Here is a 140,476-nt window from a genome sequence, read left to right as displayed (position 1 = left end):
CGGGGCATTCGTCGCTGCAAGAGTCTGTGTGTTCGTGTGTGTGTGTGTGTCCACTTCCAGAGCTAGCTTCTCTCTCGCGTGTGTGCGTCCGCGTGAGTTCTTGCCGGAGTCCGTGTGCTTGTGCTAGCTGTTGGTCTTGGGCAGCTCCAACATTTGGTATCAGAGCCGGTGCATGCACTATGGCGGTTCTATCAGTCCACCACGAGAGCCGACGATGAAGAAGCACGTGATCCCACGCAGAGCACCGGCGGCGATGGCGATGCCCGGTGGTGGTGAGAAGGGTGATGCCAGCAGCTCGCCATGCACGGTCGTGGTGGAGCGCAGCACCGCCGTCACAGGAGAAATCCTGAAGTTGACGAAGGCGAACTACCACGAGTGGGCGCTCGAGGTACAAGTCAACTTGGAGGGCATGGAAGCTCTAGGATGCCATGGAGAGGCGACACCACCAAGCGTAGCAAGGATCGACAAGCGCTAGCTGTTATCCTGCATGGTGTGCCGCCGGAGATGAAGTCCGGGCTCGCCGCGAAGAAGACGGTCAAGGAGGCTTGGGCGGCGATCAAGTCACTGCGGATGGGAGACGTGCGTGTGCAAGAAGCCAAGGCACAACATCTCCTCAGCAATTCGAGAACATGGCGTTCAAGGACGGTGAGTCGATGGAAGACTTTGCTGTGAGGATTGGCTCCTTCGCTGCAGAGTTGCGCGAGTTGGGGGAGGCAATGCATGATGAGCGCGTCGCGAAGAAGATGTTGCGGGTTGTGCCGGCAGGCTCAACCAGATCGCGTGCTCGGAACATGGTTCGCCAATTCAATGTATTTATTTGTTTATATTAGATGTTGCCTATTGTCAGGTGCTCAAAAAAGAAAAAAAAAAGAAAACAAGAACATCAGCTCGTAGAATAGTAGAGGGGTTCTCTCCACAAGTTTTTTCCAGCTTCAAGTAGTGCTGAAGCCAGGCAAGATCAGGGCCAGAAAATATGTTGTAGAAGTCGACACCAATGAAGGTGCTACAGTAGAACAAAATTTAGATGTTGAAGTTGATGCCAATGATCATACTAAGGCTCCAGGAGGTGACACTTTACATCCTTCAGATGATACTGAAACTGCAAATATTGAGGAACAAGACAATTCAACTTTGACAATAGCAGAACAGATACCTTAATTGAGAAAGGACCTGTTAGAGAAATGGATCTGCAATTCCCTAGTATCCCAGTGGCAGACATTTTTCTTATGCTTACTACTCCAGGGAAATTATCTAATGGTGAGTTTGTTGATAGAAAGTGGTTGATTTATTCTAAACTTGTCGATAAGGTTTATTGTTTTGCTGCAAGTTGTTCAATCAAATCAGGACAAAGTCATTGTTAGTGTCGGAGGGAGTAAGGGATAGGAAGCATCTCAGTGAGAAACTCAAAACACATGAGAACAGTGTGGAGCATTTGACAAACATGAATACATGGAATGAGCTTCAGCTTAGATTAAGCAAAAATCAAACAATTGATTATGAAATGAAATAGGAAATTGCAAAGGAAAAGGAGTGCCGGAGACAGGTCTTGGTAAGAATAGTTTCTGCTATTAAGTTTCTTGCTAAACAAAATCTAGCGTTCCGAGGATCAAATGAGAAACTTCATCATCGTAACAATGGTAATTTTCTAGCCATAGTTGAAATGATTACTGAATTTGATCCTGCGATGCAAGAACATATTAGGCGTATTCAAAGTAATGAAATCCATCATCATTATCTTGGCCATTATATTTAGAATGAGTTAATTGCTATTCTTGCTGATGCTCACTACTGGAAATCACTTTTTTCCTGTGTGTCAGGCATCTTTTCTGACGGTACCACAAATCCTCACAGGGAAATTGCAATTAACCTGTGGGTTCATGGCACTCACAGGGAAATATTAATAACTCTGTCGGTTTTCATAGAACACACAGTAATATTAGGATTTATCTGCAGATTTAAGTGCAGCACACAGGAAAATGAGCCTACTGTGTGGCAGCGCGCCAACATTTTGCTAGTGCTGCCACCTTTTCCGTGCAACAATTCGGTACAACAACAACATAGTCTTTTGTCCCAAGCGAGTTGGGGTAGGCTAGAGATGAAACCCAAAAAACCCCAAAAGATCACGGTTCAAGCACGTTGATAGCTAGTCTCCAAGCCCTCCTATCCAAAACTACATCTCTAGAGATATTCCAATCCTTAAGATCTCTCTTAACCGACTCGTCCCAAGTCAGTTTAGGTCTACCTCTACCCCTCTTTATCTTATCGACACACTTTAGAACCCCACTACGTACCGGCGCCTCAGGAGGCCTCCATTGGACATGTCCAAACCATCTCAACCGATGTTGGGTAAGTTTCTTCTCAATTGGTGCCACCCCTACTCTTTCCCAAATAACTTCGTTTCGGACTCTATCCCTTCTTGTGCACCCGCAAGACCACCGCAACAACCGCATCTCTGCTACATTCAGTTGCTGAACATGTCGCCTTTTGTAGGCCAACATTCAGCACTGTATAACATCGCTGGACGAATCACTTTCCTATAGAACTTACATTTTAGTTTTTGTGGCACCCTCCTGTCACAGAGGACGCCAGAAGCTTGACGCCACTTCAACCAGCCAACTGAGATTCTATGTCTAACATCTTTATCAATGTCGCCATCCGTTTGTAGCATCGATCCTAAATACCAAAAAGTATCCTTCTGGACCACCACTTGCCCATCGAGACTAACGTCACCACCCTCATGCCTAGTCGCGCTGAAATCGCACATCATGTACTCGGTCTTGGTCCTACTAAGTCTGAACCCTTTCGACTCTAACGTGCGTCTCCACAACTCTAACTTTCTATTAACCCCTGCCCTACTCTCGTCAACTAGTACCACATCATCAGTAAAGAGTATACACCAAGTGATATCATATTGTATGTCCCTTGTGACCTCATCCAAATAAATAAGGGATCAATGCTGCCCCTGATGTAGGCCTATATTAATAGGAAAGTCAGTAGTGTCGCCATCACATGTCCGGACAGACGTCATCGCATCCTTGTACATATCCTTGATGAGGGTAATGTACTTAGTTGGGACTTTGTGCTTCTCCAAGGCCCACCACATGATATTTCTTGGTACTTTGTCTTACGCTTTCTCTAGGTCAATAAAGGCCATATGCAAATCCTTACTTACCCGTTAGGGGCCCTACGTTCCAGCTAACTATACGAATCCTAGTTGGCTCAGCTAGCTTCCTTACCCTTCGCACCCATCGAATACGAATCCTAGTTGGCTCAGTTAGCTTCCTTACCCTTCGCACCCGTCGAGGGAAGTGCGAAGACCCTTACTCATTTTTCACTACACCCAGGTGTAGATGTAGCACGGCACTCAGGCTGTGACAACCCGACCCTTGCTCATTTATCATCGTACCCAAGTCGCGATACGACGCGCCCTTGGGGTGACGACCCGGCCCTTGCCCATTTAACACCACACCCGGATTCTAATGTAGCGCGTCGCTTAGAGGCTTACGCTCCAACAAGTTTCTTATGGGTTTCATATCTATTAGAGTGGCTTTTTTTTCCGCTGGTTTGTCAAAAACTACCGCAACTCTCCTCTTTTATTCGGACTTGGGACCGGCTATGTTGAAACGATTAAAAAAAACTTCCAGTCAACACAGGCGGTAGCAGTGTAAATTAAAAAAACAGAGAAATACCACACCAAGTTTGGCGCCATGGCAGGCCAAAACACTCCCCAGACTTCAACGCTAAAACAAAAAGGTCAACTGACCCTCTCTCTTCTCCTCATCCCAACTGACCCTCTCTCTCTTCTCCCCATCCCAAACCCCTCCGTCCTTCCCTGGCTTCCTCCATCCTCTCTTCTGCGTCCGCACCAAAGCCGCCGCGCGCACCCCCACCCCCCTCCCTCTGCATTTTGCTAGCAACACCCGACGCACCCATCTAGGGTTTTGTGGGCCCACACCGCCGGGCGCCACTCCGCAGCGAGGGTCAGCCAAACCCCGACGCCCCCAGGTACGGCGCTACTCCCAGGTGCCGGCGCTGCCTCCAGGTCTATCCAGCGCTCCTAATCTGAGGATTTTTATTATGGTCTTGATCTATTTTGTCTCACGTTACCACTATATACCATGATTTTGCAAGTGCAGTTAAGGCCTCTGGAACCCAACCTGTAAAGGCAATTTGTTGGATCTGCACATCACCAGACCAAAGATTCCAGATTTGCAATCCTTTAGGTATTGATGTTGATTTTGCAATCCTTAAGGTGCTTCATAATTGTGTCCTCAATGTTGATGAAATCTGAATTAATATTTTTTTGGATAATATGTCTGCTGCACTTAAAGTATTGTTAGGATAGTCACCGCTTGTCATTGCTTTTTTGTCGGCTTTTTACATGAATGAGAATGCAGGTAGACAAGTAGTTCCTAATGGTGTTTCGCGTTGGACCTTTATTAAGATGCCATGCCTCAATTCCTAATGCCTTAATTTCTTTGTTACCATGGTATTTTCTGTTGAATCTATTGATAGATGAAGCTCCTTTGATTATTGTTTGTGCTTTGTTAGTTGGCCACTTGGCCATTTACCAGTTGCAGAATAAATAACCATGATTCTTTGATATGTCTTTAAATGAGAACCATATAGTTTATTTAGGTGTATGTGAGGGTGCCAGTTTACTATTTTGCACACTGACTTGTGTTGCACTACTGTAACACATGAAATTGCTAAGCTTCTTAAAGCAACTCAGATTTAGGCAATAAAGAAAATACTATCAGGTTCTGGTTTTGTATAGCTGAGCATCATTGCAACTGATAGTGAATTATTTGTGTGGTACATGTTTAATTGCTCATGTACTGAGGATTTGTGTTGCAGTCAATTAGCTGATTACACACAAGGAAGAGGCTTGAATTATCCTTGTGGTTGAAGGTAAAATTTCTTTGTGGTATATTTCTGAATGTGTTGTACCTACTAAATATTCATATATTTTTATTATTGTTCTCATTTTGTTTTGCTGTAGTAATGGGTTGTCTGCATATAGCTTTTTTGAATCCCTATATATGTTCATCTTTGCATTGATTATAAACCATCTGTTCAGATTTGTTATCTTGGTATGCATATGTGTCTTCTGTTCTGGAATGATAGGACAAGCTTTGGCTTTATGTTTGAAAGATGTGTTGAGATAGCTTAATAAGATGCATTTTTCTGATTTCGAACACAGAGATACTCGAAATGCCACGAACATGATACCATCTAACGAATGGATTTATCAAACAACTGAATTCTTGAATTTTGCATTCTCTTTACCGGGTGTGGCTGAAAATGATACCATTAAGTGTCCTTGTGCCCTGTGTCGGAACTACTTTAGACCCAAAAGGCAAACTATAGAGATTCACTTGTGTAAATATGGTTTTAGAGAAGGTTATGAAATATGGACAGAGCATGGTGAGAATGTCTTTAGTCATGATGAATGTAGCCCTGTAGCTAATGATGAGGGTCTGAATGAAGTTGATCATATGGACCATATGCTATCTGATCTGGTTGGAGAATGTCCACCAGCACTAGATGAAGAGCCATCATCCTCTACCCAAGCCTTTTATAGAATGGTTGCTAGTGCGGATGAAAAGGTGCATGAGAAAACAGATCATTCATCTCTTTCTGCAGTAGCTCGCTTGCTTGCGGTGAAGTCAATGTACAATATGTCAATTGCCCATTATGATGATGTCTTAGACATAATCCATGAACTCCTTCCTTCAGATTCTAAGTTGCCACGAAATTTCTACCGGTCAAAGAAAATGTTAGACGTCTTCATATGCCATATGTCAAAATCGATGTGTGCTACAACAACTGCATGCTTTTCTACAAAGATAATGAGAACAAAGAAATATGTGACTTTTGTCATGCTAATCGCTATAAGGAAGGTCAGAAGAAAGTTGCACGCAAAATTTTGCGGTACCTCCCTATTACAGATAGACTCCAAAGGTTGTATGGACATGTGGAAACTTCCAAGCTAATGCAGTCGCACAATAGATTCACATCTGGTATAATGAAGCACCCTTGTGATGGAGAGGCTTGGCAGCAATTTGATATTGACTTTCCAGACTTCGGAAATGATTTAAGAAATGTGAGGCTTGCTGTTGCCACTGATGGTTTCACACCATTCAGTTTGACTGCTGCCACATACTCTTGTTGGCCGGTATTTGTAACTCCATTAAATCTTCCCCCAGGTGTGCTCCTAAGACCTGAGTATATTTTCCTTGCCCTTGTTGTCCCTGGTCCTAAGCATCCTGGTACAAAACTTAATATTCTAATGCAGCCATTAGTTGATGAACTTCATCAACTGTGGAGAGGGCTCAATACATGGGATGCTTTAGTGAAGCATAACTTTCCAATGAGGGCAATTTTTCTTTGGTCAGTGCATGATTTCCTTGCTTATGGGGACTTTGCTGGATGGAGCACCCATGGAAGATTGGCATGTCCATGTGGATATGGTTGCATAGGATTTACACTCCGTCATGGTCGTAAGGCTTGCTGGTTTGATTGTCATAGACGCTTCCTTCCTAAAAATCACCCATTTAGAAAACAAGCAAATGCATTTCGTAAGAACACACGGGTGCTTGAGGAACAGCCTAGGCGCTTAACAGGGGAGGAAATGCATGCTCAAGTGCACAATCTTGTAGCTGATACAAATAGTTTTGGTAAACTGCACAATTGGACTTTTGTGAGCTGCTTTCGAACACTTCCATACTTTCCAAAGTTAATGCTCTCACACAACATTGACTTGATGCACAGTGAAAAAAAATTTGGGTGAAGCTGTATGGAACACATGCTTTGGCATACCAAACAAGACCAAAGATAATGTAAAAGCTAGGCTAGATCAAGCTGAGATTTGTAGCCGGCCTTCTTTGAAATTGGTAAGAAAGAGCAATGGGAAGTGGGATAAGCCAAGAGCTCCATTCTGCATTGAGGACAAAAGTGACAAGATTACCATCCTTCAATGGTTTCAAGATTTGAAGTTCCCTGATGCATATGCGGCAAACATCAGACGTGGTGTTAACCTATTGCAAAGGAAGATTCTAGGCCTAAAAAGTCATGACTATCACATCTTTACAACAACAACAACAACAACAACAACAACAACAACATAGCCTTTTTCCCAAGCAAGTTGGGGTAGGCTAGAGATGAAACCCGAAAGAAATAAGTTCAAGGTTCAGGCACATTGATAGCTAGTCTTCAAGCGCTCCTATCTAAAACTATCTATTTAGAGATATTCCAATCCTTAAGGTCTCTCTTAACCGACTCATCCCACGTCAGTTTAGGTCTACCTCTACCCCTCTTTACATTATCGACCCGCTCAAGAACCCCATTACGCACTGGCGCCTCAGGAGGCATTCGTTGGATATGTCCAAACCATCTCAGCCGATGCTGGGTAAGTTTCTCCTCAATTGGTGCCACCCCGACCCTATCCCGAATAACTTCGTTCCGGACTCTATCCCTCCTTGTGTGCCCGCAAAACCACCGCAACATTCGCATCTCTGCTACACTCAGTTGCTGGACATGTCGCCTTTTTGTAGGCCAACATTCAGCACCGTATAACATCGCCGGACGAATTGCTGTCCTATAGAATTTGTCTTTTAGCTTTTGTGGCACCCTCTTGTCACAAAGGATGCCAGAAGCTTGCCGCCATTTCAACCAGCCAGCTGAAATTCTATGCCTAACATCTTCATCAATGTCGCCATCTTTTTGTAGCACTGATCCTAAATACCGAAAAGTATTCTTCTGGACCACCACTTGCCCATCTAGACTAACGTCTCCCCCCTCATGCCTAGTCGCGCTGAAATCGCACATCATATACTCGGTCTTGGTCCTACTAAGTCTGAACCCTTTCGACTCTAACTTGTGTCTCCGCAGCTCTAACTTCCTATTAACCCCTGCCTTGCTCTCGTCAACTAACACCACATCATCAGCAAAGAGCATACACCAAATGATCTCACCTTGTATATCCATTGTGACCTCATCCATCACTAAAGCAAATAAATAAGGGCTCAATGCTGACCCCTGGTGTAGGCCTATGTTAATAGGAAAGTCAGTGGTGTTGCCATCACATGTCCGGACAAACGTCGTCGCATCCTTGTATATATCCTTAATGAGGGTAATGTACTTAGTTGGGACTTTGTGCCCCTGTTTTAAAAAACATTTTAAAAATACGTTTAATCTTGATTAAACTCTAATCTTTGGCCTAGCGTTGCGTTTAATCACAGTGTCGTTTAATCACAAAAGACGTTTAATCTATGTTTAATCACAAAAAACTCTAAACCATAGGCTAGCGTTCACCTAGCGTCTAGCATTTTTTAAAACCTTGCTTTGTGCTTCTCCAAAGCCCACCACATGACATTTCTCGGTACTTTATCATATGCCTTCTCAAGGTCAATGGAGACCATGTGCAAGTCCTTCTTCTGCTCCCTATATCTCTTCATCAATTGTCGTATTAAGAAAATCGCCTCCATGGTTGACCTTCCAAGCATGAACCCAAATTGGTTTTGGGTCACACTTGTCACTCTTCTTAGGCGATGCTCGATAACCCTCTCCCAAAGCTTCATCGTATGGCTCATTAGCTTAATCCCACGGTAGTTAGTACAACTTTGAACATCGCCCTTGTTTTTGAAGATAGGTACTAATATACTTCTCCTCCATTCTTCCGGCATCTTGTTTGACCGAAAAATGTGATTAAAAAGCTTAGTTAACCATACTATTGCTCTATCTCCTAGGCATCTCTACACCTCAATGGGGATACCATCAGGGCTCATCGCTTTACCTCCCTTCATCCTCTTCAAAGCCTCCCCGATCTCTACCTCATGAATTCTCTTCACAAAACGTCTGTTGGTATCGTCAAAAGAGTCATCTAACTCAAGGGTAGGGCCCTCACTCTCCCCATTAAACAACTTGTCGAAGTACTCTCTCCATCTATCCATGATCTCCTCATCCTCCACTAGCAGTCGATCTGTCCCATCCTTAATGCATTTGATTTGGTTGATGTCTCTTGTCTTCCGCTCGCGGATCCTAGCCATCCTATAAATGCCCTTCTCCCCTTTTTTCGTGCCTAGCCGCTGATACAGGTCATCATATGCCTTACCCTTTGCTACACTCACAGCTCGCTTTGCAACCCCCTTCGCTAATTTATAGCCCTCGATGTTGGCTGCACTCTTGTCAAGCTGTAGGCACTTGAAACACTCCTTCTCCTTAATAGCCCTTTGCACCTCGTCATTCCACCACCAGGTGTCTTTCCCCTCATGTTTGCCTCCCCTACTCACGCCAAACACCTCTGAGGCCACCTTCCGAACACATGTTGCCATCTTTAGCCACATGTTATCTGCGTCTTCTCCTTCCCAAGGCTCCTCACCTAGCATCCTTTCCTTAAGGTATCACCTTACAATCTAAGCAATCACGTCTATCCTCCCTCCTAGCAAGGATAAAGTCGATCTGGCTCGAGTGTTGTCCACTACGAAACGCCACAAGATGGGATTCCCTCTTCTCAAACACGATATTCGCTATCAACAAGTCGTAGGCTAACGCGAAGTTCAACGCATCCTCCTCCTCTTGACTCCTGCTACCATACCCAAAACCCCCGTGCACTCGCTCGAACCCTATATTAGACGCACCCACATGGCCGTTGAGATCTCCTATGAAGAGTTTCTCGCTGGTAGGCACAGTACTAACCATGCTATCTAGATCTTCCCAGAACTGCATCTTGGTGCTCTCACTAAGGCCTACCTGAGGGGCATAGGCACTGATCACATTCAAAACCGAATCTCAACTACCAACCGGATTAGGATAATCCGGTCGCCTTGCCTTCTAACCTCTACGACTCCATCCTTAAGGCTCCTATCAATCAAGATGCCTACACCATTCCTACCCGGAGTTGCTCCTGTGTACCCAAGCTTGAAGCCAGTATCCTCAACCTCCTTCGCCTTCTGGCCCTTCCATTTAGTCTCCTGAACGCATAGAATATTTACACGCCTCCTAATTGCTGCATCAACTAGTTCTCGCAACTTACCCGTTAGGGACCCTACGTTCCAGCTACCTATACGAATCTTAGTTGGCTCGGCTAGCTTCCTTACCCTTCGCACCCGTCGAGGGAAGTGCGAAGACTCTTGCTCATTTTTCACTACACCCGGGCGTAAATGTAGCGCACCATTCAGGTGACGACCCGACCCTTGCTCACTTATCATCGTACCCAGGTCACGATCCGACGCGCCCTTGGGGGGATGGCGACCCGGCCCTTGCCCATTTATCACCACACCCGGGTTCCGATGTAGCGCGTCGCTAAGAGGGTTACGCCCCAACGAGTTTTTTGTGGGTTTCAAATCCATTAGAGTGGCTATTTTTTATGCTGGTTTGCCAAAACCTAACACAACCCTCCTCCTTTACCCGGGCTTGGGACCGGCTATGCTGAGACGACTCAGGAGAGAGAGAGTCTTCCAGTCAGCATAGGCGGAGTTATGACTATCACATCTTTGTTGAACGTTTACTCCCTGTTGCATTCCGTGGATTTCTCTCGGAGCATATATGGCATTCTTTGGCTGAGCTCAGTTTTTTCTATCGGCAATTGTGTTCTAAAGAGCTTAGTAAAGATGTTGTTCGCTCCCTAGAATGTAATGTTCCGGTGCTTCTTTGCAAACTAGAGAAGATCTTTCCTCCTGGTTTTTTCAATCCTATGCAACATTTAATCATCCATTTACCCTATGAGGCACGATTAGGAGGTCCCTTCCAAGCCCGTTGGATGTATCCATATGAGAGGTAAATCTGAAAATCAGTACTATAGCAGTAAAAATTCTGTGTACATAATCCAGTTATGTGTGATATATTTTTCTCAATGCGTAGGTTTATCTACAAACTTAAGAAGAAAGTAAGAAATAAGGCACGTGTTGAGGGTTGCATTGTTGAGGCTTCTCTAGTTGAAGAGGCTACAAATCATCTATCCTTATGTTTTAAAGCTAGCGCTCGGTCAATTAAAAACAAGATGCCTCGTTATGATGATGGTGCCTCCGCATTTGAAACTGTATGTGACCTTGAAGTTTTTCAGTACCCGGGTCGATGTATTAGCCCACGAGGTACCCGTGAGCTCTCAAGCGAAGAGTACAAGGCTGCTCTCTTGTACATATTCACTAACATATCTGAGATGGATGATTTTTTTGAGTATGTTCTTCTAATATTGTGTTATAGGCAGCAAACATGGGATAACTTAATACATTGATATTTTAACACTTTAATTCCCTAGTGCAGATGGTGAGTAGCTTTCGACACAGCAATGTTCAGTCAAAAAGGAACACTTCCCATACGAACTCATGTGATGGTGCCTCCCAAAGGACAACAGCTGCTGGTAATCCCTCCCAAAGGATTAAAGATTCAGGACCTATGAGTTCTATACATGGAGATAAGCAAAGAGGGAGGAAGCAGGGGTGCCTAACAAAGTTAAAAATGCCAGTCCGTGGCCGAAAGGTGCTCCTCGAACCACTTGGTGACATGTGAGTACAAAATTGTGTTAACAATAATGCAGCATATTTATTTACATGTGAGTCATTTAATAATAACTACTGACCTATATTATGCACTGCTGTATAGGCAATTTGAATATCTCGATCGTCGTGGGTCGAGCTACAAGTACACTTCTCAACTTGTGGTCATTATCAAGAGAGAATACCCGGGCTTGGTGCAGGACAAGAATGAGCATGGTGTAGTCCTTAGGACCCGTCCGGCACTAGAGTGGGCTGATTACTTCCTATCGAGAAAGGATGATTTGGGACAAACAGCAGGCGACCGTGTGCTTTCTGAATTTTGGGTAAGTAACATGTATTTTGGCAGGCTACTCGAAAAGTGTTGCTGTCATTGTTCACTAAGATACCTTGATTTAATTTATATATTTTATACTCTTGGCACATGATAATCATTCTCAATAAAAATCTGTAACAGCTAATTAGTTAGGATTATTTGATACATAAGACCTCAAATTTTATAATTGTAGTACATATCTGTTTAATTCAAGTTTGTTTGCACTTGACATTTGACATGTTTTTCCACATGTAGCGTTTATTTGAGGTCAATATAGGAAAAGAGGAAGAAGCTGACCGTGTTCTTGACACCTATCTAAAGAAAAGGGTGAAGGACATGATGTACCAGGCTCGAGTTGATGCTGTCAAGGTGTACTACATGAAGAAGTTGAACCAGAAAATAGATGACAAGCTGGCACGGCCAATAGAGCTTAATTATGAAGAATATTTGGATGGCAAACAGAAATGGTGTAGTAATGCTGTATGGCCTAAGCTTTGTCGTTATTGGTGCTCAGAAAATTTCCTCAAAAAACGAAAGAGAGGCCAGGAATCTCGCTTTTCTTCAGATGATATTGCTCAAAATCAATCATGGAGGATCCAGACCATTTGGGGAGACAAGGCAAATTCTGGTATGTGGTCTTTTTTTTTTCTTTTGTCTATGGGATTTTGAAGAAAATTGATACTTCCAATGCTCACTCAATTACTTATGTTGTAGGGTGAAAAATTTGGCCCTGAGTTTACATTAAAAATATGGATCAAATGGCCGAACTGCTCCAATGGTTAGCCGCAAAGCACAAAAGATTGTGGTATGGTACAACTTCAATTGTTGCTATTGTTCCAAACTGTTCAGTACCAATTATTTGAATGTGTTTCCAGTTCTCAAGCATGTTACAACTTCAATTGTTGCTACTATTCCAAACTTGTTCAGATGCATGCAACTTTTCATTAAGGATATCTTTTGCTTTATATATAGGATGACTATGCTGCAAAGTCTACAGAAAATTCTGGACAGCAAGAGTTGGATGGAAAAGTATTGTATAAAATTTCTGGTGGAATGCGCCATGGACGCGTAGCCATTGCAAATGGTGCTGTTAAAAAGGCTGATGTTCTGTCTGCTGCTAAGGAAAAATCTGTTGCATCATCAAATTCAGCATCTTATCGAAGCATGGCTGAAGAAAATCGACAATTGCAGCAAGCAAATAGGGGCTTACATGAGCGTGTTGACCAGTTAGGCGAACTAACCAATGACTTGATATTGGTACAAATCTAATTTCAATTTTGACCTCCAATGCATTAGGACAGGAAGCTCCTAATTAGTCTTCTTAACAATGATATTTTCTTTCCTGCAGAATCTTTACAGTGATTTAGGAAAGGAAGTTCCAGCAGGCCTAAAGAGTCGCCTTGCAGCATTAACAGCAAATGCAAGTATGATAGTGACTTGATACTTGTACATATTAATCCACAGTGAATTATTGTGAAGGAGGTCCAGCTGTTTTCTTACAGGTAATTGAACTCGACAACTGATACGTTTTGATGTAAGAATGAGAACACGAAGTGCAGCAGTGAGGAACAGCTATAGAAGTTTGAAAAAATATTTGGTTTCTTATTTATCTCGGTAAATCTGAAGTCCTTGGATGATAATAATCTACGAAAGTGTTGCACTAGTTTTGTGTAGTCTTTTTCTCAAGATAACATGGCTGATGTTGATTTGGATGATTTTTTTTCTCTGAATTAAAAGTATTGCAAGCATCTTTGCTAGAAGAATTGATGTCATCAACTGAGATTCTTCAGTTTGTTAAAATTGCAGATTGCTATCCAAATATCTCCATGGCTTATCGGATTCTCTTAACTATTCCAGTGACAGTAGCATAAGCCGGAAGAAGTTTATCCAAATTGAAACTGTTGAGAAATTGTTTAAGATCAACTATGTTACAAGAAAGATTGAATGGCTTGGCTATGTGTAGCATTGAAAAGGATATTTTGGATGACACTTAATCTGGATACAGTTCTTGTAGATTTTGCATCAAGAAATGTCCGAAGTCAGTTTTTTACAAGGAACTGAAGTATTATATTTTTATTTGAGGTAATCATAATAGTTATTATTAGTTTTTTGTTACACTATTGTTATATTTTATGAGCTATACATAATTGCAAAGTAATTTTTATTATTCATACTACATATTGTAATTTTGACACTAAAAATTAGTTTAACGGATCCTTATCTTTTTGCTTGCCCGGAGACCCTTAAAATTATAGACCCAGCCCTGCTCGAACGCCCAACTGACCCATGCCCATCCTTACTAACTTGGGCGATTGAGGTGGGCGCTAGGATTACGTGTCGAAATCCGAAATTTTCCAATCATATACCGAGCATGGGCATCCCTGCTTTAATTTGCTCCCTGTTCTGAACGATTACTGGGCTACCACCATATCCTGATCCAGAAAGCACCTTGCGGGGTGTTGTTGATTATTGGAAACCGACGATCACAATCACATGGTGGGCAAGTATAGTTTATCAGTGTTCACATGTACAGTTCCGGATTGACATGCAATGCCTCGTCAGGGCCTACATTAAATAGAGTGTCTCGAGGTGAAGCCCAATAACGCCTTGCGCCGCCGGTTGGTGGCCGCGCGGGGTCAAGTCGTCGTGCAAAAACCATCCCAAACTAGCGTCACGTTAGCACTCCCTCAGTTTCAAATAAAGTCTCGTTTAACTTTTTTGACACCAAATTTGACCACTCGTTTTATTTAGAAAATTTGTTCAAATATTGTTAAACTAGCAAGGTGGCCCGCGCTAATAGCGCGAGTAGCTAGTTTTTTATAATTTTTCTTGACGGAATGATATTGAATTTTCATTTTTTTTCTATATCCCTTTGGCATATTCTCATATACCTTTTAATGTCTCAATTTGGAGATTGATTTTAATATTGGATCGCCTTGAACATTGGTGCATTTTTTAGCATGTAAGTCCGATGGTTAATTGTAAGATGTGGTCACCTTGAATACATTTTCTTCTTTTACAAAGTTTTTTATATGTAGTTATTAAATATATATTTATATAAATGTGGTAGTGATGTTGCAGAAGGCTACAACTTTTAACTTGCTTTAATTTATGCCTTATAATATTTTGAATCTTTATTTAGCCTTTCTTTGCAAAATCTTTTATATATATGGTATATTAATATATAAATGTTTCTTTAAGAAGTTTAGATGGATAAAGTTTTTTATTTGGGCCAGCCCTGGTTTTTTTTCACTTTGATTTTTGTTTTATTTTTCTTGGCTCATCTCATCACATAAATTAGCCCACTTTAGAGTTGTGTCATATCAGCAATGGATATTTCCAGGTGTGTTTTGCAGGTGTCTCTAATATTTTTCTTGGACTTCTAATTTCTCCAGCTATTTCTGCTGATTTTTCCCTCTCACATTTTCTTTATCCATACATTTGAAATCGGTTAGCATTTTCCGCATCAGATGCCCTTCATGGAGAAATTCACTGTGTAGCTCGACTGCCCGAGTCCTCCCAGGGTTATCCTGTCGGCTGCAGGCTCATGTTTTTTGTTGGCGTGTGATTGGAGCAGCTGCTCCGGTCATGTCGTGCGGCGTTTGCCCACAAGGCTGCGGCAACAGCACGGCGGCTCCGGCTAGGACACGCCACGGCTCCGGCTGGGATGCGCAGCGAGCGACTTGAATTCTTGGGAAGTGGAGTATCGGCCGAGAAAGAAATCAAAACAACCTGGCGCAGGAACGCAAGCGATCAAGATGTGCAAAATGCCTCATAGGTTATGTTGTTGTTTGAAATATGCTAGTTGGTCATCTATTTATTTACTTGGCTGGAATCTTTTTCTTATCCGAGTCCTATAATTTTATTTATTGATCGGTACCTTTTCAAGTACATATATATATATATATATATATGCTATAGAATATGAAATATTTTAATAATTGTGTTAAGCCAAGCCAGGTTATGTTGTCATGGGTGAACTCCATATACCTTTATTTTATTTATTGACTGGTCTCTTTCCAAGTACACATAGGTAAATAATATGTTATGGTATATGAAATATTTTAATAATTGTAGTTATTTTTCATCACGTAAGTGTGTTAGTTATCCTTTTACTGGTTTATAAGTAAACTTAACCGTCCTCTATCACATAAGCGTGGTAGTTATCCCCTATCAAACGATCGATCTAGGCCAAACCCGAGGAATCCGATTTGACAGGGTAGCTAAACCAGTCTGCGCAGCCTCACGGTGATTCGGTCTGTTCGCGACCCGCACGATCTAGCGCATTCGATGTGTTGACCGGATTTCACGTCAACCATAAGAAAAAATGGAGAGATTGAGGAGGGAGGAGCTTAGGCCCCTCCATTGTTTTGCTGCATCCGCCATACTGGGACTGCCTACTGCTGTGCTGCGGCTGCATGAACTCTTGTTGCCCGTGTGTGCGGCCCGTCCGTGTGTGTCTCGGGCTCTCGGCAATCAATCCAATCCCGCTCACTGCCGCAGCTGGGCTTGTTCTTCAGGGCGGCAAGCGTGCAGATGCACACATGAATGCATGATGCACACATGCCGCGTGCATCCTCCCGTTCCCGTCTGCCTTATTAGCTCGCCGCTGCAACACCGTTGTCCTCTCGTGTGGTTTTGTGGCACCAGTATGAAACAGTGTGATTGTAATATCCCGGATTTTTCCGGAATGTTATAAAGTCGAAAAATGTGGATTTCAATTTTTTTTGTGTTGGTGCTGTAAATAATTCATCTAAGTAGGAATTATACCTCTCTAAATTCCTAGTAAATTAAAACTTTGATTTGAATTAAGGAATTATTTTTGCTAGTGTGAAAATATTTGGAGTTACTTGAATTTTATTGGCTCTACCTTGTTTACTCGAATTCGATTTGGGTTTGTTTTTCTTGCTTGAAAATTGCGTGGAATTTAAATTGAGGTGTGCCCCTCAATTTAAATTCAAATGCTAATCATGTTGTGTGGGATTTAATTTGAAATGATCCATTCAAATTAAATCCGTGACCCAGACCGCGAGACCAAACCCGACCCAGTTCGGTCTAGCCCAACCCACCTAGACCTAGCGTCGACCCAAAACCCGGTTCAGCCCAAAGGCCATAAGAGGCCTGCACACAACTTGACCCAGTTGCCCTTTTGGCCTGCCTCGCAGCCCACTCTGCACGGCCCAAGAACCTACCCCGCGGCCCAACACAACCAGCCCAACAGACCCCCACGCCACCTCTCCTCCTTGTATCGCTTACAGGCGGACCCCACCTGGCAGCCGCCCTCCTCTGTTCCTCTTCCTCCTCTGTCTCGCCTTTTCCCCGACTCCGCCAGCGCGGCACCGCGCGCGCGCCCTCCCCACTCCACGCCAAATCGGTGGAGGCGCCACCCAGCTAGCACCTGCCCGCCTGAATCGCCTCTTTTTGCTTTTCCCCTGCTCCCTTGACCGCCTGCTCGCCCAGCGCCAAGCCCAATCCCCCGCGCCGCAGCTAGATGCGAGCCACGCGTCCCGGGTGTCCGCGCCGAGCTGCCCCAGCCGTCCATCGGCGTCCGTGCCCTAGCCAGTCGCCTAAAAGACCCGCTGCAGCCGCCCTCGGAACCCTAGGCCCCGAGTTCCTCTTCCCCCAAGCCGCCGCCGCTTCTTGGAACAGAGAGGAAGAGAGGGTCGTGAGGGGGAAAAGAAGAAGCAGGGGAGAAGGAGGAGGACGCGCTGGACCACATCGCCGCCATCGTCGTCAAGCCAAGGAGGAGGAGCCGCCGCCCGGCGACGCCGACACCCAGGGACGCCGCTGCTGCGCCCAGGGCCGGGCGTGACGAGGACGTCGCCACCGGAGCCCCTTCACCATGCCTGCGCCCCGTACGCCGTCGTCAACGCAGCAGCTCGGCACGGCACGGCTGCGACCTCGCCCGGCCTCACCTCGTCACTGCGTCGTTCTCGTCGTCCCCAACCTGAATCGGTAGGTCGCCTTTCCTAGCCTCCGTTCCAGTCCCTGTGTGTTGCCGGCGACATGCCGATGAACCGTCTGTAGAAAGCCATAGCACCCTGTCCTATCTTTTCCACTTACAGGGACCCAACGCGCCACGTTCCACCCTGCAGACCGCCGTCGTTTGTCCTCGTGGCGTTGCACCACCGCCGTGGCCACGCCATGGCCTTGCCATGGCCATGCCCGACGCGCAAGCTCATGGAAACCGCCCAAGGTCGCCCTTTTTCCAACACCACAACACGCACACGCACAGCCATAGAGAAACCGAGCCTTGCCACGACCTCCTGGACATGAACACAGCCGCATCGTCGCAAGGCCAGCTCTTTTGGGCATTTCATCGAACACCTTGCAGGCAGCCACCAGTCCAAGCCCACGCACACCTAGCGCGATGCATATGGCGTGCTTGCTGCACCACCATCGCGTTCCAACTCCGCCTCGACAACCCAGCCCTGCTATGGTCCTCACCGCGTCGCGGTGGACCGGGAACGCCCGCGATAGCAGCTGAGGTGCGGGGAGAGGGAGTTTCCGCACCGACCTAGGGTTGAGACAGTTGTAGTGGAAGATAGGAGACCGGGAGTCTGGGTTGCCGGGGCTGCCCGTGTTGAAAGGTGATTTGGATGACTTATACATATATTGCTTGCATAAGAAACCACAGCCTATCCTTGGCATTACTCTTATACCGTTTGCATCCACATAAAGTTTGCATACGGATGGTGACGTGAACCTATCCCGTCATTGGGGATAGCCTGATAGATGCAGGATCCGAGTGAAGGAGTCGACAGGACGATGAAGAAAAAAAGATGTGAAGGATGGCCCGAGCTACACTCCGAGCTGCCTGTGGAGAGAATTCGTGAAGATGAAGTTGCCCAGAAGACTAGACACCGTTTCCGCTTTCTGTTTGTTTTCTTTTAGCCCAAGGGGCTTGTACTCTGAAAATCGTAGTACAATCCTTTGGATTATGTAATAATTAAATCCATGTGATGTTGTAAACGTGAGTTATATCTGTAATATTCGATTGAAATGAGTTCTGTATGTGATAGCTACCGATCCAGGGACTACCACGACGATACAGAGAGTCGGGTTCTCCTCTCGGGAACTCGGTCTGTTTCAGTGATGCACACATGCCTCCCACCAGATCAAGCGAGCCGTCCTGCGAAGCACTGAAGCAACCTCCCGGCCACCTGGAAACACATCCCCGCACGTAGAAGACAGCTCTCGCTGCATCTTTATTGAATTAACATGGATTTTTATGATTACTTTGAACCGTTAGATCTTCATAAAATCCGACGGTGCAAATCCTTCTCTTTTTAGTTTAACGTGTGAATTTCTAGACCCCTAAATTTAATATGGACTCTTCTAATTAATTTAGACCGTTAGATTTTAATAGAATCCGATGGTGCAAATCCTTCTCTTTTTTAGATTAACATGGGAATTTCTACACCTCTAAATTTAATATGGACTCTTTTAATTAATTTAGACCATTAGATCTTCATAAAATCCGACGGTGCAAATTCTTCTCTTTTTCAGATTAACGTGGGAATTTCTAGACCCTCTCGGCGAACGTGGTGGCTTCTTTTAACACTCCTTTATTAATATAATAGATTAATTTGGATCGTTAGATCTTCATAAAATCCGACGGTGCAAATTCTTCTCTTTTTCAGATTACATTGGGAATTTCTAGACCCTCTCGGCGAACGTGGTGGCTTCTTTTAACACTCCCTTATTAATATAATAGATTTATATTATTTTTGAAGAACTTGTATCGATAAGGAGTTACAACAAAAAATGATATTTTGCATAAATTTTTAAATAAAATAAATGATCAAATTTGTAGTAGAAAAAAATAAATAACTTATAATTTGGAACGGAGTACGTCTGAACGCACGTTCCGCGGTCCCATTGCCAATTCAGTATTTATTATTAAGGGTGGAAACGGATCGGATACGTATAGAAATGAATTCGGATATCTCGGATATCCGTTTTCCTGTTCCCTTCCGGTTCCCATCCCTTAGGATGGAAACGGATCGGATACGTATGGAAACGGATCCGGATATCTCGGATATCCATTTTTCAATTTTCTTACCGTTTCCATCCCTATTTATTATTTAAGAACTGCTGCAGGCAGCCGCATCCGAGGCGAGGTAGGCCGGCAAGTGCCATTCATTGTCTGACGTCAGGGTAGCCAGTCATGCAGCTGACGCCTGAAGTTGGAATGTGGCGTGCGTTCAGGTGGCTGCTGGTGTAGCTATTCTTGGTGAAGGTTGGCACTGGGATTACAATAATAGGAAAAGAAAAGGATAACTATGGGCTGGTAGGATGGTGTTTGTGGCATCCTATTGTCGTACTATATATCCAACATGACGTTGCTTGAGCGTGATGTTGCTCGGGATTCAAAGAAAATGACAACTTGGGATATAGGGAGGCTCAAGTTTTTCCTAAAGTGGGATTTAACAAGTGATAATGCTGTGACGGGAGAAAGTAGCAGAGAACAAAGGCAAAAACAGACTAGGAATCTTGCAAAGATCTGCGAGTTCCATTCTTGTGCTGCAGTTTGATTTTTATTATCCACTCCGTCTCTCAGAATTGGAAGTGGTTGGTGCTTTATGGTTGATATACTGTGTTTTATGCTAGTAGCATATGCAATGAATCTCTGCTGTCGCAGGCCGAAAAAAAAACCCCTTATGTGCCTGTCCTCTGTTTGTTGGCACCTCTCGATCCGGTTATGGGTTGACATTATGCAACTTGAGCCTTCTTTTTTCGTTTTGTTTTAAACAACGACAGGGACAGTCTATCACTAAAGATATATAGACGATCGAGAGCATACAGCGATTTCTTTTAAAAAATACGAGAGATCATTTTCTCAAAGTTAGGAACCCTGGTCTGGCCAGTTGAGTTGAGATTAGTCAAATGTTTTAAAAAAATACTGTACTGGAGTACTTGTGCAGATTAGTGTTGATATATAATAATGACATTTGTTATCTCGCATCCGCTGGAATCAGATTCAGGTTTGTTTAGAGGGTAAAATGCAGCTGCTGCAGCAGGGAAAAAGAGATCAATATGCTCATGACGATACTCATCACAATTCACCACTACATCTCATAGAACTACAAACCTGTCAAGAGGGAGAAAAAGGGTAATACTAGAAAACAAGACACAAACAACACGCAAACCTACAAAAATGGCACCGAAAGAAAACTGCGCAAACACCCAGCTTGCTTCAGTTAGTTTGAGCGGGCTGAACGGCCTGTCCATTCTTCTGCTGCTGCTGCTGCTGCTGCTGGTGGTGCTGGGTGGAGTCGACGCCGTCGCCGGAGCTGTCTCGTTGTTTACCTCTCCCCCTCCTGACGAAGCGCGACACCGCCACGTGGACCACGAAATAGGCCAGCACGGCGATGACGAGGGCCGACACGTATCCGGCGGTCTTCCACGACCGGCTGGAGCCGGCGGCGTAGGCGATGAGGAGGCCGAGCAGGTCCAACACGATCGTCGTGTTCATCACCCCGAGCCACCACGCCGCCCACTTGTCGTCCTTGTGCAGGGACTGCGGCAGCAGCAGGACGATGACGACGATGGACGCCACGAACGAGGTGGAGTTGCTGTAGTAGAAGGCCAGGTAGCGGTGCCTCCGGTTGTCGTGCATCACCGGGTCGCCGGCGGCGTGCCCGCCGCCGTCGGACTGCCAAGACCCGCCCGGCGGCGCCAGGCCGGCCTGGTAGGTCACGCTCGCCACCAGGATTCCCAGCAGCATCAGGTACTTGCGCTTTGCATGCCGCCTCTTCTCCTTCTCATCCTCCTCTGCTTTCTTCCCCGCGTCGTCGTTCTTGCCCTTCTCCAAGTCCTCATTGGTACTGGATTTCTCTGCTCTGCCTTGGGAGGAGGAGGAGGACGATCCATCTGCTGGCTTGCCTTTGTCATCATCACGGAACACCCAGAACACAACAGCCACTATGACCACGAAGAGGACGAACCCCGCCAGCGCGAAGATGTAGATGGATGTCTTGAGGTGCTGCGTGCAGCCGGCGGCGTAGGCGCCCATGATGCCGCTCATGCCCGCCGCCGTGCAGACGGACAGCGCGTTGCTCCGGATGGCCGGCCGGTACAGGTTGGGGTTGACGAGGAGGATGATGAGCGCGATGGACAGCATGAAGCTCACCGAGTTGCAATAGAAGAAGGCCGTGTACCGGCGCGGGTAGTTGTTGAGCAGGACGGGGTCGCCGGCGCGGCGCCCGGTCGCTGGATCGTCGCCGGCCAGGAAGCCGCTCGGCGGCGTCAGCCCGGCCTGGTAGGTGATGGTGGCCGCCAGGATCGCGAAGAGGAGCAGCCGCTTGCGCCTCTTCTCCACCGGGTCCTCTTTCTCCTTGCCGCTGACCACCGGAGCAGCAGCTTCGTTGTGGTCCAGCGTGAAGAGGACGACATGGATCACCACATAGACCAAGACGGCGCCGGCCAGGGCCATGGCGTAGATGGAGGTGGTCACGTCCCGGCAGCTCCCGGCGGCGTAGGCGCCGATGAGCCCCAGCAGGTCCAGTATCATGGCGGCCTCCAGGGCGTTGTGGTGGTGCAGGGTCTTCATCCGGACCAGGACGATGGCGAGCAGGGACGCCACGAAGGCGGTCGAGTTGCAGTAGTAGAAGGCCTTGTACCTCCTGGGGTTGGTGGTCAGCAGCACCGGGTCGCCGGCCTTGTAGCGGCCGCCGGCGTCGTCGCCCTGCCAGAGGCCGCCCGGCGGGTTCAGGCCTGCTTGGTAGGTGATGGCCGCTGCCAGAGTGGCCAGCAGCAGAACCAGGGAGCGAGCCCTCTCCAGCACTTGTCTTTGCTGCTTCTCAACGCTGGATGATGAATCAAATGAATCAAAATTCAAAATTAAATTACTGAGAAATTTGAATTGAATCCCAAATTTGACTGCAATTAAGGACGAAGAGAGCTCTGTCAATACTAACCTGGCATCCCCATTGCCACTCAGACATCCTGACACCTTCCCAGGGATGCCTTCTAGCAGCTTCCACAAGCAGCTCTCCTTGATGGTTTCTTTGCAGAACTTGACGATGGCGGCTTGAGCGAGAATGAAGACGATCACAGCACCGACCAGAGAATTGACATAGACGGTGGTGTCGACGTGGCGGCAGCTGCCGGCTGAGTAGGCCCCGACGAGGCCGACGATCGCGACGGTGATGAACCCGTAGAGCTCGAACGAGCGCAGGTTTGGGCTGATGGAGAGCTTCTTGTCCAGGAGGATGATGATGATGAGCAGGGACGCGACGAAGGCGGTGGTGTTGAGGACGAAGAAGGCCTTGAGGCGCGCGTCGTGCGGCCCGCCCCTGAGGATCGCGACGCCCGGCTTGTGGCCGCCGGCGTCGTCGGCCCAGAAGCCGCCCGGCGCGCTGAGCCCGGACACGTAGGTGACGCTCACCGCGAACGTGGCCAGCAGCATCAGCACCTTGCGGAGCTTGGCCATCTTCTTCTCGGCCTCCTCCTTCTTGGCCGCGCTGCTGCCGTTGCCGTCCTTCTCCTCCTCGTCCGGCGGGCAGGAGGCCAGCACCGTGTGGACCAGGAGGTAGATGACGACGCCGGCGAGCAGGACCGAGGAGTAGGTCGCCGTGAGCCTGTCCCGGAACGTGCCGGCGGCGTAGGCCCCCATGAGGCTGAGGAGATCGAGCACCATGACGACGCGGAGGATGCGCAGCGGCGCCAGGTTGCGCGGCCTGTCCGTGCCCGCCGCCTGCTCGTGAGCCTCGTGCAGCACGGAGAGGATGAGGACGAGGACGATGACGACGAGCGAGGAGGCGAAGGCCGTGGCGTTGCTGTAGAAGAAGGCCAGGTAGCGGCGGTAGCTGGTCTCCCGGATGATGGGGTCGCCGGTGAGGCGCTCGATGGCGGGGTCGGCGCCCTGCCACACGCCCCCCGGCGGGTTGAACGCCGCGCCGTACGTCACGGTGGCCACCAGCGTGGCCAGCAGCAGCAGGTACTTGCGCAGCTTGTACTCCCACGAGTCGACGCCGCCGCCGCCGCCGCCACCGACGCCGCCGCGGACGCCGCCGGAATCCGCCATTGCGCGCGCTCCTAGTCAAATGCGGCCGCCACGAGCTCGCTCGCCACTCTGAGCAGAAGGTGCCTGCCTTGAGCTTACTACTTAAATGCGGCGGCGTGCAGAGGCGCGAGAGTCTTAGTATTTGTTTTTGACGAGGACTTGACCTCGCCGCGCGCGTCGCTCGCTCGAAGTGAAGCTGCCTCGGCTCTGCCACGAAGCTTCACGCTCCGGCCGCAGGCGCCGCGCAAACCGTGTTGGTGTTGGGGGCGTTGACTTGACCATGAGGCCAGGTCAGCCATGTCTGATGTCTCCCCCCGTCAAGCGGCAGCTGGTGGCTCAGCAGTGGGCTCCGCGGGCGCCTATGGGAGGGAATCAGTTCCTCTGCAGTCGACTACAAAGTGCCACTGTCACTGCATGTGGGTCCGGGCGTCCATCAGGCCTACTCGTCGGTCACTGCAGTCGACTGCAGAGGATCTCAATCCCTATGGGAGAGGGGTTTTTTTTTGGTGACTGGCGCCTATGGGAGTTGGGACCGCGTTTGCTAACACAAATTTATAAATTTATAATCGTATCGTATATGAATCCAAGTGGGAGCTGATGAGGATATATGTATACATTCTATTCTATTTCACCAAATTGTTGGGATATACTACCAACAAAACTATAATAAAATATGGTAATGACTTCATACCGGCCGGCTGTTTTTTCGTCTGCTCGTACGGCCGGTTCAATCCACCGTCCAGTCGCCATCCAACGATCACGCGTCGTGCGTGCCGCACGCGCCCTGACAGGCTGGCCCCACCTTATACAACCCGGCGAGGAATTTTATTCAAAACATTGGGTCTCGCGCCGGTCATTTCGTCTTCTCATTCTCTCTCTAGGGTTCCTCTCTATTTCCTCTATCCTCTCGAACAACCGCTCGATTCACCCATCCACCGCAGAGCAAGTTCGGATCCCCAACGGGGAATCAACAGGATTCTCAAGTGAAGACTAATTTCAGGTCAATTCCATCCACCGCAGAGCAAGTTCGGATCCCCAACGGGGAATCAACAGGATTCTCAAGTGAAGACTAATTTCAGGTCAATTCCATCCTGTTACTCAGCTATCGTCGCATCATTTTCGATTTCCACGACGAGGCGAGGGGATTGCGTGGTTGTTTTTGGTGGAGATTATCAAGCCAAGCAAATGGGAGTCCGCAGGGGGGGAGGGAGACTGATTAGAATAGGGGGGGGGGAGCATCTCTCCTTAGCGACTTTTCGCATCTCTGATCTGTAGCATTTTTTACCACATTTTTCTTCATTTTTTTTGCCCTTTGTTCTTCGAAGCTATCGAGCCTGAGCCGGCGGGGGATCTGGGGGATCCAGGGGGACACGCCATCGATTTTCGAATCGGCAGGAGGAGGCACGCATGTGAGTATCCCATCCATTGTCTCCCAGCCCCTGCGTTCTCATTTTTCTCTCCACTGCTGCTGCTGCAAATCCCCATCCACCACCCCAGCATCTCACCATGACCAAAATCGACCTCCATCAGCACACCACGCACCACCCAGACCTTCGCCAAATCCTCATTCAGCCCCCCCTGACCGCTGCGCTGCATTCCTAACCCTAGCCCGCCGCCTAAATCCGCGCTCCCACTAGCAGCATCTGCGCCGCGCACCAATCCCCCCCCCCCCCAGCCAATGCCCCTCTCACTGCTGCAGTGCCTAGCAGGCCAGGAAGGGAACTCTGCTGGTTTTTGAGATTCATCCCCCCTCAGATTTCACATACTCATGTAGATTTTCCTCATTTTTAGGCGGGGATACAGTGGAAGGATCTCTGCTACAGGATTAAGCTCACAAAAGGTGAGTCCAACTGCCCTCCTATAATGTCAGTGCAACTGCTACATTTTTTTGATAGTGATTTTTTAAGGGAGGGGTTACAGTGCATGTTCTAGGGTGTTTAGTTGGGTTTTTTTGTCAGGTAAAATCAGTGTGATCGGCTTATTTGTTTGGTACTACCTTTTGTTGGGGATGTGTATAGAGGTAGGGGATATTATGTTTTTTTTCTGGATCAAGAATGTGCTAATCAGCCAACATTTACTTCAGCATCCTTTTTCCATTTTTTTCAATCCCAAGATGTACTGAGATAAATCCAAAATCTCATTTCTGCTATGCATTCAGCTAACAATATCTCTTAGAATGGGAAAGTAGTATTCAGCTAACAAAATTGATAGATTACATTTTCTTTTCTTTTTCTCTATCTTTTTTTGTTGGGACACTATTCTGAGCTTGAACATGGCACCCAGCAACTACCAAGCACTGAGTATTTGCAATCAGAAATTACAATGCCAAGAGCACAGAAAGAGCAGCAATGCCGGGCTACATCATCCGAAGATGTATGTCACATATCTGCTTCACACCCTCGTCACTTTTTTTTACTAATATGTTCTGCTTCACATTTTTGTTTAGGCAATAATATTATTCTGATCTAGGCAAATACATTCATTAGATTAAGCAATTTTTCATTCAAATATTGCTAGATTAAATATTTTTCATATCTAGGCAACAATACTCTTTTGTTGTAGATAATAATACTATCTGGATCTAGGCAAATTCATTCATCAGATTAGGCAAATTTTTCATTCAAATATTTGCTAGATTAATTATTTTTTTCAGATCTAGCAACAATACCTTTTCTGATCTAGATAATAATACTATTTTGATCTAGGTAAATTCATAAATCAGATTAGGCAACCTTTTTCATTTTTCAAAATGTTTTTCATTTAAATGTGTGCAGCCTCGAAGAAACAGGGCGTCCCCTGCAAGACTCGTCAAGTTATATGCACACTTGACTGATGAACAGCGCAAGATGATTCGTGATATCAATTTTGATGGGCTGTTGCAGATTCAATGCCCCACAATCCCAGCAAGATTCACCAATTGGCTGATGGTGCACTGTTTCGATGCTGAATCTTCAGAGCTAGTTCTCCCAGGTCGAGGCAGAATTCCAGTCACAGCAGATTCGGTGGCTGATATTTTTGGGTTTCCAAACAAGGGTGACAAAGTGAGATATGAGCTTGATGTTGATGCAACAAATTTCATTCAAAGCAAGTATAGCATTATCCAAGGGTCAGCACCTAAGATCAAGCAAGTAGCAGAAATGGTGAAACAAAACAAGGCTGCAAACGATGATTTCTTGAGGTCCTTTCTGATGATTGCTATCTCAACATTCCTATGCCCACCCACCAGCTTGGGAATCAGCCCCAGATGCTACCCAGCTTTAGTTCACCCTTCAACTGTCAAGGGCTTCAACTGGTGTCAGTTTGTGGTTGATCAGCTTAAGGCTGCAGCTATGAAAATAAACAAGCAAAATGCTGTGAAGGGTTGTGTTCTTCTACTCGTGGTATGTTTTAATTATGTGAAGGGTTTTTTAGATTCATTTGGAGACATTTTTTTACATGCTGTTTTGATATTTGATATTATTTTTGCACTTAGTTGATCCATTTTGTTCATTTTCTTGCAGATTTTGTATGCGGACTCGCTAGATGTTCCGAATTTACAAATTCCAACTTGTAGACCAAGGATCACTGCATGGACGAGGAATCTGTTGGACCAGGTCATTAAGTTGGACACAAACCGTGATGGAAGTTTTGGCAGACTGAAGGTACGAAAAAACAGTCATATGGATTCTCAGTTCTATCTCTTTTTTTCCCCGCCCCCTCCCCCCTGACACCCCTCTAACACATGATAAACTTTCTTTTCAGCTAAAAGAATCATGTCACTCCGTTGGGGCAGGATCCGCCTTACAGATGGACGATATCAGTAGATTTGTAACATCAAAAGAACCAAGACAGTTGCCCCCAGAGGTATGCGCAGCAAGCCCCGCCCCCCTTGTCTTTTTTTTTTTTTGCAGCATGAGCAATCAGCCACACCCCCAAGCAATTCTAATGTCACCCAGCAAGCAAATCAATGCACCTGCAAATGATTTTTAACTTTATGCATTAAGCAATTTTCCATATTAACCGTATTTACTGTCCACTTTTTTGCAGAAGAAAAGGAAAATGTGTGAAGCTTTAAGCAAAGTTCTTAGCAGTGTTACAGAGGCACTAGGAACATTCATCCAAGAAATGGCTGCAACAGATGATTCAGCCACAGCAAGCTTGAGAAGATCTAAGCGGAAAAGGGCAGTGAATCATGAAGAAGAATCAGCTAGACCAAGCTTGAGAAGGTCCAAGCGGAACAGGATAGTCGATCATCATGAAGATGAAGAGGATACCGAGGAAGATCCTGATTACGAAGAAGATGAGCTCAACTATGAAGATGATGAAGAACCAGATACAAGCAGCGACAATGGAAGTATTGGAACGGATTTTGAGGATGAACCAGATGTGAGTAGCGACAATGAGAGCTTAGACCCAGATCTTGAGGATGCACCCGATGATGCCCCTGACCATAGAGACACTGCTGGTGAGGAACCATCGATGGATGACAGCGAAGATCTTGTCCCACTTAGCAGCAGGCTTAAAAGGATACAATCTGGTGAATATAAAGACTTTGCTCCATTAGAAGTCATAGCCCCACCAGCACAACAGAATCCAACAGTGAAGAAATTAGGCAATCCTGAAAGTAGACATGCAAGGTTAAAGCTGCCAGAGCCCCCAACCAGGGTAGATGAAGTCGACAAGACCAATGGCAACATAAACTGCAGCATTAGGGATAGTACTCCAGCCAAAGATGCAGTGCAAGCAGTAATCAGTCCCAACAAGCCAGCAAACACAAATGCAGCAGCAAGCAAGCAGGAAGACAGAGAAATAGCTACAACCCCAGCTAATGTTCAGCTACAGACAACAAGCGGTGCTAAGGTGCGCTCTTGGGATTTCCCTCCCCCTTCATTTGATATAATGTTGTCAATTGAAGAGCCCACGCCACCAGCACAAGCAACACGCAGAACACTGCTAAAGCAAGCAGCAGAGACAACACCACCAACAATTGACCTCGACCCACCTGGTATGCGCTATCCACCTTTGTCACTTAATTTCTTTACATCCCACCTTTCTATCATGTTTGGTAGTAATGTTACATTAAATAGGCAAACTAATTGACCTCATCAGACAAACCAACTCATCCCACCAAGCAACAATGATGCAATAGAATTTTTTTTTACAGTAAGTGTTGTTTTCATCTGACATTACAGAATTGCCACACACAGATCAAGGTTCTGCATGGTCTCTGGACGGCTTACCCATTGAGGTGTTTGAAAGGTTTGAAGCAGAAGCGATTCGGAAGCATGAACAAGCGAAGGCAAAGCTCAAAGTTGGCTCAACATCAACCACACCAACTACAGGACTCCCCGCAAGCAAGAATGGTAATGAAGCATCAAGCAGCAAGCATCAAGCAGCAACAATAGTGACCATGAATGCAGAGCCTACTCCTCAGGCGAGAGGGATACCAACCGGCGCATCACTAGAGGGTGATTCTTCCATCACACCCGAGTATACACTTGCACCAAGAAGAGCATTCAAAATGGCTGCAGCTCTGCAATCTCCATATGTTGAAATTGCACCAAGGAGAATGTCATTCAAATGCTCAAAGGAGATCTGCAAAGTATATGATGCTGTCTGCAAGTTCACAGGAATGGCCACCAGGTCGAGGAGCAGCAAGTATGTAAACTTCTATGACTTACTCACATGCTCTCTTTTTTCATTTTTCATCAAAACAAAACATGGTTTTTTACACCACATCATTTTTGTGTTTTTGACTATCTCTTTTTTTTCAGCGTAATCATAATCAATTACCATTTCACGTATGTTACGCTCGGGCATCTTGTGGAGTCTGTAAAACCCACAGGGAGGTTGAAGAACACAGTCGCCGAGGTTGGCATCTATGTCATTAACGGCAAGAAGACAAGGGCAGCCTCGAGACGTGTACTCCCACTCTATGTTTCAGTGAGTCCCCTCCATGTAATTTAGTATCTCTACTAAGGCATTTTTTAGCCTTTTTCTTGGGAGGCATTTTTTTCAAGTCTGATCCATCACATGTGCATGCAGACGTTGCTGCAACAAAATCAAACTGGAATGGCAGCGATCAAAGATGTATTTAGTAAGGAGACAAACCACCTACATCACAGGCAAATAGTATGTAATAGTGCATCCGACTCATGCAAAGATGCATGTGTTCTCCCCCCTCCCCTCACTCCCCTCGCACCGTCAACTTAACATAATGGTGAACAAAAATTTCTTTTTTTTCAGATTCTATTCCCAGTCCTACAGAAGCTGGTTGAGGCTGATGAACACTCAGGGCACTACTTTCTGATTGTGCTGAATCTACGCAATAATAGATTTGAAGTACTAGATTCTATGAGAACCTTGGAAGATAAAAAGCTTGCAGACTGCTGCAATAAGATCGTCAATTGCATAAAGACGCTGTGGAGAACATATTATGATGGCACAATTGAGAAGTACGAACTTGTCAATATTGCAGTCCCACAGCAGAGAAACAAGTAAGCAACCACCCTGGCCCCCTAACCCTCTTCGTTTTAAGTAATCTGCCACACATGTATGCTACTAATATATATGTTTCCTCATTTTTTTTACACACAGCCACGACTGTGGCTTCCACATGCTCATGAATGCTGAGTATTGGGATGGGTGCATAGTCCCCCTTTTACAAGAGAAAGATATCATGAATATAAGGAAGATGTCAACACACAAGTGGCTCAGCTATGATGAAAATGACACGGACTGGGAAGACATCTTAAACTTGGCATAGGTACGTGGTTTCTCACATTCTCGTAATCATTTTAGTACAAAGCATCAGGCTATCCTACACAAAAATGTAGCTGTTTGTTCTCCATCAAACAAAGATATAGCTGTGTTTTCATATTCTTAGTGGCATTTCATTACAAAGAAAAATGCAAATTAACACAAAATCTAGCTGCATGTTCCCAACTTTTTCTGTTCGTCTCAATAGGTATAATATAAGAACCGTACAAGCATTTCTATTATCTGCAATAGGCAACATTTAAGCACCGCACAAGCATTTCCATTCTATGCAATAGGCAATTGCACTCTTTTTTTCCCAACACCCTGTATTGACTAAGTTACAGTTTGTAAGATATCACAGCTATATGTACACCCCACCCTAGGCCCCTAACTTTCCATCCTCTATTTCCTTTTTACTGCTGCACTTTGCAGCATTGTGACCAGTCAACCTGCAGATCCCGCACTTGTTCTGCCTCTTCGATTCTGCATTCATCCCCTTCTTTAGTCTTTTCTCCTTCTTGCGCCCTTTCACTTTTGACCTCGGGGGGGTTACTCACACTTTCTGGTATTGCAACTGGACCAGCCAATTCAGCAGGATTGTCCTCAGGGGCACTACTGCTCTTATCTGCATGCAAATTTTTTTTCATCAAGGGGGGGGGGGGTTAGGTGCGTGCGTGGTTGGGTTGGGTGGTTTGGGAAATATTACAATGTCTTTTTTTATTTCTTACCAGTTGGGATGGGAGCCAATAAACTTTCATTTTCAGATGCACCAGGACCAGCAGGCACACTATTAAGTGCTTCAGGTTCAGGGATATATGCTTGCATTTGCGCCCCCTCTGCGTGTTTTTCTTCTTCCTTTTCTTAACTTCATCAACCTCAATTCGAATCTGTTTTATGTGATTGTCCATAATAGTATACACCTCCTTTGATGCACAGCCCTCAACTGCCAATTTTGCAAATGATGTAGAGAGATTGGTAAACCACACAGTCTTTTTGTTGTTCAATGGCATACCACGCGCTATGAAATCTGCTTGCACATGGGCATTAGGCGCATCACCCTCATTGTCAGGGACCGCTTCTTGTGTCCATCTTTTCAATATGTACCGCTGAGGAATAGCCTTCACACCCAATCTTGTCATCACTTTCAATATATGGCAACACAACATTCCATCTCTATCAACTTTGCTGTACTCGCAGCAGTAACTTTCCTCTTCCTCAAGTGCTGTCACAAGGTAGTTCCTTTTACCATACCCATAAACAAAATTGTTGTTTGGCACTAACCAATAATGGAATTGACCTTTAGGTTTCACATCATACTCTGCATTTTTCTCAAACTCCTTTGAGAACTTGTAGAAAAGATTTTTGGTATACACACTTGCTGCATGCCTCTCGATAGGATATTTCGACCACCTCCTTCTTGCCTTGTCATCTGTCCTAAAGTCTTGACCATCCTGAGCAACAAGGAACTTATCCTGAATCTTTTGATATTGTTTAACAAAATGCAGAACAGACATGTTGGGATTCACATACTTTTTCAGAACAGCATTGAACACCTCGCTTCTCTGAGTTGACTGCAGGAAGGGGTAAAAACAGTGCATGTAGTAAGCTGGGACAAAGCTGCTCCGGATCGCATAGAGGTGCTAAAAATGCACATCATCTCCCAAATGATATTTGTTTATCATCTCCACCCATTTTGTTTCAAACTCATCCGGAGTAACAGTGTAGTTCAAGCATTCTTTGAAGTCATCTCTTAGTTCTTCATCCTTGTCTAGTATAGGCCCTATTGTTCCAGAAAACTTATCCATTATATGCCATCGGCAATTTCTGTGGTTTGTGTTGGGAAAAACTTGCGTGATTGCAGCCCTCATAGCTGCATCCTGATCAGTGATAATGCTCACTGGCGATTTACCTTTCATTGCCTCTAGGAATGTCTCAAACAACCAGATGTAGCTAGGAGTTTTCTCATCCCTTATGAAGGCACAACCCAACATGAATGATTACCCATGCTTATTGATACTAATAAATGGAGTAAATGGCATGTCATACATGTTCGTCATGTAGGTAGCATCAAAAGAGACCAAATCACTATAAGATTCAATGTAGGCATGCCTTGCAGCACTATCAACCCAAAATAGGCACTCAACCCTGTGGTCAGCATCAAGCTTAATTTTGTAGAAAAATTCTGGATCTTCTTGTTCCAGCTCTCTAAAGTAGTCCAAGGTTTCCTGCACATCCTTGTACTTTTCTGTTCTTCTAATAGTGGAGCGGAAGTTGCCAACATCTTTCCCCTCATATGGAACTAGCTGCGCAGAACCATAAAACTCATTCATCAATTGCATTATCCAACCAGTGCTCAAGTTGCACCCGTGCAGCAATGCAATGAATTCCTTTTCCTCTTTAGGTATCCCTTTGTGAGACCTTAGGAATTTTTTCAGTGATGGCTTCACAACAAGATCATGGTTGTGGTCTGGTGCAAAGTATATTACATGCCACCTATCAGCAATTAACTTGACAACCATCCATGCCTTGCAGTCTGTATGCTGCATCTTCTCCCCCTTTTCTCTTCTTGCTACCGTCAAGCTTTTTTTTCTTAACTGAACCATCATTACCATCTTCCGGTTCTGAGTCTTCTTCATCATAATTGCTATCATCAGAAACAACAGTCCCTTGATCTTCTTTGACCTTCCTCCCCGTCCTTCTTTGTTACATACAAATTGAACCTTGTTTTGCTCCCTTGACAAGCTCGAAAGGCGTGTAGTGCTTGTACGGATAGAAAAGCCAATTCTTTTTGCATATGAGTTGTAGAACTCCCTTGCCTCCTGCTTAGAGCTAAACGTCTGAATTGTGTATGGCACTGGAGGTGTTAGCCAAACCTCTTCCACAACTCCTTCTACAATTTCCTCAAGAACACCATCACCAATAGCTTCTTCAGTATTGACAGCAAAACCGTGAGCATCTTGGTGTTCACCATCAGCAATCAGAGTGCCCCCAACACCCTGGTCTGTTTGATGTGTTTGGACCTGTAAACTTGAAATAGCTGGGGTTGCTTGGGTGCAATAGGAAGGATTTGATTCAACTCCATCTAAGAAATCATAATCAAATTCTGGGGGAGGCTTGTTCAAATCCATGGTGCTTGCAAGCCTCATTTTCATTAAGCAAATAAGCAGAATACAATACTTTGTACCAGCATTTTTTCCCTAAAAAACATTTTCGCATCTGTATGAAAAATCTAACAAGTTGGCAACCATGTGTAGATGGGTGAAAATGCTTTTTTCTATTTCCAGTTTGCTAACATTTCAATCATGCTTCATTACTTTACTTTTATTTTCCTCGTTTTTTTCTCAATCTGTAAGCTAACATGCTTATGCCATTTTCTTTTTTGTTTTTGCAGTACTGGAACAAAAGTTCAACAAAAGGTCAGGCAAGATGGTCTTATCATTAAGCAGATTTGGCATCAAACCGACTTCTTTCTGGTCAAGTAAATTTGAGTACATACATATCCACGCAGCCTAGCCTACTACCAGCTCTGTTCTATTGGAATGCTCAAGTAAACTTGTGTCTATAGTGATCTACGCATCTTAGAACCAACTTTGCCACAACCCTATTGAGATGCTCAAGTAAATTTGTGGATCTAAGCAGCTTAGTATGAAATCTGTTCTCCTATTCAGATATATGCAGATCTATTCAGATCTATGGAGCACACTAGACATAGCAGTTTGTGTGCATACGTACCTTTTTTTTGTCTGATGCTTTTTTCTCTGCTTTTTCTATTGAATCAATCTCCTTTTCGCCATCTGTTTTTGAGCAAATTTGCCTTGTTGCCGGTGTCTCGTCAGGGGGAGGCGGCGCCTGGAAGGACGGGGGCTGGGGTTTCGTCAAGGAAACGGGGGCTGCAAGAAAGCTTTTTATTTCGGCGGGAGACGGGGGTGGATGGTGTGGGGACCAGACTTTCTTTTGCCGCCAAAACTAGCCGCGTGCTGCTAGGACCACGTGAACCCCCCCCCCCCCCCCCAAATCTGTTGCGGGTCGCTGGGACCATGTGGGCAGGCCTGATTAGGAAAGTACATATGTTACGATTAGTAGTTTTTTTCCAAAAATAGGAAGGCCGTACCGGATGCTAGTTTTACGGCCGGCCGTAGGATAGCCGGGTCCATAAAATATTCTTCTCTTTCCATCACATTCCTTTTTCGTCTTTTCTTTTCTCTCCCCTTCCCCATCCCTTATCTTTCTAATACAGCAGTCCCCCACGGCACGCATATATTTTTAAAACACTAACATTCATTATCTATCCACCATAACATAATATTGTATTGGATTCTGAAACAGTCTAAATAGAATAGATGCGTGCCACGCGTACTTTTGAAAAACAAAGTAAAAAGTATTTTATATTCATATGAAAATTTTTAAACGAAAATATCATATTTATGGCAAAAGATGTATTTTTAGAAAAAAATAATAATGTAGAGTCAATATATTACTAATTGAAAAGAAAATCTATAATCAATTTGACTCCCTCCGCCACCGCCGCCCGAGAGTCCTCCGAATCCCCGATTCCCCATCTCCCCGAGATACCGAGACGATGAGAGTCGCGAGACCCCAACTCGACCCTCGCCGTCAACCCGTTACCGCATCGCCTGTCAGCCGTCCCTGCTGGCCACCACCGCGCCGCCGCCTACCCGCATGCGGCCTCCGCCCCTCCAGCCAGGCAAACGGGCGGCGCAGCCTGCGCTGCGGCCCTCGCTCAGGCGTCCGGTCTTGCAGCCGTGCCGTGTGGCCGTGCGGCCCCTCATCCCTCCCCAAGATCTGATCGGCTCTGTGCGCATGTAGTTCTGCTGCATGCGGACCTTCTCCCTCACGAGGTAGAGCTCAAAGACCTGGCCCAGCCGCTGCGGTGGATGGAGTCGGGGTCCCTCAGCGCCGGGTGCTCCGGCCCAGCGCCTCCATCAGCAAGCTCTCCTCTACGCTCACGATGTAGTCTAGGTACCTCAACCCCATGTTCGCCGCAGGCATCGCAACTCTGCCCGCGCCATGGATGGTGCCTGCTAGCATTTTTTTGAGCTGGCTCACGACCTAAACGAGCCAGCTCGAGGTAGGAAACGAGCTAAACGTGTTGTGATGATGGTGATGGAGGGCGCATGGTGTCATCACGAAGCTAGCGTCGAGGTGAAGTAAAGTCGTGAAGACGTCGTATTCGTCCGATGCTTCGAAAAATATTTGGACGGTTTTACCTCCAAGGGGTATTTGGGTTGTGTATTTCATGTAAGTGCCTTTTAATTTTTTGACCAGCGTTTATATATGTTGAGGGCTGTTGTGGGCAGCCACCTCTTGCATATCTCTTTTGTGAGAGAGATTTCTACGGTTTGAGAGAGTAATAGAGTAGTGGATCTTTGATTTGTTTTTTTACCACCTTAGTTTTGTATGTGCTCAAGAGTGCATTGTAACCGGACATCGTGAAGTAATCCAAACATCAAAATTGTGTGCTTTTGTTTCATCACGAGCGTTTTTCTTTTTCGTGATTTTTCGGGTGCTTTTTTTGAGTGATTTTCGACTAGCAAGATTTACTCGATTTTTTTTGTAAATTTCTTTATGAATATGTTAGATCTCACAGCCATAAATCTACGGTTCAAATTTTATATGAAATTTTGAGAGAGTAATTTGAAATTGAAGCATCGGTTTTGTTGCTGCTCTCCCCTCTTTTCTTGCTTCTGTTCGCGAGCAGGTTCATTCGAGCGGAGGGCGGAGACACGCCGCAGCTGCAGCAGCGCAAGCGGCGGCACGTCGGGGGCTCGCGTGCAGCACACAGGCACCCGCAGCTGCAGCGGCGGCCAGGTGGGCCCGCGGCCTAAGGTGCGCGCAGGCCGGCAGCCAGCTCGGGGCAGGCGACCAAAGAGCAGGTGCGCACGAGCTTGGCAGCCCAGGTGAGCGCGGCCCACCGTGGGGACAGGCCAGCAGGCAGCAGGTTGCAAATAATTTGATTTATGTTGATTAGTTCTCACAGTTAGCCGTTGCGTGCTTAGTTAAGAGTACTCTTTCGTTGTGATTAGCTCTAGTGTTTTTGGTGAGACTCTTGATCGGCTTTTTGGTTAAGCTCTGCTTCCGCTTGTTTTTAAGCTCTGCTAATCATTGATGGATCCTCGCATGCTTGGCTAAGTGAAGCTTTCATGACAGTGTTGCTCCAGTAGATTGTTTCGAGAGTTTGCTACCGCTTTGTGTCGAGTTCTCGGTGTTGCTTAATCATATCTTTGCTTTCACTATGCGTCCGGCTTTCCGCGTTGGTTAATCTTCGCTTTCGCTTTGGGTCCAGCTTTTCCTAACCATTCCTAAGGTAAGGTGAGCTCGTCACGAGTTGGCTTGTGTCACCTTGGAAAGAAAAGAGACGTTTCGTGTTGAAACGGAATACAGGCCTTGTTCTAGAAATTTTTTGAAGACTTCCATTGACTCCCGCTCTCTGGTCGTCCCAGTCCATCAGGCTGCCGCCGACGAGCAGCGGCTGGCCACGCACACAGCGACGCCCTGGCGAGCCGTGCTGAGGAGGCTTGAGCTGAAGCGCGGATCTCCATGTCATCGTGGGTCACCAGGAGCCATGCTGGCCTGGTCGGTGAAGATGTGAGAGATGCGTTGGCGTGCTCGTCTTTCTGGAAATAATATTAGCCAATACTAATATTATTTCCAGAAAGTTACACACGTCGGCATGTAAACTTTATTGTTGAAGTACAACTCATAAGTAATCTAGAAAATGGAACCGGCAACGATGGGTTGCTGCCAGTATGCGGCAGGGTTTGTCGTAGCTAGTTGGTTCAATTGCAGCAGCTGCTATTGTTGCAAGAAGGCGGTGGGATTTACCGCAGTTAGTGGGTTCAGTGTTAGCAGTTGCTGCTGCAAGATGGCGGCAGGGTTTGCAACAGCCAGTTGGTTGAATGAAGACATCTGTTGCTGCGAGTAGGAAGCAGTGTTAGCTACAGCCAGTTGGTTGAGTGCTTGGAAAAGCTGCTGTTGTTGCAAGAAGGTAGTAGGGTTTGCGATGGCTAGTTGATTGAATGCTGGCGAAAGCTGTTGCAGTTGTTTCTGTGCGACGACGCTTTGTACTGCCAAATGGGCTGAGGATTGTTGCTGCCATAAGGCTGATGGTATGATGCTTGATGCGAGCGCTTGCTGTAGCATGTAGGATTGCACAATTGGGTTTTCAAACCCCACACTTGTTACTGATGGGATGTATTGTGGAATAGTTGCAGCGGTGGAAGCTAGTGACCATTGTGGGATAAAGACTGCTGTGGCCGCGCTCACTAAAAGAGCAAGGACTACAAGGAGGGCAAATGTCTTTGTTGCCATTGCTGCTATGAGGTTGCTAGTGTGTTTCACTTTGTATGTTGCTAAGTTGTCTTGAAGATGTAGGTGATGGATTAACTTCTGATTTGAGGCCTATTTATAGGCATGATCTCTCATGTAAGTCTAGCAATATTTTATATTACCTTTTGCTGGATAAGCTAGAGATGACAAGGTATCTTGTCAATTTCAACATTTAGCGGTCAGTTTTGTTGGCTTGTATGACATGTGATTGTGTTGGCAAAACAAATTAGAAGCAAAAAGGTGACACTTTTCTTGTTTGCTTTCTTAATACTTGAGTGACAATGACGTTTGGTCCACTTTTATGCGTTTGGTTCACATCATATATGTTGCTCTATGTTAAAGTGTGTGTAAAGTGGTAATTTGAGATAAGCTAGAGATGACATGGTATCTAGTCAATTTTGAAATTTAGTGGTAAACTTTCTTGGATAATACGTATGTGTTGGCTAAACAATATGCACATGAGAATAATAATCCGACGGTGAATTATTCCGCGAGGAACTTCGGCGTGTACACCTCCGGCCGGTCGGGGTTGCTCATCATCATCCGGTTGAACGTGCTCAAAGCATGGATGGAGTTAAAATTGAATTCTCATCATGTCAGTCGCTGATTTGGGTTTCAGAGCAATTTCCTGAATGTTGATGCTCGCATGCAGAGAATCGTTTAACAAAAAAAAAAGGAAAGTTCCATGAAGTGTTGGCTGTTGCCATATAACTAACATACCACGCCTGCAGGAGCTTCCAATTGCATGTATTCAGAGTCCTCGCCTGAAACGACCAAAGAAGTAATATAATTCACGTTGTCGAAATTTAAAAAGTGAACCTGCGTTCCAACCCGTGGACCAACTCGATCATCACGATCCATCTGCTCGGGATCGATCCATGTCGTCGTCGTCGTTTCCGGCGACGCTGCGGACGCTCCGCGCCGCGTGGCGGGGCGTGCGGGAGGCGCTCTCCTTCTCCTCCACCCGCCTGCGGCAGCACACCGGCGCGCACCTGCACCGGATCGACCGCTACTCCGCTGTCGAAGCGGCGGCGCTCGCCGGGCAGCGCATCGAGACGGCGCCGTTCCGCGTCGGCGGCCACGAGTGGCGGCTGCACTTCTACCCCAGGGGCGTCCTCGCCGCTTCCGACGACGACGCTGGCCGCGTCTCCGTCGACCTCATTCTCTGGTCCCGCCGCGACCCCTGGTGGAGGCTGCTCCCGGCCATGCCATCGGACGTGACCGCCGCGTACAGGGTGAGCATCGCCCTCGACGGCGACGGTGGGAACCGGGCGTTCTGCACGGCCGTGGGGCCGCACCGCTTCCGCGGCAGCTTGTCCAGCTCCGGCGCCATGGACGTGGCCACGGTGGAGGAGCTGAGGGCGGCGCTGCGGCGCTGGGAGGGCGCCGGCGACGGGATCGTCGTCCGGTGCGACGTCACCGTGACGAGCCTCGAGAAGGAGTCCCGGATCATGTGGTGCATTCGTCAGCTAGTTAGCAAAATAAATTTGGATTCAATTCGATGAAATCTCCACTACTTGTAATTGCAATAGTTGAAATCTCTATCTATTTTTGAAGTTATTATTGAAAGTGTCAAGACACAGTTCCATATGTCAATCTTGATGAGCTAAGTGCCAAGAAGACACAGTTCCATAGTTGAAATCTCTCATTTTTAAACAGATACAGACCTCATTAGCTAATTGCCAAGAAGCTATCAAGAAGAAACTCGTTATTATCAAATGACTGACGCGTGGGGGCGGGTTTTAGTGTCTGCCGGGCCCGCCTGCCAGACCGAGAACAATATCCGAGTGAACAGTAGCCTGATCCATGTCTGAACAAAATAAGCTCTCTGTTGTGTTTCCCACACAACAGGGGAAAACGCCACAATATCCTGATGGCCTGATCCCGGTCTCAAGAAGTTGCAAAAACAAAGACAAAAAAGCAATGTTAATCTGGTTACTACTAGATAGATCGTTCACATCAATGTTTAGAGATGAGAAGACCGCACCCACACAATCTCGGTGATGTAATGCATTATTTTCGTCATCTTTATCACACAACTCAACACAACCTATCACACCTGAATATTCTATCGAATTGGTTCCAAAACCTAATAGGTTCACAGGCTAACCAAAAAAAAAGTTTACAGGTGACAACAGTGTGATGAACTAAATGTAGAGAGGAATTGGATCAATTTTGATTTGTATTATTAGTCTCTTGAGTTGTATCTATACATGTACAACGAGTCTTGTAAGGCTAACTCAACTAGGGCGTCCCAAGGTCCTCTTCATCTTTGTATTCCTAAGGGTAGAACTCCGATGATTTGGCCTGTTATAGGGATCAGGGAGTTGAGAATTGAGTTGAGTTGCAGATGAGAATGGAGGAGACAACGACTGGTTCGGTGACAGACTCTGCTGGGACTAAACCATCGGCGACTCCGAGCGATCTCCGAGCTGACTCGTTAGAGATGAGTCCGAGGGTATCACCAAAGGTGAACCATCCTATAACTATTTGCTCAATATCCTTTCCTAGTGTCACCTGTGTTACCAAACTAGTTAAAAAGCCAGTTTGGTTTACTCAGTCCGTCACCATGTTTGTGATGAAGAACCAATATGTTCACATTGTAAGATGGGCTCAGAGCTTATCGATATTTGGCAGGTCCTATATATGTGTGTCTAGACTAAGATGTTTCCCACGCAGGCAGCTTCGTTCATCAAAGTTTACTCACATTGTGCTTATATACACAGTAACATAGAGTAATACCATGCCACGAACTTATGTGATCCTACGGCAGGAAATTGGAATATGAAAAGACCGAGTTAAAAGCATGATTTATCGATCCATGCATTCCACACAACTTGGAAAACAAGACGAGCAAAGCCGAATTGCAGTAGCTACTACAAAACGGAAGTTAAACCTAGTGGATACTGCGCGTGACATGGCGGTCACCATATTAAAGCCAAACATTGCACAATCACCAAGGATCAGAAAACAATCCTCCTCCTCATCATCTAACGTGGAGTAAATACTGTCCTCATCATCAGCCCAGTGGTCGCCGACGTTGTCGTAATCATCTTCCTCCTCATCTGACGAGTAAGTCGCTACTGCCATCATCATCGTCGTCGTCGTCTTCCTCTTCATCCGATGAGTACTCATTGTCGTCACCATCGTCTTCCTCATCCCAAGAGTAGTCGCTGTAGCTGATTTCGTCAGAATCTTCCTCTTCATCGGACGTGTAGTCGCTGCCATCGTCGTTGGACGAAGACGAAGACTCGGTCTCCGGCTGGAGTATGCCTCGCCCTTCCTTCCAGATTTGTTCAATGGCAGTGGCAGCCTGTGGGCCTGCCTTGCGCCTGATCCGTTCGTCATCTATCTCGATATAGCTTTTCGCCTTCATCTCCTCGCTCGCCTGCTCCTGTAACTTCAGGTAGCCTGCCTTGCCCTCTTGCTCCGCCACCATTGTCCGGCCGGGCTAAAGTGTACGATGGTCTCGTCTGTGTTAGCACTTAGCACTGCAGATCGTAGAACATCGGAGAGTCTGGATTGAACTCGACTCCTCGAACTGGATTGGTATTAGAGCACGGATTTGGGTGCGTACATGGTTTGCAGGTTACGTAATCTACAAACTAATTTATTCCTTTCAGAACTGGTTACGACTTATGAGTGCAATGAGTTGCTAGTACGGTCCAACATAGCAGCTAATCTCTATCTATATACTCTAAATTTTTATCTATCTATAATCTATCTATAAATCTATTTTTTAGAGTATCTATAAATCTATCTATAAAAGTAAAAACAATTGAAATTCTTTCTCATCATGATTAGACCTACTTTATCCCTCACGGAGGCCCCACTTGTTAGGCCAAAATGTTTGACGAAAGGGAGGGAGAGATTGGTTTTGTCAATATTTTCCACCAGTAATTTTCTACTCCCACATCTTATACCAGCATATTATTTTCCTTTGACACACACTTTACTTTCCTTTGCACCTACATCCACCCATAATTTGTATCATTATTAGTTTTGAAAGGATAATAATTGACATCATTGCTTATGCAAGAAAAAGAAAGACGTGTATTATTAAACGACATCATTGCTTGATGGACAGGAAATTAAATATGTGTCTGTAACACGTACATATCCACTAGTATATCTATATAAAAATGGAACAATTGAAACCTTTCTCAACAAGATTGACCCACCTTGCCCCTCACATAGGCCCCTACTTGTCAGGCCAAAAAGTTTGACGAAAGGGAGGGGGAGATTGGTTTCGTCAATGTTTTTCACCAAAATCCTAATACCTTTTACACTAGCAAATTCTTATACCCACCTCTGGTACCCGTGTATTACTTTCCTTTGGAACACATGTTAGTTTCCCTTTCACATGCATTCACTCATAATTCAAGTCATTATTTATTTTGGAAGAATAATAATTGACATTATTATTTATGGAAGAAAAAGAAAGATGTATATTATTTTTGGAAGGAAAATTAAATACATGCCAAGCCTGTGGCATGGGGAGATTGGTTTCGCCCAACAAACATTACTACAAACCACTGAAATCTCCACTAGTATATCTATATAAAAATGGAACAATTGAAACCCTTTCTCAACAAAATTAGACCCACGCACCTTGCCCCTCACAGAGGCCCCCACTTGTTAGGCCAAAAGGTTTGACGAAAGGGAGGGAAAAATTGGTTTCGTCAATGTTTTCCACCAAAATCCTAATACTTTTTACACCAGCAAATTCTTATACCCACCTCTGGTAACTGTGTATTACTTTCCTTTGGGACACACTTTACTTTCCCTTTCACATTCATTCACTCATAATTAAGTCATTGTTTATTTTGGAAGGATAATAATTAATATTATGGAAGAAAAAGAAAGACGTGTATTATTTTTGGAAGAAAATTTAAATACATGCCAAGCCTATGGCATGGGGAGATTGGTTTCCTCCAACAAACTATTACCACAAACCACTAAAATCTGAAACTGTTTTCACCAAAACCTTCTACATAACATACCCACCTGGTGTACATGCCCTATTTTTCCTTTGAGAGTTACAGTTGGAGGGTCGGTGATTGAAGGCTTCCAAATTTTATTTGCACATTCTGTATCTACGGCCGCCTCCGCCCGACGTTCCCTCCGAAAAAAGAAAAAATCTGCCGCCGCCTCTGCCCTACGTCCCTCCGCCCGCCTGACCTGCGATCGGACCCCGAGCCCACGACACTCCCTACGCTGAGCAACTGCTTCATATTCCGGCCAGGGATGACGATCACCGCTGCATCAACCGATCAAGGTGAGTGGCCGCGAGTCCACCTAGCCTCACCCCATCGTTCCTGATCTGGGATATGCGGCTCATGAAACACGTGGTGACGCTGTCCATTAGAAACTGATTTGATTTAGTATTAGATGTTGTAGGTTAGCCATGAGGTGTTGTTCGGGGCATTGAAATCATGTCTTAAGTCGCCGGTGTCTCACATCGAAACTTATCGGGTTTGGTTTTTATTACCTATGGATACCCAATAGATAATCATTTGGAGTAAAATTCATATTTTAAAGGAAAAAGTCTAAATTACTACCCTCAATTATAGTCAAAGTCTGGATAACCCCATAAACTATTATTTGGTTCATTTTACCCCATAAACTATACCATTTTACAGTATACTTAATAATAAGTTTGTTTACTAAGACTATTAAATTTATTCTAAATTGATCACCATTACATGGAACATATATTTCGATCCCAAGGTGTTTGACATGCTTAAAGGTGAACCAACCATGCTGTTGTCACACTTATATCAACACAATGCCAAAATGATAAAAAGTTGCTTTTTTTACTTATATTAAGTGCAAGCTGTCTTGCCAACACATACCGTCAATCCAAGGGGATTTATCACTAAATTTCAAAATTGACTAGATACCATGTCATCACTAGATTATCAGGATAAAAATTTTGGAGGCACAAGCAACAAATCTTGAGAAAGCTACATAGAGTCTCTTGTGTATAAAAAGGTCCCGTATGTGTAGGTAATCCACCACCCATATCATTGATAGAATCTTGCAACTTAGAAATTGAAACCCATAGTGTACCTCTTAGCAAGCATGGCAACAAAGATATTTGCCCTCCTTGCACACCTTGCTCTCTCTGTGAGTGCTACCACCGCGGTAATTATTCCGCAGTACTCACTAGCCGCCTCCGTTGCCACTATTCCACAGTACCTCTCACCTATCGCAGCCGTCGGATATGAGCACCCGATTGTGCAGTCCAACAGGCTTCAGCATGCACTTGCTGCTAGCATCCTACAATCATAGGCAATTGTCCTACAGCAACAGTCTGCCTTACTGCAGCAGCTATCTTTGGCCCATCTGACAGTACAAAGCACCATGGCACAACAACAACATCGCGTTCTTTCACCGTTCAGCCAGCTAGCCCTGCAGAACCCCGCCGCCTACTTGCAGCAACAGATGTTGCTCCCATTCAACCAACTAGTCGCCGTGAACTCCGCTGCTTACTCACAGCAGCAACTGCTTCCATTCAACCAACTAGCTGCTGCGAACTCCGTCGCCTTCTCGCAGCAGCTGTTCAACCCATTTGCTGTGGCTCAACCCGCCGCCTTCTGGCAGCAACAGCAGCTAGTCAACCAACTAGCTTTGACGAGTTCTGCAGCCTTCTTCCAGCGACCCATCGTTGGTTCTACCATCTTCTGAATTCCATATGAGTTGTACTTCTATGATAACATTTTCATGCCGACGTATGTAACTCCTCGGAAATAAAGTAATAATTGAGACTCTAAACTCCTATCCGTGTCCAAATGTGTTCTGTTATTGTTTGTGCCATACATTACACAGCCAGCATACATCCTATGTAACGTACCTTTGGATCCATACTTGTAGTAAATATATAGTACAACATACATACTACCTGAGGTAGTTCGGTAGCTGTGGAAGTTTGGATTTCACTGGATGGGACAATGGAGCCATTCCACTAGGGGCATAGTACGATTGAAGGTAATATTATAGTTGCTTGAAAAGTGCATAGATGGATAGAGGGGCAACATCACGAACTATTATACACACATTATTTTGCAACTGTATAAATATGTTTCGACCGCTTCCTGCAAAATCCTTCGAACATCCAAAATATTTTTTTAAAAGATGTTACCTCTCTTGTTCCGTACATTTGTATATGTATATGTATTTTTACTATTGTATTTTATCTCGCCAATAAAATGTGCATGCTTCCTTAAGCAGTTGACATTATTGGTTTAGGTAGGAATAAATCTCGGGAACACCAGAACGTGGCCTTGTCAAGAAAAATAATCCTTGAGTACGCCAATAAGCTAAGACCCATAAAGTCGCTAACAAAAATGTACCAAACTCTTTGGCCAAAAAGTTCATTTTAGCTTCTCACAGGAATAAATTAACATTATATTTAACACAACGATCTATACTGCTGGCAAGACGGGGAATATTACATGCTCATACACCAAATTAAATATCATTGTAAATTTTTTTGTTACATATTTGACTGGCATGTTACCATGATACGGGAATAATGAATTTAGAAAAAAGAATTGTGATTCCTGTTATTTTGTGCCAACTCATCAAAAGCTAGAATTCAAACACTTTCAAGTAAATGATCCAACATTTTAATTGCCTTCTTATCTTAATAGGCTTAGTGCATAGGGCCGGAATTCTATCGTCTCTACAGCCACATGTTGTACCCAACAATTGAATGGAAATGTGATAATATTTTTTGGAGCGTCAACATCACATGTTATAGTTGTGCAGTGATGAAATTGGCTAATCCATAAATGAGGAAAAGAAGATAGTTTAAGCAAGCTTGGTTTTAATGCATATAAATTAGTGAGCTAGAAGATCAGATTCATATCGCATCCCGAGAACATGATAACTTCGCCTGGAACTAGTCTGTTAACCCATTCATCTAGAGGAATGGTTATTGGAGCAAATCCTATCCAAGGTGGATGACAAATTAAGCTCAAAATGATTTGGATCCACATCAGCAGATCGCAACTTTACTGGGTCACAATTACGTGGAATGCATATATTGATCCCAAGGTGTTTGACATGCTTAAAGGTGAACCAACCAAGCTGTTGTCACACTTATATCAACACAATGCCAAAAGGTAAAAAAGTTGCTTTTTTTCTTGTGTTAAGTGCAAGCTGTCTTGCCCACACACATACCGAAAATCCAACGGGATTTATCACTAAATTCCAAAATTGACTTGATACCATGTCATCACAAGCTTATCAGGATAAAATTTTGGAGGCACAAGCAACAAATCTTGAGAAAGCTACAGAGAGTCTCTTGTGTATAAAAAGGTCATGTATGTGTAGGTAATCCACCACCCATATCATTGATAGAATCTAGCAACTTAGAAATTGAAACCCATATAGTACCTCTTAGCAAGCATGGCAACAAAGATATTTGCCCTCCTTGCACTCCTTGCTCTCTCTGTGAGTGCTACCACCGCGGTAATTATTCCGCAGTACTCACTAGCCGCCTCCGCTGCCACTATTCCACAGTACCTCTCACCTATCGCAGCCGTCGGATATGAGCACCCGATTGTGCAGTCCAACAGGCTTCAACATGCACTTGCTGCTAGCATCCTACAATCACAGGCAATTGTCCTACAACAACAGTCTGCCTTACTGCAGCAGCAATCTTTGGCCCATCTGACAGTACAGAGCACCATGGCACAACAACAACAACGCGTTCTTTCACCGTTCAGCCAGCTAGCTCGGCAGAACCCCGCCGCTTACTTGCAGCAACAGATGTTGCTCCCATTCAACCAACTAGCCGCCGTGAACTCCGCTGCTTACTCACAGCAGCAACTGCTTCCATTCAACCAACTAGCTGTTGCGAACTCTGTCGCCTTCTCGCAGCAGCTGTTCAACCCATTTGCTGTGGCTCAACCCGCCGCCTTCTGGCAGCAACAGCAGCTAGTCAACCAACTGGCTTTGACGAGTTCTGCAGCCTTCTTCCAGCGACCCATCGTTGGTTCTACCATCTTCTGAATTCCATATGAGTTGTACTTCTATAATAACATTTTCATGCCGACTTGTGTAACTCCTCGGAAATAAAGTAATAATTGAGACTAAACTCCTATCCGTGTCCAAATGTGTTCTGTTATTGTTTGTGCCATACATTACACAGCCAGCGTACATCCTATGTAACGTACCTTTGGATCCATACTTGTAGTAAATATATAGTACAACATACATACTACCTGAGGCAGTTCGGTAGCTGTGGAAGTTTGGATTTCACTGGATGGGACAATGGAGCCATTGCACTAGGGGCATAGTACGATTGAAGGTAATATTATAGTTGCTTGAAAAGTGCATAGATGGATAGAGGGGCAACATCACGAACTATTATACACACATTATTTTGCAACTGTATAAATATGTTTCGACCGCTTCCTGCAAAATCCTTCGAACATCCAAAATATTTTTTTGAAAGATGTTACCTCTCTTGTTTCATACATTTGTATATGTATATGTATTTTTACTATTGTATTTTATCTCGCCAATAAAATGTGCATGCTTCCTTAAGCAGTTGACATTATTGGTTTAGGTAGGAATAAATCTCGGGAACACCAGAACGTGTCATTGTCAAGAAAAATAATCCTTGAGAACGCCAATAAGCTAAGACCCATGAAGTCGCTAACAAAAATGTACCAAACTCTTTGGCCAAAAAGTTCATTTTAGCCTCTCACAGGAATAAATTAACATTATATTTAACACAACGATCTATACTGCTGGCAAGATGGGGAATATTACATGCTCATACACCAAATTAAATATCACTGTAAATTTTTTTGTTACATATTTGACTGGCATGTTACCATGATACGGGAATAATGAATTTAGAAAAAAGAATTGTGATTCCTGTTATTTTGTGCCAACTCATCAAAAGCTAGAATTCAAACACTTTCAAGTAAATGATCCAACATTTTAATTGCCTTCTTATCTTAATAGGCTTAGTGCATAGGGCCGGAATTCTATCGTCTCTACAGCCACATGTTGTACCCAACAATTGAATGGAAATGTGATAATATTTTTTGGAGCGTCAACATCACATGTTATAGTTGTGCAGTGATGAAATTGGCTAATCCATAAATGAGGAAAAGAAGACAGTTTAAGCAAGCTTGGTTTTAATGCATATAAATTAGTGAGCTAGAAGATCAGATTCATATCGCATCCCGAGAACATGATAACTTCGCCTGGAACTAGTCTGTTAACCCATTCATCTAGAGGAATGGTTATTGGAGCAAATCCTATCCAAGGTGGATGACAAATTAAGCTCAAAATGATTTGGATCCACATCAGCAGATCGCAACTTTACTGGGTCACAATTACGTGGAATGCATATATTGATCCCAAGGTGTTTGACATGCTTAAAGGTGAACCAACCATGCTGTTGTCACACTTATATCAACACAATGCCAAAAGGTAAAAAAGTTGCTTTTTTTCTTGTGTTAAGTGCAAGCTGTCTTGCCCACACACATACCGAAAATCCAACGGGATTTATCACTAAATTCCAAAATTGACTTGATACCATGTCATCACAAGCTTATCAGGATAAAATTTTGGAGGCACAAGCAACAAATCTTGAGAAAGCTACATAGAGTCTCTTGTGTATAAAAAGGTCCCGTATGTGTAGGTAATCCACCACCCATATCATTGGTAGAATCTAGCAACTTAGAAATTGAAACCCATATAGTACCTCTTAGCAAGCATGGCAACAAAGATATTTGCCCTCCTTGCACTCCTTGCTCTCTCTGTGAGTGCTACCACCGCGGTAATTATTCCGCAGTACTCACTAGCCGCCTCCGCTGCCACTATTCCACAGTACCTCTCACCTATCGCAGCCGTCGGATATGAGCACCCGATTGTGCAGTCCAACAGGCTTCAGCATGCACTTGCTGCTAGCATCCTACAATCACAGGCCATTGTCCTACAACAACAGTCTGCCTTACTGCAGCAGCAATCTTTGGCCCATCTGACAGTACAGAGCACCATGGCACAACAACAACAACGCGTTCTTTCACCGTTCAGCCAGCTAGCCCGGCAGAACCCCGCGCCTACTTGCAGCAACAGATGTTGCTCCCATTCAACCAACTAGCCGCCGTGAACTCCGCTGCTTACTCACAGCAGCAACTGCTTCCATTCAACCAACTAGCTGTTGCGAACTCTGTCGCCTTCTCGCAGCAGCTGTTCAACCCATTTGCTGTGGCTCAACCCGCCGCCTTCTGGCAGCAACAGCAGCTAGTCAACCAACTGGCTTTGACGAGTTCTGCAGCCTTCTTCCAGCGACCCATCGTTGGTTCTACCATCTTCTGAATTCCATATGAGTTGTACTTCTATAATAACATTTTCATGCCGACTTGTGTAACTCCTCGGAAATAAAGTAATAATTGAGACTCTAAACTCCTGTCCGTGTCCAAATGTGTTCTGTTATTGTTTGTGCCATACATTACACAGCCAGCGTACATCCTATGTAACGTACCTTTGGATCCATACTTGTAGTAAATATATAGTACAACATACATACTACCTGAAGCAGTTCGGTAGCTGTGGAAGTTTGGATTTCACTGGATGGGACAATGGAGCCATTCCACTAGGGGCATAGTACGATTGAAGGTAATATTATAGTTGCTTGAAAAGTGCATAGATGGATAGAGGGGCAACATCAGGAACTATTATACACACATTATTTTGCAGCTGTATAAATATGTTTCGACTGCTGCCTGCAAAATCCTTCGAACATCCAAAATATTTTTTAAAAAGTTGTTACCTCTCTTGTTCCGTACATTTGTATATGTATATATATTTTTACTACTGTATTTTATCTCGCCAATAAAATGTGCATGCTTCCATAAGCAGTTGACATTATTGGTTTAGGTAGGAATAAATCTTGGGAACACCAGAACGTGGCCTTATCAAGAAAAATAATCCTTGAGTCCGCCAATATGCTAAGACCCATGAAGTCGCTCACAAAAATGTACCGGACTCTTTGGCCAAAAAGTTTATTTTAGCCTCTCACAGGAATAAATTAACATTATATTTAACACAATGATCTATACTGCTGGCAAGATGGGGAATATTACATGCTCATACACCAAATTAAATATCACTGTAAATTTTATTGTTACATATTTGTCTGGCAAGTTACCATGATATGATACGGGAATAATGAATTTAGAAAAAAGATTTGTGTTTCCTATTATTTTGTGCCAACTCATCAAAAGCTAGAATTCAAACACTTTCAAGTAAATGATCCAACATTTTACGTGCTGTTCTAAACTATCAATCTCCATCAGAAAAGTTGTATATAAAAGTTGTAGCCCTATGAATCCTCTACATGTTTCAGTGAGGACACTTGGATAAAAAATGCACGTTTTGAAAGATATAAAGCTTCAAATTTGCTCAAAAATATGCCTTTTTGCTGAAAACTCAGAGATGTGCAAATAAAGACTTTTTGCAAACTTTGGGCTGGATTTCGAGGGCCAATATTTTGTACATTACGGTAAAAAATGCTGTGAATGTCAATTTGGAACATAGGAAGATAAGTTCTAGAAAGAAATTGTGGAGAGTTTATGAGCAAAGTTTGGAAAAAAATTAGTGTCTAAGGGGTGGGTTCAGGCTCTGTCTCAGACTTGACGATTTTCAGGTTTAGACTGAATACATGGTTTGACCAGATTTTGACTGTGTTTTTGTATGTTCAAAATAACTTCTCATACTTCCACAACAGAACTAGATCAGACTAAATATGTTAGTCTACAAACTTTATATTGTCCAAGAGTAAAGTATTTAGGCAAAATAAATTTGAATAATCACTCAAACATGGCTTGTTTCAAACATGGCTCTGCTCATTTGTCAGTGCCACAACAATCTCCTCTGGCTCTCTGGCTGACACTGTCAACCTCAAGTCAATGCCTGTATGGTCAATTAGGTCTGCTAGAGATCAAGAAAAATTTAGTGAGGCATTATGTGCAGTGGACACTAAAGAGGAACCAGCAAAAGTGAGCGGTGGGTGCAATACAGAACTGTGTGAAAGCCTGAATGTTCCGTTCTGCTCGATGATGCTATTTAGCTTTGTACAAAGGAGCACATTCTGAATCGTGAAAGAAAAAGGAAAACCACGAGTATGGACAGGCCGTAGATTCAGGCAAGCAGCGAGCGTCAAACGTGTCACGTCCCTGATCAGGGACCGTGCAAAACTAGGTAAATTGGGGGAATTGCGAGGGACAAAATTTGCTGGATTCTTGTCTTGCAGTTGTGGAACTTTAAATCTGAATATACAGAATCTGAAAGACTAAATGGCAAGACTAGACGGTTCCAGACTAGCAGTATTAAAAAAAAATTGTTCTGTTAGACAATGAGATATATCTTTTCAGTAGTAAATTGTCTTGTGTAACTAAGAATCTCAAAAATTGAAGCGTGTGAAGAGACATATATTGGAGCTCTCCGATCCTCATGAAACAAAATGTAAAACTTTGGGTGTAAATAGCACATCCAACAAACTGAAGAAAAACCAGAACACCTGAGATTTGGTCAAGTTGCAACTCTGCTGATTTTGGAACAGAGTTCTACCATGCCTATTTACCAAGCAAGAACGATTGACCGACAACCATACTTCTGATAATTTATTAACAATGTTCAACTGACATTGAAAGCAATAATATTATGGTACTAAATATGGTCCTAAATATGGTCTTAACCATCTCAGACGAACTGCAAGGCATGGACTAGCTCGTCGTCGGCCACGGCCTCACTCCTTCGCCCAAGCAGCAGACCGAATCGGATCTCAACAGCAGTGGCAGCCGGCTTGCTTTGGAGGATACGATGAAGCAACGAACACGGTTTGCCTTTGCCATGATCGAACGATCCGAGTTCTTCTGCCTTGAACCGGAGTATCTTTTATTTACTAGCTACCTGCGCGTGTCCAGCAGGATCGATCGGTCGGAGCACCATGGGCGCCTGGCTGAGCAAGCAGCAGGCTTCTCCGGCTCCGGCGAGCTCGCCGCCGCCGTGCTGGTCGGGGGCTCGGGGCTCCCGCCGGACCTCGCGGACATCGTCCTGCGCCGCCTGCCCTCCCTCGCCGACCGCGCTCGCTTCGCCTCCGCCTGCCGCCACTGGCGCCACGTCGCGACGCAGTACTCGCCGTCGCCGCCCGGCCTGCCCCCGGCGCTCCCGTGGCTCAACTTCCACGACGGCTCCTTCCGGAGCCTCCCGGACGGCGAGCCGCAATCCTTCCCCCTCGGCGAGGACACGCTGTGCGGCAGCTCCTCCGGCTGCGGTGGCTGGGTCCTGCTCCGGCGACCGTGGTCGTCCAGAACCAGCCACCGCCACTTCCTCAAGAACCCGCTGCTCGGAACCACCAGGTGGCTCCCCGGCCATTGCAGGGAGCCCGTCGACCTCAACCCCGACGGCTCGCGGCGCCCCGTCTCCACCTCCACCAGGTTCTTCATCAGCAAGGTCATCGTGTGCTCCGGCGACCTCATCGCCGCCACGGTGAACTACCACATCACCGGCCCGTGCGCCGTCGTGTGCTGCCGCCCGGGCACGTCGTCGTGGTCGGCGGGCCAGCGCGACGGCCGCTGGTACAAAGACATGGCCTTGTACAAGGGGAAGCTCTACACCGTCGCCGACGATGGCAGCCTCTTCGCGCACGAGGTCACCGAGGACACCGGCAATGGCGAGGGCGAGCAGGTGATCAAGGCGCCACGTTTCCGGTTGGAGCACGTAATGCTGGATGAACCTTACTTCACTCTGGACTGCTGATGGTGCTACGATGGATCGTCTTTCCTTGTTGCGATTGTTACCGTCCTGAGCAGGGCTGCACACCACACATGACACTGAAGGTGTTCGAGGCAGATTTGGAGATGCGCCGGTGGGTAGAAGTGAGAAGCTTGGGGGATCAAGTGCTCTTCGTCAGCCCGTACTCCTCCAAGGCCGTTAGTAGCGATGAATGTGGCTATTTGCGAGGGAACCAGATCTACTTCATCGATGACAGTTTTACGGTTTGGCGCCTCTGGCCAAGTAGCAAACCGCGTACCAGTGGGGTGTATGATATGAGCAGCGGCACAATGCGTTCCATTTCGTTGGGTGGCTTGGTGATCAATGATCAAGCCAAGGGGTCATGGTTCTTCCCATGCTGATTACAAGGCGGCATTGTACTTGTATATTGAAATTTGGATGGACGAGTACAACTTGTTTATTGCAGTGGTTGTAAAGGTCTCCATTCACCTTGTTCCATAATTCTACCATTTTACTTCACTGGTATTCTTCTTTTCTTGTTGATGGAAAAGCTTGAAATAAATCATGGTCCTGTTTGGTTTGTGCTACGCTAGAAACTGTAGCAACTTTGACCAATAATTAGGGGTACTTAATAATGACAGTTTACAAAAACTAACTTCAGAACTCCTGCGCTAGGAACCTTGAAAAATCTAATGAGACCTTTGACTGCGTGATTTGAGGATGGTTACTGTAGCCAATTATCGGTTAATTACCATCATTAGATTCACCGCGGAAAGTTACACCTATCCCTAAAGAGATTTTGCAAATCGACTTCATTTATTACTCCATACATGCAAAAAAAAATTGTGCTAGGAAGTAGCACGGAAAACCAAACTGGGCCCATCTCTTTGCGCTTTGCTTCTCTATACTTGTACATGACGGAGCAAGAAATCCGTCCGTTAGTTCCCCTCTCGAACAGAACGAAGAAGAAGGATCACCGGCTCCCGGAACCCACTGCGCCACTCCGGCTCCGGCTCCGCCGGGACACCACGTGACGGCGCCGGGCTCCTCGTTTGCCGACGACCTGTCCCACCACGATTCAACGATAGCTTGCTGATGCTAGGTCTTGCATTGAGCGGTGGAATGGTGGGTGGATTGGATCGGAGCACGTACGCCATCACTAATGCTCCGGGTCTCCCTCTCACTGATTGGTGGGGCCTACCGGTGAATGGCCATGTGTCACATGTGCGGCACACGTTGACGTCTCACTTCTCGCCTTCTCTTTTATCTTCAGCCTATTATGGCTAGGGTTTGTAACCAAAGCTCCTCGAGTCTAGTTGGCTAGAGGAGCTGAGATATGGTCGCACCAGCAAGGTCGTGAGTTCGAATTCCAGTTGTGACAAATTTCTGCTTGTGGGTAAAAAAATTCTCCTCGCTGTGCTAGCCGTAAGACCAAGCTCGCGAGTTCGAATTCCAGCTGGGACAAATTTATGCTTGTGGGTAAAAAAATTCCTCTCGCTGTGCTAACCGTAAGGCCAGAGTTCGAGGGGTTTTTCCGCGGCCGGGTGAAGCATCGTGTTGCTTCAACCCCCCCTCCACCCCGGCCGCATTTTTTTTATGGCTGAGGTTTGTAAAAGATCAACTCTTCTCTTGCATTTATATTGTAGCAAAAGATTTACAATGCTATGGCACACTAGTTAATAAATTAGCCGATTGTGGTTAAATGATACTCACTATATCCTAGAAAGAGTGCACTTCTAGTTTTGTGCTAAGTTAAATTATTCTAAGTTTAGTTTGATTGTGTTTGTAAGGAAGAATATCAACACTTCAGACAGCAAATACATATACTATATTACTATGAAAATGTATTTCATGAATCTAACGATGTTTATTTGATATCATGCATATTCATAATTCCTTATATATTTTGGCTAAACTAGTTTGTTTGACTCAAAACAAAGCTGAAATTGCATTATTTTTAGACACAGAAGAGTCTCCAAAGACTCTATCATGCATGGCTTGGCTAAATGACGAGCTAAATGAGAATTTGGCTGTCTAATTTAGAGTGTCTCTTGGGGATGCTCTAACTGCTAGTAATTGTGGTTAGCTTCAAGATTAACTATACCATATCCACGAAGCAATGGCTCCGTGCGAGCCATTACTTGGATCGATGGCCCAATCTTGTTTGGGTGTCTGCCTTCGTGGGGTGATACGATCGACAAGATGGGTTTCATGTTTTATATACAGAAGAAGCGAGGATTATGCATGTATGCAGAAAATATGTGGCACAAATTTAATTATGTGCAAAAAATTAATGCATGAAAAAAAACATATGTGCAAGAATTATGACAAGGATTAGCTAGACAAGTTTATATAAAAGTTGCACGAACAGTTTTATTTTCCAACTAAAAAATTCAGAAATCCAAAACTGAGGAAATTTGGCCGCCTGCGTCATGTGGTGGGTCTAGTTGAATTTGAATCTGCTCCTTTATATCATCGTCATCACATTCTTTCTGAATCAAGTTCCTGCAATGTAGTACCGTCTTCAGAGAATAACAGATAAGGGCTGTCAGACTGAACTTTGCTCAAGTCCCAAGCGTCGATAGAATGACCAACCGGAAAGGGAAATTTCCTGAATCAGAAAGGCCGGAGGTATTTAAACGCCGCCGGCGGCCTTCCCCACCGACCCGCTTCCATTCGGAAATCCCACGACGAAACTTCCAGAAACACCGATTCCCCGCCCTCAACCCCGGCGAAATTAAACCCCCACCGCCATGGCCGACGAGGACGTCGTCCTCGCCGCCGTCGGCCCGGGGGCTGCGCTCGTGCTACGCGTCGCCGCGGCCACCGGCGAGGTCGTCGCCTCCAGCGTCGCGCGCCTCGACGACCCGTTCGGCGGCCTGCCGCCCCTGATCGCGGAGCGGGCCGGGCGCTACGCCGGCGGGATCCTAGCCGAGGGGAACGCCGCCGCCGCCGCCGCCGACGGCGAGCGAGTCAACCGCGCTCTCCTCCTCGACGCGGGGGCCCTGCAGGTGCCCCGCCGCGGCCTCGTACCCAGCGACCGCCTCCCCGAGGAGGCTCTCCTCCTCCACGCGGGGGCCCAGGTGCCCCGCCGCGACCTCATCCCCAACAACGACCCGGCGCTCTTCCTTGACGCGGGACCCGCGGTGCTTCGCCGCGGCCTCATCGCCAACGAAAACCTCCGAGGCGCGTTCTTCCTCGACGTGGGCGCCGCGGTGCTTCGCCGCGGGCTCGTCCCCAACGACCGCCTCCTCGGCGCGCTCCTCCTCGAGGCGGGAGCCGCGGCGCCCCATCGCGGCCTCATCGACAGCGACGGCCTCCGAGGCGCCATCTTCCTCGGCGCGGGAGCCGCGGTGCCCCGCCGCGGGCTCATCCTCGAGGCGCTTCTCCCCGACGCGGGTGCCGGGGTACCCCGCCGCTTCGTCGTCGCCGGCGACCCCCTCCGCGGCTCGCTCCTCGACGCGGGAGCCGCGGTGCCCGGCCACGGCCTCCTCCTCGCCATGGCAACACGAGAGGGGCGGGGCCCCCACCAAGTCGGCGGCGCCAACCTCCTCGTCGCCCCGGACGGGCCCCGCGGTGGTCATCCCGGTTTCTCCATCCCGCTCGACGCCGGCCGCGGCCGCCTCTCCAACGCGGTCCTCTTCCGGCGAAGCGTCCACCCCGCCGCGCCAGGCGGCGCCGCGGTCGTGCTCCTAACGCCAGAAGCAGCTCAGGTGTTGGGCCGCATCCTGGCGTCCCAACGGCCTCGCCGCCGGCTCAATGGACGGCCGCAACGACCCCCCTCGGGCGCGGACCCAGTTGCCTTGGCCCGCGAGCGAATGATTGTGCGCGTCTTGGACGGCGTGCACGGCCACCTGATCGCGACCACCGACGATCAGAGGCTCGCGCGTGCCTTGCTCGCCGCCTGTGATCGCGTTGATCCCGACACCCTCCTCGTGGCCCTGGAGGTGGAGGTCCTCGGCCGCGGCATCTCCACCGCCGCCGGCCGAGGCCAGCTCGGCGCCTCGCGTGGTACCCCCCGCTTACGGCAGCTCGTCGGGGCCACCTCCTGGGGCCTCCTCCTCTGCCGCGGCGCCCCATTCTCCATCTCCGGATGATACTGCGCATGCTCTTTTAGCAGAGGTCAGTCAACCATGCGCCTCACTTCTTTAGGGTGCGTTTAGTTCGCGAAAAAGTTTGTGTTTCGACAGTGTAGCACATTTTGTTATTATTTGATAAATAATGTCCAATCATGGACTAATTAGACTTAAAAGATTCATCTCGTGCTAATCAGTTAAACTGTGTAATTATTTATTTTTTTCAATTGCATTTAATGTTCTATGCATATGCTCAAAAATTCGATGTAACGGGTACTGTTGAAATTTTTTTGAGAACTGAACAGGGTTGGATTGTGAACCGCGACTGCTGCACTTACTTAATGCTTGCTTGCTGCATTTACTTAATGATTGCTGAACTATACTCCTCTGTCCTTAGATGTATCGCATTCTAAGATTTAAAATTTGTACTCAAATTGTTCTGAAATGTAGCGCATTCTAAGATAATTTGTACTTAAATGTAAGGCACCCTGTAATCTTTGGAAAAAAAAACTGGTCAACCTTACTTATTTTCCGCACTTGACATGATGGCGCCAAATTATGTTAGGGTCACTAGCTAGTCCTGTACTACTTTGGCCTTGTTTATATCAACGTGTAAAGTTTTTGAAATGAAATTTTTGCACATTTGAAGTATTAAGCATAGACTAATAACAAAACTAATTATAGAACTCATCTGTAAACTACGAGATGAATTTATTAAGACTAATTAATATGTCATTAGCACATGTTCATAGTAGCTTTACTACAGCAATTTATTATCTAATCATGATCTAATTAGACTCATTAGATTCGCTTCGTAATTTACAAGCAAACTATGCAACTAGTTTTTTTATTTTGTCTAGATTTAATACTCTGCATGTGTTGCAAGATAATTTTAGAATTTTGAATTTTGCATCTAAACAAGGCCTTTGTCACGAAAATCAATTGATGTTGGCTGATGGGAGTAAAAGAATGAATGCTAATCTCCTTGTTTCTTGTGTTTCTTGTGCTGGAGCTGAATAATAGTGCACTAGAGGGGTACTTATGTCTTTTCTCTATTTCTATAATCTGTTTGAAAAATCCCAAGATACCCTACATTTTAGGATGGAGGAAGTAGATTACTTCTCATACGAATTATAGGCATAAAACTAATTGTTTAATTACTGCTAAAACTTTATTTCAGTTAAAGAAATTCAATAGAAGAAGCATTGTGATAAGAAGGATACAGAATAGAAGACAAAGACGAACACACAATAGAGGCAACATTCAAATGAGCAAATTCAAAAGCCTGCTGGATAATTTTGTCTTCTTCGCTTTGCCACTAGTTCTAATTTTCTACCCAACCAAAGTACAAAGCATAGATATATCAGATAGCACCCAAATGTACGGAAGGCTGAAGATCAATAGTGGCACTAACACAAACCCTTCTCCAAGTCTTGAAGAAAAAGTTGTGGTCGCACTGTTCGCCATATGTGCCAGTGTTTGGATCGTTGGACTGCTATTGGCAACATTTGGTAAGGGAAGGCGATGTGTCAGTGTAGTTTCTACACTGACCTACCTCAGTGTGGCTTCAATTGTCGCCTTTGTCATTTTCGCCCTATCCAAGACAATGCCAGAAGAAACCTTCTACACAATACTTTTTGCAACCCATTTTGTTCTAATGATCAGTGCTATCACTTGCGTGTGGGCAAAGTATGTGAAGGACCCAAGAATCTCTCTTCCTAGTCTGCAGGTACAAAAAAAATTAGATGGCTAATTATAACATTATGTATTTCACAATTTGTATATATAACATCAACTGCTATTAATATGCAGGGTCTGCTTCAAATTCTTGGGGCCAGATGGCGTTACACACCACCCAGCAACACCCAACAGCATGACCAATTGAAGGAGCCATTGCTTGACATAGTATGATATGTTTGCAGAGTTTACCAAGTGACAAATGCATGAAAAGCTCGTATGTTCTGCTCGCCTGCGCACAAAAGGATCTTGCACAGCAGCCGAGGCCAATTCTATAGCTTCTTCCAGCAACTCTAAAGATCCTGAGAAGCAGGGAGAGGAGGAAGAGTGATGATGATGTGCGGGAAGATGTTGCTCGGTTTCCCTCTTGAGGTTTTGGTGGTGACAGTTTGTTCTCGATCTAATTTCTGTTATCCTCTGTACTTATCTACCCTAGAAACCCGGGGTATGCCCCTTTGAGACTGTCTTGCTTGAAGCAAGTAATGTGGTCCGCTGTTGCAGGATTAGACTTTCTAAATAAGAAAGTAACTGCCCCATGTTCACTAGTGCCATATCTATGCCATATAGGTGATATGTAGCAGCCTGTGATTGGTTTCTAACATACAACTGAAACATGCTATTTAAATAATACCAGATCAAACATGAAAAAATATTAGTTGGCTTCTAGAATCACATTTTGACAATTTATATGTGAAGGATTTGAATATTGCAGGTAAAATTCAGGATGTAGCTTTTCCTTTGTTTCATAATAATATGGAACTTCTACCAGATGACATGAGCTAGTTGTCATACACTAATTTATCAAAAACTACTTGTCCCATTTGAATGCAAACTGCACATACATAATTGAAGTTTGGTAACATATATGTGCACTGCATAGAAAAGAGAAGAAATGGACCATCTTGCCTTGTACTAAACAGAAATGGAATTGCCTGGACAAAAATGGGAGAAAAGCTCCAAGAGGTCATAAAGGAAAGCAGGGTTTTACCTCACACACCGGCAAAGTATCATAACAGCATCCAGGTATAAGATTGTATTTCCCACACTAACAACAATAGAAATGTTGGCCGAAGTCACTTTATTGCTTCCAAAGTAAACATTATTGATATGAGAAACACTGTCATTGCTTCCAAGGGCATATGCAGCAAACCACCTGGCGAACAAACAACAGGAAACAGGTCGAGCGTATGTCATAGCTTGTGAAAGTGTCATATCATGGAATTTCTAGTTTAAGTTTGTCAGATGATACTAGTTCCTGGCAGCTTTGAAAGCACAGGCATAATGTTGTCTTAACAAAGAAAGAAAAAGAACTTCTACTGCAATAGATTTTCTGCTAATATATTGCTTAACAAAGAAAGAAAAAAAAACTTCTACTGCAATAGATTTGTTCTTAATTGTATACAGCAGCACATGATGGATACTTTCTAAATTTCAAACTGCAACATTCTAGTCAATGTGTGGTCATCTCTTGTTTTTCTTGGTAGCTGTAAACCCACTTGGGAGTCATGAATCCTCTACAAGGAAACAAAGTTCTTAGTTCAGAAAGAGAGAACATGCTTAACTAAACTGAGTTTAAATAGAATCTATTGGAATCTCCACTGTGTGTATCTGTTTGCTTTGTGATTACGCGCTACATTACATATTGCTATTAGTTTCACTTTACACCACCCTAGGAATCGTAAGTTTTCACTTCACCCCAGCCCTCTCACTGAATTTTTGTTCATATCCATCTGGCCGTACACACACGACGCCATCCACACTAGTTGTGATGGATATTCATTGTAATAAGTGGCTGCACGAAATTAGTGCGAGTAAGGAAGAAGACAAACCCACCTGCAGGGCGTGCTTCCTGCAGAGGTGTGTGCATGGTAAGGATGGCATGAGATGAATTCATGAATCGGATTACAGAACTTTGCAGCTCGTATATAAAGTTCTCAACATCTATGATTTCTATGCATCTATTGTCATAATTAGCACGTTAACATACAAGAAATTCGCCAAATTTTAATGCTGAGGCAGGCTAAGGGTGGTGTGATCTGGTGCAAAGTCACAGAGTTGAAAGCTAGAATGCTAGAAAGTATGACTTACTAGGTGAGAGGAAAGCTAGAAATCTGGAAGGAAACAGGATGGCAGGAAGGCACCACACCTGCACCCACTGTCCTATACCCCTACCAATTGCTCCTTCATTGAGCCTTTGGTCCCTTACTGCTAGTTCCCTCATCGCCTATTACCAGCAAAAAGCTAGCCTTTTCCTCAACCATAAAACCAAATCTGTGCATCAATCCTGTTGAGCACCCCACCAACATCAGCAAAATCCTGCCTTCCAGTGTTTGATCAGTGGATATTGTCCCTGCAACCCCTCAGACGTGGTCCTGAATCCTGATACTGTGTGGGGGACATTCAGTTGCCACTTCCTGCATTCAAGCCAAATCTGCGGATTCACCTACTTCTGTGAAATTGGGAGGGAGGTTTCACTTAATGAGATCCAGCCATGTTAATGGCCACAAACCAAGATTGTTCCTCAATGGTGGTTTGTTCCTTTTTCTAGGACTCCAGGAGTTCCCAAGAAACCGTAGCATTCCTTGATTTCAAGGATCTGTATGGCATGAGAATTAATATATTCACCAACCACAACAAGATGCCAACACTCCTTTTGCTAGCTATGATCAAGGAGGAAGCCCGGGCTTTGGCACTGGGTGAGCAAACACCTAACATCTTTTTAATTGAGAGCGTAATTTTGTTAGATTTCCTCTATCTTTTATCCTTTCGCAACCCCATCCGGATTTTGTACCTTCATACTCCTTTTTAATACAATAGGTAGGCAGGTAGCTGTCTTGCCCATTCATTTCTTTATTGGGATGCCTTACTAGGTGAAGTCTGCGATTTCCTCAACTTTTTAGAGCTACATGGAGAGCCTAAACATATCAAAATACTATATCTCCAGCATTTCACAGAAGTAGGGCACACACACATGACAGATAGCACCAAATATTTGGAATCAGCATGAGATACACTAAGCCACTAACCGAAACTATAATTTACAGAGTGGAAACTATGGAGTGCCTAGGAAAGTAGAGCAAACAATCGCATTAGTTCGAGTAAAATGAACATCACACAGTGCTTCAAAACATATTATTGTGGACAATTTTGCATCTTTTTCTACAGTAGTACTAACAAATAGATGTGCAATTAAGCAAATAACCAACAATGCGCACAGTTCATATTTAGAGGAGAATAAAGGTGAGTGAGATGAAGCCTAGTTTACCTAGACCAAAGATTCTCGGATGGTGGCCTGGGTGGCTGTCAAATAATTGGAGAGGTCACCCCAAGAAATCCACACGTCGGCACCTGGCATGGCACTCAACGGCCCCATCCCTGGCGCATCTGTTGCCTGGAAGACACTAGCATGGCGTGGGGGGAGGAGGGCAGCGCGGCGACGGTTGTGATCCGTGGGCACACGCTGTGGGAAGGGCGATGGCGGAAGGCCGGCAGGCGGCGGCGGGGTTTTTTTTTTTTTTGATCAGAGCGGCGGCGGCGGGGTTGGGGGTAGCCGAGGTTGGGGAGAGTGGAGATCAATCCTCGCCGTTCAGGGACACTTGGGTTGTGAATACCATCGGCGATGGCTCCACCACGCCCAGCTGGGCCACAGCCCACAACACGTTTTTGGGCCCTGCAACTTTTTTTTTTTTGAGTTCAGCCCTTTTGTGTTCTCCTTATCCAGCCGATTATGTTTTTCTGTGTAGATATTTCTTTTAGGCTCAATTTCCGCTGTGTTTATGGTTGTGTTTGGTTGAGCCGTGACTTTTGGAAAAATAGTTGTAGGCTGTGGCTGTGCAAAAAACTGCTATGAAGTATGAGCTTCGAGAAAGTCAAATGTCGTTTGGTTGGGCAGCTGTGTCTTCGGAAAAAAAAGTGGCTAAACGACCCTCTCATCTCTCTCCCTCTCTCACTAATGAGCAGGCCCCGCCCTCTCAGCGCGAAAAGGAGCGGCAGCCGGGCCTCGCACCAAAGGTGAGCTCGCCCCATAGCGGCGCCCGCCCTCCCACGGTGGAGCCCACACCGGCGGCAGAGCTTGCGCAGGAGGCGAAGTCCGCACAGAAGGCGGAGTGGCGGCAGCGGACCTCACAAAGGAGGAGCTCGTGCGCGCAACGGCATGTCCTTCTCCCATCTCCTCGTCACCGCATCTTTTCGCATCTCCTCGCCGCCTCCTTCTCCCACCTTCGCTTCTCCTCTGTCTCCTCCCAGCGCTCCCTGTGGGGCTGAGGCCGCGTGCCCGCACCGAGGCCTGAGGCCGGCCACGCAGCCGCCGGACTGGGCCGCCACTGCAGGGAGATGGCCACGGAGAGACGAGACGGTCGCGGGACTGCGGTGGCTCGCTCCGAAGGAGGTCGCACTCTTTGGCGGTGGCTCGGGCCGGCGGAGCTCGCACCCTCCAGAGAGGGGTGGCCGGCCAGGAGGCGCGCCACCGCCGGCCAGGAGGAGCACCCACTCACCTGTTCTCATGGATGGAGGGGAATCGGAAGAAAAAGATCTAATCGGTAGCACATAATCAGTGGCAGTGGGTAATTTACATGAAATTGTTAATCCCACGGCCGGCGAAAGCAGGGCTGTGAAAACTAAACTAGTGAATAGCTGCTTTGGCAGAAAGCTCCGATCTCGCCTTGGCCCGTTTGGTTGGCTTATTTATTTTTGCCCGCAGCCACAACCCCTTACAGCCACACCAAACGGGCCCTATATATGGCTCGTGCTACAAATTCCATTTCCAACATCTCAAGGAAATTAATTATAAGTTTCAGCCTGTCAGCTGTGTTAGTTTGCTAGATTCGGCTATTTCGGCCCACTAAAGCCGTATTTTTTTCCACAGCGGGGTAATTCAACAAAAAATAAAGCCATGTGAGTTCAAACCCCAAACCTACTGCATAGAGAAAGAGTGCACTACCAACGGTGAATATTGTAATTTTCTCGTTTAACATGAAGATATCAATGTTAATCATGAATAACTATGCGCTTTGTATAAATTTATTAAGATAATTTATTCCCCTTCTCAACAAAAATCAAAATAGAAATTATATTAAATTTGAAGTAGGAAAATATTTTGTAGGGGCGGGTCACTCCCTCACCCGCCCCAAAATTTGGTCAAGAGGTGGGTGAGGGGTGAACCACCCCTACAAATGGCAGGTCATCCCCTCACCCGCCTCTAAAAGTGATTTCAAACTTATTCAGAAAATTTGTAGGGGTGGGTTAGCAGAATACTCAAGAGTATCTGGGTACTCGATCGGATGACCGAGCATATGTCTGGAGTATCTGGGTATTTGATCGGATGTTCGAACATGTGTCCGAAGTATCTGGGTATTTTCTATGAATTAAATCAATTTTTAGAATAACTTGTGAAATCTTTTGTTGGGGAGGGTGGGTCCCCCGCCCCTACAAACTTATTTTTAGGTACGGTTGCGCCCCCACCCGCCCCTATAAATAATTTTCTAACTTCTTCCAAAAAATTATTTAAGTCGAGAAAAATAGCAAAACACTTAGAAAAAAGTGAAATTTTTACCATAGGCTTATTTTGATCTATAGAACAAGAAAACATATCAAAATTATATTTCAGTGTATATAATAATTATGAGTGTGCGTAAAGCACAAAGTAAGTCTTGAGTTGTATAAGAGAGTAGAGTGAGATACATTATGGTTTCACATTTTTAATTATTACATACGTCGAAATATAGAGTTGATATTATTTTAAATTTCTATATTTCATAATTGGCATATGATAAAAAATTCATCTTTCTTGGATATGTTCTGATATATGTTTTTATTTAAATAAAATTTTAGTTTTTTTAGAAAATCATTATTAGGGGCAGGTGAGGGAGTGACCCGCCCCTACAAATGGCATTTTTGGGGCGGGTCATCCCCCCATCTACCCCTACAAATAATTTTCCAACTTCTTCCAAAAATCTATTTAAATTGAGAAAAATAGCAAAACACTTCAAAAAGGTAAAATTTTTTATCATAGACCTATTTTGATTTATAGAACAAGTAAAAACATCAAAATTATATTTCAGTGTATATAATAATTATGAGTATGTGATGCAAAAAGTAAGTTTTGAGTTGTATAAGAGAGTAGAGTGAGATACATTATAGTTTCACACTCTTAATCATTACATATGTTGAAATATAGAGTTGATATTATTTTAAATTTCTACATGTCACAATAGGCTTATGATAAAAAAATTCATCTGGTTTTGGATATGTTCTGATATATGTTTTTATTTAAACAAAATTTTAGAATTTTATAAAAATTATTTTTAGGGGGGGATGAGGGGGTCATCCGCATCCACGGCGCATAACGACGCGGGGGCGATGCGCGTGGGGGCCGGGGGCATGCAGCGCAGCAGGCGGCGGGGCACGGCGGCAGACGGGGTGCCAATGCGGCACACGGCTCAGCATAACGGATGCAGGCTGCGGCGAGCTGGGCCGAGTGGCGGCGAGCACGGAGGTCTATGGCGCGCGCGGCAGTCTGCCATGCACGCGGCGGGCGACGGCGCGCGCGGACACAGATGCGGGCCGCGCACGCGAGCGGCAGGCACGGCAGGCACACAGATCTACGGCGGGCGACGCCGAGCACGACGGGCACGGAGTTCTACGGCGCGCAGGCGGTGGCGCGCGCAGATGCGGACACAGGCTGCAGCGCGCGCGGTAGGCACGACGGTCACGGAGGTCTACGGCGTGCGCGGCGGTCTGCAGCGCGCGGCGGCGGGCACGGCGGTCAGCGACGAACACTGAGGGGTGGCGTTGCGCGCGGACACGGGTGTGGTGCGAGTGGCGGTGCGCGGCGGGCGGCGTGCAGTCATACCCCTCCATGCATGTATACTGCACGTGGAGCCAACTTTTTTTCTGTTCGAACTATCACCGCCGGTTCTAAATCCGCCAGTGATACCCCTCCATCACCATCGAGTTAAATCGAATATCATAAAACCGGTAGTGATAGCCGTTTTAAACCAGCGGTGATGGGACGCAGGAGCAGTGACTGCTGGTTCAAACCGACAGACTAGCACGATAATATTTGGCATCTTATTAGTATTCTCTCTGGTGTTGCCTCATGCATGTATACTGAATTTCTTATACTTCCCGTGGAGCATACGAAAAAGAAACAAACACGGTCTGCAATGATCGAACGCAAAAGCAGTTACACGATCCGAGTTCTTTTTACCTACAATAGACCTAGCATACCCGTGGAAATTAGCTAGAGATATCGCGTGGTGCATACTAGCTAATTGCACGTGTGCAGCTGCAGGATCGATCGAAGTCGGATCGGAGCACCATGGGCGCCTGGCTTTGCAAGGCTTCGCCGGCAAGCTCGCCGCTGGGATGGCCGTCCCTACTGCCGGAGCTCGCCGATCTCGTGCTGCGCCGCCTGCCCTCCCTCGCCGACCGCGTGCGCTTCGCCTCTGCGTGCCGCCACTGGCGCCACGCCATGAAGCAATACTCTCTGCCCAGCCTGCCTCGGCCGCTCCCGTGGCTCAACTTCAGCGACGGCCGCTTCCGGAGCCTCCCCGACGGCGAGCTGCACTCCTAACAATTCAGGAAGCCCACGGACACGCTCTGTGTCGGCTGCTTCGACAACTGGCTGCTGTTCGACGAATTAAGCTGCATTAGACCCAGCCTCCGTCACTACCTGAAGAACCCGCTCCGCCGAGCCACCAGGCGGCTCCCAGGCTACTGCAGGGAGCCTGTTCATCTCAACCCAGATGGCTCACACGGCAGGCGTTCCAGCTCAAGGTCCACCGACTTCCGCATCCGCAAGGTCATCATCTGCTCGAGGGACCTCGTCGTCGCCAAGGTGAACTACCAACACGGCCCGTGCGCGGTCGTGTGCTGCCGGCCGGGCACGTCGTCGTCGTGGTCGACGGGACTGTGCAACGGCCTTTGGTACCAAGACATGGCCTTCTACGGGGGGAAGATCTACACCGTCACCATTGAAGGCGACCTGTTTGCGCACGAGGTTTCCAACGGCACGGCGGACACTGAAGAAGGACCCGCGGTTTCTCGGGTGGAACGAGTGATTCAGGTGGCGGCGGCGACGACGACGACTCCTGCGAACTGCGCAACAAGATGCTACCTTGTTATCTCATGCACCGGCAAGCTGCTGATGGTATGGTGGATCGTCGTCCCTGAAAAATCCACGACGACATTCAAGGTGTTCGAGGCAGATTTCAGGATGTCTCGGTGGCTAGAGGTGGAAAGTTTGGGGGATGAGGTGCTATTCGTCAGTTCAAGCTGCTCCAGGGCTGTTGCCGCATCAAGCCATGGCGACTACCTGCAAGGAAACCGGATTTACTTCCTCGACGACAGTATTGCATCCTGGTTCTTTGGGACACCTAGCAATCAACCTGCATGTGGCGTTTACGATGTGAGTAGCAGCACCATCCATCCTATTCCACTGGGTCAACAATGGCACCTTAGTAGCCAATCGAAGGCATCATGGTTCTTTCCATGATCTGTGGCTGTGCATAGCTATAGACAATATGTGTACTGATGAAGCTAGCTACAAATTACTGTTGGACTTATAGCTAACAGCGCTCTATTATTTGGATAGAATTGCATCTCTGTGCTACTGGTATATGATGCTCACTCCATTTTTAAATCTATAACGTGTTTAGGACTGGGCGAACAAATTGGTTTATTTTTTAAATTAACTCTAGCTTATCCATTAGTAGTACATTAAATGTAAGTGTTTCATAATAGAGCAAGAGAACGAAATTTGAACTCTAAGAACTGAATCCCTTCTTGTTAATGAAATATAAACATGTAGCTCATGTGTATAACTGTATCACTAAAAAAGACGACCACAGTTGCTTGTATTTTGGCTACACTTAGAGCATCTTCAGCAGTATTCCAAATAAGGTGGTTTCGTTTGGTTCGTGAACTGGCCGTAATGTAAACGCAAAGGGAATTAGATCACTGCGTATCTAATTACGCATATTGTTTGGTTGTCATATACACTACTACATAAAAAGTTTTTAAAGGCGGATAAAAATATTTTTTTAGGGGCGGGTGCGGTATCCGCCCTTAGTTCTCGCAGCTAAAAATATTATTTTTAGGGATGGGTAACATGCCCGTCTCTAAAAATAGGGGCGGGTCATGGCGTGACCCGCCGCTAGAAATCGAGGGCAAAAAAAAAAAGAAAAAAATATTCCAGCACACCAGCCACCACCACTAGCCCTATAGTGTCCACCTACAACTTTTTTTTTTATGAAATATGCACACTCATCTAGGATTCGAACCGCCTACCTCAAATCTCATATGTATCTTTCTTACCACCACACTACACAATCACTTGTGACTTAATAGGGCATGCTATTCTTTTATATTAACTCTGAAATTGATTTGTAGGGGCGGGTGATGCTCGTTTCTAGGAGTGGGTGTACCACCAGCCCCTAGAAATATTTTTCTATTTTATCCGAAAATTTATTTAAATCTTTACATATAGCAAAACAAATTAAAAAAAAGTGAAACTTCTACACTATGGTTATTGTGAACTATAGAAACAAAAAATATGCCAAGTATATTTCAGTGTATATAAAGGTTAAGATTATGGAAACCTCAAAGTATGACTTGAGTTATATGAGATACTATATAGTTATAGCTATCAAAGAACTTATAATAAGTTCTTGGACCACTAAATAAAAAAGTTATCAACTACAAAATTTTAGATCTCGTCATTCTATAATTTTGATACAAAGTTTGACTTCATCCGAGATTATATGAAAAGTTACGATTTTTTTGCATAGGACCATTTGTAGGGGCGGGTCATATAATCACCCGTTTCTAAAAATATATTTTTAGAGGCGGGAGACCATTTTTTGCCCTCTACCGTGCCGCCGGCAGTGCAAGCAAATTCCTTTTTCTAAAGAAAATTCAGATTGGAAAAGTATACAAATCCTGATAGGACAAGTCTCATATGGTTTTCATTCGATTATATCTCCTCGTTCCTGTTTTAAGAGGTGGTTACGTGCACAAGTATAGGTAAGTGTCCCCAATTATTGATGGTGGTGACAGTCTTCAAGTCCTCGCATTACAATTCAGATGTAGATGTAGAGCCATATAAGCTCAATGCTTAGAATTTATCGTAACAGTTCTCCATTTTTTTTCAACTTTTCATGTTTTGTTCTATTAAACGACCAAATCAGTCTAAACTTATTGAATATGCTAGATCCATTAAAACCATGTTTAATATTCTTTCAATATAGCATTTTCTTGAAATTGAAAACAAAGTGGTGACTTCTTTTAAACAGAAATTACCTTAATGAAAATCAGCACCATTCCACAATATTTAATATGATTCATTTTCTTACAATGTTTTTAGTATAATAATTAATAATTTCTATGGCAATGCTTAAAACATATATACTTCCATGTATACTCACTATTAAAATTAGTGTTGTTAACCTATTTCTCTATCTTACTATACATTATGCACCTACGGCCTGGATGCAAGGTCTAGTCAAGTATAAACGTTCGGAGCTACCTCATGATGTATGTATGTGTGGCCATAATTTTGGTATTAGAGTCTTATGGCGCAAACAATATCAAACTCAATTGGATGCATATATGACATGATAATCTCAGTTAATACTTATATTATTTTCGAAAAGTTACACATGTCAGCATGTAAACTTTATTGTTGAAGTACAATTCATAGGTAATCTAGAATAGGGAACCGGCAACGATAGGCTGCTGCCAGTATGCGGCGGGGTTTGTCGCAGCCAGTTGGTTCAATTGCAGCAGTTGTTGTTGCTGCTGTTGCAAGAAGGCGGTGGGATTTACCGCAGCCAGTGGGTTCAATGTTAGCAGTTGCTGCTGCAAGATGGCGGCAGGGTTTGCAATAGCCAGTTGGTTGAATGATGACATCTGTTGCTGCGAGTAGGCAACAATGTTAGCTACAGCCAGTTGGTTGAGTGCTTGGAAAAGCTGCTGTTGTTGCAAGTAGGCAGCAGTGTTAGCTACAGCCAGTTGGTTGAGTGCTTGGAAAAGCTGCTGTTGTTGCAAGTAGGCAGCGGGGTTTGCGATGGCTAGTTGATTGAATGCCGGTGAAAGCTGGTGCAGTTGTTGTTGTGCCACAATGCTTTGTACTGTCAAATGGGCTGAGGATTGCTGCTGCCATAAGGCTGATGCTATGATGCTTGACGTGAGCGCCTGTTGTAGCCTGTAAGATTGAAAAATTGGATTTTCAAATCCCACGGCCGTTACTTGTGGGATGTACTGTGGAATAGTTGCAGCGGTAGAAGCTAGTGAGCATTGTGGGACAAAGACCGCTGTGGCTGCGCTCACTGAGACAGCAAGGAGCGCAAGGAGGGCAAGTATCTTGGTTGCCATTGCTCCTATGAGGTTGCTAGTGTGTTTCACTTCTACGTTGCTAAGTGGTCTTGAATATGTAGGTGATGGATTAACTTCTGATTTGAGGCCTATTTATAAGCAATGATCTCTCATGTAGGTCTAGCAATATTTTACCTTTTGCTGGATAAGCTAGAGATGACAAGGTATTATGTCAATTTCGACATTTAGCGGTCAGTTTTCTTGGCTTGTATGACATGTGATTGTGCTGGCAAAACAATTTGTACTAATTAGCAGCAAAAGGTGACACTTTTCTTGTTTGCTTTCTTAATACATATGTGACAATGGTGTTTGGTTCACCTCATATATGTTGCTCTATATTAAAGTGTGTGTAAAGTGGCAATTTGAGATAAGCTAGAGATGACATGGTATCTAGTCAATTTTGACATTTAGTGACCAACCTTCTTCGATAATACGGTATGCGTTGGCAAAATAATGTGCACTCAATATATAGCAATAAAAAGCTAGGTGATTTTTTTCTCCCATTTGGATTTTCTTGACACATGAGTGACATTGACATGATTGGTTCACCCATACACATGTAGAAGCCCTAGCCAAATTATTCATGTTTATTTTTATTAAATTAAATGTGTAAATTTGTTTGGATCTACATATTTTTTTAATTGAATTTGTGTAGACAACTTGAAATAAAAGATTGCGTCCTTTTGAGATTGTGTCAACATCCAGAACTCATCTAACAAGTGACTAGAGTGAGATGTCATAAGGATGATAAAAACTAAAACTCTTACCTTAGGCATAACTATTTTACTCTGCATAATATTGGAGATTTCGTAGTATAAATTTACAAACATTCTATGTTTACCTTAACTAGCATAGACGCACGTGCGACAAGCATGTAATTCAAGAAACCTAATTAGATTTTAATTCAAAGTATATTGAATTAAGTATTAATTAAATTAATATCCAAAATAAATTTCAAAACCATGTATCATAATAAACGTCACTACTATCTCGTAGCTTAGGTTGACACAAATCTAATGCAACAGAAATGAACTACAACGGATAATTGAGAACAAAACTATATGCAACAAAACTATATGCATTCTTTCTCCCCACAGAATCATATTATCCAAACATAAAAAAAAAGAAATGATCTTACCTCCATTCTCCATCTTAGAAAAGAGAAAAAAGGGATCAAGATCAAACTTAAGTCTGTGCGTAGACACATGTAGTGCTGAATAAAACTTAGTAACCTATCTCAAAACATTTTGAAGCTATCTAGTGGTAATAAATTAAACATGAAGCATACTCATGTACTTGAAAGAAATCATTATGGTAAATAATAGGAGGATTAACCACATTTCCCAAGAGAAAATAATTCGCAATCATCTAGTATATATATAGAAACATCTACAGCCATCTTAAGCACACCTAGTGTTGATTCGGACCTTAGCCTTTGTCTAAGGAGAGTTCATCGATGGCAGTCATCGCCATTCGCCGGCCGGGGCATTCGTCGCTGCAAGAGTCTGTGTGTTCGTGTGTGTGTGTGTGTCCACTTCCAGAGCTAGCTTCTCTCTCGCGTGTGTGCGTCCGCGTGAGTTCTTGCCGGAGTCCGTGTGCTCGTGCTAGCTGTTGGTCTTGGACGGCTCCAACATTTGGTATCAGAGCCGGTGCATGCACTATGGTGGTTCTATCAGTCCACCACGAGAGCCGCCGATGAAGAAGCACGTGATCCCACGTAGAGCACCGGCGGCGATGGCGATGCCCGGTGGTGGTGAGAAGGGTGATGCCAGCAGCTCGCCATGCACGGTCGTGGTGGAGCGCAGCACCGCCGTCACAGGAGAAATCCTGAAGTTGACAAAGGCGAACTACCACGAGTGGGCGCTCGAGGTACAAGTCAACTTGGAGGGCATGGAGCTCTAGGATGCCATGGAGAGCGGCACCACCAAGCGTAGCAAGGATCGACAAGCGCTAGCTGTTATCCTGCATGGTGTGCCGCCGGAGATGAAGTCCGGGCTCGCCGCGAAGAAGACGGTCAAGGAGGCTTGGGCGGCGATCAAGTCACTGCGGATGGGAGACGTGCGTGTGCAAGAAGCCAAGGCACAACATCTCCTCAAGCAATTCGAGAACATGGCGTTCAAGGACGGTGAGTCGATGGAAGACTTTGCTGTGAGGATTGGCTCCTTCGCTGCAGAGTTGCGCGAGTTGGGGGAGGCAATGCAGGATGAGCGTGTCGTGAAGAAGATGTTGCGGGTTGTGCCGGCAAGGCTCAACCAGATCGCGTGCTCGGAACATGTTCGCCAATTCAATGTATTTATTTGTTTATATTAGATGTTGCCTATTGTCAGGTGCTCAAAAAAGAAAAAAGAGTAAAATACACTGTGGGTACATGAACTTGTAGTGCTGTGTCAAATAGGTCCATAAACTTAGAAACCAGACATCTAGCCCCTCGAACTTGCGAACCCGTTCACCCCAGGTCCAGTCCGGTTTTGCATGGCTTGCATGGCACTGTGCGCCCACGATTTGCTACAGTAAACCCGGATTTGCTACAGTTACCGCGGTTTTATTTTTTTTTCTAATTTATTTCGGATGAATCTTTGAAAAATCATAACTCTTCGATACAACATCAGATGAAGATGATTTTTATATGAAAATTATAGTCCTCGATGAGATCTACAACTTTCTAGTTTTGAGTTTTTTCATTTGATGAAGCGAAGTTGCCCAAAAAAATTATACAAAAGTACAGCACCATAATAATCACGTACTTCTGCTTGTCGCACTAGAAAATTAATATATTTTTCTGTTTGTTGTCAAATGAAGACACTTGTATACTAAAATTTTAGTACTCTAAAAGATCTAGATTTTTAGAGTTTTAAGTTTTTATATTTGAAGTTGTTAAAATGTCGATAAAACAGTATACTATTTTATCGACATCTTAACAACTTTAAATGTAAAAACTCAAAACTACAAGAATCTAGATCGTTAAAAGTGTTAAAATTTTGGTATACAAAGTGTCTTCATTTGACAACAAACAGAAAAATATATTAATTTTCTAGTGCGACAAGCAGAAGTACGTGATTATTATGGTGCTGTACTTTTGTATAATTTTTTTGGGCAACTTCACTTCATCAAATGAAAAAACTCAAAACTAGAAAGTTGTAGATCTCGTCGAGGACTATAATTTTCATATAAAAATCATCTTCATCTGATGTTGTATCGAAGAGTTATGATTTTTCAAAATTCATCCGAAATAAATTAGGAAAAAAAAACCGCGGTAACTGTAGCAAATCTGGGTTTACTGTAGCAAATCGCGGGCGCACAGTGTCATGCAAGCCATGCAAAACCGGACTGGACCTGGGGTGAATGGGTTCGCAAGTTCGAGGGGCTAGATGTCCGGTTTCTAAGTTTATGGACCTATTTGACACAGCACTACAAGTTCATATACCCACAGTGTATTTTACTCAAGAAAAAAAAGAAAACAAGAACATCAGCTCGTAGAATAGTAGAGGGGTTCTCTCCACAAGTTTTTTCCAGCTTCAAGTAGTGCTGAAGCCAGGCAAGATCAGGGCCAGAAATATGTTGTAGAAGTCGACACCAATGAAGGTGCTACAGTAGAACAAAATTTAGATGTTGAAGTTGATGCCAATGATCATACTAAGGCTCCAGGAGGTGACACTTTACATCCTTCAGATGATACTGAAACTGCAAATATTGAGGAACAAGACAATTCAACTTTGACAATAGCAGAACAGATACCTTAATTGAGAAAGGACCTGTTAGAGAAATGGATCTGCAATTCCCTAGTATCCCAGTGGCAGACATTTTTCTTATGCTTACTACTCCAGGAAATTATCTAATGGTGAGTTTGTTGATAGAAAGTGGTTGATTTATTCTAAACTTGTCGATAAGGTTTATTGTTTTTGCTGCAAGTTGTTCAAATCAAATCAGGACAAAGTCATTGTTAGTGTCGGAGGGAGTAAGGGATAGGAAGCATCTCAGTGAGAAACTCAAAACACATGAGAACAGTGTGGAGCATTTGACAAACATGAATACATGGAATGAGCTTCAGCTTAGATTAAGCAAAAATCAAACAATTGATTATGAAATGAAACAGGAAATTGCAAAGGAAAAGGAGTGCCGGAGACAGGTCTTGGTAAGAATAGTTTCTGCTATTAAATTTCTTGCTAAACAAAATCTAGCGTTCCGAGGATCAAATGAGAAACTTCATCATCGTAATTTTCTAGCCATAGTTGAAATGATTACTGAATTTGATCCTGCGATGCAAGAACATATTAGGCGTATTCATAGTAATGAAATCCATCATCATTATCTTGGCCATTATATTTAGAATGAGTTAATTGCTATTCTTGCTGATGCTCACTACTGGAAATCACTTTTTTCCTGTGTGTCAGGCATCTTTTCTGACGGTACCACAAATCCTCACAGGGAAATTGCAATTAACCTGTGGGTTCATGGCACTCACAGGGAAATATTAATAACTCTGTCGGTTTTCATAGAACACACAGTAATATTAGGATTTATCTGCAGATTTAAGTGCAGCACACAGGAAAATGAGCCTACTGTGCGGCAGCGCGCCAACATTTTGCTAGTGCTACCACCTTTTCCGTGCAACAATTCGGTACAACAACAACATAGTCTTTTGTCCCAAGCGAGTTGGGGTAGGCTAGAGATGAAACCCAAAAAACCCCAAAAGATCACGGTTCAAGCACGTTGATAGCTAGTCTCCAAGCCCTCCTATCCAAAACTACATCTCTAGAGATATTCCAATCCTTAAGATCTCTCTTAACCGACTCGTCCCAAGTCAGTTTAGGTCTACCTCTACCCCTCTTTACCTTATCGACACACTTTAGAACCCCACTACGTACCGGCGCCTCAGGAGGCCTCCGTTGGACATGTCCAAATCATCTCAACCGATGTTGGGTAAGTTTCTTCTCAATTGGTGCCACCCCTACTCTTTCCCAAATAACTTCGTTTCGGACTCTATCCCTTCTTGTGCACCCGCAAGACCACCGCAACATCCGCATCTCTGCTACATTCAGTTGCTGAACATGTCGCCTTTTGTAGGCCAACATTCAGCACCGTATAACATCGCTGGACGAATCACTTTCCTATAGAACTTACATTTTAGTTTTTGTGGCACCCTCCTGTCACAGAGGACGCCAGAAGCTTGACGACACTTCAACCAGCCAACTGAGATTCTATGTCTAACATCTTCATCAATGTCGTCATCCGTTTGTAGCATCGATCCTAAATACCAAAAAGTATCCTTCTGGACCACCACTTGCCCATCGAGACTAACGTCTCCACCCTCATGCCTAGTCGCGCTGAAATCGCACATCATGTACTCGGTCTTGGTCCTACTAAGTCTGAACCCTTTCGACTCTAACGTGCGTCTCCACAACTCTAACTTTCTATTAACCCCTGCCCTACTCTCGTCAATTAGTACCACATCATCAGTAAAGAGTATACACCAAGTGATATCATATTGTATGTCCCTTGTGACCTCATCCAAATAAATAAGGGCTCAATGCTGCCCCTGATGTAGGCCTATATTAATAGGAAAGTCAGTAGTGTCGCCATCACATGTCCGGACAGACGTCATCGCATCCTTGTACATATCCTTGATGAGGGTAATGTACTTAGTTGGGACTTTGTGCTTCTTCAAGGCCCACCACATGATATTTCTTGGTACTTTGTCTTACGCTTTCTCTAGGTCAATAAAGGCCATGTGCAAATCCTTCTTCTGCTCCCTATATCTCTCCATCAACTGTCGTATTAAGAAAATCGCCTCCATCGTCGACCTTCCAGGCATGAACTCAAATTGATTTTGGGTCACACTTGTCACTCTTCTTAGGCGGTGCTCGATAACCCTCAACAAGAGCTTCATCGTATGACTCATCAGCTTAATCCCACGATAGTTAGTACAACTCTGAACATCTCCCTTGTTTTTGAAGATTGGTACTAATATACTTCTCTTCCATTCTTCAGGCATCATGTTTGATCGAAAAATGAGATTAGAAAGCTTAGTTAAGCATACTATCGCTCTGTCACCTAGGCATCTCCACACCTCAATGGGTATACCATCAGGGCCCATCGCTTTACCTCCCTTCATCCCCTTCAGAGCCTCCCCGATCTATGTCTCCTGAATTCTCCTCACAAAGCGTCTGTTGGTATCGCCGAAAGAGTCTTCTAACTCAAGGGTAGGTCCCTCATTCTCCCCATTAAACAACTTGTCGAAGTACTCTTGCCATCTGCCCTTGATCTCCTCATCCTTCACTAGAAGTCGATCTGTCTCATTCTTAATGCATTTGATTTGGTTGATGTCTCTTGTCTTCCGCTCACGGATCCTAGCCATCCTATAAATGTCCTTCTCCCCTTCCTTTGTGCCTAGCTGCTGATACAGGTCATCATACGCTTTTCCCTTTGCTACACTCACAGCTCGCTTTGCAGCCTTTTTCGCTAATTTATAGCCCTTGATGTTGGCTGCACTCTTGTCAAGGTGGAGGCGCTTGAAACATTCCTTCTTCTCCTTGATAGCCCTTTGCACCTCGTCATTCCACCACCAAGTGTCTTTCCCTTCCTATTTGCCTCCCCTACTCACGCCAAATACCTCTAAGGCCACCTTTCGAACACATATTGCCATCTTTAGCCACATATTATCTGCATCTTCTCCTTCTTTCCAAGGCCCCTCACCTAGCATCCTCTCCTTAAACATTTGCGTTGCTTCCCCTCTAAGCTTCCACCACTTCGTTCTCGCAAACTTGGCATGTTTGTCTCGGTGGACACGTACCCGAAAATGAAAGTCCGCCATCACAAGCTTGTGTTGAGGGACAACACACTTCCAATGTATCACCTTACTATCTAAGCAATCCCGTCTATCCTTCCGCCTAGTAAGGATAATATAACTGCCCATGGGACAGATAGGTCGGGCCAAATCCAGAGTTACTGTAGCAGCTACTGTAGCGGCGCAAATTTAGTCCCGTACTGGAAGTTGAGTTGAGTCCAGACCAGCTTAAATACCAGATCCAGGGAAGCTGAATAACTCCGGTTGCAACCTTTTGCGCGAAGCGAGGACGAAAGCGCAAAAGAGTTGTTTAGCAGGTGTGGTTTACTCAACATGTAGAGTAAATCTTAGCCGTTCTCCCGTGCCGGATCCTTACAGTGGTATCAGAGCCGACTCTCGCAGTTTCGCGTCACATACGGGCATAAGTGCGCGGCCATGAGCACAGGCGCGTGGTCGCAGATGCCACCGGCATGTGGGCGGGCGCGTGCGAGGCACGGACGTCGCACAAGGACTATTGGCACTGGGCGCACGGACATGGCACATGGGACCGTTAGCATTAGACGTATGGGACGTGGCCAAGAGAGGAGATCCTGGTGGTATTTAGGTTGGTCTGGTACTCGACGGGGACGTCGAGTCCTAAGGGGGATGATTGTAACAGCCCATGGGCCAGATAGGCCGGGCCAAATTCGGAGTTACTATAATAGCTACTGTAGCGGCGCGAATTTAGTCCCGTACTGGAAGTTGAGTTGAGTCCAGACCAGCTTAAATACCAGGTCCGGGGAAGCTGAATAACTCCGGTTGCAACCTTTTGCGCGAAGCGAGGACGAAAGCGCAAGAAAGTTATTTAGCAGGTGTGGTTTACTCAACATGTAGAGTAAATCTTAGCCGTTCTCCCGGGCCGGGTCGTTACAGATAAAGTCGATCTGGCCCGAGTGTTGTCCACTACGAAAGGTAACAAGATGGGATTCTCTCTTCCTAAAAAGGGTATTCGCTATCAACAAATCGTAGGCCAACGCGAAGTTCAAAACATCCTCCCCCCTCTTGACTCTTGCTACCATACCCAAAACCCCCGTGCACTTGCTCGAACACTACATTAGTCGCACCCACATGGCCGTTGAGATCTCCTCCTATGAGGAGTTTCTCGCTGATAGGCACGGTATTGACTATACTATCCAGATCTTCACAGAACTGCTTCTTGGTGCTCTCACTAAGACCTACCTAAGGGGCATAGGCACTGATCACATTCACAACCAAAACTCCAACTACCAACCGGACCAGAATAATGCGATCGTCTCGCCTTTTAACCTCTACGACTCCATCCTTAAGGCTCCTATTGATCAAGATACCGACACCATTCATACCCGATGTTGCCCCCATGTACCAAAACTTGAAGCCAGTACCCTCAACATCTTTCGCCTTCTGGCCCTTCCATTTACTCTCCTGAACACATAGAATATTTACACGCCTCCTAAATGCTGTATCAACTAGCTCTCGCAACTTACCCGTTAGGGGCCCTACGTTCCAGCTAACTATACGAATCCTAGTTGGCCCAGCTAGCTTCCTTACCCTTCGCACCCGTCGAATACGAATCCTAGTTGGCTCAGTTAGCTTCCTTACCCTTCGCACCCGTCGAGGGAAGTGCGAAGACCCTTACTCATTTTTCACTACACCCAGGCGTAGATGTAGCACGGCACTCAGGCTGTGACAACCCGACCCTTGCTCATTTATCATCGTACCCAAGTCGCGATACGACACGCCCTTGGGGGTGACGACCCGGCCCTTGCCCATTTAACACCACACCCGGATTCTAATGTAGCGCGTCGCTTAGAGGCTTATGCTCCAACAAGTTTTTTATGGGTTTCATATCTATTAGAGTGGCTTTTTTTTCCGCTGGTTTGTCAAAAACTACCGCAACTCTCCTCTTTTATTCGGACTTGGGACCGGTTATGTTGAAACGATTAAAAAAAAATCTTCCAGTCAACACAGGCGGTAGCAGTGTAAATTAAAAAAACAGAGAAATACCACACCAAGTTTGGCGCCGTGGCAGGCCAAAACACTCCCCAGACTTCAACGCTAAAACAAAAAGGTCAACTGACCCTCTCTCTTCTCCTCATCCCAACTGACCCTCTCTCTCTTCTCCCCATCCCAAGCCCCTCCGTCCTTCCCTGGCTTCCTCCATCCTCTCTTCTGCTTCCTCTGATTGAAGCTCACTGGAGGGCAGGGACGTCGCTGCTGGTGGCGTCGGCGGCCGCACCAAAGCCGCCGCGCGCACCCCCACCCCCCCTCCCTCTGCATTTTGCTAGCAACACCCGACGCACCCATCTAGGGTTTTGTGGGCCCACACCGCCGGGCGCCACTCCGCAGCGAGGGTCAGCCAAACCCCGACGCCCCCAGGTACGGCGCTACTCCCAGGTGCCGGCGCTGCCTCCAGGTCTATCCAGCGCTCCTAATCTGAGGATTTTTATTATGGTCTTGATCTATTTTGTCTCACGTTACCACTATATACCATGATTTTGCAAGTGCAGTTAAGGCCTCTGGAACCCAACCTGTAAAGGCAATTTGTTGGATCTGCACATCACCAGACCAAAGATTCCAGATTTGCAATCCTTTAGGTATTGATGTTGATTTTGCAATCCTTAAGGTGCTTCATAATTGTGTCCTCAATGTTGATGAAATCTGAATTAATATTTTTTTGGATAATATGTCTGCTGCACTTAAAGTATTGTTAGGATAGTCACCGCTTGTCATTGCTTTTTTGTCGGCTTTTTACATGAATGAGAATGCAGGTAGACAAGTAGTTCCTAATGGTGTTTCGCGTTGGACCTTTATTAAGATGCCATGCCTCAATTCCTAATGCCTTAATTTCTTTGTTACCATGGTATTTTCTGTTGAATCTATTGATAGATGAAGCTCCTTTGATTATTGTTTGTGCTTTGTTAGTTGGCCACTTGGCCATTTACCAGTTGCAGAATAAATAACCATGATTCTTTGATATGTCTTTAAATGAGAACCATATAGTTTATTTAGGTGTATGTGAGGGTGCCAGTTTACTATTTTGCACACTGACTTGTGTTGCACTACTGTAACACATGAAATTGCTAAGCTTCTTAAAGCAACTCAGATTTAGGCAATAAAGAAAATACTATCAGGTTCTGGTTTTGTATAGCTGAGCATCATTGCAACTGATAGTGAATTATTTGTGTGGTACATGTTTAATTGCTCATGTACTGAGGATTTGTGTTGCAGTCAATTAGCTGATTACACACAAGGAAGAGGCTTGAATTATCCTTGTGGTTGAAGGTAAAATTTCTTTGTGGTATATTTCTGAATGTGTTGTACCTACTAAATATTCATATATTTTTATTATTGTTCTCATTTTGTTTTGCTGTAGTAATGGGTTGTGTGCATATAGCTTTTTTGAATCCCTATATATGTTCATCTTTGCATTGATTATAAACCATCTGTTCAGATTTGTTATCTTGGTATGCATATGTGTCTTCTGTTCTGGAATGATAGGACAAGCTTTGGCTTTATGTTTGAAAGATGTGTTGAGATAGCTTAATAAGATGCATTTTTCTGATTTCGAACACAGAGATACTCGAAATGCCACGAACATGATACCATCTAACGAATGGATTTATCAAACAACTGAATTCTTGAATTTTGCATTCTCTTTACCGGGTGTGGCTGAAAATGATACCATTAAGTGTCCTTGTGCCCTGTGTCGGAACTACTTTAGACCCAAAAGGCAAACTATAGAGATTCACTTGTGTAAATATGGTTTTAGAGAAGGTTATGAAATATGGACAGAGCATGGTGAGAATGTCTTTAGTCATGATGAATGTAGCCCTGTAGCTAATGATGAGGGTCTGAATGAAGTTGATCATATGGACCATATGCTATCTGATCTGGTTGGAGAATGTCCACCAGCACTAGATGAAGAGCCATCATCCTCTACCCAAGCCTTTTATAGAATGGTTGCTAGTGCGGATGAAAAGGTGCATGAGAAAACAGATCATTCATCTCTTTCTGCAGTAGCTCGCTTGCTTGCGGTGAAGTCAATGTACAATATGTCAATTGCCCATTATGATGATGTCTTAGACATAATCCATGAACTCCTTCCTTCAGATTCTAAGTTGCCACGAAATTTCTACCGGTCAAAGAAAATGTTAGACGGTCTTCATATGCCATATGTCAAAATCGATGTGTGCTACAACAACTGCATGCTTTTCTACAAAGATAATGAGAACAAAGAAATATGTGACTTTTGTCATGCTAATCGCTATAAGGAAGGTCAGAAGAAAGTTGCACGCAAAATTTTGCGGTACCTCCCTATTACAGATAGACTCCAAAGGTTGTATGGACATGTGGAAACTTCCAAGCTAATGCAGTCGCACAATAGATTCACATCTGGTATAATGAAGCACCCTTGTGATGGAGAGGCTTGGCAGCAATTTGATATTGACTTTCCAGACTTCGGAAATGATTTAAGAAATGTGAGGCTTGCTGTTGCCACTGATGGTTTCACACCATTCAGTTTGACTGCTGCCACATACTCTTGTTGGCCGGTATTTGTAACTCCATTAAATCTTCCCCCAGGTGTGCTCCTAAGACCTGAGTATATTTTCCTTGCCCTTGTTGTCCCTGGTCCTAAGCATCCTGGTACAAAACTTAATATTCTAATGCAGCCATTAGTTGATGAACTTCATCAACTGTGGAGAGGGCTCAATACATGGGATGCTTTAGTGAAGCATAACTTTCCAATGAGGGCAATTTTTCTTTGGTCAGTGCATGATTTCCTTGCTTATGGGGACTTTGCTGGATGGAGCACCCATGGAAGATTGGCATGTCCATGTGGATATGGTTGCATAGGATTTACACTCCGTCATGGTCGTAAGGCTTGCTGGTTTGATTGTCATAGACGCTTCCTTCCTAAAAATCACCCATTTAGAAAACAAGCAAATGCATTTCGTAAGAACACACGGGTGCTTGAGGAACAGCCTAGGCGCTTAACAGGGGAGGAAATGCATGCTCAAGTGCACAATCTTGTAGCTGATACAAATAGTTTTGGTAAACTGCACAATTGGACTTTTGTGAGCTGCTTTCGAACACTTCCATACTTTCCAAAGTTAATGCTCTCACACAACATTGACTTGATGCACAGTGAAAAAAAATTTGGGTGAAGCTGTATGGAACACATGCTTTGGCATACCAAACAAGACCAAAGATAATGTAAAAGCTAGGCTAGATCAAGCTGAGATTTGTAGCCGGCCTTCTTTGAAATTGGTAAGAAAGAGCAATGGGAAGTGGGATAAGCCAAGAGCTCCATTCTGCATTGAGGACAAAAGTGACAAGATTACCATCCTTCAATGGTTTCAAGATTTGAAGTTCCCTGATGCATATGCGGCAAACATCAGACGTGGTGTTAACCTATTGCAAAGGAAGATTCTAGGCCTAAAAAGTCATGACTATCACATCTTTACAACAACAACAACAACAACAACATAGCCTTTTTCCCAAGCAAGTTGGGGTAGGCTAGAGATGAAACCCGAAAGAAATAAGTTCAAGGTTCAGGCACATTGATAGCTAGTCTTCAAGCGCTCCTATCTAAAACTATCTCTTTAGAGATATTCCAATCCTTAAGGTCTCTCTTAACCGACTCATCCCACGTCAGTTTAGGTCTAACTCTACCCCTCTTTACATTATCGACCCGCTCAAGAACCCCATTACGCACTGGCGCCTCAGGAGGCATTCGTTGGATATGTCCAAACCATCTCAGCCGATGCTGGGTAAGTTTCTCCTCAATTGGTGCCACCCCGACCCTATCCCGAATAACTTCGTTCCGAACTCTATCCCTCCTTGTGTGCCCGCAAAACCACCGCAACATTCGCATCTCTGCTACACTCAGTTGCTGGACATGTCGCCTTTTTGTAGGCCAACATTCAGCACCGTATAACATCGCCGGACGAATTGCTGTCCTATAGAATTTGCCTTTTAGCTTTTGTGGCATCCTCTTGTCACAAAGGATGCCAGAAGCTTGCCGCCATTTCAACCAGCCAGCTGAAATTCTATGCCTAACATCTTCATCAATGTCGCCATCTTTTTGTAGCACTGATCCTAAATACCGAAAAGTATTCTTCTGGACCACCACTTGCCCATCTAGACTAACGTCTCCCCCCTCATGCCTAGTCGCGCTGAAATCGCACATCATATACTCGGTCTTGGTCCTACTAAGTCTGAACCCTTTCGACTCTAACTTGTGTCTCCACAGCTCTAACTTCCTATTAACCCCTGCCTTGCTCTCGTCAACTAACACCACATCATCAGCAAAGAGCATACACCAAATGATCTCACCTTGTATATCCCTTGTGACCTCATCCATCACTAAAGCAAATAAATAAGGGCTCAATGCTGACCCCTGGTGTAGGCCTATGTTAATAGGAAAGTCAGTGGTGTTGCCATCACATGTCCGGACAAACGTCGTCGCATCCGTGTATATATCCTTAATGAGGGTAATGTACTTAGTTGGGACTTTGTGCCCCTGTTTTAAAAAACATTTTAAAAATACGTTTAATCTTGATTAAACTCTAATCTTTGGCCTAGCGTTGCGTTTAATCACAGTGTCGTTTAATCACAAAAGACGTTTAATCTATGTTTAATCACAAAAAACTCTAAACCATAGGCTAGCGTTCACCTAGCGTCTAGCGTTTTTTAAAACCTTGCTTTGTGCTTCTCCAAGGCCCACCACATGACATTTCTCGGTACTTTGTCATATGCCTTCTCAAGGTCAATGGAGACCATGTGCAAGTCCTTCTTCTGCTCCCTATATCTCTTCATCAATTGTCGTATTAAGAAAATCGCCTCCATGGTTGACCTTCCAAGCATGAACCCAAATTGGTTTTGGGTCACACTTGTCACTCTTCTTAGGCGATGCTCGATAACCCTCTCCCAAAGCTTCATCGTATGGCTCATTAGCTTAATCCCACGGTAGTTAGTACAACTTTGAACATCGCCTTTGTTTTTGAAGATAGGTACTAATATACTTCTCCTCCATTCTTCCGGCATCTTGTTTGACCGAAAAATGTGATTAAAAAGCTTAGTTAACCATACTATTGCTCTATCTCCTAGGCATCTCTACACCTCAATGGGGATACCATCAGGGCTCATCGCTTTACCTCCCTTCATCCTCTTCAAAGCCTCCCCGATCTCTACCTCATGAATTCTCCTCACAAAACGTCTGTTGGTATCGTCAAAAGAGTCATCTAACTCAAGGGTAGGGCCCTCACTCTCCCCATTAAACAACTTGTCGAAGTACTCTTTCCATCTATCCATGATCTCCTCATCCTCCACTGGCAGTCGATCTGTCCCATCCTTAATGCATTTGATTTGGTTGATGTCTCTTGTCTTCCGCTCGCGGATCCTAGCCATCCTATAAATGCCCTTCTCTCCTTTTTTCGTGCTTAGCCGCTGATACAGGTCATCATATGCCTTACCCTTTGCTACACTCACAGCTCGCTTTGCAACCCCCTTCGCTAATTTATAGCCCTCGATGTTGGCTGCACTCTTGTCAAGCTGTAGTCGCTTGAAACACTCCTTCTCCTTAATAGCCCTTTGCACCTCGTCATTCCACCACCAGGTGTCTTTCCCCTCATGTTTGCCTCCCCTACTCACGCCAAACACCTCTGAGGCCACTTTCCGAACACATGTTGTCATCTTTAGCCACATGTTATCTGCGTCTTCTCCTTCCCAAGGCTCCTCACCTAGCATCCTTTCCTTAAGGTATCACCTTACAATCTAAGCAATCACGTCTATCCTCCTTCCTAGCAAGGATAAAGTCGATCTGGCTCGAGTGTTGTCCACTACGAAACGCCACAAGATGGGATTTCCTCTTCTCAAACACGATATTCGCTATCAACAAGTCGTAGGCTAACGCGAAGTTCAACGCATCCTCCTCCTCTTGACTCCTGCTACCATACCCAAAACCCCCGTGCACTCGCTCGAACCCTATATTAGTCGCACCCACATGGCCGTTGAGATCTCCTATGAAGAGTTTCTCGCTGGTAGGCACGGTACTAACCATGCTATCTAGATCTTCCCAGAACTGCATCTTGGTGCTCTCACTAAGGCCTACCTGAGGGGCATAGTCACTGATCACATTCAAAACCGAATCTCAACTACCAACCGGATTAGGATAATCCGGTCGCCTTGCCTTCTAACCTCTACGACTCCATCCTTAAGGCTCCTATCAATCAAGATGCCTACACCATTCCTACCCGGAGTTGCTCCTGTGTACCAAAGCTTGAAGCCAGTATCCTCAACCTCCTTCGCCTTCTGGCCCTTCCATTTAGTCTCCTGAACGCATAGAATATTTACACGCCTCCTAATTGCTGCATCAACTAGTTCTCGCAACTTACCCGTTAGGGACCCTACGTTCCAGCTACCTATACGAATCTTAGTTGGCTCGGCTAGCTTCCTTACCCTTCGCACCCGTCGAGGGAAGTGCGAAGACTCTTGCTCATTTTTCACTACACCCGGGCGTAAATGTAGCGCGCCATTCAGGTGACGACCCGACCCTTGCTCACTTATCATCGTACCCAGGTCACGATCCGACGCGCCCTTGGGGGGATGGCGACCCGGCCCTTGCCCATTTATCACCACACCCGGGTTCCGATGTAGCGCGTCGCTAAGAGGGTTACGCCCCAACGAGTTTTTTGTGGGTTTCAAATTCATTAGAGTGGCTATTTTTTATGCTGGTTTGCCAAAACCTAACACAACCCTCCTCCTTTACCCGGGCTTGGGACCGGCTATGCTGAGACGACTCAGGAGAGAGAGAGAGTCTTCCAGTCAGCATAGGCGGAGTTATGACTATCACATCTTTGTTGAACGTTTACTCCCTGTTGCATTCCGTGGATTTCTCTCGGAGCATATATGGCATTCTTTGGCTGAGCTCAGTTTTTTCTATCGGCAATTGTGTTCTAAAGAGCTTAGTAAAGATGTTGTTCGCTCCCTAGAATGTAATGTTCCGGTGCTTCTTTGCAAACTAGAGAAGATCTTTCCTCCTGGTTTTTTCAATCCTATGCAACATTTAATCATCCATTTACCCTATGAGGCACAATTAGGAGGTCCCTTCCAAGCCCGTTGGATGTATCCATATGAGAGGTAAATCTGAAAATCAGTACTATAGCAGTAAAAATTCTGTGTACATAATCCAGTTATGTGTGATATATTTTTCTCAATGCGTAGGTTTATCTACAAACTTAAGAAGAAAGTAAGAAATAAGGCACGTGTTGAGGGTTGCATTGTTGAGGCTTCTCTAGTTGAAGAGGCTACAAATCATCTATCCTTATGTTTTAAAGCTAGCGCTCGGTCAATTAAAAACAAGATGCCTCGTTATGATGATGGTGCCTCCGCATTTGAAACTGTATGTGACCTTGAAGTTTTTCAGTACCCGGGTCGATGTATTAGCCCAAGAGGTACCCGTGAGCTCTCAAGCGAAGAGTACAAGGCTGCTCTCTTGTACATATTCACTAACATACCTGAGATGGATGATTTCTTTGAGTATGTTCTTCTAATATTGTGTTATAGGCAGCAAACATGGGATAACTTAATACATTGATATTTTAACACTTTAATTCCCTAGTGCAGATGGTGAGTAGCTTTCGACACAGCAATGTTCAGTCAAAAAGGAACACTTCCCATACGAACTCATGTGATGGTGCCTCCCAAAGGACAACAGCTGCTGGTAATCCCTCCCAAAGGATTAAAGATTCAGGACCTATGAGTTCTATACATGGAGATAAGCAAAGAGGGAGGAAGCAGGGGTGCCTAACAAAGTTAAAAATGCCAGTCCGTGGCCGAAAGGTGCTCCTCGAACCACTTGGTGACATGTGAGTACAAAATTGTGTTAACAATAATGCAGCATATTTATTTACATGTGAGTCATTTAATAATAACTACTGACCTATATTATGCACTGCTGTATAGGCAATTTGAATATCTCGATCGTCGTGGGTCGAGCTACAAGTACACTTCTCAACTTGTGGTCATTATCAAGAGAGAATACCCGGGCTTGGTGCAGGACAAGAATGAGCATGGTGTAGTCCTTAGGACCCGTCCGGCACTAGAGTGGGCTGATTACTTCCTATAGAGAAAGGATGATTTGGGACAAACAGCAGGCGACCGTGTGCTTTCTGAATTTTGGGTAAGTAACATGTATTTTGGCAGGCTACTCGAAAAGTGTTGCTGTCATTGTTCACTAAGATACCTTGATTTAATTTATATATTTTATACTCTTGGCACATGATAATCATTCTCAATAAAAATCTGTAACAGCTAATTAGTTAGGATTATTTGATACATAAGACCTCAAATTTTATAATTGTAGTACATATCTGTTTAATTCAAGTTTGTTTGCACTTGACATTTGACATGTTTTTCCACATGTAGCGTTTATTTGAGGTCAATATAGGAAAAGAGGAAGAAGCTGACCGTGTTCTTGACACCTATCTAAAGAAAAGGGTGAAGGACATGATGTACCAGGCTCGAGTTGATGCTGTCAAGGTGTACTACATGAAGAAGTTGAACCAGAAAATAGATGACAAGCTGGCACGGCCAATAGAGCTTAATTATGAAGAATATTTGGATGGCAAACAGAAATGGTGTAGTAATGCTGTATGGCCTAAGCTTTGTCGTTATTGGTGCTCAGAAAATTTCCTCAAAAAACGAAAGAGAGGCCAGGAATCTCGCTTTTCTTCAGATGATATTGCTCAAAATCAATCATGGAGGATCCAGACCATTTGGGGAGACAAGGCAAATTCTGGTATGTGGTCTTTTTTTTTTTCTTTTGTCTATGGGATTTTGAAGAAAATTGATACTTCCAATGCTCACTCAATTACTTATGTTGTAGGGTGAAAAATTTGGCCCTGAGTTTACATTAAAAATATGGATGAAAATGGCCGAACTGCTCCAATGGTTAGCCGCAAAGCACAAAAGATTGTGGTATGGTACAACTTCAATTGTTGCTATTGTTCCAAACTGTTCAGTACCAATTATTTGAATGTGTTTCCAGTTCTCAAGCATGTTACAACTTCAATTGTTGCTACTATTCCAAACTTGTTCAGATGCATGCAACTTTTCATTAAGGATATCTTTTGCTTTATATATAGGATGACTATGCTGCAAAGTCTACAGAAAATTCTGGACAGCAAGAGTTGGATGGAAAAGTATTGTATAAAATTTCTGGTGGAATGCGCCATGGACGCGTAGCCATTGCAAATGGTGCTGTTAAAAAGGCTGATGTTCTGTCTGCTGCTAAGGAAAAATCTGTTGCATCATCAAATTCAGCATCTTATCGAAGCATGGCTGAAGAAAATCGACAATTGCAGCAAGCAAATAGGGGCTTACATGAGCGTGTTGACCAGTTAGGCGAACTAACCAATGACTTGATATTGGTACAAATCTAATTTCAATTTTGACCTCCAATGCATTAGGACAGGAAGCTCCTAATTAGTCTTCTTAACAATGATATTTTCTTTCCTGCAGAATCTTTACAGTGATTTAGGAAAGGAAGTTCCAGCAGGCCTAAAGAGTCGCCTTGCAGCATTAACAGCAAATGCAAGTATGATAGTGACTTGATACTTGTACATATTAATCCACAGTGAATTATTGTGAAGGAGGTCCAGCTGTTTTCTTACAGGTAATTGAACTCGACAACTGATACGTTTTGATGTAAGAATGAGAACACGAAGTGCAGCAGTGAGGAACAGCTATAGAAGTTTGAAAAAATATTTGGTTTCTTATTTATCTCGGTAAATCTGAAGTCCTTAGATGATAATAATCTACGAAAGTGTTGCACTAGTTTTGTGTAGTCTTTTTCTCAAGATAACATGGCTGATGTTGATTTGGATGATTTTTTTCTCTGAATTAAAAGTATTGCAAGCATCTTTGCTAGAAGAATTGATGTCATCAATTGAGATTCTTCAGTTTGTTAAAATTGCAGATTGCTATCCAAATATCTCCATGGCTTATCGGATTCTCTTAACTATTCCGGATTCTCTTAACTATTCCAGTGACAGTAGCATAAGCCGGAAGAAGTTTATCCAAATTGAAACTGTTGAGAAATTGTTTAAGATCAACTATGTTACAAGAAAGATTGAATGGCTTGGCTATGTGTAGCATTGAAAAGGATATTTTGGATGACACTTAATCTGGATACAGTTCTTGTAGATTTTGCATCAAGAAATGTCCGAAGTCAGTTTTTTACAAGGAACTGAAGTATTATATTTTTATTTGAGGTAATCATAATAGTTATTATTAGTTTTTTGTTACACTATTGTTATATTTTATGAGCTATACATAATTGCAAAGTAATTTTTATTATTCATACTACATATTGTAATTTTGACACTAAAAATTAGTTTAACGGATCCTTATCTTTTTGCTTGCCCGGAGACCCTTAAAATTATAGACCCAGCCCTGCTCGAATGCCCAACTGACCCATGCCCATCCTTACTAACTTGGGCGATTGAGGTGGGCGCTAGGATTACGTGTCGAAATCCGAAATTTTCCAATCATATACTGAGCATGGGCATCCCTGCTTTAATTTGCTCCCTGTTCTGAACGATTACTGGGCTACCACCATATCCTGATCCAGAAAGCACCTTGCGGGGTGTTGTTGATTATTGGAAACCGACGATCACAATCACATGGTGGGCAAGTATAGTTTATCAGTGTTCACATGTACAGTTCCGGATTGACATGCAATGCCTCGTCAGGGCCTACATTAAATAGAGTGTCTCGAGGTGAAGCCCAATAACGCCTTGCGCCGCCGGTTGGTGGCCGCGCGGGGTCAAGTCGTCGTGCAAAAACCATCCCAAACTAGCGTCACGTTAGCACTCCCTCAGTTTCAAATAAAGTCGTCGTTTAACTTTTTTGACACCAAATTTGACCACTCGTTTTATTTAAAAAATTTGTTCAAATATTGTTAAACTAGCAAGGTGGCCCGCGCTAATAGCGCGAGTAGCTAGTTTTTTATAATTTTTCTTGACCGAATGATATTGAATTTTCATTTTTTTTCTATATCCCTTTGGCATATTCTCATATACCTTTTAATGTCTCAATTTGGAGATTAATTTTAATATTGGATCGCCTTGAACATTGGTGCATTTTTTAGCATGTAAGTCCGATGGTTAATTGTAAGATGTGGTCACCTTGAATACATTTTTTTCTTTTACAAAGTTTTTTATATGTAGTTATTAAATATATATTTATATAAATGTGGTAGTGATGTTGCAGAAGGCTACAACTTTTAACTTGCTTTAATTTATGCCTTATAATATTTTGAATCTTTATTTAGCCTTTCTTTGCAAAATCTTTTATATATATGGTATATTAATATATAAATGTTTCTTTAAGAAGTTCAGATGGATAAAGTTTTTTATTTGGGCCAGCCGTGGTTTTTTTTCACTTTGATTTTTGTTTTATTTTTCTTGGCTCATCTCATCACATAAATTAGCCCACTTTAGAGTTGTGTCATATCAGCAATGGATATTTCCAGGTGTGTTTTGCAGGTGTCTCTAATATTTTTCTTGGACTTCTAATTTCTCCGGCTATTTCTGCTGATTTTTCCCTCTCACATTTTCTTTATCCATACATTTGAAATCGGTTAGCATTTTCCGCATCAGATGCCCTTCATGGAGAAATTCACTGTGTAGCTCGACTGCCCGAGTCCTCCCAGGGTTATCCTGTCGGCTGCAGGCTCATGTTTTTTGTTGGCGTGTGATTGGAGCAGCTGCTCCGGTCATGTCGTGCGGCGTTTGCCCACAAGGCTGCGGCAACAGCACGGCGGCTCCGGCTAGGACACGCCACGGCTCCGGCTGGGATGCGCAGCGAGCGACTTGAATTCTTGGGAAGTGGAGTATCGGCCGAGAAAGAAATCAAAACAACCTGGCGCAGGAACGCAAGCGATCAAGATGTGCAAAATGCCTCATAGGTTATGTTGTTGTTTGAAATATGCTAGTTGATCATCTATTTATTTACTTGGCTGGAATCTTTTTCTTATCCGAGTCCTATAATTTTATTTATTGATCGGTACCTTTTCAAGTACACATATATATATATATGCTATAGAATATGAAATATTTTAATAATTGTGTTAAGCCAAGCCAGGTTATGTTGTCATGGGTGAACTCCATATACCTTTATTTTATTTATGAGTTAAATACACCAACGGCCCTCGAACTTGTCCTGATGTGCCACTTAGGTCCACGAACTCGCAAAATCGAAATCTAGCACCCTGAACTTGTTAAGTTGTGTCACTTTAGTCCATACCCCTTCAAGGGGCATGAATATATGCAAAAAAGCCCTTGAGTTTTTTCATCTTCTATATCTACGTCCTCCTCATCACTTTCACCTCTCTCCTCCCCCACAAGCGCCGCCGCTGCCACCAGAGGCCGCCAGGAGCGCCGCCGCGGCACTGCGGTGGAGGCCATGGCATGGCCGAGCTCGTGGCGGCGGCGTGCCGCCCCCTCCTTCCTCCCTCCTCCTCCCTCCTCCCTCTGCCGCACCGAGCTCGTCCCACCATCTCCCTCCTCGCGCGCGCTACTCCACACCCCGCACGCGGGCGCGGCCGCGAGCCCCGCGGGGGCTTGGGCCCGCCTCGCCGCCGCCTCGGCCTCGCTCCCGTTCGCGGCGCCCGCGGCGCGGCTCTGAGCAGATCCGGGCGGCGGGGGAGGACCGGTGGCGAGCAGGGCCGGCGCCGCGGCACGCCGCTGTTGCGGCCTCTGGATCCTCGCGCCGCTGCTGACCTGCGCCCGCCGCCGCCGACCCGAGCCCGCCGCAGCCCCAAGATCCTCACGCCGCCGCGGACAAGAGCCCGTCGTCGTGCGCTGCAGCAGACTCGCCCCGCCGCCGCGACCCCGAGCTCCTCGCGCTGCTGCTGTCCAAAGCCACCGCGGTCCCGAGCTCCTCGCACCGCCATGGCCTGGAGCTCCTCGCGTCGCCTCGGACTAGCACCTGGCCGTGCGACCCCGAGCTGCTCCCGCCGCCGTCGACGCACATCCTCCGCCGCGGCCCCGAGCTCCTCGCGCTGCTGCGGTCCGGAGCCCCCGCGGCCTCAAGCTCCTCGCACCGCCATGGACCCGAGCCCGGCGTTGTGTGCCACCGTAGATCCACGCCCGCCGCCGTGGCCCCAAGCTCGCGCAGCCACGGACCCGCACCGCCGTCCCCTGCTCCTCTGCCGCCGCCACGAGCCCTGCACTTGCGGCTGCGAGCCCCTGCACCGCCGGATGTGGCCACGGCCACAGGAGCTCGCGAGGAGGGGCCGGCCACCTGCCGCTGCAGTAACTCGCCGCCGCCGGGGCCAAGCCGAGGCGGAGGAGATAGGGCAGGAGGCAGGGGTGCTGGCGTGGAGCCGCCGCGTGCTCCGCCCGGTCCTCCCTCCCGCGGCGGAGAGGGCCAGAGATGGGGCACAGCGTGGACGGCGCTGTCGCTCCCAGGCGCCGCCGCCGACGAGGGAGCAGGGGGGGTGCGACGGCTCGCTGCCGGGGCAGGGAGGGCGGCGCGTCGAGCAGGGGCCGGGGTCTGGGAGGGAGAAGAAGGGAGGAGGGGAGTGAGGGGGTGAAGGTAGAAGATAGTAACTTTGAAGGGTTTTTTTGCATATGTGCATGCCACGTGGCGCCATGTGAAGGGGTATGGACTAAAATGACACAACTTAACAAGTTCAGGGTGCTAGATTTCGATTTTGCGAGTTCGTGGACCTAAGTGGCACATCAGGACAAGTTCGAGGGCCGCTGGTGTATTTAACTCTTTATTTATTGACTGGTCTCTTTCCAAGTACACATAGGTAAATAATATGTTATGGTATATGAAATATTTTAATAATTGTAGTTATTTTTCATCACGTAAGTGTGTTAGTTATCCTTTTACTGGTTTATAAGTAAACTTAACCGTCCTCTATCACATAAGCGTGGTAGTTATCCCCTATCAAACGATCGATCTAGGCCAAACCCGAGGAATCCGATTTGACAGGGTAGCTAAACCGGTCTGCGCAGCCTCACGGCGATTCGGTCTGTTCGCGACCCGCACGATCTAGCGCATTCGATGTGTCGACAGGATTTCACGTCAACCATAAGAAAAAATGGAGAGATTGAGGAGGGAGGAGCTTAGGCCCCTCCATTGTTTTGCTGCATCCGCCATACTGGGACTGCCTACTGCTGTGCTGCGGCTGCATGAACTCTTGTTGCCCGTGTGTGCGGCCCGTCCGTGTGTGTCTCGGGCTCTCGGCAATCAATCCAATCCCGCTCACTGCCGCAGCTGGGCTTGTTCTTCAGGGCGGCAAGCGTGCAGATGCACACATGAATGCATGATGCACACATGCCGCGTGCATCCTCCCGTTCCCGTCTGCCTTATTAGCTCGCCGCTGCAACACCGTTGTCCTCTCGTGTGGTTTTGTGGCACCAGTATGAAACAGTGTGATTGTAATATCTCGGATTTTTCCGGAATGTTATAAAGTCGAAAAATGTGGATTTCAATTTTTTTTGTGTTGGTGCTGTAAATAATTCATCTAAGTAGGAATTATACCTCTCTAAATTCCTAGTAAATTAAAACTTTGATTTGAATTAAGGAATTATTTTTGCTAGTGTGAAAATATTTGGAGTTACTTGAATTTTATTGGCTCTACCTTGTTTACTCGAATTCGATTTGGGTTTGTTTTTCTTGCTTGAAAATTGTGTGGAATTTAAATTGAGGTGTGCCCCTCAATTTAAATTCAAATGCTAATCATGTTGTGTGGGATTTAATTTGAAATGATCCATTCAAATTAAATCCGTGACCCAGACCGCGAGACCAAAGCCGACCCAGTTCGGTCTAGCCCAACCCACCTAGACCTAGCGTCGACCCAAAACCCGGTTCAGCCCAAAGGTCATAAGAGGCCTGCACACAACTTGACCTAGTTGCCCTTTTGGCCTGCCTCGCAGCCCACTCTGCACGGCCCAAGAACCTACCCCGCGGCCCAACACAACCAGCCCAACAGACCCCCACGCCACCTCTCCTCCTTGTATCGCTTACAGGCGGACCCCACCTGGCAGCCACCCTCCTTTGTTCCTCTTCCTCCTCCGTCTCGTCTTTTCCCCGACTCCGCCAGCGCGGCACCGCGCGCGCGCCCTCCCCACTCCACGCCAAATCGGTGGAGGCGCCACCCAGCTAGCACCTGCCCGCCTGAACCGCCTCTTTTTGCTTTTCCCCTGCTCCCTTGACCGCCTGCTCGCCCAGCGCCAAGCCCAATCCCCCGCGCCGCAGCTAGATGCGAGCCACGCGTCCCGGGTGTCCGCGCCGAGCTGCCCCAGCCGTCCATCGGCGTCCGTGCCCTAGCCAGCCGCCTAAAAGACCCGCTGCAGCCGCCCTCGGAACCCTAGGCCCCGAGTTCCTCTTCCCCCAAGCCGTCGCCGCTTCTTGGAACAGAGAGGAAGAGAGGGTCGTGAGGGGGAAAAGAAGAAGCAGGGGAGAAGGAGGAGGACGCGCTGGACCACATCGCCGCCATTGTCGTCAAGCCAAGGAGGAGGAGCCGCCGCCCGGCGACGCCGACACCCAGGGACGCCGCTGCTACGCCCAGGGCCGGGCGTGACGAGGACGTCGCCACCGGAGCCCCTTCACCATGCCTGCGCCCCGTACGCCGTCGTCAACGCAGCAGCTCGGCACGGCACGGCTGCGACCTCGCCCGGCCTCACCTCGTCACTGCATCGTTCTCGTCGTCCCCAACCCGAATCGGTAGGTCGCCTTTCCTAGCCTCCGTTCCAGTCCCTGTGTGTTGCCGGCGACATGCCGATGAACCGTCTGTAGAAAGCCATAGCACCCTGTCCTATCTTTTCCACTTGCAGGGACCCAACGCGCCACGTTCCACCCTGCAGACCGCCGTCGTTTGTCCTCGTGGCGTTGCACCACCGCCGTGGCCACGCCATGGCCTTGCCATGGCCATGCCCGACGCGCAAGCTCATGGAAACCGCCCAAGGTCGCCCTTTTTTCAACACCACAACACGCACACGCACAGCCATAGAGAAACCGAGCCTTGCCACGACCTCCTGGACATGAACACAGCCGCATCGTCGCAAGGCCAGCTCTTTTGGGCATTTCATCGAACACCTTGCAGGCAGCCACCAGTCCAAGCCCACGCACACCTAGCGCGACGCATATGGCGTGCTTGCTGCACCACCATCACGTTCCAACTCCGCCTCGACAACCCAGCCCTGCTATGGCCCTCACTGCGTCGCGGTGGACCGGGAACGCCCGCGTTCCGCTCGCGAACGCGCACGAAAGCCTCACTTGTGCCTCGACGTCGGCGCCTCGGGCCCGGAATGCCGGACCCCGTGCGCACGCGACTCGCTACCGTTAGACCTGCCGCGCAGTCGGCCTCACCATGTTCTGCCACCTTGCCAGACCACGTGCACGCACTGGCCCTGCCTTTTCCTTGACGTCGTTCATGCTCTGCTCCGTCGATGCCTTCCGCGCTGCCGTGCCACGCTCTGGTATCCCAGGCGCACGCACGAGCGCGCATGCCTCTCCACCCAACCTCGCCGCGAGGCGCGTCCCGCTGCGCCGTGTCCACGCCCGACGCGTGCGCACGCCTTGTTCTGCCCTAGCCACGCGCACCCCCGCATCGCGCTCGCGCGCACACACCCGACCTGCTGACCCGATCCAATCGCTGCGCCGCTGCCTCGGCCTTGCCAAGGGCTCGCGCGCGCATTCCGGTGTTGGCCTTCTGACGAATCGCGACCCCGTCCTTGTGCTGCCGCCGCGAACCTAGTTCGCCCCCGTTGTCCCCGCTCTGCCGTTACCTTGCCGCCGTGAAGCACCGCCGGGGATCCCCACCGAGCCATCGTCGCCCTCAAGGCCAGACCCTTGCCTCGCCCTCACCACGGGACGCGCGACCACCTCACCGCCTCTACCCCTCCTCGCCGACGACCTGCAACCGCTTCGTCGCCGCCACTGAAGCCCGGCGGTCATGTCCACTGTGGGAGGAAGCAGAGGAGAAGAGGAAGGAAGGGAGGAGACACTGACAGGTGGGCCAGCCCCGTCAACCAGAGAAGAAAGAAGCAAAGAGAAAGAAAAGAGAAGGAGAAAGAAGGTTTGGGCCGCCACTGCCCTATTAGCCCAGTTCGTTCGAGCCGACGCCGAGCCAGCCCGTCACGTCTGAGCCTCTGTCCCAATCGGCCTGCAAGCCGCAGGCCGAGCCGCCCACCTGTGCGAGCCGAGCCTTGTTGGGCTGCCAGATCTCTTCCGGCCCAATAACCCTTTTTCCTTTTCTCCTTCTTCTGGTTTAACCTGACACGCGGGCCCTGCTTGTAAGTGTCTGATGTGCGACTGACCAGCGGGACCCACTGACTTGCGGACCCCACTGACCCGGTTGACCAGTCAATGGTCAACATTGACTTGGTCAACGATGACGTCAGCAGGGCCCACTGCTGACGTCAGTAGAGCTGACCCACCTGGTGACGTCATGCTGACATCATCATGCCACGTGGCACGCTCTGGTGCTGCCACGTGTCACCTTTGTGTTTTTTCTTTTTTGATAATCATTTGTTAATTCCAGAAAAGGCTTTAATCTTAGAAAATTCATAGTAATTCAACCGTAGTTCCGAAAAATATGAAACTAGTTTCATAATTCTTCTAAAAATATGATCTACGCGTTAGAATAGATTTTGTTGTGAGTTGGATCTCTTTTGAGCCTGTTTTGTCCATTCTCGCACTTTGGTCCTTGTATTTATATATAATTACGATTAGGTCCTGATGTGGAGGAGTTGACCGACGTCCCGGACGACTAGAAGATCCAGAAGGACTACCTCGACACCCGGAGGACCCAGAAGGACGTACCGAACGACTAGAAGACGTCAAAGATCAAGGAAGACTACGAAGGACTATCAGGTTCACGCCCATCCGCGATTGAATACCTATTAGGCATTGCTTGCTAGATACGCTACGCTCCCAAATTGAGTGTGATGAGATGAGCTTGCATGGCCATTTATTTACCGTATTCCTTGATTCCCATGCTTAGATGTGATTGGTTGTATGCTATTGCTACTATGAGTGAGATTTGGGGTATTGGAATATATGATGTGATAATCCTTGCTTACTGGAAGATGCCTCCACATATATGGGAGTTGGTGATTAGGTTACAGCAGGGGCGAGTGGACCCTTTCCCTAATCTTCGGATCAGGAGCCGGGGATTGTGTGTTGGGCACGATCCTGTGAGCACCTGTGATGGGTGACGGGCACCTATGGCGGGTGCTAGACCATTCCTGTGGGAACATAGTAGAGGTGTAGTTTTGGAGGAGATACTTGTATTGGGTATCGATTGCAGACCGTGTTGACGGAATGCTACTTTGGACGAAGACGCTCGCCTCGGCTGGATGAAGAACTTGACTTTGTGGCCCTAGTGACGGAACTTTGTCAAACGTGCACACCACTTATCCTTTATGAGGGGGGACCCAACCCGAGCTAGCTATGCGCGACACCATTACTGTAGGAGGATAGTGTTTCAGTGTCAGGGGGAGAGGGCAGGACCCTATCGCCCCTGATTGCAGGATCCATGGAGATTCCATTCTAGATAGCTTCACAGCCCTGGGCGACCTTCTGCGGGAGGACGCGCCCCAGACCGGGAGTAGGATGGTGCCGTAGCCGTTAGTTTCGTTGACTGGTGCCTCGGAGCCTGTCGGCCGACGGGTCGGCTGGCGACGGGGCGAGTGGGTACAGGTGTACAACCCCTGCAGGGTGAAAACTATACGTATAGCCGCGTACTCGATCATATACAACTCTGGATCTGGCCCCACAAATGTAGTTAGATCCACATATACTTTTCTACCTCCCTCTAGTCCACTTTCCTGCTTGGATAGCAGCTGAGGTGCGGGGAGAGGGAGTTTCCGCACCGACCTAGGGTTGAGACAGTTGTAGTGGAAGATAGGAGACCGGGAGTCCGGGTTGCCGGGGCTGCCCGTGTTGAAAGGTGATTTGGATGACTTATACATATATTGCTTGCATAAGAAACCACGGCCTATCCTTGGCATTACTCTTATACCGTTTGCATCCACATAAAGTTTGCATACGGATGGTGACGTGAACCTATCCCGTCATTGGGGATAGCCTGATAGATGCAGGATCCGAGTGAAGGAGTCGACAGGACGATGAAGAAAAAAAGATGTGAAGGATGGCCCGAGCTACACTCCGAGCTGCCTGTGGAGAGAATTCGTGAAGATGAAGTTGCCCAGAAGACTAGACACCGTTTCCGCTTTCTGTTTGTTTTCTTTTAGCCCAAGGGGCTTGTACTCTGAGAATCGTAGTACAATCCTTTGGATTATGTAATAATTAAATCCATGTGATGTTGTAAACGTGAGTTATATCTGTAATATTCGATTGAAATGAGTTCTGTATGTGATAGCTACCGATCCAGGGACTATCACGACGATACAGAGAGTCGGGTTCTCCTCTCGGGAACTCGGTCTGTTTCAGTGATGCACACATGCCTCCCACCAGATCAAGCGAGCCGTCCTGCGAAGCACTGAAGCAACCTCCCGGCCACCTGGAAACACATCCCCGCACGTAGAAGACAGCTCTCGCTGCATCTTTATTGAATTAACATGGATTTTTATGATTACTTTGAACCATTAGATCTTCATAAAATCCGACGGTGCAAATCCTTCTCTTTTTAGTTTAACGTGTGAATTTCTAGACCCCTAAATTTAATATGGACTCTTCTAATTAATTTAGACCGTTAGATTTTAATAGAATCCGATGGTGCAAATCCTTCTCTTTTTTAGATTAACATGGGAATTTCTACACCTCTAAATTTAATATGGACTCTTTTAATTAATTTAGACCATTAGATCTTCATAAAATCCGACGGTGCAAATTCTTCCCTTTTTCAGATTAACGTGGGAATTTCTAGACCCTCTCGGCGAACGTGGTGGCTTCTTTTAACACTCCTTTATTAATATAATAGATTAATTTGGATCGTTAGATCTTCATAAAATCCGACGGTGCAAATTCTTCTCTTTTTCAGATTACATTGGGAATTTCTAGACCCTCTCGGCGAACGTGGTGGCTTCTTTTAACACTCCCTTATTAATATAATAGATTTATATTATTTTTGAAGAACTTGTATCGATAAGGAGTTACAACAAAAAATGATATTTTGCATAAATTTTTAAATAAAATAAATGATCAAATTTGTAGTAGAAAAAAATAAATAACTTATAATTTGGAACGGAGTACGTCTGAACGCACGTTCCGCGGTCCCATTGCCAATTCAGTATTTATTATTAAGGGTGGAAACGGATCGGATACGTATAGAAATGAATTCGGATATCTCGGATATCCGTTTTCCTGTTCCCTTCCGGTTCCCATCCCTTAGGATGGAAACGGATCGGATACGTATGGAAACGGATCCGGATATCTCGGATATCCATTTTTCAATTTTCTTACCGTTTCCATCCCTATTTATTATTTAAGAACTGCTGCAGGCAGCCGCATCCGAGGCGAGGTAGGCCGGCAAGTGCCATTCATTGTCTGACGTCAGGGTAGCCAGTCATGCAGCTGACGCCTGAAGTTGGAATGTGGCGTGCGTTCAGGTGGCTGCTGGTGTAGCTATTCTTGGTGAAGGTTGGCACTGGGATTACAATAATAGGAAAAGAAAAGGATAACTATGGGCTGGTAGGATGGTGTTTGTGGCATCCTATTGTCGTACTATATATCCAACATGACGTTGCTTGAGCGTGATGTTGCTCGGGATTCAAAGAAAATGACAACTTGGGATATAGGGAGGCTCAAGTTTTTCCTAAAGTGGGATTTAACAAGTGATAATGCTGTGACGGCCTGACGGGAGAAAGTAGCAGAGAACAAAGGCAAAAACAGACTAGGAATCTTGAAAAGATCTGCGAGTTCCATTCTTGTGCTGCAGTTTGATTTTTATTATCCACTCCGTCTCTCAGAATTGGAAGTGGTTGGTGCTTTATGGTTGATATACTGTGTTTTATGCTAGTAGCATATGCAATGAATCTCTGCTGTCGCAGGCCGAAAAAAAAACCCTTATGTGCCTGTCCTCTGTTTGTTGGCACCTCTCGATCCGGTTATGGGATGACATTATGCAACTTGACCCTTCTTTTTCGTTTTGTTTTAAACAACGACAGGGACAGTCTATCACTAAAGATATATAGACGATCGAGAGCATACAGCGATTTCTTTTAAAAAAATACGAGAGATCATTTTCTCAAAGTTAGGCCAGTTGAGTTGAGATTAGTCAAATGTTTTAAAAAAATACTGTACTGGAGTACTTGTGCAGATTAGTGTTGATATATAATAATGACATTTGTTATCTCGCATCCGCTGGAATCAGATTCAGGTTTGTTTAGAGGGTAAAATGCAGCTGCTGCAGCAGGGAAAAAGAGATCAATATGCTCATGACGATACTCATCACAATTCACCACTACATCTCATAGAACTACAAACCTGACAAGAGGGAGAAAAAGGATAATACTAGAAAACAAGACACAAACAACACGCAAACCTACAAAAATGGCACCGAAAGAAAACTGCACAAACACCCAGCTTGCTTCAGTTAGTTTGAGCGGGCTGAACAGCCTGTCCATTCTTCTGCTGCTGCTGCTGCTGCTGGGTGGAGTCGCCGCCGTCGCCGGAGCTGTCTCGTTGTTTACCTCTCCCCCTCCTGATGAAGCGCGACACCGCCACGTGGACCACGAAATAGGCCAGCACGGCGATGACGAGGGCCGACACGTATCCGGCGGTCTTCCACGACCGGCTGGAGCCGGCGGCGTAGGCGATGAGGAGGCCGAGCAGGTCCAACACGATCGTCGTGTTCATCACCCCGAGCCACCACGCCGCCCACTTGTCGTCCTTGTGCAGGGACTGCGGCAGCAGCAGGACGATGACGACGATGGACGCCACGAACGAGGTGGAGTTGCTGTAGTAGAAGGCCAGGTAGCGGTGCCTCCGGTTGTCGTGCATCACCGGGTCGCCGGCGGCGTGCCCGCCGCCGTCGGACTGCCAAGACCCGCCCGGCGGCGCCAGGCCGGCCTGGTAGGTCACGCTCGCCACCAGGATTCCCAGCAGCATCAGGTACTTGCGCTTTGCATGCCGCCTCTTCTCCTTCTCATCCTCCTCTGCTTTCTTCCCCGCGTCGTCGTTCTTGCCCTTCTCCAAGTCCTCATTGGTATTGGATTTCTCTGCTCTGCCTTGGGAGGAGGAGGACGATCCATCTGCTGGCTTGCCTTTGTCATCATCACGGAACACCCAGAACACAACAGCCACTATGACCACGAAGAGGACGAACCCCGCCAGCGCGAAGATGTAGATGGATGTCTTGAGGTGCTGCGTGCAGCCGGCGGCGTAGGCGCCCATGATGCCGCTCATGCCCGCCGCCGTGCAGACGGACAGCGCGTTGCTCCGGATGGCCGGCCGGTACAGGTTGGGGTTGACGAGGAGGATGATGAGCGCGATGGACAGCATGAAGCTCACCGAGTTGCAATAGAAGAAGGCCGTGTACCGGCGCGGGTAGTTGTTGAGCAGGACGGGGTCGCCGGCGCGGCGCCCGGTCCCCGGATCGTCGCCGGCCAGGAAGCCGCTCGGCGGCGTCAGCCCGGCCTGGTAGGTGATGGTGGCCGCCAGGATCGCGAAGAGGAGCAGCCGCTTGCGCCTCTTCTCCACCGGGTCCTCTTTCTCCTTGCCGCTGACCACCGGAGCAGCAGCTTCGTTGTGGTCCAGCGTGAAGAGGACGACATGGATCACCACATAGACCAAGACGGCGCCGGCCAGGGCCATGGCGTAGATGGAGGTGGTCACGTCCCGGCAGCTCCCGGCGGCGTAGGCGCCGATGAGCCCCAGCAGGTCCAGTATCATGGCGGCCTCCAGGGCGTTGTGGTGGTGCAGGGTCTTCATCCGGACCAGGACGATGGCGAGCAGGGACGCCACGAAGGCGGTCGAGTTGCTGTAGTAGAAGGCCTTGTACCTCCTGGGGTTGGTGGTCAGCAGCACCGGGTCGCCGGCCTTGTAGCGGCCGCCGGCGTCGTCGCCCTGCCAGAGGCCGCCCGGCGGGTTCAGGCCTGCTTGGTAGGTGATGGCCGCCGCCAGAGTGGCCAGCAGCAGAACCAGGGAGCGAGCCCTCTCCAGCACTTGTCTTTGCTGCTTCTCAACGCTGGATGATGAATCAAATGAATCAAAATTCAAAATTAAATTACTGAGAAATTTGAATTGAATCCCAAATTTGCTGTCAATACTAACCTGGCATCCCCATTGCCACTCAGACATCCTGACACCTTCCCAGGTATGCCTTCTAGCAGCTTCCACAAGCAGCTCTCCTTGATGGTTTCTTTGCAGAACTTGACGATGGCGGCTTGAGCGAGAATGAAGACGATCACAGCACCGACCAGAGAATTGACATAGACGGTGGTGTCGACCTGGCGGCAGCTGCCGGCGGAGTAGGCCCCGACGAGGCCGACGATCGCGACTGTGATGAACCCGTAGAGCTCGAACGAGCGCAGGTTTGGGCTGAAGGAGAGCTTCTTGTCCAGGAGGATGATGATGATGAGCAGGGACGCGACGAAGGCGGTGGTGTTGAGGACGAAGAACGCCTTGAGGCGCGCGTCGTGCGGCCCGCCCCTGAGGATCGCGACGCCCGGCTTGTGGCCGCCGGCGTCGTCGGCCCAGAAGCCGCCCGGCGCGCTGAGCCCGGACACGTAGGTGACGCTCACCGCGAACGTGGCCAGCAGCATCAGCACCTTGCGGAGCTTGGTCATCTTCTTCTCGGCCTCCTCCTTCTCGGCCGCGCTGCTGCCGTTGCCGTCCTTCTCCTCCTCGTCCGGCGGTGCCGGTGCAGCCGGGCAGGAGGCCAGCACCGTGTGGACCAGGAGGTAGATGACGACGCCGGCGAGCAGGACCGAGGAGTAGGTCGCCGTGAGCCTGTCCCGGAACGTGCCGGCGGCGTAGGCCCCCATGAGGCTGAGGAGATCGAGCACCATGACGACGCGGAGGATGCGCAGCGGCGCCAGGCTGCGCTGCCTGTCCGTGCCCGCCGCCTGCTCCTGAGCCTCGTGCAGCACGGAGAGGATGAGGACGAGGACGATTACGACGAGCGAGGAGGCGAAGGCCGTGGCGTTGCTGTAGAAGAAGGCCAGGTAGCGGCGGTAGCTGGTCTCCCGGATGATGGGGTCGCCGGTGAGGCGCTCGATGGCGGGGTCGGCGCCCTGCCACACGCCCCCCGGCGGGTTGAACGCCGCGCCGTACGTCACGGTGGCCACCAGCGTGGCCAGCAGCAGCAGGTACTTGCGCAGCTTGTACTCCCACGGGTCGCCGCCGCCGCCGCCGACGCCGACGCCACCGCTGCCGCCGCCGGAATCCGCCATTGCGCGCGCTCCTAGTCAAATGCGGCCGCCACGAGCTCGCTCGCCACTCTGAGCAGAAGGTGCCTGCCTTGAGCTTACTACTTAAATGCGGCGGCGTGCAGAGGCGCGAGAGTCTTAGTATTTGTTTTTGACGAGGACTTGACCTCGCCGCGCGCGTCGCTCGCTCGAAGTGAAGCTGCCTCGGCTCTGCCACGAAGCTTCACGCTCCGGCCGCAGGCGCCGCGCAAACCGTGTTGGTGTTGGGGACGTGGACTTGACCATGAGGCCAGGTCTGCCATGTCTGATGTCTCCCCCCGTCAAGCGGCAGCTGGTGGCTCAGCAGCGGGCTCCGCGGGCGCCTATGGGAGAGGGGTTTTTTTTTTTTTTGGTGACTGGCGCCTATGGGAGTTGGGACCGCGTTTGCTAACACAAATTTATAAATTTACAATCGTATCGTATATGAATCCAAGTGGGAGCTGATGAGGATATATGTATACATTCTATTCTATTTCACCAAACTGTTGGGATATACTACCAACAAAACTATAATAAAATATTCTTCTCTTTCCATCACATTCCTTTTTCGTCTTTTCTTTTTTCTCTCCCCTTCCCCATCCCTTATCTTTCTAATACAGCAGTCCCCCACGGCACGCATATTCAACGGTAAAGTGTACGTACGGCGCGCATATATTTTTAAAACACTAACATTAATTATCTATCCACCATAACAAAATATTGTATTGGATTCTGAAACAGTCTAAATAGAATAGACGCGTGCCACGCGTACTTTTGAAAAACCAAGTAAAACGTATTTTATATTCATATGAAAATTTTTAAACGAAAATATCATATTTATGGCAAAAGATGTATTTTTAGAAAAAATAATAATGTAGAGTCAATATATTACTAATTGAAAAGAAAATCTATAATCAGTTTGACTCCCTCCGCCACCGCCGCCCGAGTCCTCCGAATCCCCGATTCCCCATCTCCCCGAGATACCGAGACGATGAGAGTCGCGAGACCCCAACTCGACCCTCGCCGTCAACCCGTTACCGCATCGCCTGTCAGCCGTCCCTGGCCACCACCGCGCCGCCGCCTACCCGCATGCGGCCTCCGCCCCTCCAGCCAGGCAAACGGGCGGCGCAGCCTGCGCTGCGGCCCTCGCTCAGGCCGGTCTTGCAGCCGTGCCGGTCGCCCCTGCGCGCCGTGTGGCCGTGCGGCCCCTCATCCCTCCCCAAGATCTGATCGGCTCTGTGCGCATGTAGTCCTGCTGCATGCAGACCTTCTCCCTCACGAGGTAGAGCTCAAAGACCTGGCCCAGCCGCTGTGGTGGATGGAGTCGGCCGGGGTCCCTCAGCGCCGGGTGCTCCGGCCCAGCGCCTCCATCAGCAAGCTCTCCTCTACGCTCACGATATAGTCTAGGTACCTCAACTCCATGTTCGCCGCAGGCATCGCAACTCTGCCCGCGCCATGGATGGTGGCTGCTAGCATTTTTTGCGGATCCATTCACAAAAGGTCTATCACCAATTCTTTTTCAGAAGCATGTCCTAGGCACTGGTGAGTATCCTGGATCAAGTTCTGGTTCAGGGCCATTAAATTTCCCCAAAATAAGAGTAAGAGTTCTGACAAGGTTTCTCAGTAAGACGAGTAAGAGTTCTAACAACGTTTCTCAGTAAGGTTATGGGTAATGTTGTCCCAGTATGCCGTGGTGCTGCTAATGACACATTGGTCTGGTACTTACTGATTTACTAAGGAGGGACGTTAGTTTAGTTTAGATTAAGTCAGTGACCGAATAGTCGTTAGTTTAAGTTGAAGTTGTTGACCTTCAGTCAAGGGGGAGAATGTTGGATTTGTTAGTTTGACCTCGGTCAACCCGTAACCAACACGAATAAAGGGGGATATCCATCACCCCAAATCCCGGACTCGAAAACAAACCCTGAGTCCGGCTTTGTCGTGATCGGGAGGCAAAACCTAAGCCCATTGGGTTTGGCCCCAAGCCTACAGTGCGACCTATAAGTAGAGGGTCAACCCCATAGGGTTACCTCACGCCAAATCTCATGATTCTTACGTAGTCCACCCTAACCGATCTCTAAGCGCACTGGAAGGCTCGGAAGCTCGAGTACCACGTCCGGGGCAATCTCGGTGGCGCCCTGAAGGACGTCGGTACGCTGAGAAGTTGCTCAAGGAACAACTACGCTACATCCCCGACTCCGCCCTCGCGATCGACTACATCACCAACACACCGACGACCGTGGACGCCACGGCCGCCGGTAAAGGACCGAACCCTCATGTTTATCCGCATTAGTTAAGCTAGGTGTGATCTACTGTGTAGACTAAATGATCCTGTTAAGCTTGTTCTAAGTTAATGTAGATCTAACACAAAGATTATAAACGTTGGTTATATATATGCTCCGCCCCTCGTGCATGTTACACTAAACAGGGTTAATACGGAATCAGTATGTCAGATGATCAGAGTTGATCATATTCCTCTATAGGCATGCTTATTATCCCTGCTGTACGTACGACTTCAGTAGCCCGCGTTGGGCTTGCTTTTGATTCCAGAACCTGGCCTGTGCAGCATTCTCGAAGATGTAGCAATCAACGCTTCTCATGCAGTTGCGACAAGAGTCAAGAGGGATGAATTGGCATTACTCAGCAAGCAACCACGGTGCGATCGAGTCATGTCATTTGAGAATAAACAACACGAGTCCATTTCTCTTCCCCTTAGAATTTAGTATGATTTTTCCAACTAGATCATCGCATCAACTCAAAGTGTTTCTTACAGTGCTATTCATCATTTGCTGCAAGCAAGCACTTCAGCAGGTGAGAATAGACAGACCATATCAGGATTTGTAGTGGCTAAAACAATGGTAGTAAACAGAGCTTGGTAATGGAATTTCATGGGTGTTCTAGTTCGTGCACAAGAATGACCAAATGGTCAACTAGCTTTACTTGACATGTCATTATGAAAGATGATAATCATGTAGAACAAAGATTCTAATACTGGAACATGGCCTTAGGTTTGATTTCCTCCAAAATCTTAAAGGTGTGCGGTGAAGTTAAGTAGTGTGGAAGTGAAGGATGCTATATGTATATATAAAAATAGCAATATGCTTAACAAGTTAACAATGAAGGATTCAAGTTTTGGCCATAGGTGAACGAGAATAATAAGAAAATAGAGGCAGAAGGAGAGAATGAACAGGGGGGGGGAGAGAGAGAGAGAGAGAGAGAGAGAGAGAGAGAGAGAGAGAGAGAGAGAGAGAGAGAGAGTATAGTAGAAACCAGGTTGGTCTGTGTGTTCGCTGCTGGTTGTGCTGGAATATGGGAAACAAGGATTCATTGATACTCACCCATAACAGTAGATTCATTCCTAGCATAAGTTGTGAATCACCCTTTAATTTGTTCAAAGCAGGATGGGTCTAGCTTTTGACGCACAAACTTGAGCATCTTCCCTGTAGCCGGCAGAGAATATAATCCAACGATCCATCAATTTGGCGTGGTGGCTGACGTGTGTGGAGCAACGTGTGGCAACCTCGCCAGGTGGCCGTTGGCGGCTTGGTGCTGTGCTAGCTAATTAATTATTCTCGAGCCCGGCTGCTTAATCAACTTGTTATTAAAATTTCTGACGCGTGGGGGCTTTAGTGTCTGCCGGGCTCACCTGCGCCAGGCTGAGAACAATATCCGAGTGAACAGTAGCCTGATCCATGTCTGAACAAGATAAGCTCCTCTCTGTTGTGTTTCGCACACAACAGGGAAAACGCCACAATATATACCCTGATGGCCTGATCCCTGTCTCTAGAAGTTGCAAAAACAAGGACAAAAAAGCAATGTTAATCTGGTTAATAGATATATCGTTTACATCAACGTTTAGAGCTGATAACGACCATACACAATCTCGGTGAAGTAATTAATGCATTATTTTTGTCGTCTTTTTCACACAACTCAACACAACCTATCACACCTGAATATCCTATCGAATTGGTTCCAAAACCTAACCGGTTTATAGGTTAACCGAAAAAAATAGGTTTATAGGTTTACAGGCTAATTAACTTATCGAGGGCGCCCCAAGTAAGGTCCTCTTCATCTTTGTCTTCCTAAGGGTAGAACTCCCATGGCGCACTACGGGACACAGGCGGTTTGCCGAGTGCCCAGAACACTCGGCAAATGCCATTTTACATTCGGCGAACGGTTTGCCGAGTGCGGCACTCGCACTCGGCAAAAAAAGTGACGGCGAAGCCATCTTTGCCGAGTGCCTTCTCTCGTGCACTCGGCAAAGAATCTTTGCCGTGTGTTATTTAGCACTCGGCAAACAAAATCGGAAAAAAAACACTCACCGGCACCGCCGCTGTTCCTCGCGCCGGCCGCCGGCGCTGCTCCTCACGCTGGACGCGACCGCCGCCGCTGCTGTTCGCGCCGGCCGCCACCACCGCCGCTGCTGCTCCTCGCGCCGAATGCCACCGCCGCCGCTGCTCCTCGCGCTGGACGCCGCCCCCGCCGGATGCCGACGCCGCCCCGCTCCTGTTCGTGCCGCACGCCGGCCACCATCCCCGCTCGCGCCGCGCGCCCCGCTCGCACCACGGGCCGGGCGCCGCCCCCGCTCCTGCTCGCGCCGGCCACCGCCGCCCCCGCTCCTGCTCGCGCCGGCCGCCGCCGCTCCCGCTCCTGCTCCCGCCGGCCACCGCCGCCCGCGGCTGCTCGCGCCGGCCGCCACCTCCGCTCCTCGCGCCAGCAGGCTGCGCTGCCGTCTGCTGCCGCCAACCCTCGCCCCGCCGCCGCTCCCCACTACAGCAAGTGAGGGGCAAGTGAAGGGGGGAGGAGAGGGGCAGCCATGCGCCGCACCAATGGGGAGAGGGACTCAGGGAGAGGTGATGCGGCATGCGCCGATGGGGAGTGGAGCGCCGGTGGAGATGGAGAGGAGCACCGGTGGAGAGGGTAAGGGAGGAATTGCCGGTGGAGAGGATAAGGGTGGGAGGATTTTGAAATAAAGGGAGGAGAGAGAGGAGCGGGTGCCCGCCTGAGGGGGGGGGATTTTGTTTGCCGAGTGTTGAATCTAGGCACTCGGCAAATAAGCTATTTGCCGAGTGCCAAACAAGTAGCACTCAGCAAATAAACTCTTTGCCGAGTGTTTTTTTTTGCACTCGGCAACACAAGTAAGTTTGCCAAGTGCATTTATTTTGCCGAGTGTCTTTTGTGAAGCACTCGGCAAACAAGCTCTTTGCCGAGTGTTCGAAAAAATGCACTCGGCAAACTACTTAGCACTCCGCGAAGAGCCGGTTTCCTGTAGTGGCGGCACCAGTGAGAGCGCCCCGTCTCTCCCACATGACGGTGCCCTAGGATTTGGCCTGTTATAGGGATCGGGGAGTTGAGAATTGAGTTGAATTGCGGATGAGAATGGAGGAGAGACAACGACTGGTTAGGACATGCTGTCGGTGACAGACTCTGCTAGGACCGACCCGTCAACGACTCCGAGATTGCTCGTTAGTGATGAATCCGAGGGTATCACCAAAGGTGAACCATCCTATAACTATTTGCTAAATATCCTTTCTTCTCAAAAGAGCGTGAGACCTGACTGACTGAACTGTAATCAGAAGCGACGGAAAAGAAATGAATGACGACTCTCTAGTGTCACCTATGTTACCAAACTAGCGACGGAAAAGAAATGAATGAAGACTCTCTAGTGTCACCTATGTTACCAAACTAGTTAAAAAGCCAATTAGATTTACTCAGTCGATAACCATGTTTGTGATGTAGAACCATAGAGCTAGACTTCTACTAAAAAAAAGGAGAGAGCTATGGACTAGACGTTTCCCATGCATGTATGGCTGAGCCTGAGACGGTACGTTACGTGATTTAGCCGTTCATCAGGCATTATTAATAGCTGCAGGCAGCTTCGTTCATCGAAGAACAAGTAGGTTGTAACGATCGTCATGAGGAATTGAGGATACGATCACTTTAGTTACACCATTAATCTGATTGGCTAGCAGAGCTAATATTAGTGCTAGTTGGATTACATACATCATACACTTGGCTATAACGAACATGGCACCATTTATAATATTTCGAGTGATTTTGGTGATCGTATGACAACGCAATCAATGGGACTAATGGTTTGTTGAGTAAACATTTCTAAATCCCAGGGATGAAGTAAAAAGGCAATATAAAGCAAAACACGAAGAAAGAACTCAAAGAAACACTGAATTGGATGAGTTCTGCAGAAATCAGTATCACCGGTTTAACCGATGCCTAAGCATCGGTGCATCCGATAGTTGTCGGAAGATCCGACGCCCTGGCATCAGTGCAAGTCTGAGCGCCGAATGGAATCAAGCCAAGTCAGCCCTTAGGCACCGGATGAACCGACGGTGTAAAAGGAGGTATCGGTGCATTCAACGTACTATGTTCCAGAGACGATGTCAAATGCCCATAAGCCAAGTCTTCAGCACCGAAAGAACCGGTACCCACCGAAGCAACGCATCGGAGCAATGACGTCAGCAAGAGCAACGGCTATGCGACGGTCCAGCGTGACCGGTTTAACCGATGCCTTGTCACTGGTTTAACCGATGGGTACTGTGTCAGCAGCAGACTATGCGTCAGAAGCCCAACAGCTACTTCAGGTCTGAGAGTGACCGGTTGAACCGACGCTACCCCATGTAGAGGTATCGGTTCAACTGATGGTTTGCTGTTTTCTGCTGACCGTTGGAGCAACGGCTCCAAGACTTGGTGGCCTATATATACGCCTCACCCCGACCATTTTGAGTTTGCTGGAGTCCCAAGACATCACACACACATCCAAGAACACCTCCAAGCCAACCAAGAGCATAGAGATCAAATCCTTAGTCCTTAGCACAAGCTTTGTGAGTGTTAGTGCTAGATTAGCTCTTGAGTGAGTGATCAAGCAAGGTTTAGATCCTTATACTGTGGTTCTAGAGTGAACCAACCTTGTATCTTGGTGCGCCGGCCATTCTTGGAGCTTTGGTAGCTCGCCGGCAAGTCTACGACCCTCCGACTTGGTGTGGAGCGGCGTCGACAACTTTGTGCGGGGGACGAAGACCCCTCCTTTGTGGGCAATCTCCCTTAGTGAAGATCGAGATCAAGGTGGTCGTGATTGTGTTCACGGAAGAGACTTGATTGCCGGAAAGCGATACTCTTTGTGAGTGCTTTAACAACGTAGATGTAGTGGCGTCTTTGTGGCAATCCGAACCACAGGATAAATTCTCGTGTCAATAGTTTGCTTCCTCTCATCCCTCCTCTTTAAGCTTCCGCATTTCATATTGCAACTTAATGTCTTTACTTTCATAGAGTAGTATCTTGATAGGATTGGCTATAGCTTGCTAAACTCTTTTGGGATGAGGGTTTTACACTAAGGTGAACCGTAGTTGCACATCTAGATAGCTTGTTTTAGTTTAAGTTTTGTGCAAACTAGTTGGAGCCATAGGTTAAGGTTTTTATAGTGCCTAATTCACCACCTCCCCCTCTTAGCCTAGAGCACCTGATCGCTTTCATTGGCACCTGATGGAGTACTCTTGTTCGGCTCAAAGAGCCGCTACTGTTTTTTTGTTCCAGTTCTGCACCTAGATTTGTGGGAACAAAACACAGGCAAAAATATCCAAAATTCTTGTGAACAAACAGACCGATCGAAGAAACAGAAAGTTTGAGAACTGAGCGGGGGCTCAGTTGGTCAGGTGAGCGGGGGCTCACGCTGCCCGCCGCGGTTCGAGCGCCGGCTCGACGCGGCGCCTCATCATTTTCTTAAACGATCTGCCAGTGCTCCTGGCTTATTTCAAAAAAAAACAGAAAGTTTCGACCAGGATGAATCCAATAAGTAAATTTGAGTGACCAAACTTTGGATACGTTGGGTCATGCAGTATTTTTCCATATAATAAAAAAGACAACATATATATTGTCATATACAAATAGACAGTAATTAGAGATTCCGAATCGATCTCACCAAGTTCTACATTTTCTTCAATTATATGTCTCAAGTAGTCAGGTGTCAGCATGAATTCGTCGATCAAAGTGTACTCACATTGTTCTTATATACAGTAACATATAGAAAAAAAACTTGACCTGCGGGGGTGAGACCGCCCCCACGCCATTGTTTGAGAGGTAGAATGACCTTCTCACAGCAGGCCAAGAAAACCCCCGAACCCCTGCCCCACCCGTACACGGGGGCCCGTCGCCTTGTGAGTTAGACCGGGCTCCACAGTGCTTTGGACGTGGGACAAGCGAGGGAGTTTTTTTTAACCCCAGAGCTGAAATTCGCTCCCGAGGGGGATCGAACCCAGGACCTCTGGAGAGTGCCTCCAGCGATGCTACCACTACGATAGCAGGCCTTTGGCACAGTAACATATAGAGAAATACCATTCCACGAACTTACATGATCCTACGGCAGGAAATTGGTATATGAAAAGATCGAGTTAAAAGCATGATTTATCGATCCATGCATTCGACACAACTTGGAAAACAAGACGAGCAAAGCCGAATTGTAGTAGCCAATACAAAACGGAAGTTAATTAAACCTAGCTAGTGGATACTGCACGTGACATGGCGCTCACCGTATTAAAGCCAAACATTGCACAATCACCAAGGATCAGAAAACAGTCCTCCTCGTCATCATCTGACGTGGAGTAGTTACTGTCCTCATCATCAGCCCAGTAGTCGCCGACATTGTCATAATCGTCTTCCTCCTCATCTGACGAGTAGTCGTCGCTGCTGCCATCGTCATCATCATCGTCGATGTCGTCTTCCTCTTCATCTGATGAGTACTCACTGTCGTCACTATCGTCTTCCTCATCCGAAGAGTAGTCGCTGTAGCTGATTTCGTCAGAATCTTCCTCTTCATCCGACGTGTAGTCGCTGCCATCGTCGTTGGACGTCGGTCCCCGGCCGGAGTATCTCTCGCACTTCCTTCAAGATTTGTTCAATGGCAGCCTGTGGGCCTGCCTTGCGCCTGATCCGTTCGTCATCTATCTCGACATAGCCTTTCGTCTTCATCTCCTCGCTCGCCTGCTCCTGTAACTTCAGGTAGCCTGCCTCGCCCTCTTGCTCCGCCACCATTGTCCGGCCGGGCTAAAGTGTACAATGGTCTCGTGCAATGTGTGTTAGCACTGCAGATCGTAGAACATCGGAGAGTCTGGATCGAACTCGACTCCTCGAGCTGGATTAGTATTAGAGCACGGATTTGGGTGCGTACATGGTTTGCAGGTTACGTAATCTACAAACTAATTTATTCCTTTCAGAACTGGTTACGACTTATGAGTGCAATGAGCTGCTAGTACGGTCCAAAATAGCAGCTAATCTCTATCTATGTCACTCTAAATTTTTATCTATCTATAATCTATCTATTCTATCTATAAATCTATCCTTTTTTTAGAGTATCTATAAATCTATCTATAAAAGTAAAAACAATTGAAACTCTTTTCTCATCATGATTAGACCCACCTTACCCCTCATGGAGGCCCCACTTGTCAGGCCAATAGGTTTGACGAAAGGGAGGGAGAGATTGGTTTTTTGTCAATATTTTCCATCAGCAATTTTCTATACCCACATCTTGTACCCGCATATTACTATCCTTTGGCACACACTTTACTTTTTTTGCACATAAATTCACCCATAATTCGCATCATTATTTGTTTTGAAAGGATAATAATTGACATCATTGTTTATGAAAGAAAAAGAAAGACGTTTATTATTAAACGACATTGTTGCTTGATGGACAGAAAATTAAATACATGTCTATGGCACGTACATCTCTACTAGTATATCTATATAAAAATGGAACAAGGTGAGTGGCCGCGAGTCCACCTAGCCTCACCCCATCGTTCCTGATCTGGGATATGCGGCACATTAAACACGTGGTGACGCCGTCCATTAGAAACTGATTTGATTTAGTATTAGATGTTGTAGGTTAGCCATGAGGTGTTGTTCGTGGCATTGAAATCATGTCTTAAGTCGCTGGCGTCTCACATCGAAACTTATCGGGTTTGGTTTTTATTACATATGGATACCCAATAGATAATCATTTGGAGTAAAATTCATATTTTATAGAAAAAAGTCTAAATTACTACCATCAACTATAGTCAAAGTCTGGATAACCCCATAAACTATTGTTTGGTTCATTTTACCCCATAAACTATACCATTTTATAGTATACTTAATTATAAGTTTGTTTACTAAGACTATTAAATTTATTCTAAATTGATCACCATTACATGGAACATATATTTCGATCCCAAGGTGTTTGACATGATTAAAGGTGAACCAACCATGCTGTTGTCACACTTATATCAACACAATACCAAAATGATAAAAAGTTGCTTTTTTTACTTATATTAAGTGCAAGCTGTCTTGCCAACACATACCGTCAATCCAAGGGGATTTATCACTAAATTTCAAAATTGACTAGATACCATGTCATCACTAGATTATCAGGATAAAAATTTTGGAGGCACAAGCAACAAATCTTGAGAAAGCAACATAGAGTCTCTTGTGTATAAAAAGATCCCGTATGTGTAGGTAATCCACCACCCATATCACTGATAGAATCTAGCAACTTAGAAATTGAAACCCAAATAGTACATCTTAGCAAGCATGGCAACAAAGATATTTACCCTCCTTGCACTCCTTGCTCTCTCTGTGAGTGCTACCACCGCGGTCATTATTCCGCAGTACTCACTAGCCGCCTCCGCTACCACTATTCCACAGTACCTCTCACCTATCACAGCCGTCGGATATGAGCACCCGATTGTGCAGTCCAACAGGCTTCAGCATGCACTTGCTGCTAGCATCCTACAATCACAGGCAATTGTCCTACAGCAACAGTCTACCTTACTGCAGCAGCAATCTTTGGCCCATCTGACTATACAGAGCACCATGGCACAGCAACAACGCGTTCTTTCACCGTTCAGCCAGCAAGCCCTGCAAAACCCCGCCGCCTACTTGCAGCAACAGATGTTGCTCCCATTCAACCAACTAGCCGCCGTGAACTCCGCTGCTTACTCACGGCAGCAACTGCTTCCATTCAACCAACTAGCTGTTGCGAACTCCGTCACCTTCTCACAGCAGCTGTTCAACCCACTTGCTGTGGCTCCACCCGCCGCCTTCTGGCAGCAACAGCAGCTAGTCAACCAACTGGCTTTGACGAGTTCTGCAGCCTTCTTCCAGCGACCCACCGTTGGTTCTACAATCTTCTGAATTCCATATGAGTTGTAATTCTATAATAACATTTTCATGCCGACGTGTGTAACTCCTCGGAAATAAAGTAATGATTGAGACTCTAAAGTCCTATCCGTGTCCAAATGTGTTCTGTTATTGTTTGTGCCATACATTACACAGCTAGCGTACATACTATGTAACGTACCTTTGGATCCATACTTGTAGTAAACATACATACTACCTGAGGTAGTTCGGTAGCTGTGAAAGTTTGGATTTCACTGGATGGGACAATGGAGCCATTCCACTAGGGGCATAGTACGATTGAAGGTAATATTATAGTTGCTTGAAAAGTGCATAGATGAATAGAGGGGCAACATCACGAACTATTATACACACATTACTTTGCAACTGTATAAATATGTTTCGACCGCTTCCTGCAAAATCCTTCGAACATCCAAAATATTTTTTTAAAAGATGTTACCTCTCTTGTTCCGTACATTTGTATATGTATATGTATTTTTACTACTGTATTTTATCTCGCCAATAAAATGTGCATGCTTCCTTAAGCAGTTGACATTATTGGTTTAGGTAGGAATAAATCTCGGGAACACCAGAACGTGGCCTTGTCAAGAAAAATAATCCTTGAGTACGTCAATAAGCTAAGACCCATGAAGTCGCTCACAAAAATGTACCGAACTCTTTGGCCAAAAAGTTCAAATTAGCCTCTCACAGGAATAAATTAACATTATATTTAACACAACGATCTATACTGCTGGCAAGACGGGGAATATTACATGCTCATACACCAAATTAAATATCACTGTAAATTTTTTTGTTACATATTTGACTGGCATTTTACGATGATACGGGAATAATGAGTTTAGAAAAAAGAATTGTGTTTCCTGTTATTTTGTGCCATCTCATCAAAAGCTAGAATTCAAACACTTTCAAGTAAATGATCCAACATTTTAATTGCCTTATTATCTTAATAGGCTTAGTGCATAGGGCCGGAATTTTATCGTCTCTACAGCCACATGTTGTACCCAACAATTGAATGGAAATATGATAATATTTTTTTTGGAGCGTCAACATCACATGTTATAGTTGTGCAGTGATGAAATTGGCTAATCCATAAATGAGGAAAAGAAGATAGTTTAAGCAAGCTTGGTTTTAATGCATATAAATTAGTGAGCTAGAAGATCTGATTCATATCGCATCCCGAGAACATGATAACTTCGCCTGGAACTAGTCTGTTAACCCATTCATCTAGAGGAATGGTTATTGGAGCAAATCCTATCCAAGGTGGATGACAAATTAAGCTCAAAATGATTTGGATCCACATCAGCAGATCGCAACTTTACTGGGTCACAATTATGTGGAATGCATATATTGATCCCAAGGTGTTTGACATGCTTAAAGGTAAACCAACCATGCTGTTGTCACACTTATATCAACACAATGCCAAAAGGTAAAAAAGTTGCTTTTTTTCTTGTGTTAAGTGCAAGCTGTCTTGCCCACACACATACCGAAAATCCAATGGGATTTATCACTAAATTCCAAAATTGACTTGATACCATGTCATCACTAGCTTATCAGGATAAAATTTGGGAGGCACAAGCAACAATTCTTGAGAAAGCTACATGGAGTCTCTTGTGTATAAATAGATCCCGTATGCGCAGGTAATCGACCACCCATATCACTAATAGAATCTTGCAACTTAGAAATTGAAACCCATATAGTACCTTTAGAAAGCATGACAGCCAAGATATTTGCCCTCCTTGCACTCCTTGCTCTCTCTGTGAGCACTACCACTGCGTTCATTATTCCGCAGTGCTCACTAGCCGCCTCCGCTGCCACTATTCCATAGTACCTCTCACCTATCGCCGCCGTCGGATATGAGCACCCGATTGTGCAGTCCAACAGGCTTCTGCATGCACTTGCGGCTAGCATCCTACAATCACAGGCAGTTGTCATACAACAACAGTCTGCCTTACTGCAGCAGCAATCTTTGGCCCATCTGATAATACAGAGCATCGTGGCACATCAACAACGCGTTCTTTTGCCGTTCAGCTAGCTAGCCCTGCAGAACCCCGCCGCCTACTTGCAACAACAGATGTTGCTCCCATTCAACCAGCTAGCGGCCATGAACTCCGCTGCCTACTCACAGCAGTAACTGCTTCCATTCAACCAACTAGTAGTTGCAAACTCCGCCGCCTTCTCGCAGCCGCCTTCTGGCAGCAACAACAGCTAGTCAACCAACTGGCTTTGACGAGTCCTGCAGCCTTCTTGCAGCAACCCATCGTTGGTTCTACCATCTTCTAAATTCCATATGAATTGTACTTCTATAATAACATTTTCATGCCGACGTGTGTATCTCCTCGAAAATAAGAAAAGTAATGATTGAGACTGTTATAGTTTGTCCATATATTTCACAGCCACCGTACATACTATGTATCGTTTCTTTGGATCCATACTTGTAGTAAATATATACTACAACATACATACGTCCTATATAGTTCGGTAGCTGTGAAAGTTTGGATTTCACTGGATGGGACAATGGAGCCATTCCACTAGGGGCATAGTAGATTGAAGGTAATATTATAGTTGCTTGAAAAGTGCATAGATGGATAGAGGGGCAACATCACGAACTATTATACACACATTATTTTGCAGCTGTATAAATATGTTTCGACTGCTGCCTGCAAAATCCTTCGAACATCCAAAATATTTTTTTTAAAAGTTGTTACCTCTCTTGTTCCGTACATTTGTATATGTATATATATTTTTACTACTGTATTTTATCTCGCCAATAAAATGTGCATGCTTCCATAAGCAGTTGACATTATTGGTTTAGGTAGGAATAAATCTTGGGAACACCAGAACGTGGCCTTGTCAAGAAAAATAATCCTTGAGTCCGCCAATAAGCTAAGACCCATGAAATCGCTCACAAAAATGTACCGGACTCTTTGGCCAAAAAGTTCATTTTAGCCTCTCACAGGAATAAATTAACATTATATTTAACACAACGATCTATACTGCTGGCAAGATGGGGAATATTACAAGCTCATACACCAAATTAAATATCACTGTAAATTTTATTGTTACATATTTGTCTGGCAAGTTACCATGATACGGGAATAATGAATTTAGAAAAAAGAATTGTGTTTCCTATTATTTTGTGCCAACTCATCAAAAGCTAGAATTCAAACACTTTCAAGTAAATGGTCCAACATTTTACGTGCTGTTCTAAACTATCAATCTCCATCAGAAAAGTTGTATATAAAAGTTGTGGCCCTATGAATCCTCTACAAGTTTCAGTGAGGATACTTGGATAAAAAATGCACGTTTTGAAAGATATAAAGCTTCAAATTTGCGCAAAAATATGCCTTTTTGCTGAAAACTCAGAGATGTGCAAATAAAGACTTTTTGCAAACTTTGGGCTGGATTTCGAGGGCCAATATTTTGTAGATTACGGTAAAAAATGCTGTGAATGTCAATTTGGAACATAGGAAGATAAGTTCTAGAAAGAAATTGTGGAGAGTTTATGAGCAAAGTTTGGAAAAAAAAATTAGTGTCTAAGGGGTGGGTTCAGGCTCTGTCTCAGACTTGACGATTTTCAGGTTAAGACTGAATACATGGTTTGACCAGATTTTGACTGTGTTTTTGTATGTTCAAAATAACTTCTCATACTTCCACAACAGAACTAGATCAGACTAAATATGTTAGTCTACAAACTTTATATTGTCCAAGAGTAAAGTATTTAGGCAAAATAAATTTGAATAATCACTCAAACATGGCTTGTTTCAAACATGGCTCTGCTCATTTGTCAGTGCCACAACAATCTCCTCTGGCTCTCTGGCTGACACTGTCAACCTCAAATCAATGCCTGTATGGTCAATTAGGTCTGCTAGAGATCAAGAAAAATTTAGTGAGGCATTATGTGCAGTGGACACTAAAGAGGAACCAGCAAAAGTGAGCGGTGGGTGCAATACAGAACTGTGTGAAAGCCTGAATGTTCCGTTCTGCTCGATGGTGCTATTTAGCTTTGTACAAAGGAGCACATTCTGAATCGTGAAAGAAAAAGAAAAACCACGAGTATGGACAGGCCATAGATTCAGGCAAGCAGCAAGCGTCAAACGTGTCACGTCCCTGATCAGGGACCGTGCAAAACTAGGTAAATTGAGGGAATTGCGAGGGACAAAATTTGCTGGATTCTTGTCTTGCAGTTGTGGAACTTTAAATCTGAATATACAGAATCTGAAAGACTAAATGACAAGACTAGACGGTTCCAGACTAGCAGTATTAAAAAAAAATTGTTCTGTTAGACAATGAGAAATATCTTTTCAGTAGTAAATTGTCTTGTGTAACTAAGAATCTCAAAAATTGAAGCATGTGAAGAGACATACATTGGAGCTCTCCGATCCTCATGAAACAAAATGTAAAACTTTGGGTGTAAATAGCACATCCAACAAACTGAAGAAAAACCAGAGCACCTGAGATTTGGTCAAGTTGCAACTCTGCTGATTTTGGAAGAGTTCTACCATGCCTATTTACCAAGCAAGAACGATTGACCGACAACCATCCTTCTGATAATTTATTAACAATGTTCAACTGACATTGAAAGCAATAATATTATGGTACTAAATATGGTCTTAACCATCTCAGACGAACTGCAAGGCATGGCCTCACTCCTTCGCCCAAGCAGGAGACCGAATCGGATCTCAACAGCAGTGGCAGCCGGCTTGCTTTGGAGGATACGATGAAGGAACGAACACGGTTTGCCTTTGCCATGATCGAACGATCCGAGTTCTTCTGCCTAGCTACCTGCGCGTGTCCAGCAGGATCGATCTGTCGGAGCACCATGGGCGCCTGGCTGAGCAAGCAGCAGGCTTCTCCGGCTCCGGCGAGCTCGCCGCCGCCGTGCTGGTCGGGGCTCCCGCCGGAGCTCGCGGACATCGTCCTGCGCCGCCTGCCCTCCCTCGCCGACCGCGCTCGCTTCGCCTCCGCCTGCCGCCACTGGCGCCACGTCGCGACGCAGTACTCGCCGTCGCCGCCCGGCCTGCCTCCGGCGCTCCCGTGGCTCAACTTCCACGACGGCTCCTTCCGGAGCCTCCCGGACGGCGAGCCGCACTCCTTCCCCCTCGGCGAGGACACGCTGTGCGGCGGCTCCTCCGGCTGCGGCGGCTGGGTCCTGCTCCGGCGACCGTGGTCGTCCAGCCCCAGCCGCCGCCACTTCCTGCAGAACCCGCTGCTCGGAACCACCTTGTGGTTCCCCGGCCAATGCAGGGAGCCCGTCGACCTCAACTCCTACGGCTCGCGGCGCCCTGTCTCCACCTCCACCAGGTTCTTCATCAGCAAGGTCATCGTGTGCTCCGAAGACCTCATCGCCGCCACGGTGAACTACCACATCACCGGCCCGTGCGCCGTCGTGTGCTGCCGCCCGGTCATGTCCTCGTGGTCGGCAGGCCTGCGCGACGGCCGCCGGTACAAAGACATGGCCTTGTACAAGGGGAAGCTCCACACCGTCACCGACGATGGCAGCCTCTTCGCGCACGAGGTCACCGAGGACACCAGCAATGGCGAGGGCGAGCCGAGGGTTTCCCGGATCGAGCAGGTGATCAAGCCGCCAGGTTTCCGGTTGGAGCACGTAATGCTGGATGAACCTTACTTCACTCTGGACTGCGTCAAAACATGCTACCTCGTCATCTCCCGTGATCACAAGCTGCTGATGGTACTACGATGGATCGTCGTTCCTTGTCGCGATTGTTACCGTCCTGAGCAGGGCTGCACACCACACATGACACTGAAGGTGTTCGAGGCAGACTTGGAGATGCGCCGGTGGGTAGAAGTGAAGAGCTTGGGGGATCAAGTGCTCTTCGTCAGCCCGTACTCCTCCAAGGCCATTAGTAGTGACGACTGTGGCTATTTGCGAGGGAACCAGATCTACTTCATCGATGACAGTCTTATTACGGTGTGGCGCCTCTGGCCAAGTAGCAAACCGCGTACCAGTGGTGTGTATGATATGAGCAGCGGCACAATGCGTTCCATTTCGTTGGGTGGCTTGGTGACCAATGATCAAGCCAAGGGGTCATGGTTCTTCCCATGCTGATTACAAGGCGGCATTGTACTTGTTGTATGTATATTGGAATTTGGATTGACGAGTACTACTTGTCTATTATTTTTTTTGAACGAACCACATACGATAGTGTGAGTTTCTATTGATATAGCAGAAAAATACAAGACTGGAGACTATAGGCAGGAAAAAGAAAAAGAAACAAAAAAAAGAGCTCGCCCGGTTGGATTGGGACATCAACACGGAGAACTCCGCAACTCTACTCCCCCAGTTGGATTGGGCATCAACACGGGGAACATCCCACCTCAAGTCTCACCCGGTTGGACTGGGGCATCAACACGGGTAAACACTCAAAGACTACAGGCCACGGCGGCCGAGCAAGCCAAGATGCCGTGGCTACCAACCTTCTCCTGCACAGAAAGTCGCCGTCGAAATACGATCCCACGTCGATAAGAAGTTGAGAAAACCAGACCACACCACACCACACCGAGGAGGCCACCGCCACGCAGGACCTACCACCATAGTGCCGCTGCCCCACCATACACCATCTGACAGAGTGAAACCACCGAATCCGGACCCCTCGTAGGCTGCCTTCGTCGTCACCACCGCGATGACACAACGCGCAGGGCCCTCGCCACACCCGCTGTTGGACCTCCTCCTCGCTCTCGTCGCCATGCAGAAGACACCGCACGTGGGGGCCTCGCCACATCCACCACAGTACTCCGTATCGCGAATCCGTTTCTTATATCGTGGTCAGGATGATTAATAGTGTTGCCCCGTGTTCCAAGATCCCCATCAAACAGCCGAACCCCGCCCGCCGGGCGACCACATCGCGTTGCGCCACCCACGTAGCAGCCACCGTCGCCATACTAGCAAGCCAAGTTGTCGCTTGCGCCGTCATTCGACGATGTACCACACCGGAGTCGCCGAGCAAGGCTGAGCAACCCGCCGCAGTCCGCTGCAAGCCAAGCCATCCCACAATGTTGGTGCTGCAAGCGCCGCCCTCCGACGCAGTCCCACGCCGCACTGACAGTTGTCAAGTAACGCCAGCCGCCGTAGTCCGCTGCAAGTAGCCAAAACCAACATCCATGTGACGACCCCCGGCCGCCAACATGATTTTGGTCGCCGCCGCACGAGCTCGGCAACCCCCTTCAAGCTCGCCACCTGCACCAAGCCGCTCTGCCAAGCCACCGGCAAGACCTCCACCGTCAGGCCGAGATGGGTCTCCACCAGCGATGCCTCCAAGAAGGTAACGACGCCAATGGCGCCGCCATCGCCCGTCCAACAAGTTGACAGGGTTTTCACCTAGAGAAAACCGCGCATAAGGGATGGGCTCCAAGATGACGCCCCCAACTGGGAGAACGAGGGCGCCATCGTCATCGCCACCAGCAGGAAGCCGGTGAGGCTTTCGCCCCCAGAGAATCCTATCCCTAGCCGCACACCCACCGACCGGCAAAACCACGGAAGTCTTCTCGGAGTCGGCGGCGCCACCAAGCCGCCACACAACACGGCCAACTCATGCCAGCTCGCACCGCGCCACTCGATGTCGCGCAGACGCAGGCCAAATCGCCGACGTCCCGCAGTTCGCCGCACATCGCCGCTGGCCGCAGCCTCACCACCCTATCAGCAGCTCCACACCCGCACATCAGCTCTTCCCTGCGGGCGCAACTCCACAGCGGCCACGTGCTGGCCGTACATCACCGTGGCCCTCCACGGCCAAAACCGGCGCACCATGGACCGCCGTGGCGCCAGCCTGCTACCGCACGGGCACCGCGACGGGTCGCTGCCATGCCATGCCGCCATGTCGCCGGTCCGCAAATGCGCGAACGCCGCGCCGCTCGCCCTCATGTCGCAGGCTACCAATAAAGCAGGCTGCCGCCCCCACCGCCTGTCGACGGATCCGGCCGCGGGGACACCGAATCTGCGCACACCGGCACCGGATCCGGCCACCCAAGCCGGCGCCGCCGCGAGCCGCCCGCACTGACGGTCGAGGTGGCCATGGCCCCTAGTCGCCGCCCCGCCCCGGTGCAGGAGGCCCCCACCGGCCGATTTGCCCTGCCGTCGCCTTCCTCGCTGGCCACCGGACCGCTCGGGCGACGGTGAGGGAGGGGGAGGCGGCAGGGGCTGGGAGCGGTGGCGGGAAGGGCCCCTCGGTCGCCTAGTGGGGGCGACGCGAGGGGTTCAGGGCCCCTTTTTTTTGGTCTACATGTCTATTGTAGTGGTTATTGTAAAGGTCTCCATTCACCTTGTTCCATAATTGTACCATTGTACTTCACTGGTGTTCTTCTTTTGCTTTACTTCTCTATATACTTACATGACGGAGCAAGAAATCCGTCCGTTAGTTCCTCTCTCGAACAGAGCGATGAATAAGGATCACCGGCTCCCGGAACCCACTGCGCCGCTCCGGCTCGGCCGGGGACACCACGCGACGGCCCCGGGCTCCTTGTTTGCCGATGACCTGTCCCATCACGATTCAAGGATAGCTTGCTGATGCTAGGTCTTGCGTTGAGCGGTGGAATGGTGGGTGGATCGGACCGGAGCACGTACGCCATCACTAATGCTCCGGGTCTCCCTCTCACTGATCGGTGAGGCCTACCGGTGATTGGCCACGTGTCACGTGTGCGGCACACGTTGCCGTCTCACTTCTCGCCTTCTCTTTTATCTTCAGCCTATTATGGCTGAGGTTTGTAAAAAATCAACTCTTCTCTTGCATTTATATTGTACTCCCTCTATTCTAAATTATAAGTCATTCCAAGAATTTTTGAGAGTCAAACCATTTCAAAGTTTGACCAAAATTATAGAGAGAAATATAAAGATTTATAACATCAAATATGTGCACTATGAAAATATAGCTAACAAAGAATTTAATGATACTTAATTGGTATCATAAATGTTATTATCTTGTCCTATAAATTTAGTCAAACTTGAAAAACTTTGACTCTCCAAGATTTTTGGAATGACATATAATTTAGAACGGAGGGAGTAACAAAAGATTTACAGTGCTATGGCACACTAGTTAATAAATTAGCGGATACGTGGTTAAATGATACTCACTATATTCTAGAAGGGAACGTATCAGGTGCAAATCAATTTCTCCGTACAAAATATGAAAACTTCAATCTGAGTCATTGGATCAACATCCAAGAGGTATGGGGGATTGGTTAATTTTACAATCTGGACCCGCCCTTGGATTGGGTAATCACACTTTTGCAAATCCCCCTCCCACCTCTCTGCACCCCTCCCCTTGGATGTTAATCTAATGGCCCATATTGAAGTTTCCATAGTTTACACGGGGAGATTGGTTTGCTCATGATATGTTCCCATCCTAGAAAGAGTGCACTTCTAGTTTTGTGCTAAGTTAAATTATTTTAAGTTTGATTGTGTTTGTAAGGAAGAATGTCAACACTTCAGACAGCAAATACATATACCATGAAAATGTATTTCATGAATCTAACGATGTTTATTTGATATCATGCATATTCATAATTCCTTATATATTTTGGCTAAACTTTATGTTGTTTGACTCAAAATTGCATTACTTCGATGGAGCTAGTAATTGTGGTTAGCTTCAAGATGAACTACGCCACGTCCATGGAGAAATGGCTCCGTGCGAGTCATTACTTCGATCGATGGCCCATCTTGTTTGGGTGTCTGTCTTCGTGGGGTGATACGATCGACAGGATGGGTTTCATGTTTTATATACAGAAGAAAGAGAGGATTATGCATGTTTGCAGAAAATATATGGCACAAATTTAATTATGTGCAAAAAATTAATGCATGAAAAAAACATATGTGCAAGAATTATGACAAGAATTAGCTAGACAAGTTTATATAAAAGTTGCACGAACAGTTTTATTTTCCAACTAAAATATTCAGAAACCCAAAACTCTGAGGAAATTTGGCCGCCTGCGTCATGTGGCGGATCTTGTTGAATTTGAATCTGCTCCTATATATCATCGTCATCACATTCTTTCTGAATCAAGTTCATGCAATGTAGTACCGTCTTCAGAGAATAACAGATAAGGGCTGTCAGACTGAACTTTTGCTCAAATAAGCGTCGATAGAATGACCAACCGGAAAGGGAAATTTCCTGAATCAGAAAGGCCATGGAGCAGAGCAGCCTGGTATTTAACCGCGATTACTGCATTTATTTAATGATTTCTTACTGAATTTACTTAATGATTGCTTACTGCATTTACTTAATGATTGCTTACTGCATTTACTTAATGATTGCTTGCTGCATTTATTTAATGATTGTTTGCTGTACTTAATGACTGCTGAACTAGAAATTATAGGCATACAACTAATTGTTTAATTACTGCTAAAACTTTATTTCAGTTAAAGAAATTCAATAGAAGACAAAGAAGGACACACAATAGAGGCAACATTCAAATGAGCAAATTCAAAAGCCTGCTGGATAATTTTGTCTTCTTCGCTTTGCCACTGATTCTAATTTTCTACCCAATCAAAGTACAAAGCATAGATATATCAGATAGCACCCAAATGCACGGAAGGCTGAAGATCAATAGTGGCACTTAACACAAACCCTTCTCCAAGTCTTGAAGAAAAAGTTGTGGTTGCACTGTTCACCATATGTGCCAGTGTTTGGATCGTTGGACTGCTATTGGCAACATTTGGTAAGGGAAGGCGATGTGTCAGTGTAGTTTCTACACTGACCTACCTCAGTGTGGCTTCAATTGTCACCTTTGTCATTTTCGCCCTGTCCAAGACAATGCCAGAAGAAACCTTCTACACAACACTTTTTGCAACCCATTTTGTTCTAATGATCAGTGCTTACTTTGCGTGTGGGCAAAGTATGTGAAGGACCCAAGAATCTATCTTCCTAGTCTGCAGGTACAAAAAAAATTAGATAGCTAATTATAACATTATGTATTTCACAATTTGTATATATAACATCAACTGCTATTAATATGCAGGGTCTGCTTCAAATTCTTGGGGCCAGATGGCGTTACACACCACCCAGCAACACCCAACAGCATGACCAATTGAAGGAGCCATTGCTTGACATAGTATGATATGTTTGCAGAGTTTACCAAGTGACAAATGCATGAAAAGCTCGTATGTTCTGCTCGCCTGGGCACAAAAGGATCTTGCACAGCAGCCGAGGCCAATTCTATAGCTTCTTCCAGCAACTCTAAAGATCCTGAGAAGCAGGGAGAGGAGGAAGAGTGATGATGATGTGCGGGAAGATGTTGCTCGGTTTCCCTCCTGAGGTTTTGGTGGTGACAGTTTGTTCTCGATCTAATTTCTGTTATCCTCTGTACTTATCTACCCTAGAAACCCGGGGTATGCCCCTTTGAGACTGTCTTGCTTGAAGCAAGTAATGTGGTCCGCTGTTGCAGGATTAGACTTTCTAAATAAGAAAGTAACTGCCCCATGTTCACTAGTGCCATATCTATGCCATATAGGTGATATGTAGCAGCCTGTGATTGGTTTCTAACATACAACTGAAACATGCTATTTAAATAATACCAGATCAAACATGAAAAAATATTAGTTGGCTTCTAGAATCACATTTTGACAATTTATATGTGAAGGATTTGAATATTGCAGGTAAAATTCAGGATGTAGCTTTTCCTTTGTTTCATAATAATATGGAACTTCTACCAGATGACATGAGCTAGTTGTCATACACTAATTTATCAAAAACTACTTGTCCCATTTGAATGCAAACTGCACATACATAATTGAAGTTTGGTAACATATATGTGCACTGCATAGAAAAGAGAAGAAATGGACCATCTTGCCTTGTACTAAACAGAAATGGAATTGCCTGGACAAAAATGGGAGAAAAGCTCCAAGAGGTCATAAAGGAAAGCAGGGTTTTACCTCACACACCGGCAAAATATCATAACAGCATCCAGGTATAAGATTGTATTTCCCACACTAACAACAATAGAAATGTTGGCCGAAGTCACTTTATTGCTTCCAAAGTAAACATTATTGATATGAGAAACACTGTCATTGCTTCCAAGGGCATATGCAGCAAACCACCTGGCGAACAAACAACAGGAAACAGGTCGAGCGTATGTCATAGCTTGTGAAAGTGTCATATCATGAAATTTCTAGTTTAAGTTTGTCAGATGATACTAGTTCCTGGCAGCTTTGAAAGCACAGGCATAATGTTGTCTTAACAAAGAAAGAAAAAGAACTTCTACTGCAATAGATTTTCTGCTAATATATTGCTTAACAAAGAAAGAAAAAAAAACTTCTACTGCAATAGATTTGTTCTTAATTGTATACAGCAGCACATGATGGATACTTTCTAAATTTCAAACTGCAACATTCTAGTCAATGTGTGGTCATCTCTTGTTTTTCTTGGTAGCTGTAAACCCACTTGGGAGTCATGAATCCTCTACAAGGAAACAAAGTTCTTAGTTCAGAAAGAGAGAACATGCTTAACTAAACTGAGTTTAAATAGAATCTATTGGAATCTCCACTGTGTGTATCTGTTTGCTTTGTGATTACGCGCTACATTACATATTGCTATTAGTTTCACTTTACACCACCCTAGGAATCGTAAGTTTTCACTTCACCCCAGCCCTCTCACTGAATTTTTGTTCATATCCATCTGGCCGTACACACACGACGCCATCCACACTAGTTGTGATGGATATTCATTGTAATAAGTGGCTGCACGAAATTAGTGCGAGTAAGGAAGAAGACAAACCCACCTGCAGGGCGTGCTTCATGCAGAGGTGTGTGCATGGTAAGGATGGCATGAGATGAATTCATGAATCGGATTACAGAACTTTGCAGCTCGTATATAAAGTTCTCAACATCTATGATTTCTATGCATCTATTGTCATAATTAGCACGTTAACATACAAGAAATTCGCCAAATTTTAATGCTGAGGCAGGCTAAGGGTGGTGTGATCTGGTGCAAAGTCACAGAGTTGAAAGCTAGAATGCTAGAAAGTATGACTTACTAGGTGAGAGGAAAGCTAGAAATCTGGAAGGAAACAGGATGGCAGGAAGGCACCACACCTGCACCCACTGTCCTATACCCCTACCAATTGCTCCTTCATTGAGCCTTTGGTCCCTTACTGCTAGTTCCCTCATCGCCTATTACCAGCAAAAAGCTAGCCTTTTCCTCAACCATAAAACCAAATCTGTGCATCAATCCTGTTGAGCACCCCACCAACATCAGCAAAATCCTGCCTTCCAGTGTTTGATCAGTGGATATTGTCCCTGCAACCCCTCAGACGTGGTCCTGAATCCTGATACTGTGTGGGGGACATTCAGTTGCCACTTCCTGCATTCAAGCCAAATCTGCGGATTCACCTACTTCTGTGAAATTGGGAGGGAGGTTTCACTTAATGAGATCCAGCCATGTTAATGGCCACAAACCAAGATTGTTCCTCAATGGTGGTTTGTTCCTTTTTCTAGGACTCCAGGAGTTCCCAAGAAACCGTAGCATTCCTTGATTTCAAGGATCTGTATGGCATGAGAATTAATATATTCACCAACCACAACAAGATGCCAACACTCCTTTTGCTAGCTATGATCAAGGAGGAAGCCCGGGCTTTGGCACTGGGTGAGCAAACACCTAACATCTTTTTAATTGAGAGCGTAATTTTGTTAGATTTCCTCTATCTTTTATCCTTTCGCAACCCCATCCGGATTTTGTACCTTCATACTCCTTTTTAATGCAATAGGTAGGCAGGTAGCTGTCTTGCCCATTCATTTCTTTATTGGGATGCCTTACTAGGTGAAGTCTGCGATTTCCTCAACTTTTTAGAGCTACATGGAGAGCCTAAACATATCAAAATACTATATCTCCAGCATTTCACAGAAGTAGGGCACACACACATGACAGATAGCACCAAATATTTGGAATCAGCATGAGATACACTAAGCCACTAACCGAAACTATAATTTACAGAGTGGAAACTATGGAGTGCCTAGGAAAGTAGAGCAAACAATCGCATTAGTTCGAGTAAAATGAACATCACACAGTGCTTCAAAACATATTATTGTGGACAATTTTGCATCTTTTTCTACAGTAGTACTAACAAATAGATGTGCAATTAAGCAAATAACCAACAATGCGCACAGTTCATATTTAGAGGAGAATAAAGGTGAGTGAGATGAAGCCTAATTTACCTAGACCAAAGATTCTCGGATGGTAGCCTGGGTGGCTGTCAAATAATTGGAGAGGTCACCCCAAGAAATCCACACGTCGGCACCTGGCATGGCACTCAACGGCCCCATCCCTGGCGCATCTGTTGCCTGGAAGACACTAGCATGGCGTGGGGGGAGGAGGGCAGCGCGGCGACGGTTGTGATCCGTGGGCACACGCTGTGGGAAGGGCGATGGCGGAAGGCCGGCAGGCGGCGGCGGGGGTTTTTTTTTTTTTTGATCAGAGCGGCGGCGGCGGCGGGGTTGGGGGTAGCCGAGGTTGGGGAGAGTGGAGATCAATCCTCGCCGTTCAGGGACACTTGGGTTGTGAATACCATCGGCGATGGCTCCACCACGCCCAGCTGGGCCACAGCCCACAACACGTTTTTGGGCCCTGCAACTTTTTTTTTTTTGAGTTCAGCCCTTTTGTGTTCTCCTTATCCAGCCGATTATGTTTTTCTGTGTAGATATTTCTTTTAGGCTCAATTTCCGCTGTGTTTATGGTTGTGTTTGGTTGAGCCGTGACTTTTGGAAAAATAGTTGTAGGCTGTGGCTGTGCAAAAAACTGCTATGAGGTATGAGCTTCGAGAAAGTCAAATGTCGTTTGGTTGGGCAGCTGTGTCTTCGGAAAAAAAAAAGTGGCTAAACGACCCTCTCATCTCTCTCCCTCTCTCACTAATGAGCAGGCCCCACCCTCTCAGCGCGAAAAGGAGCGGCAGCCGGGCCTCGCACCGAAGGTGAGCTCGCCCCATAGCGGCGCCCGCCCTCCCACGGTGGAGCCCACACCGGCGGCAGAGCTTGCGCAGGAGGCGAAGTCCGCACAGAAGGCGGAGTGGCGGCAGCGGACCTCACAAAGGAGGAGCTCGTGCGCGCAACGGCATGTCCTTCTCCCATCTCCTCGTCACCGCATCTTTTCGCATCTCCTCGCCGCCTCCTTCTCCCACCTTCGCTTCTCCTCTGTCTCCTCCCAGCGCTCCCTGCGGGGCTGAGGCCGCGTGCCCGCACCGAGGCCTGAGGCCGGCCACGCAGCCGCCGGACTGGGCCGCCACTGCAGGGAGATGGCCACGGAGAGACGAGACGGTCGCGGGACTGCGGTGGCTCGCTCCGAAGGAGCTCGCACTCTTTGGCGGTGGCTCGGGCCGGCGGAGCTCGCACCCTCTAGAGAGGGGTGGCCGGCCAGGAGGCGCGCCACCGCCGGCCAGGAGGAGCACCCACTCACCTGTTCTCATGGATGGAGGGGAATCGGAAGAAAAAGATCTAATCGGTAGCACATAATCAGTGGCAGTGGGTAATTTACATGAAATTGTTAATCCCACGGCCGGCGAAAGCAGGGCTGTGAAAACTAAACTAGTGAATAGCTGCTTTGGCAGAAAGCTCCGATCTCGCCTTGGCCCGTTTGGTTGGCTTATTTATTTTTGCCCGCAGCCACAACCCCTTACAGCCACACCAAACGGGCCCTATATATCGCTCGTGCTACAAATTCCATTTCCAACATCTCAAGGAAATTAATTATAAGTTTCAGCTTGTCAGCTGTGTTAGTTTGCTAGATTCGGCTATTTCGGCCCACTAAAGCCGTATTTTTTTCCACAGCGGGGTAATTCAACAAAAAATAAAGCCATGTGAGTTCAAACCCCAAACCTACTGCATAGAGAAAGAGTGCACTACCAACGGTGAATATTGTAATTTTCTCGTTTAACATGAAGATATCAATGTTAATCATGAATAACTATGCGCTTTGTATAAATTTATTAAGATAATTTATTCCCCTTCTCAACAAAAATCAAAATAGAAATTATATTAAATTTGAAGTAGGAAAATATTTTGTAGGGGCGGGTCACTCCCTCACCCGCCCCAAAATTTGGTCAAGAGGTGGGTGAGGGGTGAACCACCCCTACAAATGGCAGGTCATCCCCTCACCCGCCTCTAAAAGTGATTTCAAACTTATTCAGAAAATTTGTAGGGGTGGGTTAGCAGAATACTCAAGAGTATCTGGGTACTCGATCGGATGACCGAGCATATGTCTGGAGTATCTGGGTATTTGATCGGATGTTCGAACATGTGTCCGAAGTATCTGGGTATTTTCTATGAATTAAATCAATTTTTAGAATAACTTGTGAAATCTTTTGTTGGGGAGGGTGGGTCCCCCGCCCCTACAAACTTATTTTTAGGTACGGTTGCGGCCCCCACCCGCCCCTATAAATAATTTTCTAACTTCTTCCAAAAAATTATTTAAGTCGAGAAAAATAGCAAAACACTTAGAAAAAAGTGAAATTTTTACCATAGGCTTATTTTGATCTATAGAACAAGAAAACATATCAAAATTATATTTCAGTGTATATAATAATTATGAGTGTGCGTAAAGCACAAAGTAAGTCTTGAGTTGTATAAGAGAGTAGAGTGAGATACATTATGGTTTCACATTTTTAATTATTACATACGTCGAAATATAGAGTTGATATTATTTTAAATTTCTATATTTCATAATTGGCATATGATAAAAAATTCATCTTTCTTGGATATGTTCTGATATATGTTTTTATTTAAATAAAGTTTTAGTTTTTTTAGAAAATCATTATTAGGGACAGGTGAGGGAGTGACCCGCCCCTACAAATGGCATTTTTGGGGCGGGTCATCCCCCCATCTACCCCTACAAATAATTTTCCAACTTCTTCCAAAAATCTATTTAAATTGAGAAAAATAGCAAAACACTTCAAAAAGGTAAATTTTTTTATCATAGACCTATTTTGATTTATAGAACAAGTAAAAACATCAAAATTATATTTCAGTGTATATAATAATTATGAGTATGTGATGCAAAAAGTAAGTTTTGAGTTGTATAAGAGAGTAGAGTGAGATACATTATAGTTTCACACTCTTAATCATTACATATGTTGAAATATAGAGTTGATATTATTTTAAATTTCTACATGTCACAATAGGCTTATGATAAAAAAATTCATCTGGTTTTGGATATGTTCTGATATATGTTTTTATTTAAACAAAATTTTAGAATTTTATAAAAATTATTTTTAGGGGCGGATGAGGGGGTGATCCGCATCCACGGCGCATAACGACGCGGGGGCGATGCGCGTGAGGGCCGGGGGCATGCAGCGCAGCAGGCGGCGGGGCACGGCGGCAGACGGGGTGCCAATGCGGCACACGGCTCAGCATAACGGATGCAGGCTGCGGCGAGCTGGGCCGAGTGGCGGCGAGCACGGAGGTCTATGGCGCGCGCGGCAGTCTGCCATGCACACGGCGGGCGACGGCGCGCGCGGACACAGATGCGGGCCGCGCACGCGAGCGACAGGCACGGCAGGCACACAGATCTACGGCGGGCGACGCCGAGCACGACGGGCACGGAGTTCTACGGCGCGCAGGCGGTGGCGCGCGCAGATGCGGACACAGGCTGCAGCGCGCGGTAGGCACGACGGTCACGGAGGTCTACGGCGTGCGCGGCGGTCTGCAGCGCGCGGCGGCGGGCACGGCGGTCAGCGACGAACACTGAGGGGTGGCGTTGCGCGCGGACACGGGTGTGGTGCGAGTGGCGGTGCGCGGCGGGCGGCGTGCAGTCATACCCCTCCATGCATGTATACTGCACGTGGAGCCAACTTTTTTTCTGTTCGAACTATCACCGCCGGTTCTAAATCTGCCAGTGATACCCCTCCATCACCATCGAGTTAAATCGAATATCATAAAACCGGTAGTGATAGCCGTTTTAAACCAGCGGTGATGGGACGCAGGAGCAGTGACTGCTGGTTCAAACCGACAGACTAGCACGATAATATTTGGCATCTTATTAGTATTCTCTCTGGTGTTGCCTCATGCATGTATACTGAATTTCTTATACTTCCCGTGGAGCATACGAAAAAGAAACAAACACGGTCTGCAATGATCGAACGCAAAAGCAGTTACACGATCCGAGTTCTTTTTACCTACAATAGACCTAGCATACCCGTGGAAATTAGCTAGAGATATCGCGTGGTGCATACTAGCTAATTGCACGTGTGCAGCTGCAGGATCGATCGAAGTCGGATCGGAGCACCATGGGCGCCTGGCTTTGCAAGGCTTCGCCGGCAAGCTCGCCGCTGGGATGGCCGTCCCTACTGCCGGAGCTCGCCGATCTCGTGCTGCGCCGCCTGCCCTCCCTCGCCGACCGCGTGCGCTTCGCCTCTGCGTGCCGCCACTGGCGCCACGCCATGAAGCAATACTCTCTGCCCAGCCTGCCTCGGCCGCTCCCGTGGCTCAACTTCAGCGATGGCCGCTTCCGGAGCCTCCCCGACGGCGAGCTGCACTCCTTCCAATTCAGGAAGCCCACGGACACGCTCTGTGTCGGCTGCTTCGACAACTGGCTGCTCTTCGACGAATTAAGCTGCATTAGACCCAGCCTCCGTCACTACCTGAAGAACCCGCTCCGCCGAGCCACCAGGCGGCTCCCAGGCTACTGCAGGGAGCCTGTTCATCTCAACCCAGATGGCTCACACGGCAGGCGTACGTTCCAGCTCAAGGTCCACCGACTTCCGCATCCGCAAGGTCATCATCTGCTCGAGGGACCTCGTCGTCGCCAAGGTGAACTACCAACACGGCCCGTGCGCGGTCGTGTGCTGCCGGCCGGGCACGTCGTCGTCGTGGTCGACGGGACTGTGCAACGGCCTTTGGTACCAAGACATGGCCTTCTACGGGGGGAAGATCTACACCGTCACCATTGAAGGCGACCTGTTTGCGCACGAGGTTTCCAACGGCACGGCGGACACTGAAGAAGGACCCGCGGTTTCTCGGGTGGAACGAGTGATTCAGGTGGCGGCGGCGACGACGACGACTCCTGCGAACTGCGCAACAAGATGCTACCTTGTTATCTCATGCACCGGCAAGCTGCTGATGGTATGGTGGATCGTCGTCCCTGAAAAATCCACGACGACATTCAAGGTGTTCGAGGCAGATTTCAGGATGTCTCGGTGGCTAGAGGTGGAAAGTTTGGGGGATGAGGTGCTATTCGTCAGTTCAAGCTGCTCCCGGGCTGTTGCCGCATCAAGCCATGGCGACTACCTGCAAGGAAACCGGATTTACTTCCTCGACGACAGTATTGCATCCTGGTTCTTTGGGACACCTAGCAATCAACCTGCATGTGGCGTTTACGATGTGAGTAGCAGCACCATCCATCCTATTCCACTGGGTCAACAATGGCACCTTAGTAGCCAATCGAAGGCATCATGGTTCTTTCCATGATCTGTGGCTGTGCATAGCTATAGACAATATGTGTACTGATGAAGCTAGCTACAAATTACTGTTGGACTTATAGCTAACAGCGCTCTATTATTTGGATAGAATTGCATCTCTGTGCTACTGGTATATGATGCTCACTCCATTTTTAAATCTATAACGTGTTTAGGACTGGGCGAACAAATTGGTTTATTTTTTAAATTAACTCTAGCTTATCCATTAGTAGTACATTAAATGTAAGTGTTTCATAATAGAGTAAGAGAACGAAATTTGAACTCTAAGAACTGAATCCCTTCTTGTTAATGAAATATAAACATGTAGCTCATGTGTATAACTGTATCACTAAAAAAGACGACCACAGTTGCTTGTATTTTGGCTACACTTAGAGCATCTTCAGCAGTATTCCAAATAAGGTGGTTTCGTTTGGTTCGTGAACTGGCCGTAATGTAAACGCAAAGGGAATTAGATCACTGCGTATCTAATTACGCATATTATTTGGTTGTCATATACACTACTACATAAAAAGTTTTTAAAGGCGGATAAAAATATTTTTTTAGGGGCGGGTGCGGTATCCGCCCTTAGTTCTCGCAGCTAAAAATATTATTTTTAGGGATGGGTAACATGCCCGTCTCTAAAAATAGGGGCGGGTCATGGCGTGACCCGCCGCTAGAAATCGAGGGCAAAAAAAAAAGAAAAAAAATATTCCAGCACACCAGCCACCACCACTAGCCCTATAGTGTCCACCTACAACTTTTTTTTTATGAAATATGCACACTCATCTAGGATTCGAACCGCCTACCTCAAGCCTCATATGTATCTTTCTTACCACCACACTACACAATCACTTGTGACTTAATAGGGCATGCTATTCTTTTATATTAACTCTGAAATTGATTTGTAGGGGCGGGTGATGCTCGTTTCTAGGAGTGGGTGTACCACCAGCCCCTAGAAATATTTTTCTATTTTATCCGAAAATTTATTTAAATCTTTACATATAGCAAAACAAATTAAAAAAAGTGAAACTTCTACACTATGGTTATTGTGAACTATAGAAACAAAAAATATGCCAAGTATATTTCAGTGTATATAAAGGTTAAGATTATGGAAACCTCAAAGTATGACTTGAGTTATATGAGATACTATATAGTTATAGCTATCAAAGAACTTATAATAAGTTCTTGGACCACTAAATAAAAAAGTTATCAACTACAAAATTTTAGATCTCGTCATTCTATAATTTTGATACAAAGTTTGACTTCATCCGAGATTATATGAAAAGTTACGATTTTTTTGCATAGGACCATTTGTAGGGGCGGGTCATATAATCACCCGTTTCTAAAAATATATTTTTAGAGGCGGGAGACCATTTTTTGCCCTCTACCGTGCCGCCGGCAGTGCAAGCAAATTCCTTTTTCTAAAGAAAATTCAGATTGGAAAAGTATACAAATCCTGATAGGACAAGTCTCATATGGTTTTCATTCGATTATATCTCCTCGTTCCTGTTTTAAGAGGTGGTTACGTGCACAAGTATAGGTAAGTGTCCCCAATTATTGATGGTGGTGACAGTCTTCAAGTCCTCGCATTACAATTCAGATGTAGATGTAGAGCCATATAAGCTCAATGCTTAGAATTTATCGTAACAGTTCTCCATTTTTTTTTCAACTTTTCATGTTTTGTTCTATTAAACGACCAAATCAGTCTAAACTTATTGAATATGCTAGATCCATTAAAACCATGTTTAATATTCTTTCAATATAGCATTTTCTTGAAATTGAAAACAAAGTGGTGACTTCTTTTAAACAGAAATTACCTTAATGAAAATCAGCACCATTCCACAATATTTAATATGATTCATTTTCTTACAATGTTTTTAGTATAATAATTAATAATTTCTATGGCAATGCTTAAAACATATATACTTCCATGTATACTCACTATTAAAATTAGTGTTGTTAACCTATTTCTCTATCTTACTATACATTATGCACCTACGGCCTGGATGCAAGGTCTAGTCAAGTATAAACGTTCGGAGCTACCTCATGATGTATGTATGTGTGGTCATAATTTTGGTATTAGAGTCTTATGGCGCAAACAATATCAAACTCAATTGGATGCATATATGACATGATAATCTCAGTTAATACTTATATTATTTTCGAAAAGTTACACATGTCAGCATGTAAACTTTATTGTTGAAGTACAATTCATAGGTAATCTAGAATAGGGAACCGGCAACGATAGGCTGCTGCCAGTATGCGGCGGGGTTTGTCGCAGCCAGTTGGTTCAATTGCAGCAGTTGTTGTTGCTGCTGTTGCAAGAAGGCGGTGGGATTTACCGCAGCCAGTGGGTTCAATGTTAGCAGTTGCTGCTGCAAGATGGCGGCAGGGCTTGCAATAGCCAGTTGGTTGAATGATGACATCTGTTGCTGCGAGTAGGCAACAATGTTAGCTACAGCCAGTTGGTTGAGTGCTTGGAAAAGCTGCTGTTGTTGCAAGTAGGCAGCAGTGTTAGCTACAGCCAGTTGGTTGAGTGCTTGGAAAAGCTGCTGTTGTTGCAAGTAGGCAGCGGGGTTTGCGATGGCTAGTTGATTGAATGCCGGTGAAAGCTGGTGCAGTTGTTGTTGTGCCACAATGCTTTGTACTGTCAAATGGGCTGAGGATTGCTGCTGCCATAAGGCTGATGCTATGATGCTTGACGTGAGTGCCTGTTGTAGCCTGTAAGATTGAAAAATTGGATTTTCAAATCCCACGGCCGTTACTTGTGGGATGTACTGTGGAATAGTTGCAGCGGTAGAAGCTAGTGAGCATTGTGGGACAAAGACCGCTGTGGCCGCGCTCACTGAGACAGCAAGGAGCGCAAGGAGGGCAAATATCTTGGTTGCCATTGCTCCTATGAGGTTGCTAGTGTGTTTCACTTCTACGTTGCTAAGTGGTCTTGAATATGTAGGTGATGGATTAACTTCTGATTTGAGGCCTATTTATAAGCAATGATCTCTCATGTAGGTCTAGCAATATTTTACCTTTTGCTGGATAAGCTAGAGATGACAAGGTATTATGTCAATTTCGACATTTAGCGGTCAGTTTTCTTGGCTTGTATGACATGTGATTGTGCTGGCAAAACAATTTGTACTAATTAGCAGCAAAAGGTGACACTTTTCTTGTTTGCTTTCTTAATACATATGTGACAATGGTGTTTGGTTCACCTCATATATGTTTATCTATATTAAAGTGTGTGTAAAGTGGCAATTTGAGATAAGCTAGAGATGACATGGTATCTAGTCAATTTTGACATTTAGTGACCAACCTTCTTCGATAATACGGTATGCGTTGGCAAAATAATGTGCACTCAATATATAGCAATAAAAAGCTAGGTGATTTTTTTTTCTCCCATTTGGATTTTCTTGACACATGAGTGACATTGACATGATTGGTTCACCCATACACATGTAGAAGCCCTAGCCAAATTATTCATGTTTATTTTTATTAAATTAAATGTGTAAATTTGTTTGGATCTACATATTTTTTTAATTGAATTTGTGTAGACAACTTGAAATAAAAGATTGCGTCCTTTTGAGATTGTGTCAACATCCAGAACTCATCTAACAAGTGACTAGAGTGAGATGTCATAAGGATGATAAAAACTAAAACTCTTACCTTAGGCATAACTATTTTACTCTGCATAATATTGGAGATTTCGTAGTATAAATTTACAAACATTCTATGTTTACCTTAACTAGCATAGACGCACGTGCGACAAGCATGTAATTCAAGAAACCTAATTAGATTTTAATTCAAAGTATATTGAATTAAGTATTAATTAAATTAATATCCAAAATAAATTTCAAAACCATGTATCATAATAAACGTCACTACTATCTCGTAGCTTAGGTTGACACAAATCTAATGCAACAGAAATGAACTACAACGGATAATTGAGAACAAAACTATATGCAACAAAACTATATGCATTCTTTCTCCCCACAGAATCATATTATCCAAACATAAAAAAAAGAAATGATCTCACCTCCATTCTCCATCTTAGAAAAGAGAAAAAAGGGATCAAGATCAAACTTAAGTCTGTGCGTAGACACATGTAGTGCTGAATAAAACTTAGTAACCTATCTCAAAACATTTTGAAGCTATCTAGTGGTAATAAATTAAACATGAAGCATACTCATGTACTTGAAAGAAATCATTATGGTAAATAATAGGAGGATTAACCACATTTCCCAAGAGAAAATAATTCGCAATCATCTAGTATATATATAGAAACATCTACAGCCATCTTAAGCACACCTAGTGTTGATTCGGACCTTAGCCTTTGTCTAAGGAGAGTTCATCGATGGCAGTCATCGCCATTCGCCGGCCGGGGCATTCGTCGCTGCAAGAGTCTATGTGTTCGTGTGTGTGTGTGTGTGTCCACTTCCAGAGCTAGCTTCTCTCTCGCGTGTGTGTGTCCGCGTGAGTTCTTGCCGGAGTCCGTGTGCTCGTGCTAGCTATTGGTCTTGGGCGGCTCCAACATTTGGTATCAGAGCCGGTGCATGCACTATGGTGGTTCTATCAGTCCACCACGAGAGCCGCCGATGAAGAAGCACGTGATCCCACGTAGAGCACCGGCGGCGATGGCGATGCCCGGTGGTGGTGAGAAGGGTGATGCCAGCAGCTCGCCATGCACGGTCGTGGTGGAGCGCAGCACCGCCGTCACAGGAGAAATCCTGAAGTTGACAATGGCGAACTACCACGAGTGGGCGCTCGAGGTACAAGTCAACTTGGAGGGCATGGAGCTCTAGGATGCCATGGAGAGCGGCACCACCAAGCGTAGCAAGGATCGACAAGCGCTAGCTGTTATCCTGCATGGTGTGCCGCCGGAGATGAAGTCCGGGCTCGCCGCGAAGAAGACGGTCAAGGAGGCTTGGGCGGCGATCAAGTCACTGCGGATGGGAGACGTGCGTGTGCAAGAAGCCAAGGCACAACATCTCCTCAAGCAATTCGAGAACATGGCGTTCAAGAACGGTGAGTCGATGGAAGACTTTGCTGTGAGGATTGGCTCCTTCGCTGCAGAGTTGCGCGAGTTGGGGGAGGCAATGCAGGATGAGCGTGTCGTGAAGAAGATGTTGCGGGTTGTGCCGGCAAGGCTCAACCAGATCGCGTGCTCGGAACATGTTCGCCAATTCAATGTATTTATTTGTTTATATTAGATGTTGCCTATTGTCAGGTGCTCAAAAAAGAAAAAAAAAAGAAAACAAGAACATCAGCTCGTAGAATAGTAGAGGGGTTCTCTCCACAAGTTTTTTCCAGCTTCAAGTAGTGCTGAAGCCGGGCAAGATCAGGGCCAGAAATATGTTGTAGAAGTCGACACCAATGAAGGTGCTACAGTAGAACAAAATTTAGATGTTGAAGTTGATGCCAATGATCATACTAAGGCTCCAGGAGGTGACACTTTACATCCTTCAGATGATACTGAAACTGCAAATATTGAGGAACAAGACAATTCAACTTTGACAATAGCAGAACAGATACCTTAATTGAGAAAGGACCTGTTAGAGAAATGGATCTGCAATTCCCTAGTATCCCAGTGGCAGACATTTTTCTTATGCTTACTACTCCAGGAAATTATCTAATGGTGAGTTTGTTGATAGAAAGTGGTTGATTTATTCTAAACTTGTCGATAAGGTTTATTGTTTTTGCTGCAAGTTGTTCAAATCAAATCAGGACAAAGTCATTGTTAGTGTCGGAGGGAGTAAGGGATAGGAAGCATCTCAGTGAGAAACTCAAAACACATGAGAACAGTGTGGAGCATTTGACAAACATGAATACATGGAATGAGCTTCAGCTTAGATTAAGCAAAAATCAAACAATTGATTATGAAATGAAACAGGAAATTGCAAAGGAAAAGGAGTGCCGGAGACAGGTCTTGGCAAGAATAGTTTCTGCTATTAAGTTTCTTGCTAAACAAAATCTAGCGTTCCGAGGATCAAATGAGAAACTTCATCATCGTAACAATGGTAATTTTCTAGCCATAGTTGAAATGATTACTGAATTTGATCCTGCGATGCAAGAACATATTAGGCGTATTCAAAGTAATGAAATCCATCATCATTATCTTGGCCATTATATTTAGAATGAGTTAATTGCTATTCTTGCTGATGCTCACTACTGGAAATCACTTTTTTCCTGTGTGTCAGGCATCTTTTCTGACGGTACCACAAATCCTCACAGGGAAATTGCAATTAACCTGTGGGTTCATGGCACTCACAGGGAAATATTAATAACTCTGTCGGTTTTCATAGAACACACAGTAATATTAGGATTTATCTGCAGATTTAAGTGCAGCACACAGGAAAATGAGCCTACTGTGCGGCAGCGCGCCAACATTTTGCTAGTGCTGCCACCTTTTCCGTGCAACAATTCGGTACAACAACAACAACATAGTCTTTTGTCCCAAGCGAGTTGGGGTAGGCTAGAGATGAAACCCAAAAAACCCCAAAAGATCACGGTTCAAGCACGTTGATAGCTAGTCTCCAAGCCCTCCTATCCAAAACTACATCTCTAGAGATATTCCAATCCTTAAGATCTCTCTTAACCGACTCGTCCCAAGTCAGTTTAGGTCTACCTCTACCCCTCTTTACCTTATTGACACACTTTAGAACCCCACTACGTACCGGCGCCTCAGGAGGCCTCCGTTGGACATGTCCAAACCATCTCAACCGATGTTGGGTAAGTTTCTTCTCAATTGGTGCCACCCCTACTCTTTCCCAAATAACTTCGTTTCGGACTCTATCCCTTCTTGTGCACCCGCAAGACCACCGCAACATCCGCATCTCTGCTACATTCAGTTGCTGAACATGTCGCCTTTTGTAGGCCAACATTC

The 140,476-nt window shown here is 46.0% G+C and overlaps 12 protein-coding genes, 4 long non-coding RNA genes and 1 pseudogene across 33 annotated transcripts; 9 read left to right on the top strand and 8 right to left on the bottom strand.

The window, feature by feature from the left end:
- Positions 1-3,873: 3,873 nt before the first annotated feature.
- On the top strand, positions 3,874-18,573 carry LOC120645066. Of its 6 annotated transcripts, none has more exons than XR_005664112.1 (11): positions 3,876-4,042; positions 4,137-4,223; positions 4,858-4,911; positions 11,266-11,507; positions 11,605-11,821; positions 12,067-12,439; positions 12,526-12,616; positions 12,784-13,068; positions 13,160-13,313; positions 13,618-13,893; positions 18,539-18,573. It is a non-coding gene; the product is annotated as an uncharacterized LOC120645066 (long non-coding RNA). The 6 variants fall into 6 exon arrangements; XR_005664111.1 differs by lacking the exon at positions 18,539-18,573 and adding an exon at positions 15,389-15,680; XR_005664109.1 differs by lacking the exon at positions 18,539-18,573 and adding an exon at positions 15,312-15,680.
- A 2,259-nt stretch (positions 18,574-20,832) lies between these two features.
- LOC120645065 lies at positions 20,833-23,960 on the bottom strand. Its single transcript, XM_039921809.1, has 2 exons — positions 22,734-23,960; positions 20,833-22,622 (listed from the first exon to the last, which is right to left on the bottom strand). The coding sequence occupies exons 1-2, from the start codon at positions 23,840-23,842 to the stop codon at positions 21,011-21,013; spliced, it is 2,721 nt and encodes a 906-aa protein (XP_039777743.1). The 5' UTR covers positions 23,843-23,960; the 3' UTR covers positions 20,833-21,010.
- Positions 23,961-30,972: 7,012 nt separating this feature from the next.
- LOC120645909 (protein FAR-RED IMPAIRED RESPONSE 1-like) lies at positions 30,973-33,687 on the bottom strand. The gene is made up of 6 exons (XM_039922624.1): positions 33,433-33,687; positions 32,606-32,862; positions 32,469-32,527; positions 32,248-32,339; positions 31,572-32,130; positions 30,973-31,184 (listed from the first exon to the last, which is right to left on the bottom strand). Exons 1-6 carry the CDS (start codon positions 33,685-33,687, stop codon positions 30,973-30,975), a joined length of 1,434 nt encoding a protein of 477 aa, XP_039778558.1.
- A 3,524-nt stretch (positions 33,688-37,211) lies between these two features.
- Positions 37,212-37,888, bottom strand: LOC120645059 (kafirin PSKR2-like). Its single transcript, XM_039921806.1, has one exon. It carries the CDS (start codon positions 37,886-37,888, stop codon positions 37,373-37,375), a length of 516 nt encoding a protein of 171 aa, XP_039777740.1. The 3' UTR covers positions 37,212-37,372.
- An 896-nt stretch (positions 37,889-38,784) lies between these two features.
- On the top strand, positions 38,785-39,411 carry LOC120645908. The gene has a single exon (XM_039922622.1). The coding sequence runs from the start codon at positions 38,785-38,787 to the stop codon at positions 39,409-39,411; it is 627 nt and encodes a 208-aa protein (XP_039778556.1).
- Positions 39,412-43,990: 4,579 nt separating this feature from the next.
- Positions 43,991-44,596, top strand: LOC120645057 (annotated as a pseudogene).
- Positions 44,597-46,270: 1,674 nt separating this feature from the next.
- LOC120645060 (kafirin PSKR2-like) lies at positions 46,271-49,346 on the top strand. The gene is made up of 2 exons (XM_039921807.1): positions 46,271-46,855; positions 49,007-49,346. The coding sequence occupies exons 1-2, from the start codon at positions 46,322-46,324 to the stop codon at positions 49,253-49,255; spliced, it is 783 nt and encodes a 260-aa protein (XP_039777741.1). The 5' UTR covers positions 46,271-46,321; the 3' UTR covers positions 49,256-49,346.
- Positions 49,347-57,993: 8,647 nt separating this feature from the next.
- Positions 57,994-62,008, bottom strand: LOC120645063. The gene is made up of 3 exons (XR_005664106.1): positions 61,754-62,008; positions 59,477-59,641; positions 57,994-58,474 (listed from the first exon to the last, which is right to left on the bottom strand). It is a non-coding gene; the product is annotated as an uncharacterized LOC120645063 (long non-coding RNA).
- Positions 62,009-65,806: 3,798 nt separating this feature from the next.
- LOC120645907 lies at positions 65,807-66,982 on the top strand. The gene is made up of 2 exons (XM_039922621.1): positions 65,807-66,051; positions 66,142-66,982. The coding sequence occupies exons 1-2, from the start codon at positions 65,807-65,809 to the stop codon at positions 66,980-66,982; spliced, it is 1,086 nt and encodes a 361-aa protein (XP_039778555.1).
- A 2,130-nt stretch (positions 66,983-69,112) lies between these two features.
- On the bottom strand, positions 69,113-69,881 carry LOC120645056 (kafirin PSKR2-like). The gene has a single exon (XM_039921804.1). It carries the CDS (start codon positions 69,859-69,861, stop codon positions 69,193-69,195), a length of 669 nt encoding a protein of 222 aa, XP_039777738.1. The 5' UTR covers positions 69,862-69,881; the 3' UTR covers positions 69,113-69,192.
- Positions 69,882-78,785: 8,904 nt separating this feature from the next.
- LOC120645061 lies at positions 78,786-97,809 on the top strand. 13 transcript variants are annotated; one of them, XR_005664099.1, is made up of 12 exons: positions 78,786-79,076; positions 79,171-79,257; positions 79,892-79,945; positions 86,291-86,532; positions 86,630-86,846; positions 87,092-87,464; positions 87,552-87,643; positions 87,811-88,095; positions 88,187-88,340; positions 88,714-88,938; positions 96,419-96,559; positions 97,775-97,789. It is a non-coding gene; the product is annotated as an uncharacterized LOC120645061 (long non-coding RNA). The 13 variants fall into 13 exon arrangements; XR_005664101.1 differs by lacking the exons at positions 96,419-96,559; positions 97,775-97,789 and adding exons at positions 86,091-86,203; positions 90,328-90,674; XR_005664105.1 differs by lacking the exons at positions 96,419-96,559; positions 97,775-97,789 and adding an exon at positions 90,328-90,675 and having other exon boundaries at positions 87,552-87,648.
- Positions 97,810-100,056: 2,247 nt separating this feature from the next.
- LOC120645055 lies at positions 100,057-103,188 on the bottom strand. Its single transcript, XM_039921802.1, has 2 exons — positions 101,924-103,188; positions 100,057-101,837 (listed from the first exon to the last, which is right to left on the bottom strand). The coding sequence occupies exons 1-2, from the start codon at positions 103,042-103,044 to the stop codon at positions 100,241-100,243; spliced, it is 2,718 nt and encodes a 905-aa protein (XP_039777736.1). The 5' UTR covers positions 103,045-103,188; the 3' UTR covers positions 100,057-100,240.
- A 10,376-nt stretch (positions 103,189-113,564) lies between these two features.
- On the top strand, positions 113,565-114,306 carry LOC120645058 (zein-alpha PMS1-like). Its single transcript, XM_039921805.1, has one exon. It carries the CDS (start codon positions 113,611-113,613, stop codon positions 114,211-114,213), a length of 603 nt encoding a protein of 200 aa, XP_039777739.1. The 5' UTR covers positions 113,565-113,610; the 3' UTR covers positions 114,214-114,306.
- Positions 114,307-119,035: 4,729 nt separating this feature from the next.
- Positions 119,036-120,283, top strand: LOC120645906. The gene has a single exon (XM_039922620.1). The coding sequence runs from the start codon at positions 119,036-119,038 to the stop codon at positions 120,281-120,283; it is 1,248 nt and encodes a 415-aa protein (XP_039778554.1).
- A 4,763-nt stretch (positions 120,284-125,046) lies between these two features.
- Positions 125,047-128,673, bottom strand: LOC120645064. Its single transcript, XR_005664107.1, has 3 exons — positions 128,375-128,673; positions 126,098-126,262; positions 125,047-125,095 (listed from the first exon to the last, which is right to left on the bottom strand). It is a non-coding gene; the product is annotated as an uncharacterized LOC120645064 (long non-coding RNA).
- A 3,759-nt stretch (positions 128,674-132,432) lies between these two features.
- On the top strand, positions 132,433-133,612 carry LOC120645905 (probable F-box protein At1g65740). Its single transcript, XM_039922618.1, has 2 exons — positions 132,433-132,826; positions 132,876-133,612. The coding sequence occupies exons 1-2, from the start codon at positions 132,433-132,435 to the stop codon at positions 133,610-133,612; spliced, it is 1,131 nt and encodes a 376-aa protein (XP_039778552.1).
- Positions 133,613-135,755: 2,143 nt separating this feature from the next.
- On the bottom strand, positions 135,756-136,512 carry LOC120646389 (kafirin PSKR2-like). Its single transcript, XM_039922971.1, has one exon. It carries the CDS (start codon positions 136,488-136,490, stop codon positions 135,822-135,824), a length of 669 nt encoding a protein of 222 aa, XP_039778905.1. The 5' UTR covers positions 136,491-136,512; the 3' UTR covers positions 135,756-135,821.
- Between the last annotated feature and the right edge of the window lie 3,964 nt (positions 136,513-140,476).

Source organism: Panicum virgatum, chromosome 8K, assembly GCF_016808335.1.
Source record: "Panicum virgatum strain AP13 chromosome 8K, P.virgatum_v5, whole genome shotgun sequence".
Taxonomy (NCBI): domain Eukaryota; kingdom Viridiplantae; phylum Streptophyta; class Magnoliopsida; order Poales; family Poaceae; genus Panicum; species Panicum virgatum.
This window is presented reverse-complemented; position numbering and strand designations above follow the sequence as displayed.

Coding starts and splice junctions, on each gene's coding strand:
- LOC120645905 (XM_039922618.1), top strand. CDS start 132,433: ATGGGCGCCTGGCTTTGCAAGGCTTCGCCGGCAAGCTCGCCGCTGGGA. Junction 132,827..132,875: donor AGCCACCAGGCGGCTCCCAG/GCTACTGCAGGG, acceptor CTCACACGGCAG/GCGTACGTTCCAGCTCAAGG.
- LOC120645058 (XM_039921805.1), top strand. CDS start 113,611: ATGGCAACAAAGATATTTACCCTCCTTGCACTCCTTGCTCTCTCTGTG.
- LOC120645059 (XM_039921806.1), bottom strand. CDS start 37,888: ATGGCAACAAAGACATTTGCCCTCCTTGTAGTCCTTGCTCTTTTAGTG.
- LOC120645055 (XM_039921802.1), bottom strand. CDS start 103,044: ATGGCGGATTCCGGCGGCGGCAGCGGTGGCGTCGGCGTCGGCGGCGGC. Junction 101,838..101,923: donor AGTGGCAATGGGGATGCCAG/GTTAGTATTGAC, acceptor TTCATCATCCAG/CGTTGAGAAGCAGCAAAGAC.
- LOC120645906 (XM_039922620.1), top strand. CDS start 119,036: ATGGGCGCCTGGCTGAGCAAGCAGCAGGCTTCTCCGGCTCCGGCGAGC.
- LOC120646389 (XM_039922971.1), bottom strand. CDS start 136,490: ATGGCAACCAAGATATTTGCCCTCCTTGCGCTCCTTGCTGTCTCAGTG.
- LOC120645056 (XM_039921804.1), bottom strand. CDS start 69,861: ATGGCAACCAAGATACTTGCCCTCCTTGCGCTCCTTGCTGTCTCAGTG.
- LOC120645908 (XM_039922622.1), top strand. CDS start 38,785: ATGTCGTCGTCGTCGTTTCCGGCGACGCTGCGGACGCTCCGCGCCGCG.
- LOC120645907 (XM_039922621.1), top strand. CDS start 65,807: ATGGGCGCCTGGCTTTGCAAGGCTTCGCCGGCAAGCTCGCCGCTGGGA. Junction 66,052..66,141: donor AGCCTCCCCGACGGCGAGCT/GCACTCCTAACA, acceptor AAGCTGCATTAG/ACCCAGCCTCCGTCACTACC.
- LOC120645065 (XM_039921809.1), bottom strand. CDS start 23,842: ATGGCGGATTCCGGCGGCGTCCGCGGCGGCGTCGGTGGCGGCGGCGGC. Junction 22,623..22,733: donor AGTGGCAATGGGGATGCCAG/GTTAGTATTGAC, acceptor TTCATCATCCAG/CGTTGAGAAGCAGCAAAGAC.
- LOC120645909 (XM_039922624.1), bottom strand. CDS start 33,687: ATGGATTTGAACAAGCCTCCCCCAGAATTTGATTATGATTTCTTAGAT. Junction 32,863..33,432: donor TAGAAGGAGTTGTGGAAGAG/GTTTGGCTAACA, acceptor GGTTCTGCGCAG/CTAGTTCCATATGAGGGGAA. Junction 32,131..32,247: donor ATGAGTTTGAAACAAAATGG/GTGGAGATGATA, acceptor CCCTTCCTGCAG/TCAACTCAGAGAAGCGAGGT.
- LOC120645060 (XM_039921807.1), top strand. CDS start 46,322: ATGGCAACAAAGATATTTGCCCTCCTTGCACTCCTTGCTCTCTCTGTG. Junction 46,856..49,006: donor TCTGGCAGCAACAGCAGCTA/GTCAACCAACTG, acceptor GCCTACTTGCAG/CAACAGATGTTGCTCCCATT.